At 40.9% G+C, this 140,901-nt stretch overlaps 12 protein-coding genes across 15 annotated transcripts in view; 7 read left to right on the forward strand and 5 right to left on the reverse strand.

Annotated features, from left to right (window-relative positions):
- Window positions 1-7,373: 7,373 nt before the first annotated feature.
- LOC113158297 (sorbin and SH3 domain-containing protein 1-like) lies at window positions 7,374-37,488 on the forward strand. Its single transcript, XM_026354090.1, has 27 exons — window positions 7,374-7,433; window positions 10,043-10,085; window positions 10,384-10,470; window positions 10,837-10,953; window positions 11,710-11,816; window positions 11,975-12,116; window positions 13,197-13,339; window positions 13,554-13,614; window positions 13,758-13,832; window positions 14,971-15,006; window positions 15,144-15,246; window positions 16,150-16,264; window positions 18,122-18,205; window positions 22,256-22,305; window positions 24,156-24,334; window positions 26,327-27,793; window positions 28,978-29,042; window positions 29,238-29,408; window positions 29,888-29,934; window positions 30,259-30,373; window positions 30,549-30,674; window positions 30,756-30,950; window positions 31,151-31,672; window positions 32,323-32,418; window positions 33,536-33,588; window positions 33,746-33,852; window positions 34,200-37,488. Exons 3-27 carry the CDS (start codon window positions 10,437-10,439, stop codon window positions 34,265-34,267), a joined length of 4,278 nt encoding a protein of 1,425 aa, XP_026209875.1. The 5' UTR covers window positions 7,374-7,433; window positions 10,043-10,085; window positions 10,384-10,436; the 3' UTR covers window positions 34,268-37,488.
- Window positions 37,489-38,686: 1,198 nt separating this feature from the next.
- pdlim1 (PDZ and LIM domain 1 (elfin)) lies at window positions 38,687-43,990 on the forward strand. The gene is made up of 7 exons (XM_026354091.1): window positions 38,687-38,958; window positions 39,795-39,946; window positions 40,418-40,502; window positions 41,626-41,810; window positions 42,107-42,255; window positions 42,429-42,546; window positions 43,360-43,990. Exons 1-7 carry the CDS (start codon window positions 38,866-38,868, stop codon window positions 43,544-43,546), a joined length of 969 nt encoding a protein of 322 aa, XP_026209876.1. The 5' UTR covers window positions 38,687-38,865; the 3' UTR covers window positions 43,547-43,990.
- A 321-nt stretch (window positions 43,991-44,311) lies between these two features.
- neurog3 (neurogenin 3) lies at window positions 44,312-44,941 on the reverse strand. The gene has a single exon (XM_026354264.1). The coding sequence runs from the start codon at window positions 44,939-44,941 to the stop codon at window positions 44,312-44,314; it is 630 nt and encodes a 209-aa protein (XP_026210049.1).
- A 5,079-nt stretch (window positions 44,942-50,020) lies between these two features.
- sgpl1 (sphingosine-1-phosphate lyase 1) lies at window positions 50,021-57,898 on the forward strand. The gene is made up of 14 exons (XM_026354805.1): window positions 50,021-50,168; window positions 53,457-53,622; window positions 54,197-54,264; window positions 54,624-54,771; window positions 54,997-55,076; window positions 55,300-55,428; window positions 55,534-55,622; window positions 55,718-55,826; window positions 55,917-56,015; window positions 56,113-56,259; window positions 56,467-56,705; window positions 56,825-56,971; window positions 57,056-57,176; window positions 57,452-57,898. The coding sequence occupies exons 1-14, from the start codon at window positions 50,157-50,159 to the stop codon at window positions 57,590-57,592; spliced, it is 1,695 nt and encodes a 564-aa protein (XP_026210590.1). The 5' UTR covers window positions 50,021-50,156; the 3' UTR covers window positions 57,593-57,898.
- pcbd1 (pterin-4 alpha-carbinolamine dehydratase/dimerization cofactor of hepatocyte nuclear factor 1 alpha) lies at window positions 57,894-63,632 on the reverse strand. Its single transcript, XM_026354807.1, has 4 exons — window positions 63,482-63,632; window positions 62,648-62,779; window positions 62,006-62,086; window positions 57,894-61,030 (listed from the first exon to the last, which is right to left on the reverse strand). Exons 1-4 carry the CDS (start codon window positions 63,482-63,484, stop codon window positions 60,938-60,940), a joined length of 309 nt encoding a protein of 102 aa, XP_026210592.1. The 5' UTR covers window positions 63,485-63,632; the 3' UTR covers window positions 57,894-60,937.
- A 788-nt stretch (window positions 63,633-64,420) lies between these two features.
- Window positions 64,421-84,855, forward strand: si:dkey-192p21.6 (uncharacterized protein LOC565246 homolog). Its single transcript, XM_026356049.1, has 18 exons — window positions 64,421-64,502; window positions 66,014-66,108; window positions 66,557-66,678; window positions 67,620-67,738; window positions 69,545-69,614; window positions 69,713-69,779; window positions 71,459-71,535; window positions 74,269-74,345; window positions 75,151-75,181; window positions 75,281-75,441; window positions 77,219-77,331; window positions 77,728-77,849; window positions 78,414-78,537; window positions 78,664-78,750; window positions 80,033-80,110; window positions 83,257-83,327; window positions 84,421-84,533; window positions 84,674-84,855. The coding sequence occupies exons 1-18, from the start codon at window positions 64,421-64,423 to the stop codon at window positions 84,853-84,855; spliced, it is 1,791 nt and encodes a 596-aa protein (XP_026211834.1).
- Window positions 84,856-88,257: 3,402 nt separating this feature from the next.
- ret (ret proto-oncogene receptor tyrosine kinase) lies at window positions 88,258-105,323 on the forward strand. Of its 3 annotated transcripts, XM_026353765.1 has the most exons (20): window positions 88,258-88,444; window positions 96,945-97,190; window positions 97,425-97,718; window positions 98,158-98,396; window positions 98,499-98,694; window positions 98,791-98,990; window positions 99,352-99,634; window positions 99,832-99,963; window positions 100,241-100,351; window positions 100,475-100,588; window positions 100,686-100,930; window positions 101,030-101,177; window positions 101,288-101,395; window positions 101,478-101,692; window positions 101,902-102,024; window positions 102,153-102,223; window positions 102,378-102,515; window positions 102,648-102,747; window positions 103,360-103,507; window positions 104,356-105,323. In XM_026353765.1, the coding sequence occupies exons 1-20, from the start codon at window positions 88,372-88,374 to the stop codon at window positions 104,511-104,513; spliced, it is 3,342 nt and encodes a 1,113-aa protein (XP_026209550.1). In that variant the 5' UTR covers window positions 88,258-88,371; the 3' UTR covers window positions 104,514-105,323. The 3 variants fall into 3 exon arrangements, with proteins under 3 accessions (XP_026209550.1, XP_026209548.1, XP_026209551.1); XM_026353763.1 differs by lacking the exon at window positions 88,258-88,444 and having other exon boundaries at window positions 96,823-97,190; XM_026353766.1 differs by lacking the exon at window positions 88,258-88,444 and having other exon boundaries at window positions 96,823-97,190; window positions 103,360-104,439.
- A 1,241-nt stretch (window positions 105,324-106,564) lies between these two features.
- On the forward strand, window positions 106,565-112,506 carry csgalnact2 (chondroitin sulfate N-acetylgalactosaminyltransferase 2). The gene is made up of 8 exons (XM_026354230.1): window positions 106,565-106,682; window positions 108,622-109,456; window positions 109,538-109,754; window positions 109,926-110,027; window positions 110,114-110,292; window positions 110,415-110,509; window positions 110,612-110,693; window positions 110,786-112,506. The coding sequence occupies exons 2-8, from the start codon at window positions 108,805-108,807 to the stop codon at window positions 111,076-111,078; spliced, it is 1,620 nt and encodes a 539-aa protein (XP_026210015.1). The 5' UTR covers window positions 106,565-106,682; window positions 108,622-108,804; the 3' UTR covers window positions 111,079-112,506.
- On the reverse strand, window positions 111,099-119,887 carry sec23ip (SEC23 interacting protein). The gene is given in 19 exon segments (XM_026354228.1): window positions 111,099-112,923; window positions 113,431-113,593; window positions 113,678-113,860; window positions 114,173-114,275; window positions 115,001-115,156; window positions 115,248-115,412; window positions 115,502-115,597; window positions 115,823-115,993; window positions 116,208-116,296; window positions 116,390-116,598; window positions 116,754-116,895; window positions 116,992-117,081; window positions 117,508-117,628; window positions 117,721-117,810; window positions 117,949-118,142; window positions 118,237-118,444; window positions 118,546-118,554; window positions 118,556-119,064; window positions 119,579-119,887. Coding segments are annotated over 19 exon segments (2,913 nt in total). The 5' UTR covers window positions 119,712-119,887; the 3' UTR covers window positions 111,099-112,841.
- Window positions 119,888-120,035: 148 nt separating this feature from the next.
- mcmbp (minichromosome maintenance complex binding protein) lies at window positions 120,036-126,896 on the forward strand. The gene is made up of 16 exons (XM_026354229.1): window positions 120,036-120,370; window positions 120,915-121,006; window positions 121,119-121,259; window positions 121,357-121,398; window positions 121,495-121,584; window positions 121,734-121,872; window positions 122,409-122,554; window positions 122,701-122,798; window positions 122,880-123,052; window positions 124,148-124,271; window positions 124,366-124,483; window positions 124,704-124,869; window positions 125,010-125,143; window positions 125,695-125,862; window positions 126,073-126,161; window positions 126,462-126,896. The coding sequence occupies exons 1-16, from the start codon at window positions 120,310-120,312 to the stop codon at window positions 126,586-126,588; spliced, it is 1,908 nt and encodes a 635-aa protein (XP_026210014.1). The 5' UTR covers window positions 120,036-120,309; the 3' UTR covers window positions 126,589-126,896.
- A 197-nt stretch (window positions 126,897-127,093) lies between these two features.
- inpp5f (inositol polyphosphate-5-phosphatase F) lies at window positions 127,094-139,244 on the reverse strand. 2 transcript variants are annotated; one of them, XM_026355673.1, is made up of 20 exons: window positions 138,748-139,244; window positions 137,210-137,290; window positions 136,593-136,729; window positions 135,694-135,822; window positions 135,349-135,516; window positions 135,178-135,234; window positions 134,673-134,871; window positions 134,323-134,502; window positions 134,151-134,218; window positions 133,729-133,853; window positions 133,544-133,621; window positions 133,318-133,438; window positions 132,639-132,767; window positions 132,275-132,392; window positions 131,988-132,186; window positions 131,784-131,855; window positions 131,622-131,695; window positions 131,327-131,455; window positions 131,147-131,234; window positions 127,094-130,984 (listed from the first exon to the last, which is right to left on the reverse strand). In XM_026355673.1, the coding sequence occupies exons 1-20, from the start codon at window positions 138,842-138,844 to the stop codon at window positions 129,823-129,825; spliced, it is 3,411 nt and encodes a 1,136-aa protein (XP_026211458.1). In that variant the 5' UTR covers window positions 138,845-139,244; the 3' UTR covers window positions 127,094-129,822. The 2 variants fall into 2 exon arrangements, with proteins under 2 accessions (XP_026211458.1, XP_026211457.1); XM_026355672.1 differs by having other exon boundaries at window positions 135,349-135,534.
- A 1,106-nt stretch (window positions 139,245-140,350) lies between these two features.
- Window positions 140,351-140,901, reverse strand: part of bag3 (BCL2 associated athanogene 3) — a 5,755-nt gene continuing 5,204 nt past the window's right edge. The window contains exon 4 of the mRNA XM_026356644.1: window positions 140,351-140,901. This exon is cut by the window's right edge and continues 1,497 nt beyond it. The gene's annotated coding sequence lies outside the window, so the exon portion shown is untranslated.

Genomic DNA, 140,901 nt, shown 5'->3' on the forward strand with positions numbered 1-140,901 from the left:
ATGAAAACATTTTTATAATAAGACGATGCAACAGTTAATGGACACATTATTTTAATTACATTTAATACAAACTGACACCGTTTGCACATTTACGATATTAATGGTATTAATGGAATCCTCCAAAATGGCATAATTTGTCATTCATTTTAGTACAGACTCACAGCATTTTAGTGTCTTTCAGCTTATTGTTTTGGTTTTAAGGAGGCCAGTCCTGCTGCTTTGGTTCAGTGTTACTGCTTTTGTCAACACCGTTTCCTTCAACAGCACCAGCTTCTGCTCCTTAAATGTGGGGCTCCTAATGAGTTCACGTCTCGTTCGCTCACCTGCACGTTATCAAAACGATGTGAACTGTCAAACTATTTTAATGTGGCTATAACTTCATTGGGAGTCATTGAGTCCAGGCTTTTATTGTGAAAGGACGGCTTCCTGGGGCCCGGAGCTCCGCCGGTGACGCAGCTGGAGCCGCTGCTTGTGAAGCGCTGACGGGACGGACGCTGGTGGAGAGCAGCCGACGGCGCACGGAGCTCACTGAAGTGTGTCTGCAGCAGCGAGAGCAACGCTGGATTACCAGCACACGGGGGTAAGCATGTTTCTGTTCCGTTTCACCGCTGCTCTGACGAATTTATATGTCTAGAGATTTATTGATTATTGCCTCATGTCCACATTTCCTTTTTCTCTTATTCTGTTTTTTTTTTTTTTTTTTACCTTGGCACCTATAGTCGACTTAATGTTATTGTTGTGTAACGCAAAACCACGACAGCAAATAAGCGCTGGGTCTTTTAATGTCCATTCAGCAGACTTTATTCAGTAGGAGTGCTTCTACGAGTCAGTGGACTTTTGATTGTGCATCTCAGCAGTCAGGCGCTCTGGCTGTGGGACAGTTACTGCAGTAAAGGCAGATCCATACAGTGGGAATGCGACGAGCTGTGGGTGCCGCACTCAGAAGCTGAATCCCCGGGAGAAAACCCAAATACTGAAGTCAGGGAATGAAAAGCTTTCTGCTAGATGAGATCTACTTTTTTAAGATGATTAATGCATCCTTTCTAGTGCGGTTGTTTCTTAAAGGTGGCAGGTAGCAGTGAGGCTGTACTCTCAGCTGCTGTCATTGTGAGTCATAAGCAGCAGACTACAGGCTACTCCACATGCATACAATAAGGCTGTGGCATCAGGACCTCCCCCCTAATGGACAACACTTATTCTCCTCCAGAGTTGCATTCATTTTGAGCTTGTATTGATGACGGGAGAGTCGGACCGCTGCACAAAGTCTTCACCAGCACATCCCAAAGATTCTCAATGGGGTTAACATCTGGACTCTGTGGTGGCCAATCCATGTCTGAAAATGATGCATCATGCTCTCTGAACCACTCTTTCACACAATTTGAGCTCGATGAATCCTGGCATTGTCATCTTGGACCATGCCTGTGCCCTCAGGGAAGAAAAAACCCATTAATGGAATAACCTGGCCATGCAGTATATTCAGGTAGTCAACTGACCTCATTCTTTGGACACATAATGTTGCTGAACCTGGACCAAACTAACTGCATCAACCCCAGATCATAGCACTGCCCCCACAGCTTTGTACAGTAGACACTAGGCATGATGGGTGCATCACTTCACCTGCCTCTCTTCTTACTCTGATGCTCCCATCACTCAGGAACTGGGTAAATATGGACACATCAGACCACATGACCTTCTTCTACTGGACAGTTATTAACCCAGTTTTACTAGTTTCATCAGTCTTTTTTTTTTTTTTTTGCTTGACTCATGACAATTTGACCCTTTCGAAACAGATTTACATCGTCTCCACAACCACAGGATGTGTTTTCAGACATAGTTGTTTAAGAAATGAGAAGCTACTTATGCATCAGTTAGAGTTGAATAACTTGTCTAATTGATTATTTATCAATTATCCAATGGGAGGCTCTTACCCGTTTTCTTAGTTAAATCCAGGTGGTGGCTTTTTTTTGCACAGGAAGTATATTTTAGAGGTGTGTTTTAGTACAGTTTTGCATTTTTCCATTTCTTATTTAAAATACATGCAGTATTGAATAAGCTTAGCCTGCGGGAATAACTTAACAACTGTGTTGTGTAGCTGCACAGTTGCTGTACATAGAGCGTGTCTTCTCTGCAGTTATTGACATAGTGGATGCATGAATGTTAAACTTCGCATTCCAGTCTCACAAACAGGTCTGCCTGACGCCTCGTAATGAACAGCATGTGTCCTGAACAACTGTCTCGCAGTTCAAGTGTGGACGTACTTAGACATTACATAGACAAGTTGTCAGTGCGCCTGCATAAGTTGTTGTCAGCAATTTCCAAAGTGATATGTAACATTCTACACAGTTATATGAAATATGAATATCCTGTCCTCAGATTATGCATTAATTTAAATAAAATAGAAAATATAAGATATGTGAGACACTGCAGTATTCCTGCAAATGTCTCTGCTTGTGTTTCCAGTCATGATTTTACTACAATCCCGATTTCCTTATTCCTCTAAGATATCTGTATAAGAAGACGCTACACGACACAACACAGCTGATAAAATATTAACACCAAACAAATAATTAAAGAGCTTTGAGGAGAGAGAATGGCACATTTCAGTATGTCACCCTCTTATTGAGTGGTTGACTGGACACAGTTCATACACAGACACTGTATCTGGACAGTGTTTACTCAGGAAAAACAGGGCGTCCATTGCTTTTCTACCTGTTAAAAGGCTTTGTGTGTGTATAGATGTGTATATATATATATATATCTAACCAAACTCCAAGAGTTATCATTGTAATTATTTTATTTAGCTTGTGTTTTGTCAATATTTGAATATACTTAAGCTGCTAACTGACACGTTTTTCAGGTTCACCAGAGTTTTGACTCAGTAGCAGTTCAGCAGTTCAGACGTCAATCATGCGTTTGGTACCTAGAAACTGAGCCGTGGGCCTATTTGTTCAGTCACCACAGCAGCAGCCAAACCTCATGTGCACAAGTAAGATATGAACTATGTGAAATAGTATCAAAAGGGATTCAACATATTTATTTATCTAGGTGGCAGTAGTTTCAGAGTAGCTTGTTTCAGATTAACAAACCTCTGTGCAAACTGGAGCCTCAAGTTGAAAATGAAAGTTTTCTTTCTGAATCGTTCTAATTTTGCTGAACAGTCATGCTGTCAGATGTCTCAGTATACGTGAACAGGCTTTCAATGTGCACATTGCTGTTATACAATGATGTTAAAACAGAACGTGGAGCTGATTTTTACAAGCCAGCAACAAGTAAATCTTGCTTTTTAAGATATAAAATAAAATAATATTAAGATCAAAGTGTTGCATTTCAGCAGAGTAATTCAGCCTAGAGTAAGGATGGGACCTGTTGGTATGAACCCAGCACAGTTGTTAATATTTTATGAAGCTTGTTCAGAGTCACATTGCACAGATCCCCTACGTTTGAGAGGAACAGGCCTTTGAAACATCAATCTCAAAACTAGATTTCAAAGATTTGCCAAAATGGTCTGGCTTCCAGATATCCGGTCTTGTTTTTTCCAAGATCTTCACGTGGTTTGGAAGTCAAAGACAAAATTAGAAAGTAAGACATACTAACAGTCTGTTTACTCAAGTGAAAACACTGCACAGCATATGACAGTATGTTCTATTGATTACTTATTAAACTGGGCAGTAGCAAAGTAATTTAATGTCACTCTTTGATAAGGTATAATTCTTAAAATTTGCCTTATTTATTAGTGTTTATGTGCAGTTTGCCAGCAGCCCGGTCAGACTGAACACTGCCATGACATGGGCAAAAACTTTTGTAGTGACAGTAATTGTAGGAAACAGCCTTGTCTTTGCTAACGGATGGCTTTGGATCAGGCCGGATGTTTCAGCCAGACACCAGGTTTCTGCTTTCACTCCATGTTAATGTTACAACAAGTTGCTTAGCAACACCCTCCCGTCCCCCTCTATGGGCTTTCTCCATTGGCTGCCATCAGCTCAAGTGGACGGTAAATTGAAGTGCTTTCGCGTTTCAAGGCCTGTAACACAAAGACGCCTCCTGATCATGGACACATGTAAACAACGCTGTGAAAATGCAATTTATACTTTGGTGACAGATTTAAGCAGCACTCCCCTCCACCCAACACCACATCCCAACTATTGTCCTCTGTAATATATGTCAGCTACTGATGGATTGCAGGCTTTTAAATCACTCACTGCAAAATATAATAATAGGAATAAGGAAAATCTGACATCTGCACTGTCACTTACGAAGCCAGGCTGTCACTGATGAAGCTGCCTTTTGTTTGTGTCTGGGGGTGATGGGAGGAGTCAGGCTGGTCCAGCATGCCCGAAATAGACAGATGATGGGGACCCTCTGGAGTCCTGCGGCATGCTCATTTCACACGAGGATACCTTCATAGCACTTAAAATTGCTGGATTATCACGTCGCTGTTTATATTCACGTTTAGCCGCCATATCCTGTGACTCAATTATCAAGTAGTCCTGTCACCTAGGCGCTCAGAGAGATATATTGGGAAACGCACTCAGAGCTTCCAGTCCACGTCAGAGTCAAAACATCTAGCAGAGATGAGGACACACTTTCAGCACTCTCTTAGACAATAATTTGAAATATCGTCGCCAATCACCTAATGTGCTGCACACCCTGTTATCTAAGCCAGGAGAAATATCTTGTGCACAGCTGAGCTCAAAATACAATGAATCATACATCACTCTTAGTTCATAGTTTATTAGCAAATTAAATCCCGCTATGTTATCCTAAAACAGTATTTTTTCAAATTATGTTATGTGTTACATGCATTACTGTATTCCAGTTGTCACTTTCTTATTTGCTCAAAGTCTTTCACTATTTGGTGCTTTTCACTCAGCACCTACTTTCTGAAAACCCCCTAAGGAGACACCGCAGAGCTACTTGAATATTCAGTTCAGTGTTTATCCTCACTCCAGGGCCTTCGATCCAAGTTTTTGCGCTCTTGGAGTGCAGCCTGGAGCCCTCGCAGTGAAGATGTATTACCCTGAGTAAACTGTCAGCTCAGTGACATTCTTATTACACTGGCTCTAAAAGCCTAGCAGGCGTGTTATAAGCCGCCTGACTCTCTAACACAGCATCTGTAACAGGCGGTTTGGTCCGTGCGGCCAGCTGCAGCCTTCCTCGGGACCTTCACACGTGCCAACCGAGTGTTCCCTGTCCAAGGGATCTGGCCATGGTCACATCCAATAACTATCAGAGCCTCTCATGTACACGTTGGCGGACTATGGCCTCTCTGAGCCCAGAGGGACACATCTTTTATTGGCTAGTGCGATGGGTGCTTTATTTTTTTCCACAAAAAGAGGATAATTTTATACCCAGATCCCACACATACTCCAAAAAAGGGCCTCAAATATGACAGTGATACCGTACAATATCATAAACTCCTTAAGTCTCTGTGTCACTGTGATATTTCTTTAGGTAAGGTAGTCACAGGAGCAGTATCTCCTGCTAAAAGCTCCATTATCAACATCAATGCTCAATCCTGCCTAGAATGACAGCAGTGTGTGAGTTACATACATTTCCTTTTATGCTGCAGTTGTTTGAAATGAACTTCAAATAGCTTGGTTAAGGAATGTGTAGAATCCCAGGCTGCTGTCCAGTGTGGAAGCTGTTTATGGAAGAGAGTTGAGAGGGTGGAGGGGTAGGTGGAGAGGGGGGCGCTTCTCAATTAGAGGGATAAGCTGCTGCTCCTGAGCAGCCCTTTCGAGCCATGTTTGGAGCTGTTTGATGGGATCCACGCACAGCACTGGATAGCTTCTCCTCTCTCTGCCATTTGTTGACAAAGCAGAAGTCAAACAGCGTTACGTAAGGACCCTTTCTCTCCGTCCATAGTACAGCTGAGTGTGATGAGAGCTCTTTTGTGTTAACACGGCTCACTTTTAAGGCAGCCTCTGACTGCAGCTCAGAGGCCTCCATGAGTGAAATACATCACAGTTCAGCTTGGTACCACCACGCCTTTGTGTAGTCTTCAGACAAGCCTGATTCAGATGAAGTGATTGCTGCTGCCAATAGAGGGTGCTCTGGTCGATTGGCTCCATAAAGCTATTCCAGAAAAACCATCAGTTCCTTCCTCATCACTACATACACACCTCTCCAAAGGTTTTGGAACAGCGGGCACAGTTTCTTTATTTTTGCTGTAAACTGTAAACATTTGGGTTTCAATAGAAAAAGATGAATATGAGGGAAAAAATCAACATTTATGCTTTTATTTCTAGATGTTTACATTTAGATAGAAGATAGCACCTTTTTAATGAACCCACCTATTTTGTATGTGAGCAGATTGGAACATGTGACTGACAGATGTGTTTTGTTGCCCAGCTGTTTGTTTATTGTTTGATTATTCAAACAATAAATAGCACTAAGTGTGTACTCTCAGTTTCAGATTTGGGTTTTGCCTGTTCAGACTGCATTTTAGTTAAGAGGTGTCACCAACATGAAAAGCAGAGAGCTGTCGATGGGTGAAAACAAGCAATGTGAAGCTGAGAGAAGATGGAAAATCAGCCATTTGTAGTGTCCTGAAGAAGAAGAAAAAAACAAGTAAAAAAAAAGGATTCATTGCTTTAATCAAAATGTTTTTATGTTTTAATAATTTACCCTTCTGCTTCCCAGCCATCCAAACTAAGTGTTTATTTTGTCAGCTATTTTTAGATTTAGTCCTGAGTCCCGAGATCAAAAGTTCAGTCATATTCACCCAGTGTCATCCATTTATTTTTATCTTGATTAACTTAATCAAAAAACAACAGAAATATTTCTCTCAAAATTAGGTGAGGAAATTGATACCATTTGAACAGCACCATGCTAAATTTGACACAGCCAACAACCAGTTAGCTTAGCTTAAAATAAACTGGAAACAATTCCTGATATCCTACGATAGTTACTACTTTTGAAAGATTTTGGTTCCCAAGATGTAATCACACATTAGCATGCAGTCAGTCAGCAGTAGCCTTTGCAGTAGTTCAGCATGTTGACTGATTTATTAAGACTAAGGACGGGTGAGTCACACAGTTGTGAATTTCAGCCATCCCCAAGTGGACTGTCGGCCTCTCATCTGCTGGCCCTGCAGGAGCCTTTCGGGGGAGGAGGATTTTATATGGTGGTCTGCACAGTTGTTGAGTGGGTGCCACATTCCCAGGTGGCATGTGGCGACAGGTCCATCTGGGCACGCCTGTCGTCAAAAACAAACTGATCTCCTACATAGGGCAGGGCCAAGGTCAATGCTGGGACTGTCCCACCCAGATAAGTCCCTCAAAGCTCAGCCAGACATCTCAGTGGGCTTCAGGGGGACCTGACGCATGTGGACTAAGGATTGTCTGTAAACTTCATCAGGAAGTTATCTCCCTAGATCCACCGTGATCCTTGGGGATGACCATAGTCCTTTGGGACTTGCTTGTTTTGGAAAGGTATTTTAGTTCAAGAGCATTCAGCTGAAGATTTGTTTGTGTGTGAGTGTGTGTGTGTGACTGTGTGAGGCAAATCGTAGTGAACCTGAGAAATGCAAATAGGATGAATCATCTTGTACTTGCTGCTTATTTCAGATTTTAAGTAAACACAGGTCTGGGCCGAGGGGATGTTTCACTGGCATTGCCATTGTCATTTCCTGGAATCCCAGGCTGATAATTTTAGTGCATGAATAACACCTGCACTGTTTCAGGGTCTCTCAGACTTTGGAGTCTCTAGAGACCATCCAAAGACGTGTCGGCTCAGCAGGACTGTCCCCTGCACTTAAGGCTGATTTTGTGTCTTGTGTGTTTTGTTGTTGTTATGACATTGCTGGTCTAATCTGATCATGTCTGAGTTTGCTACGAATTCCTGGTGGAAACAGCTAAAAAAATGACACTCCTCATTCTTTGAACTTTCTACGTTAATTTCTCTCCATTTGTTTTTGATGTTACAAATGAACCTTTTACTTATTGGCCATTTGTGAAGCAGAGACATCTAAAAGCGTCCTGCATCATATATTTGGTAAATAACAGTTTTACTGGAGAATCTTATTTTCTCGGTCTAATCCTCGCAGAGCTCCGGCGCTGCTCTTTTACAGTTATGAGAACTGTGTGAACTTTTTTCACAGGCTGGATAGATGGCAATCTTCACCCAGCTCTGCTCTCAGGCATCTCTTCCTAAAAAGGCCAGGGGTGATCTCTGCTTGTGTGTTTATACAGTGAACGGAGCACTGCAAGCTGTCATTTTCCCATTATCTATCATATGCGAGAGGTTCAAACACTTCCACTTCTCTCTTTCTAGTGTATATTCTCCTTCCCGGGGTTCATCTGAGGATACAGCGGAAGTAGAGTTGAGATCAGCGTAAACACATATCTGTTAATGGTTTTAGAAAAGACATCATGGATGCGTTGTCTCTCTGAAATGCAGGGGGTCAGGAAGCGAGCGGATTTTATTAAAGAGAGATGGCAAATAAATACACAGAGTTTCCGACGCTCAGGGACAGCTCCGCTCCAAGACTGCAAGATGTTATAAAAGGTTTGTGCTTTGTGTCCCCATGGGACATGTTTGGAATCACTCCCATTTTCCCTCATCCATTTAGGACTATTTGTAGAGGTTTCCAGCTGGAACATCACTCCCCTGCCTGTTCTGCAGGCTGGCTTATTTACTACCATGTGTAAACATAGTGCACACACAGTCTCACACAAACTGATCACAGAGCAAGCAGAGGTTCCACTTTTAAAAGTAGTTAAACATTGACATTTAACATTGTATATTCTAGAATCTAGATGGATATTACTGTTCATGTTTTTCCATCACCGTCATCGAAAGCCTACAAATGAAAATACTGTTTATGTGTGGTTGTGTGTGTTCATGAGTCAGTGCTTGAGTGTGTTTGCGTCTTGACTCAATTAGCCTTATTCTTGGCCTTTTAAATTAGGGTGTCTCCTAAATCAGTCATGCTGCCTGAGCATAATGGGGGGCCCCGCTTAGTGATGGGAAGATTTCCACAGCTACTTTTCTGGTGGCCTTGGTGTTGCTTGTGCACTGATGCAGTTCAGATTAACATATGTTTGTTCTCACTCACACCCTCCCTTCCTGTCCTTAAAGGGGACTACAGAAAAAAAAACTAATTCTTATCTCTGGTCCAAGGCAGACCAAATAAATAAAGGAGCACAGGAGCTAAGACTTAACAGATTGCATGTGGCAAACTTCTTCTTTCTATTTTATTTTTTGATATATTAAACTATAGAGGTCATTGCTTTTCAACATTTAAAAATATACTTCCTGTTTTATCAGTGACTACTGAATATTAAATCATTCCTGTCATCAATTACTAATAAAAGTCTTGTGTGTATTCTAGATTAGATTTAAACACAGGCCAGTTCACCACCTTCCTGTCTGACTTCACTGTATCCTGTTTCAGTGTGTAACCCACCCATAAAGTACTACTAAAATTTCATTAGCTGGTTATGGTCCCCAGTTATTTAGCTTTCAATACAGTGACACAATGTCTGCAGTAGAAGCTGTAGCAGGTTTTTGAGGAAAATTGCCTGTGTGTGTAATATTGCTACAGTGTTCAGAGTCTTAGTACTAAAAAAGTGAATTTAGCCAACATTAAAGCAAGCACTGACCTGGTTACCAAACTTCCACAGCTAATATTAGAGTCCTTCTGATGTGAAGTTTCTTGAGCCTGATGCACCTGGAAAAAACAAGTTACAGAGATCTAACACCATATACATCAGCAGATCTAGTGTATGTGCAGGTGGCGTGTCAGTTATGATGCATACTGAACACACCGATTCTAAATCACAGGTGTACTCTGGTGTCTTGTTAAAAAAAAACAACAATCGAGAAGCCGATCACTTAATTTAACCTTTACTAAATGTATGTCTGCAGGAAGGACGCTACAGTATGGTTATCTTTTCTGCTTTTTATTATAATCTATATCTGCGGGCTAATTTTTAATACAGTACAACACTGGTTTACCCAAACACTCCAGATATCAACTCATTTACTAAACTTTGTTGCTGTTTGTGGTAAAGATTTGTCTTTCCTGTTTCTCTGTCAGGGCTCTCCAGCAGAGGGCAGCATAAGACAGAGCACAACTCCCAGTAAGTCCGCTCACCGCCTCAGTTTGTTGTTTATCCTAGGTTATGATTATGTAATCATGTTTTCCATGCCAAAGCAGAGCAAAAAACGTTAATTTGCATTCATCACTTGCTTAGTCTTAAATGCTACTTTCTTCTGCTACTTTATTGAAGGTGAAGCATAGATAATATATATTTAAAATATGAATGAAACGTTTAATTTACAATTACGCGTTTGTACCTTAACCAATACAGTACATTAGAGTGCATTAAGGACAAAAACCTGTCTTCTTGTCTATGTGTTTATATATGTTTATTGAAGTCCCATCAGGTCCTCGATCAGTCTGCTCTGTCAAGATCACACCTCTGTCAAGCATGAAAGGCTCCCCTGACCTGATTCCTGCTGCAGGTGAAGCATACCGCCATCTTATCAATCTATCAGTATATACAGCTGTGGGGCACCTTATCCACACAAAGAAAATTTAGAAGGGTGCTTTTAAAACTCACTTTTTAACCACCTGAACTCGAAAGAACTTGAAAGACTTGGCACAAGTATCTTGTGTCTAGCTGCTCTACTTTCAGCTCTGACAGTGTGATCATGGCAATTAGTTTTACAGAGTAGGATATAAATTTGATGGCCTGGTTTTGATGTTACAGTTCTATTTTGGTCATTTGGGCCATGAGGAGCGCACCCTGATCCTGCAGAATATAGCACTGCTATGCTTTGAATGATGCAGAGCTGTGGAAGTGAGGCTCTTATTTTGAATGTTTTCAGATTTGGACCCCAGCAGAGTGTGCAAAGGGAAAGGAGTCGTGACTCTGAGGGCCACCCTAGTCCACATAGATGATGAGGGCTGCATCAGCAAGGAGCCAAACGTCATCACGATGCCAAGTGAGTCGGCGTGAATGCTACAGCTGTTTCATAACGATTCTCCACATGACGAAAAAATATTTCCAGGACAGTAATAGTTGCATAGTGAAAGTGTGGGGGAAAAAAAAGAGTGTGAACATTGCTGTAATTTAAAAAGTGTTTCATCATGTCCTTTAGTTGTGAAAATTCCTCACATTCCTTTCAGAGTCCTGTTTTGATGTCACGATTATATAAGTTGTCACATTTTGAAGTGTATGTTCAGTCGATGGGCGCTGTCAGAGTTGCGATAAAGGGCAATCGCTCATATTTCCATGCAAGTGTCAAAGAGCTTTTTTGTTGCAGCCTGCCCACCCTGAAATCTGTAGCGGTGGCCTTGACTGTGGACTTGTTTGTTGCATAGAGCACATTGGAACTGGATTGGAGGCTGGCCAAGGCTTTTGGGAAGATGCTTTAATTGTTGTAGAGACTGAACATAAAGGCCATTGGAACAAACGGTCTTTGCAGCTCACTGAATGGGCTCTTTGTTCTGGTAGCGAAGTTCAGAGATTGTGGGAGAATCTCTCTTTTTTTTCACTTTCCTCGGGATATTAACATTTCTGTGCATGAAAACTACCAAGGAAAGCATTCACGCCCCGTCCCAAGAAATGAAGATTTATTTGATCGGCAGTGACTTGTTATGTTTTCACTGACATGCTGTACATTTTGGTGTCATCCTCTGTGGTTTTGTTCTCACTGCATTGGCTGCCCAACTGAGAGAGAGTTCTGGACTCTTTTTAGGTAGCTGGACAAGCCAGATTAATGGAGACAGCTCCAAAGCAGGATTGGCTGAGGGTGGCAGCAACATCACAGCTGATTTACCTCACGTAAACAACACTCAGTGCCAGGTACGTTTATATTCACCGCATTTAACACAGGCTCTCTGTGGTTTTACAGTTATGAGAATTGTGTGACTTAATTTGTTTTGTAGGTTGTTTGATTTTTGTCAAATTTCTACTATTCTACTATTACTATATTTATTTTCTTTGTTTCTCAACTGTTTCAGGCCAGTTCACCAGTAACCATTAAAGAAAATCAGGCTCCATCATTCCCTGACATTCAGGACTGTGTCACGTCGACTTACAGCTCTGTTTATCCTTGCACTAGCACGGTTAATCCCACCATAGTCCTGCTGCAACACAACAGAGGTGGGAGTTCAACCTTTGAAGTTTGTCAGGAACGTGCTTGAATACATGTCTGTGACGTTTTGTCACCTAGCTTTATTCACTGTGCTGCAGCCTACCTGTGTCTTGCCTGTGATCCATCAGCTTTGTTTTAGCTCTCTGTAACACATAACCACTGCTTTCAAGTGTCTCGTGTGCTTCATAACTTAGTCAAATTTCACTGTCTTGTCTTTGTCTGTCTTGTTCTCACAGCAGAGCAGCAAAAGCATCTTTCTTATTTGGAAGGTATGCACTAGTTTACCAGATACTTACCACTGTACTATACTCCCAGTCTTATTACTGAGCAATAGCTGTGTGCGTTGACCGCGTCATCTGTCACCCTCCCACTGCCATAATTGTTGACACAGCCTACTAAATGTGTCTGCCACAAGCCTCATGAAGTGAATGAGTCATGTTTTATGCATCAGTGTGTTAAAAAAGCTGTTAGAAACGTCCTTTAGTTGAACAACAGTATGCCAGACTATACAGAAACATAATGAGAGTGTCATTTCTTTTGTGTTTGGATTTAGGCTCATGTCATTTAGTTGTGAATTGCTGCTGAACCGGACGTAATGTTATAGGTTGTTGTTGCATATTCCAACATGAACTGTGTTTAATGTACTAGATATTGATTACTGTGAATTACAGACTGTTAAATCAGATATAATGCCTTGGCCCTGTAATATTAGATTCATTATAACAACTATGTTATTGTTTGTGCCTCATGTACATTACAAGTGTAGTAATAGTATTATCAGTGGCTCAGATCATTCAACACGTCTCCTGTATGAGCTCTAACTTTAAGGATACGATAAAAAACAGAACAAATCTCCCTCGTAACTTCCTTGTAACTGAAAAATTAATTGGCAGTAAAACATGTCCTTTATTAATTCATGTTTTTTTACTTTGTCTTGTAATTTTAGCTAGTATCAGCAAACTTCAGATAAATGTTGCTGGACTACTAACTGAACCTTGTCCTGTCTTGTCTTCTGTTGTAAGGTGCTGTGAACTTTGTTTTGTCTGGCTTAAAGGATTTTTTTTTGTTTGTTTGTTTTATTTTTATAGACCCAACCCCAGAAAGAGACAAAAGTCCTGAAACTGGAAGAGACTCAATTAGTCCAGTCCCCGATATGGACGGGAAGAGGCTGCGACTGTCACATCACTCCTCTGTCTTCAGTCCTCTCAACAAGCCCATTGTGCCTGTACGGGTGAGCAACAAAAACTACTACCAGAAGAAGAATAATCTACTTGCTGCAGATGTTTAATTAGGGTTTTGTTCATATGATTCATTCATATGATTTAATAGAATGCAGCCACTGTTATTTTATTAGTGAAAAGTCGTAAAGGTATATACACTAAATCTGAGAATGTCAGAGAATGTGACATACTTATTCATTAACAATGTTCTTATTTGAATTTCAGAACACTGAAAAGTCCAAAGACTGGTATAAGACAATGTTCAAACAGATACACAAAATACCTGGTAAGAGAGTGAATGATCATTTCCACTCTTCTATATATGTAATCAGTTTTGCATGTTGTGTTTCTCTGTTGGTCTCCAAGCATTGTGTATGTCTTTGTATTGTAATGTCCCTCTGTGCTCTGTCTCTCCACCACTGTGCTTAGAGCCTATTGAGGAAAACCCTTACCGCCCCACCTACATTTTCCCTGAGAACTATGACATTCAGATGAAATCAAAAGGTATCCGATGGTAGTAACGCCACTCTTGTTGTCTTTACTAATCTGCGGCCATCCTGGCCCTTTCAAATACTTTAGCTGTGTTTAATTTGTCGTACCCCGTCACCTGCGAAATACAAAATCATGTAGCTTGCAGATTTCCAAAGTATTTGAAAGGATTTAATCAAATCTCCTTCCTTTGTACTCCATGCATTAAAGCAACTGACTAGATTTCTGTAAGTACACTGCAAGTTTCGTGCAAATCAAAATTATACAAAGCAGTCATTGCTACATGGATTGACAGACTTTTGATTAAGTGATCAACCTGACAACAACCAAATAATTACTTGGCATGTGTAGCTCAGTTGCTGTGCTGCTGAAAAGGAGGATGCACGAAGCTTTGTGGTGTGATTCTACAAAATTGTAACAGCTTTCTTCACAACCTCTCTACTTTTGCTGTTAACCATCTAATATTAGACCTTTCATGCAACTGATTTCTCAAATGTGTCATATTTCTTCATCATGCTGAAACATAGTGTAACTGGGAGGTAGTTTGACACTGTTGCCACTAGGTGGTGCTGCAATCCTTCAATGATGTTGTGAACTGTCGGGCCCTGAGTCGAGACTGTACACAACATCCACACTGTTTGCTGTTCATAACAAGCTTCACCAATTATTATATGGGTTTAGTTTCTAAATGGTTAGGGTTTGGTTCATGGTTTTGGTCTTTACTTCATTTTTATGTTTACTTAATTTTGAATGTGACATGCTTGAGTCCTCATTTAGGTTACTCAGAATATAATGAGTTCCATATGTAGTTGTACATTTTGTGGTTCTGCAAATGCAACCTATCAGTAAATATCTGGTTTATAAACTGATTGTTCTGAAGGTGGTGGGTTTGGCCTTCTTGCTTTACAGTGCATTACTTATTCAGATGCTGTGATCCGTTTTTAGCCCAGTAATGCTTCCTGTAAAGCGCTTCGATTTGAATCGCTTTGATTGAATTTGGAGAACCTGTAATGCTTGGCCTAATGGAAGGTGTGAAGCAACGGGAAAACACAGGAAAATAGTGTTAATGCCTTCTGAATTATTTAGCGCAATGCAGGGTAGATACATGATAACAATGATATTAACAGGCTTTTGACTGATCACTTTTTTTCAGATGACGGTCACACCCCCTTTGGTTACTTGGAAGATGGTGAGTTTGGCAGCAGGGCTGGATATTATATTCCAATTCCTAACATTCACCTAAGACAACATTTAGTACACTGCATTAAGGGAGCATTAAGAGTACGATGTATTGATCTTTGTGTACATTTATGCGCCTGTTTTTAGTGAAAACAGTCCCACGCTCAAAAAGTGATGCCGAGGTCAATTCGAGAGGCCGGTCGATGCCGGTTCCAACACGGTCCTCTTCCCTCAAACCCTCTTCCAAAAGGTCAGTGTGCTCCATCTGCTCCAATTGCTCCAACCGTCCAATATTCACTTTACTTAACACGAAGAACAGTAGTTTTCATGTTTGTACGTAAAGAAAGGCCAGGATAAAAAAAAATGTTTAAACCATAAATATAATTCTGACGAGAGAAACCCTAATCTGTCTATTGCTTAATAGGCAAATGACTCTAATGGTACAATTGTGGCCATGATGGACGTTTTCTCTCTCTATTTACATACGTGTGACTAAACATGATTGTACACAGTAGAGCAGAAAAGTGAATCTGAGTCAAATTAGTCCAATTAGTCACACACACACACACACACACACACACACACGTCTGCACTGACACAAGTTGAGCTTCTCTAAGAGAAATGATTGATGAAGGAAGACAAGTGACAGAGGATAAACTGTTGCCCTCCAGGGCTGCAGATGACATGTTGATGACTTCTTACTTCCTCAGTAGTTGTTCACAAAAAGGTACAATGCTAAAGAATTTCATTCATGAAAAGGCGATTTGTATGTGCTGAGAATCAGTGTGAGATTTGGTGTTTCATGTTAAAAAGTCCTAGTTCAGCCCTTTAAAGATTAGTAATTTACCGTAGGTTGTCTATTAAGGATTTCTCCCAAGAAATACTGCGCTCTGTTTACTGTCACCAGGTCCAATCTTGTTTAGCTGATCGAATTACTGATTTGGCTCAACTGGGAATTGGATTTTCTCTCATATCATCATTAGATGAAGAGAGGGACAGGGTGAAAGAGGGAGAGCAGGGATAATGAGGGTATACGTCATGTTTAAATTAAAAAACATCTTACCCTATACTGGTTGCCATGGAGACTACTTGATAAGGATTGGCTCTCTTCCATCCCACACCCCACCCCTCTCTGACATCCACCTCTCTACAGGAACGAGTGGGAGCCCCCAGATAAAAAGGTAGATACCAGGAAGTACCGCGCGGAGCCCAAGAGCATCTTTGAGTACGAGCCAGGGAAATCGTCGGTGCTGAAGCTGGAGAGAACGGTACGCTGGCTGCCTGCCTGTTTCTCTGTCTCTCTTTCTTTCTATGTGCATGTCGTGTGAGCTGTCAACCACTCCACGCACCATCAACCCCACCCACCCACCACCTCTGTATCTGAGCTCCCGAGTGGCAGCTTCAGTAATAGCACGGGAGGCAACGTCTGCGTGGCCTGATTCGCCATGTGTACCACATTCCTGAAGGGTGTCCTGTTGCGGTGACAGATGATCCTGCTTGGCAGCGGTGGGAGTATCACTTACAAGGATAGCCATTGTCTCCCTTTCTTCAATTTAAGGTTATTGGGCTGAATCAGCTTAGTGTGAGCGTAGACACAAAACACGGATCCTGCGTGTTTCTTCAGAGGATGTGTAATGCTCGCTGCCCTGCTTTTATTTCGAGCCTTAACAGTTCCTGCTGAATCAAGAAATGCGGCATTATTCAGTGTCCTTGAGGGCTGTCGTCTTTTGAGAATGAGCTTTGTGCTGTTTAATAGAGAATTTGTAGCTGCCGACCGGATCTACAGAATAATATTAACCAAAAGAAAACACATGTATTTGGCATTTAGCTGTGACAGTGTTTTATATTTCCGTCTTACATGATAGAGGACATGGGGATGTTCATTATTGTGATTAGGTAGTTAGTTGATTGTGTAATTATTGTTTGGGCTGCTCAGTTACTTCAGGAGATGATAGCCAAGTCCCGAGAGCCAACAAATACACTTATCAGAGTTTGGTCCAGTTCATCCTCGGACTAGTGTAAAATAATGAAGTCTATTGTTTTTCAGTTACAAGCTCAGCTATTATAGGTCACCGTAACTTGTGGCTGTAGCTGTTCATTTTCTATGTTAGGTTCATTAATTAACTTTACAATATATAATAGCAAAAATTAGATTGCATGTTTTGTTCACTCAAAAAATGAAAGCTTGACTTGAAAAAATTAGATCTTGCCCCAGATTCCTGAAATTGAAATATGTCAGTTGAAATCAAATATTTCCAAGTTGTTTAACTGTGAAGTCAGATTGACGAGTGTTCATCATCATCATCAGTATTTGTCTGTCCATTGGAATAAACTCTATAACAGCAAATAACGAAATATAATAATAACCAGTTTTATGTTTTAAAAGAATATGTTCATATTTCACGTGTATTTAAATGCGCCACTCATTTGCCCATATTTACAGTTCAGTTGTTAGTGGCTGAATTACAGATATATTCCTGAACTTCCACCAAAATTGCTTTTGAAGGTTTAGATGATAACAAGATAATACGAGGCTTTAGAACTTAAATAAAGTGAGTATTTATCAAAGTTAAAGTCCTGTTAGTATGAAATGATCTGCCAGTTAGCTCAGCTTTGTGTAAAGACTCTGAAGTGGAAAATGCAGGGTGTACGTGTTGGACTGTGTCTTGGCTAAGAGCAGTGACTGGAACCACTAGCTGACCAGCAGCCTCACCCCATCAACAGTTCTCCACTCTCTAGTCGCGTGGACAGACCCAGGCTGTTTCCTCTGTGTCCAGTCAACTATTTACCTGCTTTAGTGATACATTTATTGTACTAACATGAGACTTGTATCAACTGTTGCATAAATCTAACACTCATCAGGAAAGCAAGTTAGTATATGTCATTAAAACATCAGATGGACCTAAAAAATGTGAACCCATCCTTGAACTGGCTGTGGTAATGAAACCACTGGATCCTCGTTTTCAGTGAGTGAGCTTACAGTTGATACTGTATGTTATCGGCTGGACACATTGGCTCAGTCAGTAATGTCTAATAGGCTCATTACCTTGGCGTGTATTTTCTGTGCTGTCTCAACTGTCTTCTCTTTGTCTTTTTTCCTCCTCTTCTCATTGCCATGCTCCTAGACTCAGGATGTAAGTCCCGAAGATGTAGATTTAGAGAATGAACCTTGGTATAAATTCTTTTCAGAGATGGAGTTTGACAAAGCGGTAAGTGGTCGCTGTCTTTGAAGTGACAGTATGTTTTATTTTATTGCATGTGATAACGTCCATGTTTCGAATAATCCCTAAACAAACCTTGTCTGTGAACTACTCCAGTTTCTGCTCCCCTTTCACTCTCAGTATCATAATGAAAACTTTTCTTATCCTGCACATAAAATGTCATATGACGGCATATGTAAGAAATGTTTTTTTTTCTTTTGAACTAAATTTACTACCATGTGTCCCATCAGTGTGGATTAATGAGACCAATATAAACTTTTATGCATCCCTGTTTTGTTCGTCATAATCTTTTTTTATATATATACAGTATATATAATTTCTCAAGATGTACCTGTCTGCAGAAGTTTCTTTTTTAAAGTGCTTGGTATACATAGCTATTGTTATTGTTCATTATCACTTCATGCTCTTTAAAACCTTTTTTTCCCCATTAGTGTCCAAAAAAATCAGCTGAACTCTATTTTTGTCCTCTGTCAGGAATTTGTTTTCATGTGTGAAGTTCAGAAAACGTTCATTAGCTGTGGCTTTTATCCCTCTGTAGTTTAAATAACTAACGTTTAATAAGGCAGATCATTGATCAGGATTTAATTTAATCCTGTAGTAGCACAGGTGCCCACGATGAAGGACCTGAAATTTTTACAGGGCAGTTGTGAATTTATCATTGTCATATTTTCTTTACAACTGGATCAGATTAGCATACTTGTTCTTCAATACTGTTAACTCAACACCCGAAAGAAACACTTTTGTTCCTTTGATGTGCACCCTGCCAACTAGAATACACAACATAAGTCGGACGCCTGGACGGGGTGACTCATTCAGAAGTCACTCTTCACTCCAGGCGGGTATTGGGCTCCAGGGTAATCCCAAGCCCTTGAAATAATAATTGCTGCCCATCTGCTATCTAGTATATTTACCAGAATAACCAAAGGGGTGCAGGCATGTCAAAGCGGTATACAGTGTGACAAATCCATGCCTCAGGCCTTGTTTGGCACCAGACAAGCGTGGCACCCGGCCGCCCACAAACACATGTTGCTTCTTCTCGCTCTCTGTCAGTCAGAGACACACTGCCACACCCTGGATCATATGAGGTGGCACCACTGACTGCTACGTGAGGTCATATCCTAGCATCAGCCAGACACAGGGGCTGAGTCTCCTGTTCTAGGTTTATGTATATGTGAAGGAGGTTTAGCAGCGGAGGCGACCGACTCTGTCTCATGGCAGGCTGGATGTTTGCCAGATGAGCTGAGCTTGATGACTGGTTGCTGTTTAATGTCAAAGTCACTTCTAAAGCTGCACCTGGTATGTTCAGCATTTGACCTTAAGGTTCCGCCAGACAGGCTGGCTCATTGAGGTTTGATTGACATATTAGTACTCGCTCTGTATTAACTGGAGGAGAGACATGACTGGACGTCGAAATCGCCAGTGCTTAGGGGTTAAAAGAAGACCTTCCTGGCTCTGATCCAGGTCGCACTTATGAATAACCTTCAAAGTGCTAAGGAGAAACACTTCTAATGGAGAAGTACTATAAATACAGGAATACTTCCTAATACTATAAAAGGTTCATCTTATATCTCGGATTCTTGTGACTTCAACTATTAATTATGTAGTTGTTAACCAAATACCTAAAGAGGGGGCTTACTGTTAGTAATACACACAGTTGATGATCGTGTAAGACTGCACTGTTTTCTTCTGGCCAATCCTGTCTCATCAGATCATCACTACCCGACCACTAGGATATACTTAGTCACTGAGCAAGAGTGGCACCTGCGTATCATCACTGTAATGGTCTCCTTGATTAATATTTACTGTACAGGTTTTAGGTTTAAGAGGAAACTGAAAACATGTCCAGTGACAGGCTCATCAATATAGCTCGCTAGCTGATGCTGGAATTAAACACATAACTATGGTCAGGAACAGCATTTTGGCCCCCTGCAACCGTCAAAGTGTCTCCATCTGTCGAGCATATGCTGATGAGGGACCTTCTGCCACTCTGAGCACGGCGTTCCTCAGAGCGTCCCCCTACCACCTGACATATTCTAAAGGAGGAAACACTGTAAGCCCGTCAGATCATCGTGCTTTCATATTTGACCTCTGTTATACACTTAACCTTTACCTTTAAGCATTTAGTGGAGATGAAATGAGGGGCGCGCATGACTATAACAGGCCATTCACACTGGGGGAGCTGTTTGTTTTCATGAGAACGAATCAACACAAATAAGGTGCTGGAAAGAATGGGATTCATGTTACCATGACCTACTCATGATCGCTATTTTGAAAATGAAAGCGGCACACAGGAGCCGGAGCTCTGAGTATCCGGGAACACCTGTTAGGAAACATAAAAATTCTGCAGAAACATTGTCATCAGTGTTCTAATGACTCAACAAGACCCTCGCTCGTGTTCACACAGCTTCAGACGTTACACATCATTACTGCTTTAAGCAAGTAGTTTCATCTTATTAGTGGTCTTTTTCAGATAAGTTTGAACAGTTTTACTCTTTTATACAAAAAAAAAAGCTCACACAAACTGGCGTCTTGTAAATTTAGATAAGCCTCCTATGCTTATTTCCTGTTTACTTTCCATTCAAGCTGTACATATTTAAGCCCAATCATCCAAAGGTGTCAGAGGGCACGTCTTCCTCCGCTAACATCCGATCTTGAGGGGATTCAAGACATGGAACAAGGAGGAGCTGCCGATTATTCAATGACGCTGGCTTGTTCTCCAAGTGGAGATGGAACATTTGACTTTATAAATAGACGAGACTAGAGACCTGCCAGCCTGATGTTCTGTTCTTATGAAGATAGGAATTTATTCTGAAAGGTTATTAATGATCATCCTGCCTGGCAACTAAGTGGAAAGGCATGTTGTGGCAAATGAGCTGTTCAGAATGCTCCTTGTCTGGTCATAGGTGTGGGAAGGGGAGACTTGGCCACGCCACAGGGAAGTGGGATTGTGCAATCATATTTGCAAACAACACTTGCACTCTTATTCATAGTGCCCGAGTCACGTCTGTTATTTTTGCCTACTGTGACGTCCGAAAAGAGGAAAGCAACAGAAACAGTGGGCTAATATTAGTTGGCTCTAAACCATTCAAAAGGCCAGAGCTACCACACTGAATGACCAGCGCTTTGTTTTGGAGATAATATCTGCTACTCAATAACAGCTACCTGTCTCTTGGAGTCCTTTCATTTCTATTGTTCTTTGTCCTAATAACAGTGTTAAAATCATGTTTCTACAGTGAATATGTGTTACAGTATACTTTGTCTCTTGTCTGTGCTGTGTGTGTGTGTGTGTGTTTGTATGGTGTTTGTATGGATATCATTGTGAGGGCCAGTGTGATTTTTTTACCTTTAGAGTGAGGCCATTTTTACATAGTGGAAACATTTAGCTGGTCCTCATAAAGAGTGTTTAAAGAGCAATTCTGGGGTTAAGGTTTTAGGGTTAGGGTAAGACAGTACATGTGATAAATTAGGTTAACATTGCTAAAGCGACAGTAGGGGGCTACAGAAGGCATTATGTCAATGACTGTGTGTGTGTGTTGTGTTGTGTGTGTGTGTGTGTGTGTGTGTGTGTGTGTGTGTGTGTGTGTGTGTGTGTGTGTAATTCGGCCTGCCTGCACCACCAGCTGGTTAATTGTCCCCCGGTCTGGTCCAGTGGTAATGAGAGTGACTCAATACCAGACAATAGAGACGGCTTCACGGGGAGACAGCAGCCCATTGGCTAAGCCTGTGACAGCCCCCTCCCCGCATGGGCGCCCCCTGACCGATTCACGCCCACCACCCCACCCCCTCCACTCTCCTTACTGCCGCTTGTTTTCTCCAACTTGCATACAGGCCAAAACACACGCTTACTGCTCAGTGCCAAGCCCAGTCCAGAGAAGCTAAGAACCCCGGGTGATCGAGACAGAAACCCAGAGCAACGAGCGAGCAGCAGAGAGGGAAACAAGGCAGAATCTGGCCATAGCTAATGCTCCTGCTTCTGTTCTAGCTGGAGGAGACCTTCCTGTGGATCTATCAATGACTTCTTTGTTTGGTTTGTTGCAGAGTGCCCCCTCTTTCAGTCCCCTGGAAACAGCCTCCGACCTGCAGCAGTAGTAAGTCCATGCCTCTTCTTCTTGTTCCGACTCTTGTTCTTTAAATCTTGCTTGTCCCTCCAATATGGTGATGATTATTTAAAAATGTCAGTGAGAGATTTCTCCACCCTGTAGAGCTCGCCCGCCTACAGCTGGGGGACTCCTGCTTCCTGAGGAGATCCTGTTAGAAAGCAAAAAAGGCTACCAGAACAGTGTGTCTTCTGTCCGTATTCTGTGGAGGAGCTTTAGAGGGGTGGGAGGTGGTAGAGTGGAGACATGGCTGCTAGGTGCTGACTTATTTAAAGACATCAACCTGGATATCAGTGGGATAGAGGGAACTCACCCAGCTGCTATAGAACTTAAAAACTGTTATCTCTGTCTGATTGGCTATATGGACCAAATTATGACCAGTAGCTGGAGTAGAAGGATGCTGCTGTCTCATACTAAAACAAAGATTACCAAGCCTGCTTTGTTTCTTGTTTGTTTGTTTGTTTGTATTTGGTTGTTTGGTTGTTTGTTTCTTTTGTCTGATTAAAATGACCTTTCCATTCTTGTTTATGTAAGGAAATGTAAGGAAGTTGAGACTGGACCATGATGAATGTCTCATGCTACAGTCCAGAGGAAATTAATGTCTCTCTCCAGTTCTGCTCAGTACTTTCCATCTGTTACAATCATTATGTCATCATGCTCAAGTATTTGAAAAGAGGCTCCTAATCCAACTTTTAATCCATTTACTTGTTGTTAAACTTGGAAGGACGAGGTTCCTGCCGAAGGGTGGCGAAAGTTCAGTCACACAAACTTTTCAAAGCAGATCATAAACTGACTTCCTTCAAAGGAACACATATGTTAAAGGCCGGATGTTTTTCTTTTGGGTTCTGTTTGAAATCTGAGACATTTTGAAGGACATTCTTGTAAAGATTATATTTGACTGTAAAAAGCAAAACTTTGTGTGTCTGTTTAAGTTGGTCAACTGTGTGTGTTTTCAGGCCTCAATCAGGCACACACCAATAGTAAGTCTTATAGAAATATGCCAGAATACTTTAAAATAGCACATAGACATAGCTGAAGTAAATGGAAGAAGGTGTCATCACTATCCAGCTGTGCAGTAAATTAAATAATATACAACTTGCTCTGCCAACAACTCATTTGAAATAAAGAGATAAACATTATGGTTAACTTTCAATAAGCATTCGTTGGACTGTTGATTGAATTTTTGGAAGTAACCTAGAACCAAAATGACTTTTTATGGCTCTACTGCAGTCCTCAGTCAATGTTTTTCTAACAGCTATGAAAGCGCTTCTTGTTGAGGTAGTGAACAAGGAGAGTAATGAATCCATACATTGATGTACTTGGCACATATGCACACATTTTGGAAAATACATTCCTCTTTTTCCTCCCAGTGAAATTCCCTCATGGGGCTTGGTATATTATTTCACCAGAGTTTCTGTCACTTTAATGGACAAATAAGGGAGCAGCTTGAGTAAGACAGGAGCAGCCTCAGTAAACCTTAGAGTTGTACAGGTGCATGGCAGGAGCTCATGCACCATGTGGGAATGTTGAGAGAATATTTATAGACATCTGTCCTGCTGGGCTCTCTGAAATGCCAGGATATGTGTATGAGCCAATGGCTTCTCTCAACGTCAGCCTCCAAATTCTGCACCTTCTTTCTCAAGTTTAGCTTTTTCTGTCTCTGATTATTATGTCTCCCACAAGTCTGCGAGGACAGGAATTACCTCAAGATATGCTAAATAAGAACCATATGACAGCTGATTTGTGTGCCTCTGTTTACCAAAAAAACATGTAACAAAAATCCTCTGAATAAGTTTGACTGGGTTCAATTAGCTGCCTGTGTCCCTCTCGTCGCGGTCTAGCTCCTCGAGCAAGTCTGGACACAGCGAGGTGGACAAGGACAGAGGATCATCCTCGAGCGAGCCTGCGGCTCCAGATTGCGACCGCCATGTTTACAAGAGTGTCCTAGAGGGTGGAGACATTCCCTTACAAGGTCTACGGGCCCTAAACAAGCGCCATGGCAGCTCTTCTTCCTCTAAAGGTAGGACAAGTGTCCAGTAAAACATTCATACGCTTATGAATGTGTATGTGGGGTTAGTCAGTACAGTGGGTCATTAAAGGTCTTTCCTGCTGAGACAGAACCAATGAGTTGCAGACACTGATGTTGGACCGTTCAAAGTGTCAGACAAGGATACACGTGTTTTCGCTTACCTTTCTGCTGTAATCCACACATTTATTTTGCTCCCAGACTTCACAGCATTGGCCAGTCACCTCACAGCATTCATTACCAGCAGCTTTTGATTTATTATTGATGTCATTGATGTTTTCATCAGATGTGTATTGGCCATCTGCTTTGGAAAACTTATAGAGGGAGTGAGGTTGTCCTGTTAAGTCGATGGAAGCTAACCTTGGGGATTTTCCCCACTCTTGCTCCAGTTGTGAGCCGCCAGTCACTAGGCAGACTTAGGGCAAGACTCCAGAGTGTTCCAGGGCCAGGGTGAGAGGGGATGGATGAGAAGGGACGAGCAAGATCAACAAAGCATTGCTCTTTACAACCCAGGCAGGGGAGGGGGAGATAAACAAGAGGGACACAGAGGGGGGGCAGGCATGAGGAAGTCAGCTGTCAGTGTGAGGTCAGGGGCTGGAATGCCTGTGCACATGGCCGGGGAGAGAAATGCTAGGGGAGGAGAGGGGGAAATATGTGAAAAAGAACAGAAAGGGACCATATGTCACATCATTATATTATATCCGGGAAGAGACACAGTTCAGTGTCCAGTGTGGTATATTTCTAAAAATAATGACTAATGCGCTGCTTATATACACAGAATTAAGACAAAATATTCACATCGACAGTTTTGGAACACAAATACTTGAAGATTGTTGTTATTTTGGCTTTTACCCCTTTAATTTCTGGAAACATGCAGTAAATGGATTCAGCACCGCAGTCAACTGACTAGCACGCTCTTTCGTTAGCCTGCTGCTTGAGGCACCACCTTGATCATTAGCGTCACTTACTGTTTACTACACACAAGGTGAAGTCTAACTTCTTCCCAAAGAAATAAGCAAGTGCTAGAAACCAAACATTTCATCATGTGTCTCGGTCTTGTGCCCAGGAAATAAAAGAAAATATCTATATTAATCATTTTTAAACAATTGCACCTCCTCAAGGGATTTGTAGTGGCCAGAATGTTAACACTGTACTTGCCGCATCACATGGATAAAATATCTAGTTTACTTCCTCTGTGAGTGTTTTTCTGGCAGATATGCATGGGACAGATGGGTCACTTGTGCTACAGAAGTGTCTCACAGCATGTCAAAGTGTTGTGTCATTTCCCAGTTTCCATCTGTTGTGCTATCACTGGGGTGCTATAGCCAGAAACTGACAAAAGTGGTTATATTTTATTTGCCAGCGTGAGTCAGGATATACTAGTTATTTAAAGCCTTTTAGAGAATAGTTTATTAAGAGCGGTGCCTCAAGCCTATCTATCGCCATAGCTGCCTGTCCAAAAGTAGATGAAGTTAATATTCTGTATACAGGAGGTTAAAGCAGGACATGCAGCAGTAGGAGAATATGTTTAGCCTTATAGGTAACAGAAACTACTACTATGCATGGGGTGTATTCGTTTTGTTTGTATTCATTTTTCTAATATTGTTCTGATACTGCAGTCTGTGTTAAGAATTCTTATATGACCTGCAACATCACATAACATTTCATGGCATATTGCTGTTTCCTTTATGTTCTACTTGTTATGTTGCTGTTTACAGCGATATTGATAATGTAGGAATCTATTCTGCAGTCAGTTGTTCCATCTTTACGTAGCATAAGTCTTCACTGCGGTACCATGCTGTTAGTTTGACAGTCATCAATTACTTGATGCACAATGCATCAAGTCTGCTTTCTCTTCTCATCTACTTTTTATGGAACTTGGTCTTTACTTTAGAAATGTGCCTCAGTTTTAGTGTGTATGTGTGTGAACCTGTGACCATTGTAATCTAATATGTTGTTTATTCTGTTGTCCTGCATGCTTGCCAGTGGATTATAAAGGTGGGAATGGCTATATTATTTCGCCCTGCTCCTCTGTAAATAGTCGATCGGTTCTTGCCAGTAATGCAATAGGTAACCAGTGTAAGAGTAAGAAGCCTCTTTCTGCTGCCAAAGCCTGCATACCACAAATCCTGCCTTCTAAATTCAAGCCCAAGCTACTGCCACCCAGTGGTGACAGTCCGGAAAGCAAAACCAAAGCTGTTGGGCACCCAAAGGCCCACAGCTGTGAGGATCTGTACATAGGGCCATCTGACACAGACTTTGCTGGAGCAGAGGAAAGGGACAGTGGACAACATTCAAACTCCAAGTCTAGCTGTGTCGGTGAGTGTGAGGACAACCTCAGCAATGTTTCCCCTGCAATTAGGAGAAGCACATCAGAGTTTTCCAGCCTGTATAGGACCATGCATCACATCCAGCGACCCAGCTCGGTCGGCTGCAGCCCCCACGGCAGCGTCCGCAGCCTGGCTTCTCTTTTTGAGAGGGCAAAGGCAGAAAGAGGTGAAAGGTCAGAGGCAGACGATGGCGGTAACATTCCACGGGATGCCGTGTTGTCACGGGTCAGCGAGTTTGAAATGATCATCCAGCGGTCCAACTCGGCACCCAGCCGCTCCTCCTCCCTGCCCACGCTGCACTCCAGCAACAGCCACAGTCCCAACCACAGTCCTGCCCGTCTCTACATGGCGTCTGCAGTGTCAGCAGAGTCCCTTTTGGTAGCCGACGCCACACAGACAGATAACTGCTCCCCAGTGGAGGCAGAGGGCAAGACCTCTGGGGAGGAGGACTTGTCACCTGGCTGTGTGACCATGGAGGAGGCTGCTTCCTCCTCAGATGACGGACACAACATCAGGACTGATTCCCCCTCTAACACAGAGGCCGAGATGGAGCAGATCTTCAGTAAAAGTTCCCCAGAACTGATCCACCAAAATATTGGTGTATCAAAGAGTCCCTCAGCACTGCTTACAGAATCCCCTCCACAACACAACCATCTCCTCCTCCACCACCACCACCACCTGCACCACCTCAACCATCAGCTCCTCCTCAAACCTAGCAAGTGCAAAGGATCCTGCCCAGCCTCCTACACACGCTTTACCACCATCCTCAGGCACGAAAGGCAGCAGGCCACCACTCAGCAGGAGAGGGCGCCACATCCAGAGAAGAGGACTACACTGCCTGGGAACCTCTTCCTCATGGGCCCTGCTCCCTTCAGGTTGCGGAAAAACTTGCAGACCCACCAGACACGAAGAACCCTGTTAGCCACCAAGGTGACAATAGGCACCCAGAGGCCCTGCACCCTATCCCCTGAGCCCAGGCCACTGATCCCTCAGCGCCTGTCCTCCCTGGAGGTGCTGGAGAGGCTGAGTAACGGAGAAGGAGGCAACAACGACCACCTGAGTAACGGGCAAGGCTTGGACGCCAACGGGAACCTACTGCAGCCGCTGGCAGCTCACCGCAGAGGTGGCTATCTCCATTCCTTCACCACTGTCACCCTCCTCTCCTCCCTCTGTGGTCACCCATGTATCTCGACTCTATCTTCACCTTGTGTCCCTTTTTCTTCACAAAGCGACTCCGCCACCCTCCATCTCTAGTCTGTGTGGTGTGTTTACAAATGACAGGGAAGCCTCCATCTCATTCTGAGTGTGCTGTTTGGTGCTCTTCCATCTCACTGTGATTGACTATGGTCCTACAAACATGTCAAAACACCTCAGTGACTGTAGGAGGTTCAGGCAGAGTTTGGTAATGTATACAGCATACGTCCCTTTGACATCAACTTTGAGTTGTATGCAAGAGTGCTAGAGCCTACACAAGCATTACAAAGATACAGACAAATCTCTTTTAATATATAATCATGGTGCAGATACATGTAGAAATAACCACCACATTCCACAGTGAGATGTCAAATCTTGTCCTTACACAGGCAAAACCTTTGAAACTCGCAGCTTATTTTCCAATCCCAGCATCCACCTGTAATGTTTAAGCAGGATGTCAGATATAACATTGCATACACACTCTCAAATTGATGTCTCATCATGTCTGTATTCGTATTTTTCCCCCTACTATTTAAAGACTGTTCACATCTGCCATCTTTCATTCTCTCACTATGAAAGGTTTGTATGAGCCAGACAGGATGTTTCCTGCTTTGATTTGTTTTACGTCACAGCCGGTATTTAGAGCAGCAGACGCAGTATGAAACATCTATGGTGATGTGGGGAGCACATTTTAAAAAAGCAGTAAAATAATGGATGCTGGTTGGTTGATCAGTAAAACCATGATGTCATGTTTGGGTTTTTTTTTTTGGTTTTTTAAGATAAAGTATGTTTCATATTTTCTTTCCTGCATTTGTTTTGTCATGAACACATATGGGATCATTCTGTGTTCATTCCTTTGTGCATGAAGGGTTACATTTGGCTTTTTTGATGTGTGTGCGCTTTTTTGTTTCAGTGTTGCAGAGATGATGGTGTTCATTTAAAGCATGCATGGTTGTACAGTAGTTATTGTATATTTTTACGATTCTGTTCATTGGAATTTAGGAGTTGACTGCAATATCATCATCTTATGTTTGAAGTCTTGCCCTTTGTTCTGTACTTGTGTGTGGACTATAAATGCTTCACAGTGTGAACCTCTTTCTGTTTCTGTTTCAGACTCATCCCCAGCTCACGGGGAAAGCCAGGATGAAGTGTTGCGGAGACGTCATGGTGACAAAGAGGTGAATTTGCTTTAAATTCAAGCCAGCATTTCATAAATGACACTTCACTGACTGCTTTAGTGAAAAAAAATAATGTGGAAATAATATAAAATATATAAAAAAACAAACCGAAAAAAACAACATGTCACATCAATTAAAGCATAAAAGAGACCCATATCTGGAGAGAACAAACAGCTCAGTGTGGTTTCCTGGCAGAAAATCTTGGAGGAGCAGCGCCGGCTGAAGCGGGAACAGGAAGAGGCTGACACAGCATCCAGACGACACACAGGCATTGTTCCAACGCACCATCAGTTCATTACCAACGAACGCTTCGGTGACCTGCTCAACATCACAGATAACTCAGAGAAAAGGAAATCAGGCATAGAGGTACAATGCAGGGCCAGTCTTATCCCTCTGTAAGCAGGAAAAAAAGACAACACATGCTGTCAGTTTGTATGTGACTCAGGCTGAGAGGGGTGGTGGGAGCGGGTTGGGCTTGTCAGCAGGATTTCTGCAGACACAGATGGCCTTCTCTTCTGGGTCAAAAGGGGTGAGAGCAGTGATAGCTGTAGAGTTCATCACTGAATCTTTCAACTAGACTTCCAGACTTCACTTACAAAACACAATCTATAGCTGGCATGTATTTCACTGAGATCAGTTCCACAATGGAAATCTAAAGATCTCATATTCTTTGGTATTCTGGTATTTTATTCATGTAAATGATAACACTCAGAGAGAAGCCAAAAGTTTAGTCTTTAGTAAATGTTTCACTCACTTAGCCTAATGGCAGGAATAATATATGTGTGGGTGTGATCATAAAATAATAACTATGCAATCACTCAGGTTAGTTTTTCTTATCTACACAGAGAACTCCAGCCATGGCTCGCTTCGACTTCAGAGCAGAAACTCTAAAGTAAGTGGAAATCTTTTGAAAGCTGGAAGTATTTATGTCTGAGCTGATTTGTCGTATTATACAGTACAGTTAATGGTACTGTGATATTGTTTCCAGACTTTCCTAAAGTTGTTTTTGGCTTCTGTTTGGAATCACTGTAATATTTCTTAGGTGGGGTTACCAACTACTGACAAAGCAGTGCCAGAAAATCTGACAATCACAGGAAATTGCTAATAGTAGAATAGTAGCACTGAAACATTTATAAAGTAACTCCTACTTTAATGTGAAATGATGCTGTCAATCCAAAGCAAATGTGGATTTCATCTCTCTTGAAAATGTTTTTAGGGAATTACCGTTTCAGAAGGGAGACATTGTGTACATCATTCGACAAGTGGATCAAAACTGGTATGAAGGGGAGCATCATGGAAGAGTTGGTATTTTCCCACGGAGCTATGTTGAGGTATGTGGACTTTCTCTGCCCTCATTTACTACCTTAGACACTTGAATGGTGTCAGAAATTGCAATATGTTATATCTGGTGTTGCACAGTACTTTCTCTGTAAACCTCAGCTAGGTCATAGTGTATTTCTTTCGTCAGTCAGTTATATCTTATGTATCTTGTATCTTTCTGTGCAGCTCCTTCCCCCGACAGAAAAAGCCCAGCCAAAGAAAAATGTTCCAGTGCAGGTCCTTGAATATGGCGAGGCCGTCGCTCGCTTCAATTTCACTGGGGACACAGTGGTGGAAATGTCCTTCAGAAAGGTGCGAAGTGGAAATGAATCATAACACACAGAAGACTTTTTCAACAATATTTGTGAACAATCTTCTGAACTTTGTTTGCAGGGAGAGAGGATCACACTGATTCGCAGAGTTGATGAGAACTGGTATGAAGGCAAAATCTCAGGCACCAACCGCCAAGGCATCTTCCCCGTTACTTACGTGGAAGTGCACAAAAGACCCCGCATCAAAAACGGGGTGGAGTATCCAGACCCTCCTGTCAGCCAGTCGCCACAGCGCAGCACCAGTGTTTCTCCTCAGGTAAGAACCCGGAGCCAGCACAGAGTCCACCCACATTTTCTTATTACCTGAATATCTCTAAATCCAGAAGTTTTCTTTTGTGATCACTTTGACTCTTACTTTTAATGACATTTTTTTGTCTAGTGAATTTGTCTCATTTCTTTTTTTCTCGTCCTTTCTTCTTCTGTCTGTCTCCATCTTCTTCCTCCTGTTGTAAAAAGCTGTATCGTAATCGTCTGACCACCTCTCCCTTGCCCCTCCCTCGCTCCCCCCGCCGCTCTGTGTCCCCCGAGGTCCATGCTGTCTCCTCTGAGTGGATCTCCCTGACTGTGGGAGGTGGAAGCCCTCCTGCTGCCCCCACTCCTCCCCTGCCACCGCTGCCCACAGTGTCCTATCGCTGTGGTGAATACCTGCCCCCACCATTCTCTGTCAGCCCTGTTCCTCCCGTCACTGGCAGCCCCTACTGCATCTCCCCTATGGCCTCGCCCTCGGTCTCCCCATTGCCACCGCCATACCCGCCCAGACCCAACTCAACCACTCCTTTCCTAACGTTCACTCCTCCTCAGGGGGAGGACTTCCTGCTCTCCCCTCCCTCCTCACGACTGTCACGCAGCGTGAGCCCCAGCGGAGGGCCGGTACTGGAAGGCTGGCTGAGGGGGGAGAAGGAGTTGACAGAGGGTGAAGGCTCAGAGGGGGACAGGGGCCGTGCAGCCCTGGGCAGCAGGCAAAATAGCCCTGCAGAGGTATCTTCTGCATGGTGTGCAGTGTTGCATCACTCTGGAACATTTGATCTCTTCATTTTGATTCCCTAAAATAGATGAAATACCCAAGGAGAAATGTATGTGCGGAAGATGTAACCCACTTGTAGAAGTGACCTGAGAAGAGATGAAACTGCTGGTTTAGAAAAGGCAGAATAAGTTCAATTTCACTACATTGCTTAAGGCTGCAAGTCTGCATGGTGTTGTGTGTGTGATACTAACACTAACACGATTTTTCTACAGTGTCAGCGTTTGCATAGAGAGTTTCAGATTTCCTATTTGTGAAGCATTCCCAGAAGAGCTATTGCTTGGTGCTTGGATTTCAAGAACTGATTTCATAAAATTCAACATATGTGTGCATGTAGTTTTTCCGTGCAGACGTGATAACCTGGATGCTGTGCGAGGTTGGATGTTTATTTAGGACAGTGACATGTTTATTACAGTGTATTTATAGGTTTCCCATGTTGGCTTCTATTTCAAAAGGTGCTGCAAGGTTGTAATTTCCACCTACAGGGAAATGCAACCTGACTGTCTCTGAACTATGACAGTATTTACAGCAGGTGGACACAGCTGAGGTCGCCAACGAACACATGTAATGTCCGCGTTTAGACTGATGGGAGATTTGTGTGTTGCAGTTTATGAAGAATGAGGCTGACCATCATGGACGGAGCTCCAGAAGCCCTGTGATGCTGTTTGACATACAGGATAACAACAACGTTAACTCATTTGCGGTAAGATGGTACAGAGTATCCTTAGACCCCGAAAGATCAGATTTAGAAAAAATAATGTGTCGTTTGAGTGACCTCATTGTCTGTTTAACATTTAAACACACCACCTTCATCCACTTGACTCACATCATGTTTAACTGTGTCTCACGTATTTCTACTTTATATTAGACTTGTGAGATTTTAGAGGGCAGAAAGATGATTAAAGGAATAGTTTGACATTTTGGGACTTTTTTCTCACATTTGTGCTGGTGTTTGTTTGTTTAGTAAGTATGAACAACCGCTATAAAAAGGAAACAGGAGGAAGCAGGTTGTCCAAAGCTAATAAAACTAGATACCAACACCTCTAACGTTCACTAATTAACACTTTAGTGCTTGTTGTGTAATCGGTATGAAATCTGAAGGATTTTATTTTCAGTGGAAAGTAGTTACAACCTGGAGATTATGCAATGCTCTAATAGTGGAACTAGTCTGTGAACTATCCATACATTTAATTGGCGTCACACACACACACACACAGACCTTCACAGCTCACGCTCACTTCTGAGCTCCAGCGATTGGTGGGATAAAATAACGCTACTCGCCCACGTGCACAACTATTACCCAAAATGTCCAAACTTTTCCTTTAAGCTGTACCTGCCAGCCTCCTTTTTGTAATGTGTGGTCATACAGAACAGCATCCTGTAAAAAGTGAACTAATATTTCATGTTTCCTGTCTACGTGCTCTCACTCTGCTGTCTTGCCTTTTCATGCCTCTCCTCCCGGCCTCCACCGAAATCTCGTCTGCTTTTTTCACTGGCTTTTAACGGACCGCTTCCTTCTTTTTCCTTGCTACTTACTGGACCTACCTTCTTATCTCGCCCTTCGCCCCTCCCTTTTCTTCTCTAACTCCTCACCTTTCCCCTGACCTCTTTCGACCTCTTCTGGGACACTCGGTGGGCCCTCTCTGTGTTTCTGTGATGACTTCATCTTCTACTACTACTACTAGGAGGCAGTATGTAATGAGATCTTGAATATAGCTGAGACCTCGGTGAGGTACTGCAGCACCCTGTCCCACCACCCCCATGATACTGTCCATAGACTGCACCCCCACCCCAGTAAACAATCTCTCATCATTTCCCAGCAACCCCAGTCACACAGCAGCAGTCCGGAGCCGAGCCGTCTCAACTGTGGAATGTAAGTAAGATCTGTGTTTCAGTTTTTAGCTTTATACTGTTGTTTTTTTTGTTTTGTTTTGTTTTTTTTTTTGTTAGGATTGAACTTCTACTGATTCCACATTATGTTTCTTTTCAGCTTAGCACATTTGCTCATTTAACTTTGTGTCCTGCTCCAGTTTCCAGGCTTTGTACAGTTATGTGCCACAGAATGATGATGAGCTGGAGCTGCAGGAGGGAGATCTCGTCATCGTCATGGAGAAGTGCGATGACGGCTGGTTTGTTGGTATGTGCCACAGGGCCTTGGGATAAATACTTCAGAGATGTAGTCACACTGGCACTATCACATTATTCCATATAGGGTTTCTGCAGAATGACAGCAAAGAAATGCATGTGTGCAATGTGCAGGCTCAAGTCTCCTGCAGAGTTAGAGTCATCTTCACCGTGTCACATCCTACCATATAGGGTTTCTGAAGGGTGCCAGCAGGACTGAGGGCAAAGTACATTCACAGGCCACGCACTTAATTTTAAATATAGATCAAATGATTTATTTTTGTACAAAAATCAGGGTGAGAAAGACCATTTTTAACTTTCTTTTATCTGATCCATGTTTCACTTTCTATTTCTCTACAGGTACCTCAAAGAGGACAAAACAGTTTGGGACTTTCCCTGGGAATTACGTGAAGGAGGTGAAACTGTAAAGATATCTAATCTGGCTATAACACATGGTTGCCTGTCAAGCTTGGGAAGTCGTTTCTATCGCACAAGGCTTTTGGTTAGAGTAGCTGTTTAGCCAGGCGAATCCATTTTGTCTGGGAAAGTGATTGGTTCGGCCTGAGGTATGTCAAACTGCACGAGGCGAAGACAGAGACAGCTCACTGCCCAAACCTCAGTGTGGCGTACACCTTGATCACATTTTACACATGTACTAAACCGAAATCGTCGGTTCCACAAGTGGAATTTCTCTGTGAAAACCTACCACATACTAGCTTTTAATGTACAGATAGTAGCTTCCATTTCCTCCATGTAATTAAACAGTTATACAAGTGTTTACGTAGCACCTCAGTCTGGAGGTCGGCAGCAGAGCAGTGTGTGGATCGAAGAGTGGCTCCTATTACCTGAACAGACTTTGAAGGGGTCAGAATGTATTTTTGTGTGATGTGGGGTTGGAACTGTTTGTCATGAGCTACCTTTCAGCACCAGAGGTGTTGACCATAATTAGCTGTAGTATGATGCAAACCTCCTGAATGAAATTTATTTTTATTCTTTTAGATTTTGCTTCCAAAAGGAACCCTCTGTTTGGATTCATTTACCATGGATGTATGAAATGAAATTTATGGTGGTTTATTCTTGGACAGTTTACCTCTATATCTAAATTGAAGAAAGTGATTTATTCGTGAAGCCCTTTCAGAAATACGAGTCTGACATACATATTGTACACTGCTTTAGATACCAGTTCAGTATTGCCTTCATTTTCTATCCAAAGGTTGTTATTACACAGTCACATGCATGTCTAGAAACACTAAAATGACGTGTGCAGTTAGTTTCTGTGTTTCCTCAGTTACCTCAGCAACCGAAAAGAAACACACATCACACAGACTACCGTTTCGTATTGCATGTCTCAAGGAAAGTTAAGAGAAACTGTGTATGTGCACATCCTATATTTTTAGAGACACTATTTATTTGCCCTTTTATACCTCCTCTGTTGAAATAGATGGAAACTGTGTTCGCTGGTGGCTGTTGCTTGTAAGGTAGCTGGTGGTAGACGCCTGGCTCCAGCTCAACCACAGGACAGGCGTGATAGCACTTAACTTCCTGTTTGGTTATTTCAGGAGATCCCACCTAACAAATAATAGTAGATTAATCAGCTATGGCAACAAGAAGCAATTAAATATTTTAAGTAAAGCCAATGAGGTGTCTTAGTAAATAACCATGCTGATTTTTAAAAGCTAATGAGATTTTAACCATGCCCTTAATGACAAGATTATATGTTTTAGCCATGTAAATGTGTACAGAAAACTATAAGCGGCCTTCCAAATATGGCTACATATTTTCATATGTAATAGCTACAGCCTCTGTAATGCAGTTAGTGGAATGATTCACATAATAAGTACAGCATGCACTGTAAAATTAATAAGAGATTGACAAATCAAACTGGAGCATGAAACACTGTCAGCCAACACCTCTGCATTTGCACCTTTAGCTTAAAGAAAACACTCATGATAACAGGGTTAGCTGTCTGCTCTTTGGAGTTAATAGCTCGCTCTTGGAAGATGGCTTTGATTTCTTCCTGCGAGTACAGAACTCCCACATACCCAGCACCATCAGATCCTGTAACAGACGCTACATGTCAGAATAGATTATCTGCAGACACTGAGAAAAAAATGATAGCTATTGTGTTTTCTGTGTTTCAAATTCCTCATTGTCATCAACCACTGCGATGTGCTCATCAGTTCTTAGCAGAGCTGTCAAATTGTACTTGCAAACAACTCTGAGTGCTTGCTAGGACATGCCCAGCGCAGCACATGGGTGTAGTTTGTAGGACAATTACTGAAAAAGTATTTTAAAGTCAGTTTAGTTTATACCAAGGGGGTTGATCTAGTGAGCTATCTAAAGCTCCAAGTAGCTAAAATCAAATCATTTTTATTATTGCACATTTCAAATCAAATGGTTCAGACACAAAAATACAGTATATCACTGTGTTTTTGCATCTGAGTGTGTTAACAGTAGCCATGCAGTGATCATGATAAACATTGACACGATTAGATATTATTTGACACTGTGTGTGACTACGTGATATATGAAGTATAGTAACCGATGAAGTATGTTCATTGAACAAAACGCTGTAGCAATCAGTGTTTCATCCTCTGATATGTTTCTGTTTTAGACAAAAATCAGGTGCTGCTTCCTGTGCAGATCACCACTGACAGTTTTGCCAACATCAGCGAGAGTATTTTTCACTCCGCAGGATGAAACAGAATTTACTACACTACATTGTGGGTTTTCCCCTATAGCACTGATGTTATGTTCAGGTATTTTGTTACACCACAAAAGCATGTTTTTCCTTCCACTGCTGGCCAAACATTTGTGTTCCCGTGTAACTCCAGCCTCTCACAAACATGCTGATCACTAATGGTTTTCTCCATCTCAAACACACTATATTCTACAGTGGACGAATCACAACCATCAACACAGCTCATATTTAATAGTTTCTTTAATAATGTGCTCTGTAAAACGTCACAGGATGTATGAATGTATGAATATATGAATGTGGCTCAGACAGCGTACACATATGTAAAAGAAAATGTCTGTATCTTCATCTTGAATGAACACGCAGACTATTGAGCGGCACGGCACAAGAGGGATTGTAAATATGTAAATTAAAAATAGACTGTGAGTGATGGAAGCATCAGATTGAGGTTGCCGTTGCTTGCAGAGGTTTATTTACCTGAAGGGGTTTTTGACAAAACACAGAGTGGAGCGTTTCTGAGCACAAGAAGTTTGACACATACTGTCTGAACATAACGCTGCCATTTGTGAGGATTTTAATTCCTTATGTTTGACACAAAATTGTGCCTCATTTTCATATATATATATATTTTTTTCTTTCTTTTTTTTCACTGAACTATATCCATGACATATTTAATTGCAACCCTGGTTTTCCCATCAGTCCTAGTTTCTGTGATGGGAGAACATTTAATAAGAACTTGTCTGTTACTGTACCAAAATGTGTGACATAGTGCTTCAACATAATGATTAATTATCATATGAATGGACTAGTTTGATGAGACACACAACCTGCAGCAGGTTTGGTTTGTTTGCTTCTATTTGCAGTGCTGTTGCATTGACAATATTAAAATAAAATTCTATACACTGCTGTGACTTTGGTATTATGCAATATTTAATAAATCCATTTAAACCATTTGATGTGTAACTTGTTTTGACTCCTTGTAATGATCTGAATCAAAGCAGTGATGTTTAAAGCGTGAACTCTTACGACAATAATAACATTTATGACCAAACCTTCGAAAGGCACATTCTGTAGCCTCTGGGCAGGTGAATTATACTGTGTATTGTTATCTGATCATCAGTTTAGTTGTGGTAGATTATTTAGCCTATTGAGTCTACCCTGGACAATTATAGAAATGAATGCTACAGTGTTAACAGGGGATAACTTCAGCAATGCCAGTCTCTTTATATAAATATCTATGGTATTTTATGTAGCCTCTTGGGAAACAGCACGTTCATGTTGTCAGATGGTTAAAATCCCATTAGAGTGATGATGTTGACAGATGTGTTTTTACAGAAGTGGATGTACTTTTCACCTGGATTAAGATCGTACACTGCGAGGCTTTCACTCTAAAACAAACTGTTTGAGGAACTTTAATGGTAATGGTCTACCTGGAGGCCTGTTGTACAAGAGGCGCGTTCACTGTGCCCAGACTGTTATTGTGCACTTTCAGCAGAGATCATCTGGCAGGAATTCAGCTTTTTGGGAGCGGCACATTCCTCATCCTGGGATTTAGCTCTACCATAAATGGTAAGCTTGAATATAACAAGGTGACGTACCGGCAGGACGAGGGCGCTGCAACAAGTTCAGCCCAGCTGAGAGGGAGAAAAAGGGAAGATGGCTCACTCTGCTGCGTATTTTCCCCACATGAAAAGTTCCCACCATATGGTCGTCAGATACCAACTCACCTCATTAAATTCACTTTCACAGTCCAGTTCTAAGTGTTTTTTTTTTTTTCAACTTGAAACTATGTCTTCAAAATAGAGCTGTGTCTGTCTGTAGTTAACTCTGACAAAGAAAACTCATTAGTAGTAATAGTAGCCCTGTCCATGTGTTGACGAGCCCCTGGGTGAAGAGGGCTGCGTGGGTCACGTGACCGGTAGTTTCGACCATGTGTTCCTACTGAGAGTTTTCCGCACAGTGAGACATCGTCTCAATACACGATCTCCGGCGTCTCCCTAATCATTGAGGAAACGTTCAAATCGATTCGTCCGGCTGTCCTCTGGTCCTCCGGTCCTCCTCTGGTCTTCCTCCGGTCTTCCTCTGGTCCTCCTCCGGTCCTCCGGTCCTCTGGTCCTCCTCTGGTCCTCCTCTGGTCTTCCTGGTCTTCCTGGTCCTCTGGTCCTCCTCTGGTCCTCCTCTGGTCTTCCTGGTCTTCCTGGTCCTCTGGTCCTCCTCCACCGCTGCGGAGCTACAGTCGTGCCCAAACCGAGCACTGCACTTGTTGTGAGCTGACACTTGGACCTTTAACCCTGTTCCCTGCTGTCGACTCCGTTAGAAAGTAGCGACATGCCGCTCCGGGTGGAAATGCAGGGTCCCGGGCCCTGGGGGTTCAGGCTGGTTGGGGGAAAGGACTTCGAGCAGCCTCTGGCTGTTTCCCGGGTGAGTCGGAGTTCGTGCTAGCCGCTGCTCGGTGCTCGGTGCCCGGTGTCAGCTCACCTGTCTGAGGCAGGTTAACGGGAAGCTAACGCTGCTTCTCTGATACCACCAAGCTAACGGTGTTTATCAGTTTGAGGCTCCTGCTGTGAGTTTGTGTAGTTTCAGTTTCCACCGACAGTAAAGCTTCGTGTTTAAAACTTCACCGTGAGACGCGTTCATGGACTCTGTTTAAGTTCCACGTGTTTTGCATGAGCGTGGATTTATGTGTACTACAAACCAGTATTTATCATGTCTGTAGACTTGAAGGAGAAAATCGAACTAAACTATTGCTGCATTGTTTTGAAATCCCTGACTGAGGCCCTAAGCCGGTCTTAGCTTTTCCAGTTAACTAACTTTACAACAGTGTGTCACCAATACAGCCTTTTATTAGTCCCCACCTAACTCTGTCCTAACCTATGACTCTCTCTCTGTGTACCTTGCCTGAATGGCAGCTGCTGTTCCTGCTGTAAATGTTACATGGTGTGTCTCTCCACCCATGGAAAAGCGATTAGAAATTCCTGGGCTGTGCTGGAGTTTTTCTCTGCTTCCAGGCTTTATCTTCGATAGTGTATTTGCCCTGGAGGCAGTGCTCAGGCTCAGGCTCAGGCTCAGGCTGACTGAAAACGCCCTTGTCTGTGTGCACTGCAAACAATGAAGTGCAGGTAGAGGTCCTTAAGGCTACAAGGTGCTATCTAACAGCAAACTTCTGAAAAATGATTTTGCGTCTAAGTGTCGCTGTGTGTCAAATAACTTAAAAACCTTTACAAATGGTTTTATTAATGATGCCTCCTGTGTTGTAGGTCTCTCCGGGGAGTAAAGCTGCTCAGGCCAACCTGTGCATTGGAGACATAATCTTGGCTATTGATGGAGAAGCGACAGAGAACATGACTCATTTGGAAGCGCAGAACAAGATCAAGGGGTGCATGGAGGAGATGGTGCTATCCATAGACAGGTAGGTTGTAGCAACGTGTCTGTGAGGTGTGTTCAGCTGCAATCCAGGTGTTCAGGGAGTGACGTTATGTTTAGTCGTGCTTTTTTAAAGGTCTTGTCTGTCGTATGTTTTGCTGACAAGTGTGTATTTATGTTGAGCCACACTCACTGGTTCTGCACTATGCCACTTTCTGGTATCAGATCATTTCTAGCAGCAAGGATGTGAAAGTGGCTTCAACAGACATGTTGAAGCAAATATGTTCAAGTTAAGGGAAAACCTGTTGAATGAAGGGTGGAGTACACTGTCAAGGAAGCTTAGCAAAACAACATAAGATACAAAAGTCTGTGTTGCATTTAAAGACCCTGTCATTGTGTCATGTTCGTGTGTAGATACACAGAAGAAAAAAATGATTTAAATCCACAGTGTAAAAAATTAAAGCATATTTCAAGACGTTTTTTTTTTTTTTTTTTTTTTGCTTCTTGTGTTCTGCAGGTCGGAATCTAAATTGTGGTCACCGCTTTCATCTGAGGAGGGGAGGACACATCCGTACAAGATGAATCTTGCATCAGAGCCAAGGGTGTGTGTCAACATCAAAGTTGGATGTAGCACTTTCAAAATGACTCCCCCATTTCAGCCTCTGTTATTTAGATTGAAATTTGGAAATCCCATTTACAGGTGGCTATATAGTTTCTGGAAGCCTGCGCATTTCCATTCCAACCACGCCTGCAAAGCCTTGTGGGGTTTTTTTTTTCTCCAATACTGCCAAGCATGAAGTCATTGTTTACTTTCCAACAGGACGTTTCCTAGGAGATGGTAGTTTATCAGCCAAACTCTGACGCAAGCCTCAGTTCCTGCCTCCTAACGGGAAGGTTGAGACCAAAGTGTGGATTCATGTAGGAAACTGTGTGGTGTGTCCCAGGCTCTGTATACTTCACAGGTCACAGATGTTGTGCATTTTTCTCACACACACAACTCAAAAACATTTCATGTATGTGTGTGGAGGCTGTCACTTTGATGCTTTGCCACTGTTTCATATCCTTAAACCGTTGTATCACACTTTGTGGGCTACTGTGACATGCCAGCATTGTAGATTTCTTTTTTGTATGTTCACTTGCTTGCTGAGACTCTGGAGTATTCTGTAATTTAAATTTCAGAAGTTTGAAGCATGAACTATATTTGGAGGCATTTCTGTGTTCTCTCTGTGAAGCATGAGCTACATTTGGTGGTATTTATTTGACCACTTTGATGGCATGCCAGTGTCATGACGTCTTTTCCTTGAAAGGCCATTGGCCATAATTAAGGCAGAATCCATAGTTCTTTATTATCCTGCTAAATTATATGTGACGTTGTGTCAAACTAGAAGCAGCGGTTTCTTAAGAAGACTGTTGTGACATTTTCAGTAGATCTGTTACCAAATGCAGTTTTTAAAAAGATCTGCAAGTTGCAACATTGTTATTATAAAACTCTAGAGATTGGTAACTAGTGTTGAGTAATATTCATAACATGCAGGATATCTGCTGCGTGTTTGTACAAGCCCATGAAAACTTTCAAAATAAGATAAGGTGTCAAAATGTGTGACCACCATTGTTTGTGTTGCATGTTTCAGACGGTGTGCATAAAAGAAATCGGACATCTGCACTTTCTACGTTTTTGCCCACAAAAGTGTTTAACAGAATAACTTTAATATTTCATTTTTACAGGAAGTGAAACACATAGGCTCAACCCACAACAGGAGTGCGCTGCCATTCACTGGTTTTGGCTCCAAAGTTGTGACCAACCAGTACAACAACCCATCTGGTCTCTACTCTTCAGAGAACATCAAGGACTTCAACACAGCTGTGGATGAAGTTAAAACGATGGCTGCACCTAATGAGCCCAACAGCAAGTAAGATAAACCTAACTTACACTTCTTTGACCCAGTCTGTCTCAAGACTAGGTTCCCAAAGCTGTCTAGAGTGTTGTTGTCATTTACCTGAAACAATCTTCAATAGACAGATATGTTACCCAACATAATTAACATAGAAGCCTCTATTTTCCTGTATATAATCTTCAGTAAAAAACATGAAATGCAAATATGACTCTTTAAGAGAGTTCTTATGTCTAATCTTAACAGGCAAAAATGTTCATTTAAACTTTTTGTGGAATTTGAATCTCCAATTTTTTTTTTCTCTTTTTCTCTAGAGCCCCATCAGATCCATCGAAGACGGGCAAGCGCCCACCTGTGGCAGCAGATTCAGAGGTCTATAAGATGATGCAGGAGAACCAGGAGTCTGATGAGCCTCCTCGGCAGTCGGCTTCATTCAAGGTGCTTCAGGAGATTCTTGAGACGGGTATGATATACCATTTATTACTCACAGCTTCATCAAAAGGGCTTTGGGGCACACGGTTATCTTTGGGTTCTGATTTGATCATAGAAAGTGCTGCTGCTGTTTCTCTGAAATTACAAACACAATGGAAATGAAATACAGATGTATGATTCTCTCTGTGTGATGTTTATTTATAGGTGATTCTGATAAACCATCTGGGTTTAGGAGTGTGAAAGCCCCCACAACAAAGATGGGCTCATCAGTGGGGAACGCAGACCAGTTACCCATCTGTGACAAATGTGGATCTGGGATTGTGTAAGTATTTTCTGATTCTTCTTCACTGGTATTTTACAGATGGTGCACGTTGTATTTGCATGCTAGTCGGAAGTTTGTCGGTCATTTATGGCTTGGCCTGAATCCAGACTGCCTCAGACAGATCTGTGTCGGGGTTTCCCCTCGTAAGATTCACTGTTTATCATGATAAGAGGTTTTACAGGTGAAAGAATTCAACATTGTGACAAAGTGCTGTGACTTATTGTTTCTGTCTGGTGTTTGTCTCCACCTTGTGGTTGAACATTGTAACAACCACAGAACAAAAACTTGGGCTCCTCTGTTCTTCAGAAGCCCTGCTGTTGCCAAGTCTTGGCATGAAATGTACTTTAGTTAACCTAATGGCCTTGTAGCCATGAATATTTTCTGTGTGTTTTGTTTAATTCGAGTGGGCATTACTGTTTTGTGAGATGTGTGGAAAAATATAAAATTGTCTTTTAGGCCTTTCAATGTTAATCCACAAATGTTATCATTTCTACATCATTAGTGTGCCACTGTGCTTAAAGCCAGGTCCATAAATGGTGGTTTTCCTCAATTTGTTGTGGAGGAACCTAACTAGCCTGCCCTGACCACAACAGTGATCTTATACAAAGTCTTTACAAATGAACGTAGGCTGTAATAGGAACAGATGGATGACGGCAGCTTTCAAATCACATGTGTTGTTGTGTTGTGTAGCTCCTTAACCTTCTACCGTATACATACCGAATCACTGAAATCAAGGCCATGAATTAGAGTCAGGACAAAGAACTGAATTTTGTGCTTATCAAGCCTGATGTGATCTTTGTGTCTCCGCTTCAGGGGGATGGTGGTGAAGCTGAGGGCCAAGTTCCGTCACCCTGAGTGCTACACCTGCGCCGACTGCGATGTCAACCTAAAACAGAAGGGACATTTCTTTGTGGAGGACCAGATTTATTGCGAGAAGCACGCACGTGAGCGAGTGACTCCCCCTGAGGGCTACGACGTGGTCACAGTCTTCCCAAAGTAAAGCACTCACTGAGCTCAGCCTGGGACTGCACGCCGCTACAGGACACCATGATGACATTCAGCTCACTCTACTCCAGAAACTCTGAAATGGCCCCTCTTACATCCTGCTTCAGTACAATCACTGGTAGGCAGGACAGTAAAGAACTACATATTAGAAATTGTTAATTTGCACATTAAGTTTGGCATCTACAACTATGAAATTACATTCCCTGATAATTTTTGTTTTTCTATTTGAATGACAACCACTGTGTTTCAGTAATATTTGTACTGTTCATTAATGTTCATTATGTTTTGAATCATAGAAACAATGAAAAGCCAGACTACTTTTTTACCCACAACAGGCTCGACGTGTTTTATACAGTTTTATTAAATAAATAAAGCTACTTTTATGCAGCAAAACACTTTTGAATATCATTGCCAAATAAATATTTTCGCTTAAACCAGCTGTCACTTGTCTTCACTGATTGCACTTCTCGACTGGGCTTTAGTGACGCTGTGATTGTAAAATGAGAGTACAAGAGGGCCAAGAGGGCACTTTATCACACAAAGATAAATCCTCAGATGATAGTTACTGCTCACATCTGAACGTGCTGCTCCGTCAGCTGATTTCTGGCTATTAAAGGCCTTGGTGACGTCACTGCAGGTGAGCTGCTTTTTGATTGTTGGTGATCAAGCACAACATGTCTGAACGCTCTGTGCTCTCTACTTGAGCTTCATGGGTAGTTGTGATTTTTATTTATTTACAAGTTCCTGCTGAAGAACTGATTCATGAAGTCTTTCTGACATTTCCACCACATAGTGACTTGAAATAGAAGGTAATAGGAGTAGTGTCGGATTCATCTCCCGCACATATTCCACAGTTTATTTCATCAACAGACGTGTAGGAGAAGTCAGGTGACATCACATAACCAGTCTCTGCAGGTGAAGCGGATGAAACGCTCGACGGGCTCCTCAACCCCAAAACCACCGGCAGCTGCTCCGCCGCGTGTCCGTGCTGCTCGTTCATTCGCAGAGTCTCTGTCAGAGCCCAGATGTAGTTGTAGGCAAAGCGCAAAGTTTCGATCTTCGTCAGCTTTGCGTCCTCGGGCAGCGCCGGCAGGATGCTCCTCAGCGCGTCCAGAGCCGAGTTCAGGTTGTGCATCCGGTGACGCTCTCTGACGTTGGCTTTCATTCTGCGCCGGCCCCGCTGTCCCGGCTGCTCACATCTGGCTTTGTGTTTTGGATGTTTTATCGAGGGCCCCTCTGCTCCTCCGAGGACCATCAGGGGGTTTGGAGGCGGATTTATTCCGGAGTCTTCATTCAAGGGGCCGAGGAGCGCGTGAGAAAACCTACTGAGCATCTCCGCGTCTGTGGATGTGCGCAGGTCACCTGGAGGGCACCGTGTTTTAGGAGACATCCTGTGCACATGAACGCATCGTTAAATACAATCACAAAGGCTTCAAACCGTGTTACAAGAGTTTGAGTCAAAATATGTTCTCTACAGCATCTTTATCACATAATTCAAGCAAACAGACATGAGGACATGAACCTGAAGAATCCTGATTGAATTACTCATACAGTTAAGGTGAGGGGTCACATTCAACACAGTCTCATCAAACAAACAGCATCGGATTGTTTTATTATTATTATTATTATTATTATTATTATTATTATTATTATTATTATTATTATTATTATTATCCTGATTTAAATGGTCGGATGTATCATAGATATTAAGGCCAAGAGTAATTTTCGATTGCATATTTGTAAATCTGCCACTGTGCTGGAATTATTTTATTAACAGTGCCAGTTTTATTTCTTTTTCTTTTGAAAAACGAGGCACGATGAGCACGTAACTTCCCACTATCTAGAAAATCTGGAATCTCAGGAAATGATGTAAAAAAAAGAAAAAAAAGAAAGAAACTTCAGATGGATGCGGATGTTTGCACTTACCTAGGCGCGACAGGAGCTTGTTGATCCTCTCTTGTAGCTGGAGGCAGCAGACAGTGAGGGATGGATGCGCATCTCTGTCATTTTATATGGCCTTTATCTTATCTTTTTGCCCGGTGCACGCCTGAATCAACAGCGCCTGTCAAGTGGCCAATCAGCTTCCACACATTGCGTCCTTCACCCTCTCCCCCTCTGTCCCTCTCATTTTTCACAACGCTGGATTTCTTTGTGTAATATTCAGTCAAATACATGTGGGACAAAGTGCCAAAGAAGTACGTCAGGTTAATCATATTTAAAGTTGGACACCGTGTAGGACCATTATCTTTGTCTGAGCTGTGGTACTGAGGATTTTTTTATTTTTTGTCACTATTCAAACTCACTATACAAAAAGTGATAATAACATCTTGAAGTAGCCATGTGGCCACAGTTCCACCTCACAATGCCAGTGCTGGACATCTTTAAAAAAAAACACGCTATATAATAAAGTTTTATGTTTCTGATACATGACACAGATACTATTTTTTATCTATAGTGATTCTTTATCCACATCAAACACTGTAATAAAATATGTTATAGTTAAGTTCAGATGATGGTTTCTTAGCTCCATTGAAAGTGTCTCCTGGCTGTAATACTTTTTCTAACTACATAAATAAATGGCGTTGAAATTAAGCTGGTTCTCGTTTATTTTTATGTGCAAGATTTTTTTAATTATTAAGTAAACTATATATCTGTTAATTTACTTCGCTTTTTTCAGCTAGTTTTAAGTTCAAAGTTTGCTTTTGCAATTGTTATCAGATCGCTTTCTTTTATGGGGTGTTAGTGATGCCAGTTTTTACGCACTCAACATACTGGCTCATGCCGTCCAGGGCACAGAGTGGTCATGGTAACTGGGCAAACTGTCTTCTAAAATCATCTAAAGGTGTACCACAAGATTGATAACTGGCATTTGAACACATGCATCTCTAGGATTACCTTCCAATAAAATGTGTATTATGAAGTATGAATTTGCGTAATTTGATTGTGCGCAGATAATGTTGCCAATAAAGAACTTTAAGCTGCTGTAAAATTACCCCTACTTGAGAGTTGCCGAAAGTTATTTCAAGGGAACAACTTAGTTCTCTGTTAGATCAGAAAATCCAATCCATATCAAAGAAAACATTTATTTTTAATGCCACACATAATTGGGCAAATGTTGCTTTGTGCGTTAGAGCGCAAAGCTCCGTTATTTGGACAAAGAATTACGCATGGGGTCACCTGACAAAGAGAATCTGAGAGGGTGAAACCTATTGTATGAAGTGATAGTACAAAGGGTCTTGTTGTGTGTTACAACAATAAAAGCTTGATTTCATGTATTACGTGAGCCTGTATCTGTGCGCTATGACAACTCCAAAAACAGATCCAATATCGCCACAACTCAGTGGCGCATTACATTTTAATAATAAAACATTACTTTTAGAAAAGTAGGGACTAGTAAAAAATCTCAGCAACATGAGGACACGTTTCAGCTCTGGTGAGGGCAACAGTGGGAGTGTGGCAGACCTCAAACATGATTTACAATTGCCAACAAAGGATCACAAAAAGCTCTCCTTGACTTTCTGTCTAAATATGTGTTTTGGGAACAATCTGATAACCATATGCTTTCAATAAACTGGACAAATACACAAGTGAGATAGGAGATGGTGCCTTGCTGTTATAAAAGGCACGAAAAGTCTAGAGTAAACTGAATATTACCACTTTACAAATATTCATTGATGCCAAATCCATTTTCGGATATCACGGACAGGTGTTGGTTTGAAGTTGTCAGTCTCTCTCCTTGATTTTTATCAGTGTGCTGTAGTGTCCTGCTTGTTATGCAAAGTGTAGGCAAACATAAGCGCCCAGTTGCTGTGGAAATAGCAGATATCGGAGCAGACTTGGTACGAAAAGTGATTTAACAATATTTAACAATAAACTCAGCAAGCTCCAGAGCAGGTGATAACTGCCCGATGCTCCTGATTAATACTTCCTCTACTACTTCACTTTACAGTCTCTTTTGCTTATTTATTAAACGAAATCTATTTATTATTATTTTAGCAAACAGAGGAACCAGGTGGGGCTTTATTTTCGTCTTCAGCTTTTTGTTTGAAGGACGTTTTGAGGGAGGCAATCAAAGTCCAACAACTCGCTGACCAGATTGTTGTCATCCCAAACTAGCAGCGAAGCCAATTCAACGTGCCCCCCTCCTCTTGTTCTCTCTGGCAAAGAGCTGCCGGGAGAGGAAAAAAAAAAGAAAAAGGAAACTTCTTTAAGAAAGGAAAACATCTTAAAAACATTTAATTGCAACCCGGATGCCATATGTACACCTCTTGTAAAACCCCTCAACAATGTGACTGCCTTTTAAAAAGTATGGAGTGCGCCTTTGGAGACGTGTGCGCTTTTGGAGAAGTACGCGTGTCGTGACCAGAATGACCCCGAACACACTTTACACAAGAAGTAATTCACTTTTAATGTGCTTTGGAGTTTCCTTTCACAGGCAATGCATTGTACCTCTCACCTCAGCTTTTGAAGACAGTGTACACCAATTACACTGGAATAGTTGTCCTTTGGAGACGTTTTTTGTTAAGCGGTAAGATTTTAAACACGAATAGGACTGTGGCTGCAAGTCGCCCCCTTCACCCCCTAAACTAACGCAGGATGTTTTTTCTTTCTTTCTGATAGCTTATTCAATACTAAACTTTGTATTCATTAGTGGCTCTTTGTGATTAAAAACAACAAACTTGCATTTCAACTTGGGATTACGTCCTTGGAAGAAATCAAACAGAAAACGTGCTCCTTTATAAATGTACGATATCTCAGTTTAACATCATGTGGACTTGTCTATAAAATACTAACAGGTGTTTATTTTTCTTTTGTTTGTTTTTATGCTGGGTTTATTTGCAAGGCTATGCCCAGTGAAATCCAATTGATCTGTGCACATTTCTTGCCTAATATGAATTTAATATCTAATTTCACTTTTTATAAACAAATATACATTTAACTGGCTTTGTCAGGTCACTTCAACTATACATTTGTTTGTAAAGTTATTTGTATATGATTATTGTTATTTTTATTTCTATGTGATAGCCCCTACTAAAAATACTGAGCCAGTAATTTGCCTAAATCCACCCTGCATCTAGATAACAGACAGGAATATCTGCAAGTCCTTTGGTAGTTCATTTTAAATTATGAGTATATAGAGTTCAGTGGTGCTATGGTACAATTTAAACTTTTACCAAGACCACAAAGCTTCCTGTACATTAAGGCCTAATATCAACCTGCAGTGATCTCACACAGTTACACATTTTGTTGTTACATGTTAATTAATCCATGCAAATTAACTGAAATAAGTGATAATAAACAGCTTGTCACATACTTTACAGTTAAATCCTATGGTACTTGTAACTATCCCAGAAGTTCATTTGTGTTTAACAACACAGTCCGGATGCAGCATTGATGGAGGTAGAATTACACAAACTCAGTACTCAAGTAAAAGTAGAAGTGCTGGTATAAAAACAAAAATACTCCACTACAAGTAGAAGTACCACTTCAAGTCGTTTACTTAAGTACATAATCTAAAATTTACTCAAATTACAAAAGTAAAAAAACAAGATTAAGAAAAGTGGGTCAAACACTATTGAATGTGATGCTGTTTAAAATGTAATCTACTCCAGAAAAAATGCTCAAATGTGATAATTACTGCAAAGAAACACGAACATAGAATAGTAAAGAGAAGGACATTTATTTTGTTAAATTGAGAGTGTGGAACAATAAAATTCACATCACATTTACAAGGCTACCTGTTCAAACATGACTTATTTTTTTATGCCACAGAACTGGGCTCAGAAATAAACATCTATTTCACACAAATGAAGAGCTCGGTGTCACAAGATTGATCGCAGTAACAATCAATAATGGAATAATTATTGTTTTCACACTTTTCATCTTTTTCATCTACAAAATATGCTATTATGATGTTTTCAGATAGGAACTAAGCTTACTTAAACTATAGTTGAAATAGTTTTCCCATGCTAAATAAACAGTTTAAGGCATTAGTTTGAGAAAACCATGCTCATATGGTAATAGATCTGTCTTTATTACCTCATGTAAAACTGATTTTGACAGGAAATGAGACATTTGAGCTGAGAAATAAAATTTTATTTAAACATAATGAAACCGTGAAGTGAATACATAGAATAGAAAACAAATCAAATATGAAAAAGTAGGGGTGAGGGTGGGGGACTTGGTGCCCTGGTAGACTATCGTGATCTTATTTGTTATGAGATTCATTTCTAAGACACTGATAGGAGCGGAATATGAAATGTACGAGGAGTGTTTGAACGCAGCATGACTTCGCTTACTCATCCAGTTATGGATGTCGAAACGTGCGACGCTCCTGTTCCAATGATGCAAGATCTACAAAACATGCGGCCCTCGCGGACAGCCGTGCTTTACGCGCTTGCACGTAGCCAGAGCGTTGTGAGATCTACTCATGCGCAGACGTCTGCCTGCTGAGTCGGGACGCCTTACTTCCTGAATCAGGGCTAGCTGTGTTTGATAGTAGCATGAACGCGAGGAGCCGAAGGCAACAAGCAGGCTGCTGGAGGTGACTTTGCTGAGGAGCAGACAATAAACGAGGACTTTTGGCGAGAGTTAGCCTCGACAACATGGATTACTGGGTAGGTGTCGCTTCCTTTTATTTAGTTTTCTCAAATTACATGGCGAGTGATACAAGGGACGATGACAGAGCTGCTACACGACTGAGGAAGAGGCGAAGTGTTGATAATCGGCAGTGAAGCGAGCTAATGACTCGACTTGTTTTCCTCTCGAGATGCTGCAGCTTTGACAGTGAAGCGCTATGTTACAATTTTGACTGTTTTGCTGGGAAACATCTTAACTACCTACACTGAAACTTTTTAAACATGTTTTTAGACGTCACTGAACTATGAATATACAATAAAATAAAGTAACAGTGCCCCTCATATCTCCATGTAATTTCCTTGTTGATGAGGTGTCTGGTAGAGGAGAGTGCTTCCTCTTTACAAGGTTTAAAGCTCCTTGTATTGTTAATCGGAGCTCCAGCTGTTTAAAATTAGACATCCCATAAAGCTACAGGAAGTTTCAACAAAGCAGTACTCCCAGTACTGCCACCAGTGAGCTGTTGAGATTTGTGGGGTTTTCCTTAAAGGAGCACAATGGAGTTGTGTTGATAGTGCGACAGCAGCAGACAGACAGACCAGAGCTTCAGCACTAGAGGGCAGCTCATCTGACACAGATTTGTCAGTGCAAAATTAACCCTCAAGCTGTCTGATCTCAGTTTAAAGAAGAGGAAGAAGAACCAACTCACAAAGTTTTATTTTGGTTTTAATCTAAATGTCATGATAGCTCAATAGCTGCTTAAACTTTCCAGCTGTAATAATTTCCCCCTGAATGAGCAGTGGCAGTGTTCTGCTGACTGGTTTTCTCTGATGTAACCAGGAGGAGCCGCCTCACACCCAGTACATTACCACACGAGGACGTGACCTCCCCACTGAGACAACAAAAGCTCTCCTCACAGAATAATCGAATGTTGAATGAGGGGGCGCAGAGGAACGGGTGTCATCCACTTAACAATGAGTTGGACAAAGCTGGTACAAGCGTCTTTGTGTGAAAGCAGTTTAAGTTTTCCTGAGGCAAAGATAGAATTGAATGGTTAGGAAAAGCTGTGGGTGGGACTGAAGGTGGAATTGAGACATAACACTTGCTGGATATGAGAAAGAGATCTAGATCTAAAGGAACAGACCTTTTGCTCTGAAGTGGATAACACCGTTTAATCGCTTGTTTTATGACAGATGCACAGTGATCATGTGCAGGCTTTGCTCCTGTACTTTACCTTTAAATGCAAATACTGCCCTTGTCATGAAAACTCACGTCAAGCCTCTCAGTCAACACATCTTTATGGCTTGTTTTCCGTTGCTCATTTGAAGCTGATCTGACCAAACCTGTATGAGAACATGGTATCCAAGCAGGCCTGAACAGTGGCAGAAAATGTGTGAAGCCTTTGGTGAGCTGATCTTCATCTAAGTATAGACAAACATAGTGTGCTTGAACTAGCAACGCACAAACACATAACTGGTTGAACTTCATTTGTCAGTGATAACCAGACAAGTGTATTCAGTAGCTGCTGATCTGACCTGCACAATGTTCACGAGGCGTTTTAGACTGTTCTAGCTGACATACAAGATGTCTAGTGTGATTTGGTCTGCTGAGATCATTCTTCGACTTTGTCTGGACCACTCATGAAGGAGGGTTGTTTCTATTTGAGGTCATTATGGGAATTAAACTCACTCACTTGATGATTGCAAACTGTGCAGATGCAGCAGAGCAGTGTCAAATCATGACACTGTCTGAGACTGATGATTTTCATCAAACAAACTTGTTTGTTTGTCGTGCACGATTTACACCATGATGATTGTACTAACAACACAAGCTTCCTCTGTGGTCTTCCATGGACACCATGCTCATTGCAGCAATTATCTGTGTATGTGACACATGTTAACCAGCTCCAGTGATTCCTTTAAGTCACCTGTCACTCCCTTGATCCTTCTGTTTTTTTTTTAACCTCACTGAGCATACTGTGTTGTGGAGCCATCTTGTGGGCAGGAGTGTGATCCCTTGCGCTTCACTAATATCTCTCTGCAGAGGCTTTTCTCAAGGACAAAAACATTTTTCTATTCTGAAACACTGTAAATGACGCCTTGAGTGACTAGGATGAAAAAACATTGTTTCAGGGGGAGACAAAGCTTGAGAAACATAATAAACCCTGTCTGCATTGCACAAGGTGGACTCGCCATGTTACTCTATGATAGATTGTTTATTTGAGGCAGCAAAGATTGCGATTACTTCAGCTTTTCTCCATCAGATTGTGACTGCAGTGGGGGAAACAAGGAACATCGCTATCACCCTGCCTGATATACTGTCATAAAAACGCCGTAAGAGAGAGATAATAGGAAGATAATCTGCTGCCCTTGTGAAATAGCATTCTCAAGTGCATTCACACTTATAGTGACGCTCTCTTACGCCTTCTTATGCTGAGGAAAAAAACAATTGCTTTCTTTTAATTTCCCACAAAAAAACATTTTTTAACATTTATCAGTGATCAGCCTTAAACTAAGCGAACAATGTCAGCATTGGATCTGTCTTGCTTGTCTTGTATGATCATGATTGACTGCCGAATGTGTTGCTGTCGGTTTGGCTGCTGGGTGGAGTCTGGTGATAGTTGCCCAGGTATCTGAGCGTGTTCTCGCACTCTCACCTGGAAAACGAAGAGACAACTGTTCAACAAAACTGCTGACAGTGTTAGTGATCTCTGTCTGACAATGTCTTTTGATGTAAGTACATTCATTTGTGACCTGTGATGCAATGCCAGATATAAATAAATCAACTAACTACTAAAGAGACTACGACTTCTAACCAGCATTAATGTTTACCTTTCAATAATTAATATTTAATTGTTTATATTGTGTCATTACAGTACTTCATTTACAGAGGTGCCATGCAGTTAGACTGACTACAGTTCTTTTGCATATCAAGATTTAGGGGTTGAATTTCTGTATTTTATAAAATACTAAATTTTATGTCTATAGAGATGCACAGGAACGTGTAAAGTGCGGGTACACAAATGCTGCATCCTGTTTTAAAAATGATTTTAAAAGAATCTCACTCAATTTCACTCTAAAATAATAGTCATGTTGCCGTCAAATGATGACTAACTTCTGTCAACACAGAAGATGAAGTGGTTACTTCCCCATATTGAGGTTTATGTGCTTCTTTGTATTTTATTTATATCATATTTTTTAACTAGTGTAATAAATTATGTATACACATACTTGGTATACATGACTGCACCAAAAAGTTGTTTGGCTCCTTGAATCTCTGAATTAAAAGCCTTAACATACTATACTGTGGTTGTGTGTCACTGTGTTTAGAGTGCCTTGGAGGTTTATAAGGAGATGGTCCTGCTGTACCTGGAGGAGGCCCGACGGCAGGTCAACTCACACTGTGCTCACCTGGAACCGTGGCAGATTATCAGCGCAACAGTCATCACCACCCTGGGAACAGTCTGGCTCAAAGGCTTCCTGTTCCAGCAAGAAAGTAATCTTTTCACTTGTGATTCATGGGTACAAGGCAGGCTTGCTGTAGACTAAGTGAGAGATTATAATGCTTGAAATAAGCTCTCCAGAAACTGTAAAGCTGTGAATGTGCAGTCACATTCGCTGCTGCTGTAACTGTTACCATCAGGCTTGACCTTTGCTCAATCTTTACATATGGGCCTGGTAATGCTTAAAATGTTTGTATATGTTCCTACTGCAGTTAGTATCTTGTAGTACGTTACTGTTCCTCTAGTATGCTTGACAAAATCAACAAGATTTCCTAGATCTGCTATCAGATGATCAGTGGTTGAATTCCCCAGGGACAAGGTTGGCTCCGCCCGTCGTGCTTCAGCTCTAAGACCGTAAAAGCTGGTCAGGCTGAGGCTTTCTCAGATGAAAGCAGCTGCATGTCAGTGCTTTCAGGATCAGAATAAAATGCTTGGAGAATATGGTTTTCCATAGAGCACGTCATGTCTTGACGTGTGATTATAGCTCGTGCTCAGCTGTTTGGTATTTGCGGTTAAATGTGCACCAGAATTTCACCACAGCTGCTGCCTTGTCTTTTTGGCTAATAGGTCTCGCATCCCGAATCAAGAAGCAGTTCTTTCGACTCATCAGAAAAATACCCTTTGTTGGCATGGCAGTAAGTATCAGTGGTAAATCTGTTCCTTCTTTTTCCAGCAGATGTGCACTGACTCGTCTGAGCCTCTTATGAGTCACTCTTGGATGACTGAGTACAGCTTGCAGGGGAGTTGGGGGTGGGGGGTGTTCAGACCTTTGACATGCTTACTATCATGCACTGATGATAACATTCGGTTACTTCTGGTCATTGTGTCACTAGCAGAGCACTCGCTCAAAGGTTTTATAAAAAGTTGATAGCACACTGGAAAGCGGTTGAAACATAGTCACTTTATTTGTTTTAGGGAACAACATGCTTTACATTAGTATGTGTTACTGCACCCAGAGACCGTATAAAGTAACTCTGTCCTCTCTTTATGGCAGATTCAGAGTCAGCTGAACAAGGCTTTGGATGACATGTCTGTTAGTCTGTGTACTCTGAAGGATGGAATGAGCTACACCAGAAAGCTGCCCTCTAAAGGTCTCTCTCACAGCCAAGTGCTGGAAAAAATCAAAGAGTACAAGACTCTGAGTAAGTCTTCATTCATGCCTGAGGTTTCATCCCTGCTTGATTCACTTCACTGACTTCATAAAGAGTTTCTCTATCCTGTTGCTCTACTACTTTGAAGTAAGGAGATTCTGCATGCCAATGTTAGGTTTCATTTCTGATAAGAAATCTTATGTGACCCTCTTTCATTTTGAAAAGTTATTTTTGGGAAAACCAGTGATTTCTAAAAAAGATAATGTGTTGCTGCAGATGAGGTGGAGTGGGAGAAAGGCTGTGTTTCCGGTGCCGTGTACTGGGGTGATGAAACACTGACCAAACTCCTGGTGAAGGTATGCATCTTTGTAAACATCTCTGAACTGAAGCACAGATACTCAGTAAACTTACATTTTGTCATTTAGTTACAATTATGTCTATGTTGCATATTTGTGATTCTGAAGAAACAACTCCTGCTCATTCTTGAAAATGTTCCTGCTGGCCTAGTTAGTGTGACAGTTAATAGTTTGCCTTCATGCTAATCTCTGCTTCTTTTGTCACTCTTTGTTCTGCTCATAGGTGTATGGAGATTTCGCATGGAGCAACCCCCTTCACCCAGACATATTTCCTGGTGTAAGAAAAATGGAGGCAGAGGTTGTACGAATGGCTTGTACACTTTTCCATGGTGGACCTAACTCCTGTGGCACAGTGAGTCACTATACAGTATATTCCCACAATATGTATAAGCCAGTGCGGCCAGACGGAGAAATAATGGGCCTAACTCCATTAATTCCTTTACTTTTTCTTTTCAAGGTTACTTCAGGAGGAACTGAGAGCATACTGATGGCCTGTAAGGCATACAGAGACTTGGCGTATGAACGAGGTGTTAAATACCCTGAAATGTAAGACGATCTTTATAAGAACTTCTGTTAAGACTTGTTCTTTACTGTCCTTGCCAGAGAAATTTAACTTTTGATTTAATTTTGGTCTTTCACAGTATTGCACCAGTGAGCGTCCATGCTGCTTTTGACAAAGCAGCACATTACTTTGGAATGAAACTTGTTCACATTCCTCTTGACAAAAAAACGATGAAAGTAGATGTGAAGGTAAGCACATGGTCTACAAAGACAGGAAGTCCTAAATGACTTCTATTTTTAGACATTAGTCATTTCTATGTTGTTTTTTCTGTCTTCAAGGCTATGAAGAGAGCCATCAGCAAGAACACAGCCATGCTTGTGTGCTCAGCGCCTCAGTTTCCTCATGGAATCTTAGATCCTGTTGAGGAAGTGGCCAAGGTTAGAAGAGAAACATTTTCATTTTCTTCTAAAGAATAGGTTCTGAAAAGAAAATGGGGAAGTCAAGACTCTGAGACTTTCCCTTGGTGTTTTCCAGCTGGCTGTACGCTACAACATCCCGCTGCATGTGGACGCCTGTCTGGGAGGTTTTCTCATTGTTTTCATGGACAAGGCTGGTTATCCAATTGCACCGTTCGACTTCCGGGTGAAAGGTGTTACCAGCATCTCTGCAGACACCCACAAGGTGAAGAGTCACTGTCATTAGATCAGCTTTTTTTTCACAGTTTCTAAACTCATTAAGGATTATAATTAATTATCTCTAATAGCAAATCCTGGCAGTTGACATTATACTGTAAATGTAAAGACTAGTGTTTAATCTTAACTGTCTCTAATCTATACTTGTGCAGCTGTTTTAATATTGCATTTGTATGTTTCCCACACTCCTTTGTAGTATGGCTACGCTCCCAAAGGTTCCTCTGTGATCCTGTACAGCGATAAGAAGTACCGTCACTACCAGTACTTTGTAGCTCCAGACTGGCAGGGGGGAATCTACGCTTCGCCCTCTGTAGCTGGCTCTAGGCCAGGAGGAATTATCGCTGCCTGCTGGGCAACCATGATTTACATGGGAGAGAACGGATACGTCGATGCCACCAGGAAGATCATCAGCACAGCACGCAAAATCAAAACAGAGTAAAACCCTCATTTTGTTGAATAGGAAGTTGTAATGTACTTCTTAGCCCGTTGTTATGTAAGGTATCCTATCACTTCCAACATTAACTTGTTTTTGTTTGTTTTTTTCTTATTAACAGAATCCGCAAGATAAAGGGAGTGTTTGTGTTTGGAGATCCAGAGGTGTCAGTGGTGGCCATAGGCTCCGATGTTTTTGATATCTTCCGTCTGTCGAATGCACTGACATCAAAGGGCTGGAATCTGAACACGCTGCAATACCCATCCAGGTACACACAAAACAATATTGATCTAGCAGGTTTATTAATGTACCATTCACAAGTAAATCACTTGTATAATCGTCTCTTTTACAGCATCCACCTTTGTTGCACAGTTCTACACACCCAGCCAGGTGTAGCTGATCAGTTTATTCGCGATGTCAAAGAGCAGGTCGGCATCATCATGAAGAACCCCAAAGAGAAAACCACAGGAATGGTAAGCCAGCTCCATTTACACATTCAAACAGTTCAGCTGTACTAGTGGATGATAGCATGACATGTGCTGCCTATCTGAAGCATTAATTATGATAGATAACAGGTTTTGATATCAGCTTTCCGAATTAGTAAGTCACTTTTGCAGTGATCTGTGAGTTTTGCACTAACATGTGGAAGTTGTTGCACTGAGAAAAGTAGATCATAATCTGTGTTTTCAATAAACTCCTGATTAATTAAAGCTGAACTCACTGTCATTCTCACGAACCTTCTTTTCAGGGAGCCATCTACGGCATGGCCCAATCTATCCCAGACAGATCCATGGTGACTGAGGTCTCTCGGGGTTTCCTGGACTGTCTCTACAGCACTGAGGTGAAGACCAACATCAACCACATGAATGGCAATGGTAAATCCCACTAAACAGGATTCGGCCTTCCAAGCCTGATCCCACTGCACGCAGGGAAACATGCTTGCCTCCTCCTTCCAGAGCCCCAAGTTCATCACTCGAATGGTTGCCTTATCTACACACCAACAAAAACATCTGCTACGATCTTTGAAGCACAAGCCATTGTACCTTTAATCAGCCCAGAGAGAAATCGCTTGTAACACTGTGCGTAAGTGGCACAGAGAAAAATGACTGCTTTCAAACGAGTTTTAATATTTTCATGTGATTTTATTAATGTAGTGTGTGTGTGTGTGTGTGTGTGTGTGTGTGTGTGTGTGTGTGTGTGTGTGTGTGTGTGTGTGTGTGTGTGTGTGTGATATTTTGTTGTAAAGGTCCATTTCCATGTTAACTTTTGTTAAATGAGTCTGTCATAATTTCTACTGATTTCACAACAAAACCATTCAGCTTTGTTTTTTTGTTTTTTTTTATAAATGCCAGAACATTTCAACTTGCGAGCACTGCTTCACTAACCTGTGATAATTCAACAAAACAAAAAAAAAAATAGACCACTGAAAGCTTGAAATGCTGTCTAGCATGAAACCTGATGTACACATCGGTGCTCTGAAACGTACGGTTATCATTTCCACACATAATATGCATAAGATACAGGGAATTGCTGTGTTGTTCCTCTAGTGCAACATAGAACACACATTAAGGACTAATGCAAAAAATATGTTATTATTTTAGACTAAAACCAAAAACTGTTAATTAAAGTCTAACATGTCAAGCAGCACACTGTTAAAGGTAGGAGCAAGACTTCTGACATTATCAGCATCAACTTGGATGTAAACAAGGTGTCCTCAAACTTTTGTGGAATTTCAGCAAACCAGTCTTTAAATGTGCACGTTTTAAGTTGCCACCTGCACTGTTTCTGTTCCTTTTTCATATTATAACTGTTATCATGTCACAGTTCTCTGGAAAACAACATTATTATTATTGTAAAAGCACTGCAATGCCCTGATAAGAACATCAGGCTGATCTGCAAATCACTTGAAGCTACAGTTCTGATGTAACGGTAGTCTGTAAGCATCATGAACATCTATGCCTGTGCTTGATAGCACTTGTGGTGACGTTCATTTTGTTTTTATATTCTGCATTCATGGCCCACCTACAGTGATAGGATTTGTAGACAGAGCCAGGTTGATGGATATTGGGAGCTTTTCGTGTCATTAATATTCAATAAGATTGTCTGTAGGTTTAAATAAGGGAAAAAATATATTGAAACTGGTTAGTAGAGTCCAAAGCCCATCAGCCACTTCGATTATTTTATTGATTGTTTTTCAGAATTGGAGAAACACAGTAGTTGACTTGTAAAGTAAAGCCATTAACATCTACTACAGACTACACTGACAGCTGTTTAGGTCCTGGTCTGCTGTATGTTATCAAGTAGCAGGAGCTCAGTATTTCCTCTGTAGTCCTTATGGAGTCACTTGTGAAACAAGTTGTTTTAATAATTCCTCTCCTAATTCAATCTACCTCAGTTTCCATCAGTGCAGATGTCATTCATTCATCCACTGAAACACAGTCTAACAGGGTTTTTGTTTTTGTTTTTGTTTTTTGTTAGTTTTTCATTTCAAACTTCACAATGTTAGGGCATTTGACAAACTGTAATAATGAGTTTTGAGAGATATAGCAACCGAAAGGTTGTTGATCCACAGTATGATGGTTTATCTTGGGAGAAATGCACTCTGCTGAGCTCTGACTGTGGATAGAATATGATTTTAAAATCTATTCCAACTGATTGATAACTGCAGACTGTAACACCAAAATGATGTGTTCTCTTTCTTTCATGTAATTTCTTAATATTGCTTGTTAAAATTGTGGACTTCCATGAAATAATTTCCATGTTTGTGCAATATGTAACTTTTCTGTTGATGAATGTAATGAATGAAGTGAAACCAAGGGAACTGCTCTTCTTCTTTTAATAATGTTTAGAGACAAAGGGCATTTGAAGACCACTGGGTGTTAAATAAGAAGTGAATTTGTCTACTGCAGCTGCTTTTTCTTTTCTTTCTTTATTAGAAATTGAGCAGTTTTAAAGACATTAGATATGAATGTATTTAGGTTTCACATACTGGGACATTTCTGTATTTTAGTCGGTGCCTAAAAAAATCATCGCAGACAGGATCTAACGCCCGCATTAACGACTGAACCTCATGCACTCGTGTCTCTAGTTGCCCTTAAAACACTGGTAGAAAAGTAGAAACCCATGCCTGTTCGAAAGAAAACACTTGTCCTAGATTCACTCATTATGTTTGCTTTGGAGAAATATCCTAAGTTTTGACAATTGAATGATCAAGAAACACCTTTCACACATTGTTTAATGCAAATTTCTTTTTAAACAGTACGTGACTACGCACTGTAACTGATTTTCTAAAAGTCTGTTTTGTGCTGTTGTAGTTTGGTCACATGCAGCAATAATGAGCGTTCACCTCTGTGCCTCCCGAGGTTTGAATTCATGATGTCTTAGTTTCTAACATCCTCAGGGATTTGACTTCACAACAGTAGCATAATTAGAGTTCAGTGCTTATTCAAACCTACACACGTCCACAGTGTGGATCAAGTACCGCTTTATAGTATACTGCAGTGTACTGCAGGTTAGTTCCACAACCTGTAACATATATAACTGTATGTGACAAGTGTTTACTTGTATACTACCAGTTTGTCCACCTGTGTACGCTACGTCATCATATGTAAGGTTCAAGGTTCTAAGAGGTTTTTCAGCTCTGAGTTATTTGGAGTTACGACGCACCTGTTGGTTTTCCATAGCAAACACTTAACACAGAGCAGTTTTACAATCTTAGCTAGTCTACAATGTTGTGTTTTCAATAAAATTCATTCAGTCTTATGGGGTCATTTGATGTTTTTTTTGTTTTGTTTGTTTGTTTTTGTTTTCTTCCCAGTTATGACAAAAACAGCTGGACAAAGAAAAGAACATTTTACTAACAATAAATTACAAAACCATTTGGCCCATAACTTGTCACAGTTTATGAAGTTTATGCACCATAGTGAATATTGTCTTTAATAACAACATGGATGGTTGCAGAGAAATTATTTTTTAATGTGTAAACATGATTTTGCCTTATAATTGGCTATAATCCCATCTAGTCACCCAGTGCAAAACCAACAATATGTTTTACAAAACTCTTTGGACCCCTTAAACACGGCAGCATTATCTACAAGTCACCGTAACTGCTTTACATTTCTTGGGTTGTGTATACGTATCACATTTTCTTTTTTTTTTCAGTGGAATGAACAAATATGATGAGCTGTTGACTTTCAGCCTTTCGCTTTTCACTGTTGAAATCTTAATGCTGCTCTCACATCAGAGATGCTTGGTCAATGAAAGTGGCCAAAGTGATGTCACGCTGGGACAGGCCACCGCAGTCATGTGTGCTGAGAGTGATCTGGACCTGAGGGAACATCACATGCCCAGAAATGAGCAGAGAAGGGATCACGTGAGCAGTACAAGCTGTTTTTGTTGTCAGCTGACTTTAAAACATGGAAAGCAGTTCAAGAGTCATTTGATGTCAGCTGAGAAGTATAAGCAGAGTTGGTGGATGTACACAAACGTAGTACTGAAGTAAAACTGTAAGTACTTAACTTACTTAAAAAAGTAATCCACTACAAACAAAACTTCAAATTTTACTCAAGTTGAACTACTAAGCCCAAGCAAATATAAACAACTTAAAAGTACTTAATTAATAATAACTTAGTAATTGTACTTAATTATTTGAAAAGACGTTAAAATATCTAAATAAATAAGGTAAACTTTTAAGAATTTAGCTTAAAGCGTTTAACTTTGCACAATGCTATGTGCATTTTAATCTAAATGTCCCGTCTCTCACACTAAAATGGTTAAATATTAAAATAACAATAATTAAAAAAAACTAAAACTTAACATTTATTTTCTGGTCACCTGCAGCAGTTAAATGAGCTGAACAGGGCTAAGATGATTTGGCCTTTATGGCGAGGCAACTGTTAGCAAACAGCTAATGCAAATGTGGTGTAACGGGTTTCTGGCCCCCGTGATGAATGTAAGTTCAACAGTTCTTGTTCTTTTAGCTTTGTTTTGGTCTTTAACTACAGTAAGGAAAAATTAAAGATGTCTGTTCAGCTGCTAACTGTCCCACTCTGTCCATCACCAGCTTAAAGGGAGTTATTTATTATTTAAAGATAATTTCATGGATAAATGAACATTACACATTTATCAGCATTGAAATAAAATAAAAATAAAAAACACAATTCATTTTTTAGTTCTTATATATTGGACTTTTCTTGAGCAAGAAAAGCCAAAGTGGACCAGTCCAGTGACGTATTAACTGATCATCAAGTGCAACAACCTTAATATAATCTCCTGTATATAAGTCATAATTAGTCTTTTATACCTTATTATAAACATTGAACCATTCTGGGTGGTGGTCCATCTTTTCTGCTTGCAGAGCCACTCTGGACATGAAACCAAAAGCCTGAAAGAAAAGAACAATATGTCCTAAAATTTTGTCATTATGACACAAAACAAAATGTGCAGTATTTGATTATGTGTCTGTAAGTAAACTGTACAGTCTCATTCTCTTACTGGTCACTTCATTACATACACCTGTATGATCTAATGCACAGCAGCGCTACCATGAGGTAAGTAGTAAGTTAAACAGCAAATGATTATATACCACGTTATTGATCAATCTACAACATTACTTGAATTTCCCTTAGAGGATTAATAAAGTTTAGCTTATCCCATCTTATCTTACCTGTTTCTAGGTAAGATAGAATGGTAATTCTACTTTTATGAAGTTATAACTTCTCGGTTTTTGTTGAAACTGTCAGAATAAGGTGATAATTCTACTAGATGTATATTGAGGTCACGGGTGGAGTTGAACTGGAGCGCAGTGTGTTTAGAGGTCTTTCTAATGTTTTGGCCGCTTCTTTAAAATGAATGTAGGGATCCAAAACATTAGAAACACCTCTGAACATAATAGACTTCAGAACAACGCCACCAAGCACTATGAGGTCATGGGTGCATAGCAAACCTGATTGAAGTCTTTAAAAATGAACTCTTTGTAAATGGCATCTCTTCCCACAACCTCCACCCACTGAGCGTTGCACAGTAGTGGGAGTAGGTGGGCCCTCTCCTCCTCGGTCAGACTCTGGATCTTACCAGCCTGGTAGGACAGAACAGAGGTAATAGTGCAACAGATTTTAGAGGGGCAGTTTCACAAACACAAACTCTGATTGGTTGCACAGGATCCCATCTGGAAACAGTGAGAGGCCACATTCCTGGTTTACAAAAACTTGCTGGTTCAAAGGTATGTGGTGGTGGGACGGGGGGGGGGGGGGGGCTGCCTTTTGGTCATTATTTTCCTAATCTTGACACATGATGCAGAGTCACATGGATTTTAAACTAGTTTTGCTTCTTTCATTCAACTTTTTGTGATCCAAAAATCTAAACTGCGCTGTCAACATTTCACAGCACCCCCTGAAATTGATTTTGTACCCAGATGAGTGGCCGTCCTTGCAAACCAAAGAACAAACAGATGTCACTTCCACAGCCTGGAACAGAGCAATGACATCAACGGGTGTCATAGCAACGCTCTAATCAGCTCTATCTGTGGAGCGCACAGACAATGCCCACCGGCTTAAACCCAAATCTAGTCAACGATGTGGGCTTATACAAAAATCACAAGAAGAAATGTGCATGTCTAAAACATTAATTCATACAAGCACATGTGGAATTTCACTTGAACATCTTTTTTAAATCAGTCTGCAACAAAACACTATCAGTGTGAGAGCATAAATGTCAACAGGTGTGTGAGGCAGCAAGCAAACCTGTGAGTGTGTGGCCGGTCTGCCGGTTGTGTACTCACCATGTTTGCAGAATGTTTTCATACACAGAGGAGGTTCAGCTCCAGCTTGAGCAGAGGCAAATCTCCTGTGGCAGCGAGTGAGAGCAACTGGAGTGAATCTGCATCTGACACATGAGCTGTGGGTCCTGCTGAGCTGCCCCTGAGGAAGCCTGTGCAGAAATCCTCTGTGCTGATAGATTACTCAGCCACTTGTCAGCATGGGTTTAATCATAAACTGTCACCTGTTGCACACGGCATGCTTGGGGACAGCTATTGTAGCAGGATTCAACATGAAGGCCAGTGCAGCAGTGTTTACTTTGTGTTTAAAAGATGAAGCAACGCCTTACACACTTTTTAATGACCCGTTTTATGTTGTACATGCACACGTATGAATACTGAATAGCAGTCTGCTGTTAACAACGTCTGTGTTGAACAAGACAGCAGATAATAATGCAAGCTGTGCTCTTTAGCCGACTGGAGTTCAGGTCAAAGGTTAATGAGCTGCTCCTGTGAGATTGCCCTGGTGAACTTATCTGTCACAGCCAGCGCTCAGGGAAATGAAGTGGTTAATGAAATGAGTGGAGGGGCAGGATGTGACAAGTGATCAGCGTTTAACAGTTGGCTGCATGGGGAAATGAACAGTGAAACAGTGCTCCAGTGTTGAGCTTTAAAACAAAACAGACTGAAATTAAGGTATAAATTGTGTTTGGCAATCTCTCTGTATGCACATATACCTACAACTTATTGAAAATAATTCAGTCCTGATTTATATTTTATCTCTTCCACATATTATGACAGTCCACTGATTATTTTATGGAGTGATTCTAAAAATATGCATCACAAATCAGATAAAAGGAACCACTAATCCCACTAAACACGCATGTATACTGCCCTTTGATCACTTTTTATGTTGGTGTGACAGTTGTAAATATGAGCAAGTGACTGTTTTCAAGTAGCAACATGGAGCCTGGGAGATTGTTAAATGCAAGTCTAACTTTGTTAATCCTTGTCACCAGCAGCCATGGAGACCATGTAAAATCAGGTAAGTCTTCTATATTCCTGAATGGATGTTGTTCTGATTCCAGCACAAATTGAATCATGATAAAGTAGCAATGAGAAACACGATCCTGCTGAAGAGGTCTCACGTTATGTCACTGATACATACGGTGGCAAGAAAAAGTATGTGAACCTTTTGAAATTTCATGGTTTTCTACTTTGATTTGTCATAAAATGTGATCTGATCTTCATCTAAGTCGAGAGTATTAACATATATAATGTGCCTAAAATAATAACACAAAAGAAATTCTGATCTTTTATGTCTTTATTGAGAACAACCATAAAAACCTCATAGTGCTAGTGGAAGAGGTATGTGAACCCTTTGAATGAATTACTGGTTAAAGCCATTCTGTTGTACGTCTATTGTATCATCCAGCTTCTTCAGAGTTTCAGCTGACATACAGACATTCTTACATTATTCTGATTAATGTAGCCAAGTCCTGATGCATCTTTTCATATAGTTCAATCTTAGTTACGTCAGTCAAAAAGTTGAATGAAAGAAGCAAAACTAGTTTAAAATCCATGTGACTCTGCATCATGTGTCAAGATCAGGAAAATAATGACCAAAAGGCAGCCCCACCCCCCCTCCGTCCCACCACCACATAGCTTTGAACCAGCAAGTTTTTGTAAACCAGGAATGTGCCAGTTTTGCCAAAACTGCTGCAGAGTGTCAATGTGCCATTTGGCAAACTTCAGGCGTGCAGCAATGTTCCTTTTGGTAAACAGCAGCTTCCTTCGTGGTGTCCTGTCATGCACACCCTGCTAGTTCAATGTTTTACATACTGTAGACTCATGAACACACGTTAGACAGTTCCAACGATGACTTCAAATCTTTGGCTGTCACTCTGAGTTGTTTCTTTACCTCATTAATAAGTTTTGTTTTGCTGTTGTGTTGATTTTGACTGACCGCCCACTTCTTGATCTTGAGTAGTCACAGTCCTACAGTGTCTCCACTTGTAGATTGTTTGTCTAACTGTGGACTGGGGAATTTCTTTGACATCACTTTGTAACCCTTTCCAGCTTTGTGTAAATCATTCATTGTTGATCGTGGATCCTCTGAAAGCTCCTTTTGAAGAGGCATGGGTCTCATAAGCATATTCTTCTTGTGCAGAGCAAAGTGTTTTCTTGTCAGTTGAAGTAACTCTAGTCCACAAATCCAAATGGATTTTCTTAACGTAGGCTCACACTTGACTCCAGGTCATTGTTCAAAGGGTTCACATACTATTTCCACTCACACTGAGGTTTTTATGGTTGTTCTTAATAAAGACATGACAGATCTGAATTATGTTATGCACATTATATTTGTTTATATTCTTGACTTAGATGAAGATCAGATCACATTTTATGACAAAATATTGCAGAAAACCATGAATTTCCAAAACGTTGACATTCTTTTTCTTGCCACTTGTATTTATAATATTTGCTGCTATGCTATATATATTCTGTGAAGAATGTTTTGTATACCATCTGTAAGTCACATGTTTTGAATCTATACAGGACCCACTCTGAAAACAGACCAGGCGTTATTAACATTTCATAATCAGCTGACAGAAGAAGTACAGGTTTTCTATACATCTGACTACTGCTACAAGGTAAAGAACACATACTGCACTGTCTCTTGGTTTGTCTCTTCCCTTCATGTCCACATCGATCATTTTTGACTGGGATCTTTTAAAAAAAAATAATGTGCTATTGTCAGGTTATGGTTGTATTGTGCACATGTCGTTTTAACAGTTCTACCACTAAGTACCATTACATTTTTGTTTGTTTTATTTAAAGGATATTTACAGACCTGTGATATGTGAGACGTTTTATTGTTTACATACTGTCTATGCCTCTGTTGGGTTGGAGAAAAGTTAAGAGAGACAGGGATTCAGGGGACAAAGTGAAGGGTATGACATGCAACATAAAGCCACTGGCTGGGACTGAAGTATGAATGTTGTGGTTAGGGACCACTGGCTTAAACTGCAGACATTTAACAAACCTTTTGTTGTCAGGTCAATTAAGTGTTGTCGGTGTTTCACCTGTTTTACTTCTCAGTGTGTGTACCAGCATTTGGCTTCTGTGAAACCCAACAACAACAGCGCATCTGTTGTGATCAGCACTAAATTCACTCTGACCGTGCAAGTGGACGTGCAAACCAGGAATGCTACTCTGTGCAGGTAACAAGTTTAATGTTCCAACAAAGCAGCGGTGACGTCAAACCAGATGTGAATTTCCCATGACCATAGAGGTGAAACTGCTGATTTGTTTCCTGTTTATTAGCTCCTCTCGTGGGAGTGTATCACTCCTGTCTGCAGTCATAAAATAGTATGGTGGCATTTGATGATTGCGTCAGCAGCCTGTGCGGTTATTTACAGGGCTGGGGGAGTAATCCTGACCTGCTTTCTGGACCTGAGTGATGCCTTCCCTTTAACCACCTCACTGGGTATTGATCAGGAGCCTTTTGGGGGTTAATAAGACCTGACATTCCAATATTGATGAAAAGGGCTCATTAAAGCTTCAAAGCTACACGTCCTGTGGAAACCTCAGTGGGGATGTTAACTGGAGGAGACAGTTGCCATATTTATAAACAATCAGAAGTGACAAGACAGCGGGGCAGAGATTCTATCTGGAGGTCACCTGTAAACTAGTGCCCAGGCATTCAGTTGCAACCCGACATGTCTCTGGTGATATTTTTTGACCCTCTCAGAGATCCAGTCTTGGGCTTCTCAGATCAATTCTGAGGTCTCTAACCAGACTGTACTGCTATTGATTTTCTTTTCGCTTTGAAAAAACACTCCAAGTGATAGCTAGTATGTCATCCCACCGCTGGATCAATACGTGCGTGTAATGCATGTTTTTGGGGCCTGAAACTGGAGATGCAGAGAGGAAACAGGAGCACACTTTCAGTCTGCAGACACTAGGTGGTGCTCCTGAGCTGTGTGGGTGTGAAATCTTAAGGAGGCAATAGGAAGATCCTTTTACACAGTTCAGGTCAAGAAGGAAACAGCAGCAGTAAACAAACAAAAAAATACAGGGGGAATAAAAAAAAACAGCCTTTCGTTTTATGTGCTTCTTCTTTATGGACATTTCTCTATAGTTCCCTTCTTTTTTGATGCAGGTGGAGTAAGACATATGGAGAGGCTGGACATTACTCTGTGTGGATCCAGATGTCAGAGGGTGCCAGTAATTCCAGCTGTGCTCACACTGTGGAAAAAAGACCAAACAATGCGTACCTGCGTAAGTGCAAAACCGGATGATGAAATTCAGTAATCAGTTGCTTCAGTTGCACAGTTTTGAACAACTGATTGAGAGCGACCATGATAGCCTTGTTGAGACACAGTGACGGTAAAGGAATATATGTCCACGCTCTGGTCAAGCATTTGTACCTGTGTGTACGTAACTGAGTCAGCAAAGACAAGAATCACTCAACTTGTCCACATCTGCTACGCAGTAATTCCCATCCATCTCTTGGGACACGATGTGTATTGATCACATAAGACGTGCTTTCTTGAAAAGGGATTAAAGAAAAGCTTTTCTGTTTGTTTTGAAGCCCCATCTCCACACATGGAGGATTGTGGGTAATACATTAGGGAGTGTGGAGGATTAGGGCGTAATGGGATTTTGAAAGCGTCTCTCTCCATAATGTACACTCTACTTAACAATATTGCAGATTATGTTGTAGATCAGACTTTTAAGGCCAAGTAGCCATTATCTGAGCAGATATATGGTTAGTCTGACTGCACCCCTCACAGTATGATGAGCTTCCATTAGCTTCACAGACCGGTGATTATACAAACTCCCCACAGGACTTGCTCAGCTTAAGTAATGGTCTGGTCAGCAGCTCAAGATAGGTTAGACTTGCCCTGCCAGGGAATTTCAAAGTTTACTTTGGCGTCTCAGGTTGATTGACAGCAGAGTTTCATGAGGCCATTTGTTGGGTGCAATAATCTTCAAGGAAATGTTTATGTGCTGCTGCTATCAGATCCACCCTTTAATCATGTTAGTACTGTATTCTGCAGTGTAACACAGACCACAAGTCACCTGCTGAGGACTTAATTCTCACAAAGAAATCCACAATACTGAGTGATATTAAGTGTTCGGTTTGACTTTAGGAAACATGTCAATAAACTGAACATAATCTAGTTTTGTGTCAAATGCCCATGCCTGTGTATTGTAACAGTAGCTAATAGAGTGCGCTTGTTACAAAGTAGTTTTACTTCATATTCTTAGAGCCTTATAGTGTTTTAATGTGTGGACACCATAGATGCCATTAAGTGAACCCTCTGTTCAGAGTGGATGTCATAGTGTGGCACCCTATTTACATAAATGACAGGGGCAAAACAAGTCTGAACCAAAATGAACCTAAAAACTAGATTAAGCATCATGGCACTAATATCTCTGTTAACATTTGGATCTACTACACTTTATGCAGTCCTACATACTGTGCACACTGTACATGTCTCACTGTACAGGAATAAAGGATTTTCAGGATTCCTAAAACAATTAATTAATTAATAAACTTCCCCCCAATGTTTTTTCCATGATCTGGGTAGATTTCATTATTTATTTTACTAGTAACATCCAGTAAATAGTATTTTTGCCCTCTTTTATTTTAAACCTCATCTTGACCCCATTCCCATCCACAGTGCCCTGTGGCAGTCCAGCTCTTTTAATCTGTCTTTGTTTTCTCGTCCTTGTTCCAGTGTAGCCTTAGGAAATGCAAGGCCTTTCCTCTTTGGACGTCTCCAGAGTTAGATTACCCAGAGAGATTGCTCTGTGGTGAATCAACTAAGATTTTTCCATATTTTCTTGTGACTTGAGGGACTCCCTTTGACACTTAGAACCACAGTGGAATGCAGTGGTGACTTAAGCAGACAGTCTGGACAGGTTATTGAGGCCTTTTATCGACAACCACATCCTACCGTGACAGAAATGTGCAGTATAAAGCTCTTTACATGAACACCCAGTCCAAGAGTCTATGACTCTGAGGCTGATTTTACCATATCCATTTCTAAACAACTGTTTTTTTTATTGCTGTTGCAGCTATTCTGGTCGTAGCTTTCCTACTGACCATGATCGCTGGTTTATTTGTTGTGGCACCCTACATTTACAGGTAACCATGTTTTTTATGTCATCCACAATGAACATTATTCTGCACTGTTTAATCTTCCATCACAACCAGACAGACCAGACTTCTTGTCCCTTTTACAGGAGACGTTGTACATCCAAATTTCTTAAGACCATTTGCTGCCAAAGCCCACAGCACTCAGTGGATAATGTAAGTAAAATGTTGCTTCTAATGAATACATTCAAATAATATATTTAAATGCAACGAGACAGCAAAGATGCTTAATTTGATTGATTACATTAATTAAAATCCAATCACACCATTTCCATGAAACGAGTGCACGAGTGACAGTTTCATCAATATCAGCTACACAATGTTTTGATGATAAACATCTCAGTATGTTTGCACAATTTTATTCATCAGAAATATGTGGATGAGAAATCCATGACACTGATGCGGGGTCAGATATTTAGCATCTTTTTTTAGTCTTTCAGTATTACTGGAATTCTCATTTTGGTTCACAGAAGTTAAAACATTTAACTCAAGCTCGCTAAAAAATAACTGCACCATCTTAATTCCTTATGATTGACTTTATGCTTTTTTGTAATCAAACATGAATGTTTCCTTGATCCAGCAGTTACATTGCATTGTTTTCATTGGCCAGCTCTGCAGCCGAGATGCATACCAAAATTGCTCTGAGACTCCAGTCATCAAGTCATTTGGGAGACACTAATGGAATGATTGATACAAATGTTAGCAGAGCCAATTGTAGAGCAGATTTACATGGAAGCGATAGAGCATCATATCTGTCCAATCATCTTGCTTGATGGCAAGAGCTGCTGTGTATTTTTGGTCAGCATGAATAGCTTCTCTCATCCTCCCAAGCAAGATGTCTCTGTCTTCCATATGCTGCCTGGATGGCATGCAGATCCATCATAATGTATTAGTGCTGGTGTCTTCCTGCTCTGGCTCTTAAAACCGCTGCTTGGAGGCCAGTGAAGCAGGCTAATCCAACCAAGAGGGCAACAGGCCAGAGTCATCTCTAAGCTGCCTTCACAGACAGGGGGAAAAAGAGGCGCCGAAATGACCCAGAATAGAGGACACTCAAACATGTCTTTGAAGAGTTTTGACCCATGTGGCATTTCGAATTTTTGGTTTTGTCAACATTTTTACATTTTAGGACGGTTCATTGCATTGTTGTTAGGTTACATTGCCATTTCATTTACCGTATTTCTATATGTATTCTTTGTACTCCACCTCTGGAGATTTTCTTTCATTTAAATTTAGAGAGTTTAAGCAAAATTATGTAAACACTTTGAAAGAAAGCCTTGTCACTACTATAAAGGCAAATAAAAATAAAGGTAATGGCAGATTTAGAGCTGCTTTGCTGCCACAAATCTGGATGACTTGTCATTGTGGAGGGGAGAAAGTTTCTCAGGTTTATCAAGGTCTCTAATAAATAGTGTCTGTCTGCAAGCTGAAACTCAGTAGAAGCTGGATGATGTTATGATTGTACTGTTTTGCTTCAGTATTTCTGTCCTTGACAACTTTATTTCAGTCAGAGCAGGCAACAGTTTTGAATAAAATAAAGCGCTGATAAACCCACTGCTGGCTGCCTGCTCAGTCGGACAAAAAAGTATGTGAACAATAAGCATTTTTAATTTTACTTATTTCTTTAATGTGTTAAGTGAAATTGTTGGAAAAGTCTAACAAATGCCAACAAGGATAAACTGCAAAAACAAAGTGAAGAAGAGACAGGGTAGTCCAGAGAATTAACAAATGTGTTTCTTTATTACAACATTGTATATGATTGACACTAGTGTTTAGATACTGAAATTAAAAGCCAGACTACTGATTTTATCTTGTCTGCTCTCTAATTGTTTCTCCAGGATGAAGAAAACACTTTTGAGCACAATAGTGACAAATCTAAATCAAAACGTCTGCACTCACTGGACGCTTTCAGAGGGTATGTACGATATAGCATCAGTAGCCTTCCTGCTCATTACCATATGACCATGTGTGCCTTGTTCACGTGTTAATTCTTTTTTGAGCTGTCTGAGACATGATGAAAAACCACAGACCCTCTGTAATGAATAATTACAGAGGTCACAGTCTGGCCACATGTTCCCCCAAGCTTTGGTTGTCAGGCAGCAAAGCCCGGGGCATGATTTCTGATTACAGTTTGGAACAGTGTCTTTCTATTGGGCGGGAGGGATGCATGTGATTGAATCTGGGCTCCATGCTAGCCTTAATTGTGACCTAGGGGTAGACAGAAAACACGCCTCTCAGGAAACAGGATGCTGGTGTGGCTTTGACCTCCCCCTTGTCAAATAATTGATATAATAATACCAACAACATATCAGCACACATCCACACTGCCATAGATCTCCTGCCAAAAATGAAGACCGGGAGGAAATCCAGAGAAAATCAAGAAGAAAGATTCAGATTTTATTTGTCTTCCGTCGCACTTCCAGTTACAGCTCTGTCCAATCTTATGAGTTGAGGTTACACAATTGCATGTTGACTGGTGCTGACTGGTAATACTAAAATTCTCATACCTGACAACATGCTTAATCAAAGTATGACTCATCATTCAAGATTAATGATGCATGTGCCTCCTCAGCTCTGTGAGTTATGATCCATACCCCTGATAAGTATCAACTTTCCACAGAACAGACACATCAGTCATCTGCCATAAATGCTGAGACATTTCTGAAGGCAAAAGGATTTTCTTCTGTGCTGAAAGGTTTTTCCGATCATTGCTCAGACTCTACTGACATGATATACAGAGAACTGTGAAGTACGGTTGAGCATTAATTTTTCTAAAAGGATTTGGATTTTAATCTTGTGCCACCCTGCTAAAAGCCTGTCGCCAGTTTTCTTACTGTTAAAATTTGCACCGTCAGTAGTTAGCAGTGCTCTACAAGAGAAGGAACAACTACTGGAGCAAAACAATTGATTGTCAGTAGCTTTTAACAGCAGGTGGCCGACTCATTCGGTGCCTTATTTTGACTAAGCTCCAAGTTTTTCCAGCGATTCAGTTTCAAATATGCTCTGATGTTTGGCCACAAGAAAAGAACCCTGATATTTCCATCCAAGTAGTAATTTATTATGACTAGATTGGGTGTCCATGTATTTGATATGGCCAGCACAGTAGGCAACTCAATACTCTGCAGTGGCTGTAACTATCAATTTGCAACAGGGAAATGTACTAAGCCTATACTCTAATTGGTAATCCATGTACAGTGATTCAAATCAAAGAAGTCCATCAGCGTCTATTAGTCATATCCAGTTGTCACTCCTGCGAGAAAGACAAGTCTGTACGTGATCTATTAGCTATAAATCATGGAAACCAATTTCCAGACATGAATTAAGTCCATTACTGAAGTGACAAATGTTCTGTGGAGAACTTCAGAGGGATATTTACAATTTAAACCTGATTAGAAACAAGCCTGTGGTGCTTCAGCCTGGATATTATCTGTTCCTCTATTAACTTTGGTGCAACACAAAACAAAGGGATCTCACACACATCATATTAATTAAACACTTATAGTTTCCCTCAATAATGATCAGCAGCTGCAAAAGTCCAGTGTGTGTGGGATTTGTAATTTAATCTGCCAATAATGGAGCTCTCAATCACAATCACGTATCCAGAGTGTTCAATTTAAAACACGGCCAAAAACCTGTGATAGTGCAGTGATTTTCAGCAGGTCTCATCTGGCTACTGATTTAACCTTTGTCTTTGTCACTATGGTGACTAATGGATATGTTCGTCAAAATTTAAACGATAGCCTGTATGTGTGTGTGTGGGAGGGAGGGAGAGAGAACAGACACGTGCACCAGGGGTTGCTCTATTTTAATAGCCCTTTTGAGATGATAGTGGCCGATTAAAATCTTCTATCAGTAGGTTGGGGCTAAAAGAGCAGTAATGGCTTTGGTGCACTTCTAAATTGAATCTAGGCAGAACAACAAGAGGAGGCAGAGGTAGATACAGTGTACCTTATCAGACTTCTTCTTAGAGGTTGTCCTAACCTTGTTATGGCTCTCCAAGACCCCCTTATGATTCTTTTTCTTCTGGGTTAAATTAAGTAATACATGAATCAAAGCATACATTTTAAATGCTGAATGGATGGAATTTGCCTCGAAGCAAAGGCCTGTAGCCATTTGACCACACAATCATTTACATTCCCCAACATGGTCGTGTTGTCTAATGGCACCTACCGTTTTTCTGCCATGCAAAGAAAACACAGTTTTTCCTCCAGCGTCTGATTCAGTGAAGCACTCCATCACGTGTGCTGTGTTTCAGCAGCCTTGGCCAGTGCTAAGGTATAAAGTGTTTCATATATTAGATGCAAAGTCTTTAGTCAGCACTTGTGCTTGAGGAGATCCAGAGGACAAGTGTTCATTTCCTGAGTGATTCATAATGCTTAGATTGCATTACCTTGCATTTGGAATGTGACAGAATAAAAAGCCCCTTCCTGGAGCTCCTTAATTCAGATGTTGTAAGTATTAGGATGCTAACAGAACTATTACTACTACTGTATTTTATTCATTATTTCACACATCCAGCGTTATAATGGTTGTAAAGGGACTTTTCTCTATTTGTTTTTTACTGTTGCAGTACGGATAATCTTACTTTTACTGACTGACTAAGAGATATACTATAATATAGTGCCTAATTATTGCGGTGTCTTTGCAGGTTTGCCCTAACACTCATGGTGTTTGTGAACTATGGTGGAGGAGGCTACTGGTTCTTTCAACATGCACCATGGAACGGTGAAGTACAATACACGATGTGCACAGTTTAAAATATAACCTGTTTAATTTGTTGCCTGTCATCTGTCGTCTGCTTTTCAACTGAATTTAGTAGATGAAGGGACTAGGAACTTATAGTGGCCAATCTATTTTATGGACAGCAGGTAGTTCTGCAGCTTCTTCACACCAAGCTAGCTAGGCAATTGATGCATGAACTCAGGACATTTATTCTCTCTTCTCATTACATCTGCAGCATTTTCTGACCTGTTGTCATTAATCATGATAAATGAATGATCAAACACACAAGATGCCATTTTTTAAATATGAGCCATATCAAAGCTATAATCTATAGATATTAATTGTTAATAACAACCAGGGAGTAAGGAGGAGAATATGGCAAGGAGCAGTAACTGAGTAACACTCTCCTGCAGCAATGACCAGCCTTACAGTGCCTTTGAGCAAGGCGCCTGTGATTGAGACAGTTGCTGGATCCTTTTTCAATGAGAGGTTAAAGAAATGCTAGAATGGTACTGCAACTTTTAGAAAAATGTGTATTATCATCAAATTTAGGATTAGTCTTACTGCCACACCTGTATTGATTTCAGGGATGGTTTGATTAATTATCTCTTTGCTGCAGGGTTGCTACTGTCACAGGAGTGGAGATATTTATTAATCATACCTTTCCAAAATGTAAAGTTAATGACCGAAGCAGCCCTTTAAAGACATTGTTCTTCGTTCATCTTGTAGTCCTTTTGAATTGCCAACTGTTAACTTTGTGAAATGGGATCCATTTCAAGTGTCTGTGTGTCTCTTGATTTTTTTGCAGGTCTAACTGTAGCAGATCTTGTCATGCCGTGGTAGGTTAGGTCCTATTTCAATACACACATATATGCACATTTATGTACATACTGTGCATAGATGTGTTTGAACAGTTTAGTATACTGTTATTTTCCCAGGTTTGTGTTTATCATCGGGACTTCAGTATTCTTGGCTTTCACATCCATGCAGAAGAGAGGTATTAAACGCCTGCAGCTACTACGCAAAATCACATGGAGAACAGTCGTACTCCTATTGCTCGGCTTCTGCTTCCTTAACTACTCTCCTAGAGATGGACCACGTAAGTGCAAATGATGTAGCACATCCTGTAATTATTATTGGAACAAAAAAATTATATGTGGCTTCACTTGTTTTGTGCTTTTGAAATACTCACTGCAGTTAATAGGTGAAAAAGAAATTATACGATTAGATCCAGATTTATGAATAAAAAGCCAAAGCTGCAGTTCTGTGCCAGGCTTAAATGAGAGGAAGCATGCTGAAAATCTCCATTTCATCATCCACCTGGGGATTCACAGGGTGCCCCTAACACATTAGTCTGCCCTGGTGCTAATGGACTTGGGTGGTGCCCTGTGTAACTGGGTTAACAAAAATATTGTTATTGTGTGTGCAGTCTCAAAATCCAGCACCAGGGGATGTTTAACAGAGGCAGATTGAGCCAAAGTAACCGCTGCGGGAATGGACAATTACAAACAGATAGTGTTACACCATTCAGCCCCATGCAGCTGCTGTAGAGCTCGCTGCTGGAGATGCCCATAACAGCACAGTGAGTTTTACCATAAACTGCAGCTTTGCCCTCTTGTCTCCAATGACGTCCTCGGCTGTTCAGTCACTGGGGTTGATCTAATAAGAGGATGGAGTCGTATCGGCTCAATATGTGAAACAGTTTCAGTGTCAGACGAGACAGCACAAAGTGTTAACCTTTGGCATCACATGTGAGTCATTTCAAATGAATACTGATGAGATTAGATGCCCAAATTGTAGCTGAAGCTGGTTATTTTGTGTTTCTTGTCTCTTGAGTTAGAGATGTGCACATTACTTTGTTGGGTTACAGATTTAATTGACTCATTTGAAATTCCATTATGTAACCTAAACATGTTTATTTTGACTTTTCAGAAGTTGACATTTTTAACATGTTAAATTATTCTTTTCAATAAAGTGTTTTCAGGCCTGAAGATCAGCTTCAAACCCATGCTGCTGACCAGACTTCAGAGCATGTTTGAATAATCAAATGTTGTTGCCTCAGCAGTTTCTGATGGCTTTATTCAGTTGTGCTCACCTTCACTGTAGAATCATTATTTTATTCAATCTATCACTAAGAGTGCTCAGACATGGGAAGTAGACAGCAGAGCTTTTACTTCTTAAATGGTATTGAACATCAAAAATGGTCCGTTTTTACACACACAGAAAGAAAAAAGCACCTTTACATAGACTGATCAGAAAATGAAACAAAAGGTGGAACAGTTTCTCGCACTTCACCTTAAAACTCTTTCAGGCTGATTTCCATGTAAGCGACAGTTTTGGTGGGAGGCTGATAAATTATCCTGGAGGAGGTGTCGTAACCTGCATATTTAACAAAAGCGACGTTAGAAAGAGCTTCCTCTTTTCCTGTGAAAAGAGATTTCCGTCACATATTGGATTTGCCCAGATCAATGATTGAAATCATGTAGTTTTTACGGCACTTTGTGCGGCAAAGAGGTTTTCAATTAACTAATGTGTAGATTACAATCAATCTCTGAACCAGAGGCCAAGCCTATCCAGACCAATTTGTCGAGACCAAGAGATAACTGGGAATCTTTCATTAGCTTCCCACCTCCTTGACACATCCATATCCTGAAGACCGACACCATTCTTCAGGAAGTAGTCGTAAACATGAGAATATGCTCTCACGTTCAGTATTATCAATTTCCTGATCTATATTCTGGTCAAATCAACAGGAGTAGTTTCATACCATTGAGTTAGATCTGAGCCTTGTGTGAATTTTCATGTGTACATCAGTGTATTAAGAGACACACTGCCGTTGTGAGGGCTCATGCTGTGAGTTGTTCATGGTTTTCCAGTGTCCTGGTCTTGGCTGCGGATCCCTGGAGTCCTGCAGCGTCTGGGCTTCACCTACTTTGTTCTGTCTCTGCTGCAGACTTTCTGGGGCCAGAAAGAAATCCCACTGAGAGCGGTGAGCAGCTCTGTCAGGTTCACTTGCATCAGTCATTACACACTACTAAGGAAAAAAACATTAAAGGCGTCCAAGCTGAAACAATACATTTAAACAAGACAAAGAGTCTGAGGCAATGGCAGCAGCTCTGTGAGGCGTAGTTAGTTAGTTACTAGTACTAAGGTGTCTGGTCATAAACCAAAGTTTTACAACAATTGAAGGATTTAGGATGTGTCTAGACCAGGAGTCTCAAATCATAGTCCTCAAGGGCCACTGTCCTGCTTCTTTTCCACCCATGCCTGCACTTAGAGCTTCTAACTGACTGAACACACCTGAACCATTTTTTTTTTATCAGCGATAATTTAATTTTCATAATTTAAGATTATTTTGTGTTAACAAGAATTGTGTATGATGCAGTATCACTGGTGGAACCCCATCCAGGATGTGGTGCTTTATTGGCCACAGTGGCTGATTATCATCCTGCTGGAGACTCTGTGGCTGTGCATCACCTTCCTCATGCCTGTACCCAACTGCCCCACGTAAGTCCAACCAATATGTTTATTCAACCTACTGCTAAAATTGTTAATTTCACCTATCTCTCCATGCTGAGCTGATCTTCAGTTGGGGCTATAGCGCTGCAGTAGAGGTGTTAGTGTGCATCTTGTGTTGCTGGGTTATGAACCTCCATGATTTATGGGCCTGTGGTGGATGCTTCAGAGGGCATAATTAGCCAATCTCAGTCTGTCTTGTGCAATAAGAGGAGTGGAGGCAGAGGATCCATCTTCCTCGCTCTGTGTCTCCTGCTCAGTGCTGCTTTTTGTTTTTTCTTTAAGTCTTTGAGTTTTTTCCTCATTTCTGTGAACCTGCATGGCATCAGTGTTGAAATACAGTGCGTTCAATTAACAGCACCTTTTTCCCACAGAATGTTTTTTTTTTTTTTGTTTGTTTTGTAGTTTTAGTAAAATATGTGGATGTTTTGTGTACACAAGAACACGTAAACTACTGATTGCTACATGAACTTTTACAGCCTTGCATTTTTTATTTATTACCATACATTTTTTTAATTCTATTAACACTGATTATACTATATTATATGTTATCAGAGGGTATTTGGGAGCTGGTGGCCTTGGCGATAATGGTCTTTACCCAAACTGCACTGGAGGTGCAGCAGGATACATTGATAGATGGATGTTTGGTGACAACATGTACAGATACCCCACTTGCAAAGTAAGATATTTTTCACACACCACTGATTTTTTAATCTATCTATTAGAGAGTCTTGCAGGACTTTAAACCATTGAAACAATGTTGCTTGTTTTTTTGTTTTGTATTTTTACATTTTGCTTTTCCCAGGAAATATATCACACCACACAGCCCTTTGACCCCGAGGGGGTTCTGGGTACAATCAACTCGATTGTAATAGGATTTCTGGGAATGCAGGTAAGATGGCTTATTTATTTTTCCTGTATGATTCAGCAAGTATCCTACTAGAGTATTTATTTCTGAGTTTTTCTAAGTGCCCAAATTATTCTTTTGCCATTGCTTGGTAAAAATGTTTTTTGTGAAAATGTAATTTTTAAATCCATAGGTAAGTACAGGTAATAGATTGTTTTCATTTAGTCTATTTAGTCCTCATAATTTAATACATATGAAGATTAAATAGACTAATTAAAATGTTATGTTACCCATAAATTGATTTAATGAAAACATTTAGGCTGTGACACTCAAACCATTTTAAATTCACAGATCACTTACAGTCAATAAGGAAGATGTGATAAGTTAAGTAATACCAGTAAAGGTTGTTGGCCAGCAAGTAACCTGGAACAGTTTCCAGAAAGATATGTTGGTTTTATTTTTCATAAATATATCTACTTTAATCTATTGAGCATAAAAGTCCAATTCACTTCTACCGTACTTTCAAGTGGCATGCAGATTTTCAATGTCATGCTTCATCTCACCGGAATTAAGTCAAACATTTAATTAACAGAATTACAGAAAGAAAAGAATAATAGTCATGTATAGCTGTGAGTTTAATCTGAATTTGTTTTAATTCGATTTATAATAGGTTAACGAGTGGATCTTTTAAATCATTATACCAGAGATTCTTTATCTAAAAGATCAGTGGTGTTGTTAAATGCCAATACCCTGTACTAATAAACTTCCTCTTTATAATACTTGTGCACTTAAGTGAAGGTTACAGCTATTTTCTTGCCATACAGTAAGAGCACAGCTGCATTTCTTTATTGACTAAACGTTGTGAGAGAGCTTTTGATATGTAGACTGAGTCTCTGGTGACAACCCTGTTGCTCGTTACCATTTATGCTGTGGGAAGTTGCCATGCCAAACCAGCCACATTGCTCAATTCCCTGTGGGCGGTTAGCACTGAGTCTTTCAGTCAGCGAGTCTTAGACGACACACCAGGTGTCCGCTGCCCTCCTCTGTGTTCGCCTGTGCTAATGTCCTCAGCTGAAACATATTCATCATCACCAAATTAATCAGAGGGTGTGGATGACTTACACTCCACATCTGGCTCGACAGGATAGGAGAAATGTGACCGCCATGTCAGGGACGTGACATTGACACCCACATCCCAGGCCTATTTGGTTACCTGGTTGTAAATACATGGACAGAGCGATTGCCGGTGTTTACACTGTATTTCTTGTTTAATGTGCGATTGAATCAGCTTTGGTGTCTGTGCTTATCTCTGCCTCCTTTTCACCAGGCTGGGAAAATCATCATTTTCTACAAGGGGACCAACTTCCACATTCTCTGTCGATTACTTGTGTGGGCCATCATCCTGGTATGTTACATCATGTTGAGGTTTTAAACACAGCTGGTAAACTAAATGAGTCAATTGAAAATTTAAAACCAAAACAACCAATCAATTGAAACATCTTCCTGTTTCTATGACTCACACAGATCTGAGCGCTTTTATGGTCATGCTGTTTAACTTTGCCTTGCAGGTAAACTCGTGTGTTTTTAGCCACTTGGGTATTAGTCATAGCCGGTAAAGCCATTTATTAGCAAGACCTAGTAGAGGACATGTGTGTGATCTCAGTACAATTAAACAACATCCATGTGTGGCTGTGTTTCCGGGCAGACATTGGTATCCAGTGCCTCAGGGGGATATACACTGTCTCTCATTGCGTGTCTGTGCCTCACATGTGGTTTTAGATTAGAAGAGTTGCACATATTACTTACAGTCTACTGCAATCAGTATACGAGCGTCTGATTAGGAGCATGATCAGTTTATATATGTACCTGCACGCTAAATCTCAGCCAACCTTTACAGACGAAGCACATGGCAGTTTACAACCTAACAGAAAAGTCCATTGAAATCAGGAAGAAAAAGATAAATCTTGTAATAAATCTGCTTGGATAGCGTTTGAGGTCTGATTTGTTTTGGATTTGTGCACATTCTGGGTGGTCTAAAAACACAAAAAGAGACAAGCTGGCCTCTGTTTCATTTAGAAGGGGAATGTGTCCCACAGGGAGAAGCCAAGTGTTATATGAGATGGTCCATTTTGCATTTCTAAACCTGTGACAGGAGGCTGTTAGTCTGCTCTAACTAGATTGACAAACATCCACGTAGAAAGGCCAGGCTTTGCTGAACCGTGCCTGGCCACTGTTTTTATGTACATTCACTGAGAGGCTGCAGGGATGTAGCTCGTTTGCAAAACGGGGTTAGTAGGAGCCTTCATGCTGTGGAGGCAGACATCCTGAACTGGCAGTCCTGTGACCTGGAGCGATGATGGAACTGGAGGAGCTGGCTGCATCACGCCGTCTTTGAAATCAAACTGTGCAGAATGAAAAGAGGGAGCCAGCAGACTCAGCCAGAGAAAACACACAGAAGCAGAGATAAATCCCATTAGTTTAAAGTTATGTAGTTGTTGTACATTACGGTGCCTCTTCTGTAATTTTGCATATCGGGTTCCTTGAGACTGGAATGTGTAAGAATATGAGATGTATTTATTTGACCAATGTGGTTGAACCACACTGGGGGGGGGGCTTCAATTAGGGAAACAAATTTTATTTATTTTCTTTCTGTAATCGGCTCTGTCATGTAGTCAGGTTTGTCAAGTTAAGTATATTTTTATAGCCCAACATCACACACACTATCTAAATAGAATTTAAAGGCCCACAATAGCAAAGCTCTCTGCTCATACTCTAAAATGATGAGGAAAAACCTCGGCATGTAAGAAAGCGAAGAGCTCAGCTAGTGAGGAGAGTAAATGCTCTACTAACATGCTCACTTTGTTAACATGTTGTTTGCAGTGCGTAATATTGTAGTATTTTACCATTTACAAGTTGTTACAGTTTATTCTGAGAGGACATTGATGTGTGTACTAAATGTCATGGTAATCCATCCACTGACATTACCAAGAAAAGAAACGTCCAAGGACAGAAGTACAAAGGATAGATATTTTATGTTTGTAAATCATTAAAAATCCACCTTACATAAGTGAGAATCTGTTGAAATTGTACTGCGAGAATTTGATGTCATTAACCTCAATTCTTGATATGATAAATTGATAAATTTCTCCCATTATGTCTCCTGGTGCTGAATCTTATTGACTAGTATTGTGGAGCGAGTGGCCGGAAGGCGGTGAAATAAATTAGATCCATTTGGCTTTTCCTGGAGGCGTAGAGTGATAAAGTAACACATGACAAAATAAATAAACATTAGGCTTTTATGTTTTTTCCACTGTATCTCATAGTTCACCAATTAATGCCCTATCCATGATGTGGATGTTATAAAAGATTATAATGTTGGAGACAAGATATTCAGGATTAGACAGTGCTTGGTGATAGATCAGTAAAAGGACTTAAAAACCTGGTTAACTGAAATAGAGAATAACAATAAAATAGATTTTCTCACATTGCAGTGGTTAACAGAAGGAGCAGCCCATTTTTATTGATTTTTGGAAAAGATACAGATATTCAGTAATGCATAAATACAGCAGCATGTAATGGTTCCACATGTTCTGCTTATGTGTATTTTTAGTCCCGCAAAGTGTTTTCACTAACAGAGAAAGCTAAATTAGTTTCAGTGATTGGCCTGCTCTTGATATTGAATTTTCTAATACAATTTTGGCTCAGAGGAGAAGCAGGAAGCGGAGCTGAACTGCCTCTTGTTTCAAACATGTGCTCTTGACATTAGCAGGTCTCCTCAGTGGAGGAGGGAGCTCATTTTTGCACACAGGCACCCAACCACAGCACCGCTTCACAGAAAACCAGAAGGTGTTGACAGAGTAAACGACAAAGCCAGGTTTTGCATCACAGTTCGCTGTACTATGATTTCTGCGGCGGATTGATATTTAGAAGCCATCATGCCTCTTCTTCCTAATAAACAACAGCCCCTGTTAATTAAAGTCCAACGATCAGGCTCCAGAAGTGAGAGATTGAAATTGAGCGATTGCCCCACATACCAGCTCCATCCCACATCCTGCTGCCTCGATAGCCTGGAGACTCAATCCAGCCACAGCTAGGCTATTTCCACATCATCGATTCTGTCATCCATACACATGATGGATATCCACCTAACAAGCATGTTTGGATTCTGATCTACTACCCTGGGTTTTCTCTGGAGCACAAAATGTTTCTAAATCATATGTAAAGGTAAATAGATGAGACACTGAAAGGTCTTGTTGATGTAAGATTCATCAGGTCTTACACAGTTCCTCAGTGTCATGAGTTAAGACCATAACTAGAATTCAAAAAATGGTGTGACTCTCTGTTTGGAGGTGGCTCTCTGTGAAAACCACAAAATTCCAGAGTGGATGATTAAATTGTCTGGTTTATGTGACTTGATGGACCCTGTTTATTTGCCTCTGAGATTATCTGCCGGACTTGCTTGATTCTGTTGCCTCACATTTTTTTGCGGCCCGATACCACTTGCTTTATCGCCATTCATCGATTTGAAATCTGTTTCATTTCCACCCTTAGGGAATCTCTGCAGCCATCCTTTCTAAGTGCACACGAGACGAAGGATTTATACCTGTCAATAAAAACCTTTGGTAAGTGCTTCCTGACCCTCTAAATCCAGCCACTTTTCCTCACAAAAGAAAGGATGGGTTTCCAACAGGCACAAATCAGGGCTGCTAAAACACGCGTTTACTTACTTCTAACGACAGCCACGACTGTAAATAATCACCAGCACTGTCCAGAGTGTGAGATGAAGCGGTTATACATCGGCCTAACATGATCACTCTTCCTTACAGCTGGCAAAAAAAAAGTATGCTTTATCCTCTCTACCCCAGGAGCACTTACTACACATTTTACCAGCCCTGTGTAATGGAGCAGGATCAGGCTCTGGGAAAAGCAAAGTAACCGCTCCCTAACTATAATATCGCGTTTTGAAAACAAGGCATGGCACCTTGAAAAATGTTGGCGACGACTTTGCATGGAATACAGTACCATTACTACCTGAAACACAGCTTATTTTACGACCAGTGCATTTATTCCACTCCCACATTCCCCTTAATGTGATGTGAATCATTTTAATGTTTCAGCAGGAAGAATACCATTTCATCTGTGATGTGTAAGCAAATTCTTCATGATGTTCCACAGGGGCCTCACGCTAACACTGCACTCATCCCTCGCCATTACCTACCTGCTTTTTATAGGCAGTTCATCATGCACAGGTTATTGAGCTCTTGAGTACGAGTCCCTGCCTGGATGTCTAGAAGCAATTAACTCCCAGCCAGGAGCCTTTTTTTGGCCTCACTTCAGCGTAGATAAAAAATAAATAAATAAATAAAAAAGCCCACTGAAAAAAGGCACAGGGAGGCAGCCATTTTGCATTAGATGATATTACATCAAGCATTCTTGCACTTAGGAACAGACAGGAACATGACTGTCTGGCACGGCTCCACAGGGCACATGCCAGGGATCCATGCTGATGCTTTAGTCCAATCCAGAAAACTGCAGGACGATGTGCTGGAGTGGCCCAGGACCTCTGAGTGTTATTTATTTGGAGTAGAGGATTGATAGACTCCGTGTTTTTACACCCTTGTCCACACCTTACAGCGAACATTTTAGTGATGTCCCAATGCACAGAGTAAAATGCTTCCATTGTTATAAAGTCTTGTTTATGGTCTGTTTCTCTAGGTCGTTGTCCTATGTGATGTGTATGGGCTGCTTCTCCTTCCTGCTGCTTGGAGCCATGTACTTTGTCACTGATATCAAGGGTTGGTGGGCGGGACAGCCCTTCATATATCTAGGTACTGTTTATTCACAAATCAAAGGGCCTGTTGTGTGTGCTTTGCATAATACAATTTGCATTTAATATCATGAAGTAGTTAGTTATGTTTTATGTTTTGTTTTTCAGTAGAAACTTTGTCTCATTTCCTCTCCTCCTCAGGGATGAACTCCATCTTTGTGTACGTTGGCCACTCTCTCCTCGGTTTCTACTTCCCCTTCAGCTGGGAGATGCGCTTCCAGGAGAGTCACTGGGAGTGGCTCTTCCAAAGCCTGTGGGGAACTGCACTGTGGGTGCTCATTGCCTACTTTCTCTACAGGAAGAAATTCTTCCTCAAAATATAAACAGAATGAGCATCTGTCCTTTTTGAAAACTGTATGAAAATTAAACAATATTTCTGGTAAGGTAGATAGATTATTGTAACATCTGTGGGTGTCTAGAAAAACCTAGGCTACTGTTTGTGGATTAATAAATTCAGATCACTCCTAAGTGAAATACAACATCCCTACTAACATCTGACTGAACTGTACTGATCCAAGTCATCTGTTAAACCAAACAGTTAAAACGTTTTTTCTGCAAACACAAGCTGTAGCTCAGTGGAAATGATAGAAAACACTATCTGTGTTCTCACCGTCCAGTTTCTGAAGACAGTGTCGAATCCACTGTGTGTGGGCAGCTGATGCCACTTGTTTTGTACACTGAATACACTGATTAAATCAAAAATACTGAGGTGGTACTTAACAAATTAGGCCGAGTGATTCCACTACACACCAGGCCAGCTATTATGAGTCTGTTGCCATGGCCACTCTTTCTCTTTCTGTGTGTGTGTGTGTGTGTGTGTGTGTGTGTGTGTGTGTGTGTGTGTGTGTGTGTGTGTGTGTGTGTGTGTGTGTGTGTGTGTGTGTGTGTGTGTGTGTGTAGAGAGAGGTACCATCTGCTGTCCGAGTGACAGTGCTTTAATAGGGGTCAAGATGCACAGCTCACAAAGGAGTGTTGTTAATGGGAGCGACACCTCTCGCACTCATTGTATTAGAAAATCAGGGAAATTACACAAATCCAATTCATCAGAGGACGACAATCCTGTCCCCTCAAGGAGATTGAGCCCTTTATGTTTTTCATTTTCTACATTTAACACACAAAGCTACATATGCTTTGGAACAGAGTTCGAGATTGTAATATTTCTAAATGGTTGACAGCTGGATGATTTATACATCTGTTTGTGTGTAACCTGAATGATAGTACTGAACATGCTCAGATCAGTGTGCCCTCAGCATCAGGTCAGGTGGTGTGTGCATCATGAAATGACCATCTAGTTAATGAAATGAACCGGCATCATGCCCTACCAGAGTAAATTCATATTACACACTCCTCAGCAGCGGTAATGACATTGCGTAATATGGTGTAGTGGTTTTGTTGGTGGTTTGTAATTGTCTTATGAACAGAAGTAGTTTGAATCCCAGAAGGTGAATCGTGCCTTCTTGAACAAAACTCAAGCCTGTAATTGCTTTCCCAAACTACTGGGCCAGCAAAGGAAATGCAAAGCTGCCTCTTCGTGAGAGGAAAATGTAATCAATACAGACTCATCACAGAGGTCTAAAGATACATTTTGTGTTTGTGATGAAGCATCACATTAATATGTGAGCAGACTGATTCAGAGTGACTTACAGCACAATCAGCACTAAACCTATTAAACATGATAAACAGACGTTAACAAATATCAACAGAGTCAACGTAAGAATGTCCCCACTGTGAAGGAGATGGATATTCAGCTCGTATTTCAGATTTAGTTACTGCTCAACCCTTGCTACAGTGCGCTAGACTTATTGTCACACTAGCATTGTCAGAAGAAGCCCATAAGATGCCATTGTGTTCCACATGCCACATTTCCTCCTCTTTATTGATTATTATTGAGCATATGTCTCAAGATACCTATAGTCTGTCTTATGGAAACTTTATCCCAGATACAATGTTCTCATGCAGACCGCTCGGTTTCCTATATCACATAATGATCACCACATTCTCCCTTGATACAGCAAACTGTATTATATTTATCCTGCTATATCGTGTAAGTGAGCTCAGGATCTGCTGATCAGATTATTCATTATAAACATGCAAGTTCACATGTAGCTAGGAAGAACATATCTTGTTTACATGTTCCAGCTCTTTCTTTTTAGTTTGTTAACTCTGATCTAATGAGAATACAGACCACACATTTGTAGCATGATTAGAATGAGGATCAGCATTGTCCTGCTTGCCTTGATGTCAGAATATGTCTCCAACATACCCAACCCAATATACTTTACAACCCATCATGAATGTTGACTTTTTTTGTGTTTGACACAAAGAACTTTTCTGTTTCTCTGTCAGACATGAGCTCGGCCTCAGAGAACTCTGCACTGTTACGTGACAACAGTTTTCCCGAGCCCATGGAACCATATTCATCATTGTAACGAGCGTAACACTTTCTCATGCAAAACTGAGGGCTCAGTGGTCAAACACATTTAACAGTGGTTTCAGCCCTTGGCTGTTATGCACAGAGATTCCCAGAGTCCCTAAAGCTTTTCTAAATGTTATTGAATATTTAATTGTTGCTATCTTTCAGTGAGAAGTTTTTGGACTTTTTCTTTTTGGACCTTCATTTCTCTCATAAAGTTCAGTCTTATTTAGTCCGCACTAAATTTGCTTATATTTGCAATTAAGCTGGTCAGTCAAAATACTGAGAATCATTTTTCTGTGTAGTTTTGTCACATAAGTTCAAGTGAATTAACAAATCACAGGTTTTATTGCATATTAGAACCACTGTTTTCTGGAAATTTTGTTTGTAAATTGTACCAAAAAGTATGTACTAGTGTTGGGAATGTGAGATGAGAGTTGCTGGAGCTCCTGCTGTCCCTGTTCCACATCCCAGTAAGCTCCAGTGTTTTTACTCCATGCAGAGACATTGATTGGAGAGCGACTGCTGTGTGAGTGACTGGTGTCCTGCCCTGAGGCTGCAGCAATGCATCATTTTACACTATCCAGTCACCAAGGTATCCCACGCTAACACGGGCTTCAGCTTCGGACACACTCTGACACCTGAGAGGGGAAAGGTCCCACAGAGTTTGACCAGACTCATACAGCTGGTCTTACAGTGAGTAGATATTCACTGCACAGGTCTGCTAGTCAGCTGTTACTAAATAGACTCTTATTCAGCCACAAGCTCAACTCTCTACTAAAATCCTTTTACATTTACCTAAAGCAAACTTAACAATATCCAGAATAGAATTAAAATGTAACTTCCTGATTATTTCGACATGAAGTTCATGCATGAGTTCTAAGTCTGTCATAGGCCTAATGAAGAATTAATTAACACAAACACACCTGATACCACCATGTGAAAAAAAGAAAACAGCGCCTGCACCTTTAAAATACGTCATTCCACTTTTAATGATAATTGTTAATAATTTTTCCCCTGCAGAGTGTTAATGAGATGACTGACCTGCTGTTAAATTATGCTCTTAAATTTCCTGTAGATGCTGGGCCGCCTGCTGCTGCGGAAGCAGCGGGGCAGTGAGTAGTGAAGCAGTGAACACCCCCCCTCCAAACACACACACACACACACACACACACACGCACACACACCCCACTCCACCCCCACAGGACAGCCAGTCAGCCCAGCAGCCTCCGCCGGAGCCGCACACAGCCGCCCGTCTATGGGACGCAGAGGACTTGATGCGGCTGCCGCGCTCGTAGGGCGCACGCTGGTTTCTCCATCGCCTTTGTTCATTACATGGGTTTGTTCTTTGATTTGAAATCTTCATCAAGAGGAACTTTTTTGAATCGCGTTTACATTGAGAAACTTTCACTTATGGTTCGCGAATATGGGGCCAAGTTGTGGTTTCTCTCCGGGAAACATCGTTGTGGTGATGATGATGATGCTGCCGCTGCTGGAAGGTAAGCATCCATCCTCTGTTTTACTGGGAGACGAAGATGAAGCGAGAAACTGTTTTAAATATATGTTGCTCCTCAGTATGTTTCCAGGCGGATAGAGTCTGACATGCAATGGAATATTTATCCAAAAAGAAATAGTCGAGACTGTTAATCCATTAAAAAAATCAAATTGACTTGTCTACATTTGTTTGACTTGATCCCTTCTACTGAAAGCATCAGTTTTTAAAAGCTTCTCCTTCATCTCTTGCTCTCCTGTCAGTTCAGACATGTGCAAATTAAATTCGCACAATTTGTTATTCTCTGCAAAACTGTCTATGATGACAAAAAAAAAAAAAAAAAAACAGATGGAGAGAAGAGAAAATAACAGAGAGGAATGTTTTGTGAGCTGCTGCAGACGGAGCCAATGGACCTGAAGTCTAGATGGCAAGTGACAAATGCACATGATCCTGGCTGCTCATGTGTAAAGTTAAATTGCTTTGCTCATTTGCAACATTTTGGAAGCGGTCCTTTCAAAGAAGCATTGGAAACGACACGAGCACAATGTCAGCACTGGTTTTCCCGCTGCAGAAAGTGATACTTGCATTGTGCTGCTTGTTGTTATGCGTGGCATGGCACACTGAGACCTAGAGTCAAATGAATACAGTCATATATCATAATATTATAATCCCATTCACAATCCCACAGCCCAACTGTACCAACACTGTCCTCCCATGCAGTCTATATTTAAAGTGTCTGTCATTGCTCAGGAGTGTGCAAAACTCACAGGGCAGTAAGTATGACAAATGCGAAGCTTGGACAAATATAGGCCATTGTGTAGAATTCCTGAATTTGTTTTTGGACTTAAATACTAGTCTTAACAGAGGATAATGTCCCAGCTTTGATCAGGGATGTTTAGTGTATAAAATAGATTATTACCTTATATATAAGTTCTTTAGTGGAATTGAGATGTGAGAAAGATGTGAATGTGTCAGTGCAAAAGTGGGCTTTCCAGTAAACTATGGGTCTATACGTAATCGCCCAAGGGACTAGTTTCCCTGCACAGTTGTTAAAACGATTAATGAAAATTTTCAAGGTGCCGTAGCTACGTGTAATGTCCTCAGATTATTTTTCACCGTGACAGGCAGCTGGAGCTCTCCGCATGTAGAGACAGAGATGTAGATCCACATCACACATGATGCTCTTACTACACACCCTACCGACATCTACGTCTTTGTTTTCTCCTGATATTTATAGGGCGAACACAGGTCGGTATAGTTCGATTTCATACGCCAAGGACGTGATGGTAATTAAATAGGTGATGAAATCTACACCCCACGTTAAACTCATTGCCCCTCACCTGCCTGTTTGTTGCAACAAAAGACCTACACTTGTACAGAGAGGAGCAGAGGCGAGCTGCAGGCAGGTGTGCAGCAGCTGCTCCTATCTCTGGGTAAACACTGGCTGTTTGTTTTCTTTAGGAAAATATCGCCTGTTATACAAGTGCACACACACGTTCAGATTGCAGGTCGGACGTTAACTGCCCTCAAAATGACATCAGAATGATTTTGCTGTATATGATTTCATCTTACTTTTGTAGCATGCTATGACTGCTGACGTCATTAATGGTATAACTATTTCCTGTCGTTGGACTTTAGATCACCAAAATGTGTCAGTGCTCATATAAGTAATCGAATCATGCCGTGATGCACTTTTTGTATCATATGACCTCTAATGTTTTCATCACAGTTCAAGTCATTTAACATTTGCTAGAATTGAAGGAGTGGTTGCATTATTTGTTTGGGTTGTAGAAAAGAAAAGTTGCAATAGTGTGGACTTGGATTGTTGGTTCGTCCCTGTTCAGGTTTCCAGGTTAATGATTAGTTTAGGGTTTCTTGCTGAGGTAATCAAACAAAGGAAATTGACAATCAGTGCTCACTATAAGAGTAATCAGCATTTTCAAATGTGGCTGCGACGTCGCCCTGCTCTTACGAGTAGAGTTAAGTAGAAGAAGCGAAGCATTTCGAGACATAAATTAGAATGAATTGGAGGCTTAGGTTGTTACAGACAGTGGAGTTTGTTGCAGTTTGAATGTAAAATGTTTCCTAGCTGCTGAAATTACCTTTAAAAGAACTGATAAAGCTCGAAAGTGCGAAACTAGTTGCAGGTGTGTGGTGTGTTTCCCTTTGGAACTGAACCTGATGAAAGCCTTTATCGAAATTAACCAAATCCCAGTGTGTGTAATTCATCACTTTTACAAGAGGAGCCACAGATGTTTTCACATAAAAGCATTGATCTGTTTATCTTCTGCTGTGACCTTGCTACTGTATCTTTGACCCTGCTTTGCCCTCTGACCTTTAAAACCTTAACCAAGTAACAGACCTCCATGGTGACTCCCACCATCCCAGAGGAAGCCACGTTTGCAGCGTCTACAGCTGCTCCACCTTCTCCTTGCATTAGAGCGATCGTTTTCACCAGCATCTTTTGCTTTTGAGAAGGGCCAGACCAATAAATCTCATTTGAGACATGCTGCTGTTTGATTTATTCCTTATTACATTATATGACTTAGTAAAGCTTCTGTCCTGTGTTGCCTATGGATGCTTGCTGTCACTACATCTCTTAGTATAATTGGAAAACATCATGATACAAGTTGTTTGCTGCAGAGTTTATCTAATACTGTTCTCTCTATCTTAGGATTGAACATGTAACTCCTCTCTGCTTCTCTGACTAAGCTGTTAGTCCAGCTGTTGGTCCAGCAGACTTGTTTATGGCACCTGCACATGGAATGTAGATTTTTGGTGTTTTGTGGAGTTTAGTGTTGGGAATTTTTAAAACTTTTACATACGACACATGTTACAAAACCACTAGACCACTCAGCCTATCTTAGTCCGACCCTATCTAACCTCTTCAGTAGTTTTTAACAAATAGTTTAAAAAGTTAATTGTCCTCTTAAGGCCTGAGGCGCTGTGAGGTGTGGCCTTTCTGAACAAACATCATTTGGGCAAACTACACCTGACATGTTGTTTTGGTAGGTTTAGTCTTTGTCTTATAGAAGCTTTAGAAAAAAGACCAGCACCACAATTTATGAGCTGTTGACAGGCTGTTATTTATACTATGTTTATGTATAGTAGGTATTAGGATAGGATTTAAGAGGTTAGCAGAAGTTAATCTGCTGTCTGTTACAAATACAGATGATAACTAGTAGGACAGTACCGACTTTTTTTCTATCTTATTTGACCATAGTTGGCTGGCGTTACTTTTGAAGCTCATAGGGAGACACCCAGTTTTATTGCTGTCTTTGCTGGGCATCACAACATTTGGTTTTGGTGTTGCTGCTGCTGGTGTAGCTTAGATGCTGCGCCTACCTGTCAAAGCCCTCTCCCTGATCCTCTAGTCAGTTCAGGGTCACACTTCTCTCTCATGCATGGGTAGAATCTAATTTGCTGTGGTGAAAGGACAAGGAGACATTGATTGAAATTTTGCCCTCGGGGCATTTAGTCCTCTTGTTTCACATGATTCTTGACAAGTTCTTTTCCAGTTGCCTAGTGGTGCACGCTGTGTTTGACCCATCATTTACAACTGACAACAAAACAAAGGGCACTTAGCTCATTTGAACCCACATGGTCTGTGTGATACAGCAGAACTGAAGGTAGCATTTGCTTAGTATACAGTTCGGTTTTAACTATAAAAATCTAACTTGCAGACAAATTAAACTATTATGTGCAAAATTTGCCAGTTCAGAATTTTCTAAGAAGAAAACATTTAGTTTAATTAAAATTAATTTAAACTTGCTTTTCCATAAGCCCTGTTTTTTTCTTCTCACAAAGAAGATGTTGCTCCTCCTCTTCCAGCTCCACCCTGGCATCCCCCAGAGTCCATTTATTTTATTCTTCACTTTACTGCAGTGAGTAAACATGTTGGATATTTTTTTTTCCACTGCCTTCCTCCACCTGCCATTGCCAGAAACTCTAAAAGCTTCACTTCCATCTGTGCTGGAAGATCAGCACTGTCCGTTCTCTGCCATAAAGCAACATCCCTCCCTCTGTTTCCATACAGTGATCCATCGGCTCACCGTGAAACCTGATGTGGTGGCACACAGCATAGCAAGTCAGAGACTAGTACAAATAGTCCTTTCTCATCTCAACACCTTTTAGTGCATGTACTGATATGTTAAAATAATTAAGATTTAACGTTGCCAAAATGCATACTGTAGCACAAACTGCAGACTCCCAGAATTAGATACTAAGATATCCCATTGCCAAAATTTAAAAAACAGAAATAGATATCTATAGTCCCCAGAGGAAGAATCCTGATGACTTTTTATAAAGATTTTGTAAATAGTTTGTGATTATGTTTTTATACTGAGATTTACTTCACACAAGTCCAGCCTCAAAGCTGCTGGCATGGCTGTAGTAGTAGTTGTTTATATGTTACAGTTTCCTTGAACACAGAGGTAACACATGATGCTCATACTGGATTAGTTTTGAATCTTAAAAGCTGTCAAGAGTCTGTTTCTTCTAGTAATGGTTGTGCTCATATGCTCTTTATTCAGATGCTGTTAGTAGGAGCAAAAAAAAGAAGTTCAAATGTCAGCGTTGGACAGAAAGCCTTTGACTCTCAAAATCAAACATGATGCCTGATTCTGCCAGATTGTTTTATTTGTTTTAGCCACACAGCTACAACCTTATTTTCTGTACTTTATGTAGATCAGATGGCTTTTTACCAGCACTCTGATGAAGATAGAGAGGTTTTATCAAAGAGGTCTAATGACCAAACTCAATCTGGAGCTCTATGATGTACCTTGTGTTCAATTTTTGATGTCACTGTCAGAGGAACGCCTTTAACTAAATTTGTACTTGTAGTTAACCCCTAGGGAGATGCTCTATTAGATTTCTTGATGACTGATGAACATGGTTCATTGGATCTCAGCTCCTGTGTTCTCTGAGGGCTAGGGGGATTACATTATGGGGTAATTGATTATTATGTTACGGTATGCATCACAGTACACTGAGTAATCTACCTGGAGCCCGACTGCCTCCTCCTAACTGAGCTCAGGTATCATATTACTATGATGAAAAGTTTAATGACTGTGTCATCGTGACAGGAAACGACTCTCTTTGCTTATTAGGCCTCATTGTTGTGAGACTGAAAGCTTCACAATCAGGACTATATTAAATCCAGTTTCTGGATCTACTGTGGTATGACAAAGCAATTGTGAATACTGGCACAGGAAACTGAGAGGGAGAGATTTCAAAACATTATGATAAATAATAGATTTCATAAGTGGAATTACAGCTCAGTGTACAGCTTTTTAGTTAATTGGATCATTGAAGAAACCCATTTCTACAACTGTTACATATTTGGAAGCAGAGTAATCCTGTTAGGTATCAGTGTGATTATACATTTTATTGTACTGATATGATTACGACATGACTGGAAGAAATGCTCCTAATGCTCCCTACTTTGTAATAGATGATGTATAATTTGAAGATGTGGATATTGATAGAGCAAATTGTAGAGCTGACTGTGAAATGAACCCCCTGCAGTAGATGTAATATTTCTATGGCCACTCAGCTGAACAAGTGGGTCCATATTATGTGCAGCGCAGACGCGCAGCCATCAGCCTTTCTCCCTGTCTGTCTCATCAGTAGAAAACAATAAGCATCACTGTTGATTAGTAGGGTTATTGATTGGTCTGTTGCCAGATACACTGCCTTTCCAATGGGTCGTTACTATGCACTGATGCAGCCCACATTGACCTTGGGAATCAGAGGGCATTGGGCTGAGGTCTCGCCGCAGGAGCTTCAGTCTAAGAACAAGATTAGCAAGGGAATAAATCATGCAACAGCCGGGCTGGGACACTTTTCTGGATCTGCTGTGCCGTTGACAAGGATGCTCAGAGAGGATGTCTGTGTGGGACATCCATGTTTGTTTCACTAAGGCTTCCACAGAGGTATATTAGTAAGCCTGTGGGTTACTTCAGCACATGAGCTCATAGCTACTAAATCTATCAGCCCAAGCACGCATTGAGTTAATTGAGTTCCCGTCTTTGTCTGGGACGACGGAGAGGGCGTCCCACCCTATCAGCCCTGACCAGTCCTAGACGGGCTGTGGTCTGTTGCTGGCTGAGCACATGGTTTCAAAATTTGTGACAATGAGCTTTTGTCCTTTTCGTCCTTCCTCAGTTAAAATATGAGACAAAACAGACACTGGTCATAATTAACTCATAATACATACAATTGCCAGAGACTACCAGGACAAGCATACAGGTACAGATGAGTGACAGGATTTTCCATTGTTGTTTTCCAGTCTTGTACAGTTTTACTATTCACTCAGCAGAACATGATATCTACTGTAAACATGGATTGCTGCGAGAGTCCCCCTGTTCAAACACTGGCTTTGTTTGCAAAATTACTTACTCTTGCTTTTGAAGAAATGACACTGTATGTGGCAGCACAGCATCACTTTTATAGATGTATAAAGGCTGTAAAAGGTCGGCTTATGATGGTAATGTTTGCACAATTTGAGTTATGGCAGGTTGGGGCTGTTCCAAACGCAGCTTATTGTCTATCTGCAGTATAAAAATATAGAAATAAAACGTGTACCGCATGTAGTTTACTTTTTAAATCATTACCCATGCATGGCGATAAGAGGTGAAATGTCATTACTATCTGTATTTTCATCATTCTTGTGCATCATTTAGGGAAGGTAATGAGTCATGCTTCGGAAAATCGTCATCATGGCTTCACAGACCAAAGATGCCATTTGCTAAGAGAGGCCTGCTTGATCCATTCAATTAATTAGTTTTGATATAAACTGCTTGCTTTCTGTTGGCTTCAGTCCTGGAAAGAAATTGAATTTTGAATGATATAAACGAATTGCGTTGTGTGGGGTCCAGCCACCGTGGCTTTGAGCCAAAGCCAGCATTCATTTACGCGTTCAGCTCCCACTGGTTAACACGTTGGACCCTCTGGTTTTCTTTATAGAGCTGCTGTCAACTACTCCATTTGATTCATGATGGTTTCATGTGTTGTGTTGATTAAATTAGTTTTCTTGATAGTAGTATTTTCTAGCCTGTTAGTAATACAGAATCTTTAGTTTAACTTCAAGTTAGTGAAGACGTCAGTCTAATTATGCATTATGGGGCAGGTTTCTACAGATTCGGGCAGTTTGGTTGATATGATAATGCCTCCCTCTAATGGCCACTTTGAGCATACAGATAGAAACCTACTGAGACTGCATACATTTCTTACCTTTCACTTCCTGTGTTTTCTTGCAAAAAAAACCATCACATTGTGTGATTTTCTTCTTTAACTCTCTGTCCTTGAGTGTTATTGTATTTAAAATGTTTTCACATTTTTAACATTACCATGTTATACATGTTTTCTAACACAGACTACGAATCAATTGAGAGGCTTGAGAACACCTTTGTGGCTCCAATACTGAAATATTCAAGTTTTGTCATCTTCAGTTTGATCTGTTGCATTATTATTTCAAAGATTTAGAACTACTACTACTACTTTTTAACAGTTTTGGGCCCCTTCATATATTTTTCAAACAAGAGCATCAACGTCTCTAATTTGGCTGTGAGAGCTTTAGATCATCACTAAAATGTTCGCAACCATAAAACTGACTCCCACCTTCCTAGCAGGATTAGCAAACTAGTGCTGTTTGTTTTTGTCCCAGGAACACATTTAATAAAATGGGCTGCAGCCTCTTTGAGTGTATCTCAATCTCCATCCTTCAGGAAGGACAGCCACATTTTATCCATCAGCTCGGCCTCCTGTCATCCAAGCCCCGCAAAATTAAATCAATGTCTGAAACCAGAGCTGAGCCTTCAACTGCACCAACAGAAATAGAAAATCTAGTTTTGCTGTCTGCTAATGACATTAGTGCGTTTCCTCAATGGTCACCTACCGTCGTCAAAGAGGAACAAAACAGGGATATAATTACAGGAGGAACACTCGCGTCTCCATTTTCCTGTAAAACATACAGCCTGCTATAGCTCTTTATGGATTTTTCCCAACACATGTATGCACACACACATGCATAGACACCCCACACTGCCCTATGGCAGGTAATGAATCATTTTCCTCCATATCATGTTATCCCTTGTAATTAGGCTATTCAAGGTGAACACAAGGAGAAACGGAAACCATGTTATTGACCATATGAGAAATTCATTAAAAGAGCTGCATAAGTGTCATTTGAGCCCTCCTTTCAATTTCCGCTAACAGGGAGATGAAAGAGCTGTCAGAGAAAAAAAGCTGAAGCTGTCATATTCCATGTATGTGTTAATTTCCATTCAGTGGCCAGACAGCATTGTCAGTGGGTATTGTTGCCACAATAAAATATCCAGAAGGAGATGTGCGATAACTGCTGTTATCCAGCTCTGTAATAAAACACATCTCAGCTGCAATGTCACACCTTATTTTTCAGTCATCACGTTGTTTTCCTTACAGGAAATCTCACTGGGATATACTTTTACTGTCTGTCTTTAAACATCTGGCATGTCTTCTTTCTGCAGGGGCAACAGGGTTGTACTTCCCTCAAAATGAATACACTGAGACGGTGTACGTTGGCCAGCCAGCAGGTACTCCGATCCTCCAGCTCCACGCCATGCTCGACAGTGACTCTGAGCGGGCACATTTCTACCTGTGCTGGGGGAGTGCTTTCAGGCGTCCAGTCTACAGCTCGTGGTTCCACCTGGACATCAACACTGGAATACTGTCTTTAAACAAAACTCTGGAGGAGAGCGACTTTGCCTTGCTAAGTGAGTTGGGTACAAGCATAATGTCAATTCAGTTTTCACTGCCAGGTATCCTGTACACAAGAAAGTAGATTAGTTTCTTGATGTTTATGCTCTTTGCATACTAATGAAGCTCTGGCTCCGTGTTTTCAGCTGTCTGCCTTCAGGATGATAATGTAATTACATAAAGGCAAAAAAGAGCACAGTCATCAAAAAGAGCTTGTGATTAAAATGCCTCTTGTTTTTGTTTTGGATCAGATCAACATTCATGGTCTGTCAAGAAGTTGCTCCTCCATGCCGTGGTTTTTCCTGACTTCTCTAAGAAGCCCCAATGCATCAGCAGAAACGTCCCCCGTATCACCCTGGACTTTGTCAATGCTACGCTGCCACGGTGTGCTCAGACAGATTTGAAGGAACTTTGCTTCCCACACAGAGACACCTCCAACCCACACATCATGGAGAACAGGTTCCCCGGCGCCATACGACAACTTCGACGTCTCACCAGAATCAACATCTGCCCAAACTACACTATCACATATAATGTGGAATCAGGTTAGAGAGATAGAGGAGAAACTCTGTAACAAGAACAAATGACACATTTTCCTGTCTTACAAATAAAATGTTGAATTCTGCTACAGCCTTATGTGCTCTGCTATGGCCGAGCTTATGATGGTTAATCTTAGCAAACCTTAGGTAAATATGGTAAGGTTGCCACCTTCCATGTGGGAGACTGGAGTTTGAATCCCGGCTTGGTCTACCTACAGTAGGGGTCCTTAAGCAAGACCTCTTAACAGTTACCCTGCCTTCCTAGCATCTGCTAAATGTGTACTGGTCTAGCATTTCATTCAATACCCCTCATTGGAACTACAGTACTGCAAACAGCTTCTGTACATTAAACAAAGCATACAGCACTGACAGCATGTGAAATTCTTTTGTTTTTGAATCACATCCATCTGTGACTTAGTATATTATTATACTCATGCACTGACAGATACCCCAGCACCATTCGCTGTAAACGGCAGCACCACAGAGCTGGTGGTGACCGCTCCGTTGGACCGGGAGGAGAGTGAGCGCTACAGACTCCTGCTGGTTTGCACCGTCCGAACAGAAACACTCATCACCAAGGTGGAAACTTCACTGGACATTTTTGTCAATGATGAGGATGATAACGCACCGTATGTGAATGGAACAGACACAACTGATATTATTATCAGCTTCAATCGGACAAAAGTGAGAAGACTAATACAACACTCATTAATTTTGATTGTTTTGTAGACACAGTGTTTTTCCTCCCCCAGAATCTAATATCCTACGTTTTTTGTTTTTTTCCAGGGTGGCACTTTTGGAATCTTGTCTGTCTTTGACAGGGATTTAACCCCCATCTACCCCATAGACCAGAGCCACAATAAGTATGTGGGAACCTTGATCAGTAGTGACCAATGGATAAAGGACACATTTGACATAAAAGGCACCTTCAGGGAAACGACAGCTGCTCATGGAGGCATTCGAGAGACTATTCATGACTATCGTGAGTAATCCAATGACTGGTAAAATCAATCTATTTTATAAATACTGTGATTTTAAAGATGCATTTGCATGTTATGTTTTTCCTCCTTGAAATTAGAGCTTGTGCTGAAGAGAAACCTGTGTGTAACTGAGAATCGCACCGTACAGCTGGACTACCAGGTCAATGACACTACCTATCCTGGTCTAGAAGGAACGGTGTTGTTGCACTTCAACGTCACCATATTACCAGTCCACATCCACTTCGCCAACATCACACATATGTTCTCACTGACACGCAGAGCTTCTGATTATGCACAGGTAGGCTATTGGTGGGAATTTTATTTGACCCCGGATTCTCTTGTTCACATGTTAAAGCGTCTTTAAGCAAGAGCAAAGATGTTTTATCTCTTCTTATAAAGAATTTTAATGATAACCAACACGAGTACGCAATCTCCCCACAGCCTGTATTTGAATCAGGGACCTTCTACAATTTTTTAACATCATAAAAAATATGAATCACATTAACACACTGAGAGACTGCCACCTGCTGGCTCACTAGAAATGTATTGCTGTAATACGGCATTATATAGTGTTTCCGTCATCCTTTCACCTAAATTACCTAATCACCTAATAATATTCAAATGTTTAAGGTTCTGTCTTTTATTCTACTTCCTCTAAGGTTGGCAGAGTCTGTGTGGAAAACTGCCAGCAGTTTGACGGCTTCATTGTCACATACCGGCTCGAGATGCCAGATAAGAACATGTCTGCAGACGCACAGTCCTGCCATGCAGCCATAAGCATCACCCAGGCCCCTGATGAGATGTGGGGGCTGCTCTATGTGAATGATTCAGAAGCTCTGCGCAGGCCTGAGTGCCGGGACCTGCAGTACCTTGTTGTAGCTAGAGAAGAGCACGCCCAGATGGAGTCCAGCATACAGATTTACATCCGGCTGGATGGCGAAGGTGAGACTGCCAGAGTCTACTTTTCACATCATAATCTAATCTGTGCTGCTACATTACTTTACTTCAGTTTTTCCTGGATACAGTAATAGTTCAGAGCCGTTTATGAGACACATAAGTCGATTCTTTTCCAGTTTTCCCTTGTCCCAAGCACCCTTTAAGGATTGGGTTATGTGTGTTTATGGATCCATTTTACATAGCAAACAAGGCCAATCAAGAGAGCCAGCAATTCATGTCCTGTGCACTGAATAGACGGCGAGGAGAATGTGAGTCTGTCCAAGGCCTGGGGGCCACAACAGGGAGATGCCAGTGGAGGCAAGGCTTGGAGAAAGGTATGTTTTATTTCATAACTAACAAATAAAAGTGGTGTTTTTGTAATAGGAAGTAATTTAACTAGAGTGAATGGTAATGGAACAAGTTAAAGACCCAGGTTCAGCATGTGTACCTTTTTTCACTTACATCATTTTGCAACAGGAAGAGTCATGGAAAATCTTGTCTTAAAACAACACCATATGACCGGCCGAGCAAGTTGCTATAGTGACGTATTGTTTTTCAGCAATAACACGAATGTGGTTTAGAATTATCCCTTTCGTCATTCTCATATTTCAGGAATATCTGAAGATTACTCAACCTGCTCCCCTGACCTGCGAACCTGCCCAGATAGCTTTTGTGATGCAGTGGAAAGCAAAGATATGTCAATATGTCCACAAGACTGTACAAGTAATAAACACATTTTTCTCTTTCTACGCTAATTTAAAGCTAAAGAGCTTAATTTGTTTTACAAAAAAGTCTATAAAAATAATTTTAATGGTAATTTGACGTTCGCATTACTTGTTGTTGAAGAGGAGACTGTTACTGGTGGACATGAACGAGGCTTGAGGAACGGGATCCAGGCCGGCTATGGAACCTGCTACTGCTACTCTGAGAAATGTTTCTGTGAAAAGGAAGACATTGAGGGTGAGTTGTCATCATTAATCACACAATAATGCTGCTAATAAAGTGACATACAGCATTGGAATAGTAAAATAGTACTGTGCTACATCCTCTCCTCCAGAGGTGATATGTGACGACATGTGTAAGACCATCATTGCCACAGCTCTGCTCCTCTCCTTCGTCGTTTCCATCCTCCTGTCCTCATACTTCATCCACCGGTACCACAAGAACTCACCCAAACCTCCGATCGCCTCTGCTGAAATGACTTTCCGTCGGCCAGCTCAGGCCTATCCCATCAGCTTCCCTGCTAACAATGTACGCCGAGGCTCTCAGGAATCTATTGAGACTGACACCGTTAAAATACCTGTAAGCTGCACTTTTCATCCAGTGACAGACTTGCCTTTACCTCTGTGTTGCATGCTGGACCGTTCAAGATTTAGAAATATCATTATGTTGTTTCAACAGGAGGATCCTAAGTGGGAGTTTCCTCGTAAAAACCTTGTTCTTGGCAAGACTTTAGGAGAAGGAGAATTTGGAAAAGTTGTCAAAGCCACAGCTTTCAGGCTGAAAGGAAAAGCAGGTTACACTACTGTGGCTGTAAAAATGCTTAAAGGTAAGACTAGCCAGGCAAAGTCCAGACATGCCTGGAAATAGTGGTGATATATGAGGAGTGAAGAGATGAATGGTTTCATCATTATGATCCCCACTTTTCCTGCATAACAGAAAACGCCTCGCACAGTGAGCTGCGTGACCTTCTGTCAGAATTCACTTTACTGAAGCAAGTCAACCATCCGCACGTCATAAAGATGTATGGGGCATGCAGTCAGGACGGTAAGACCTCAGTTCTCAAGCCATCCTTTCTCAGGAGATGTGTGTTGTACATGGAGTTTAAGTTTTGCATTTTGCTGAATAGGTCCATTGTATCTGATTGTGGAGTATGCCAAGTATGGGTCGCTCCGCAACTTCCTGCGTGAGAGTCGGAAAGTTGGCCCAAGCTACATGGGCAGGGACGCCAACCGAAACTCCAGCTACCTGGAAAACCCAGACGACAGGGCACTCACCATGGGTGACCTAATCTCCTTTGCATGGCAGATCTCCAGAGGCATGCAATACCTGGCTGAAATGAAGGTACCTGGCAAACAAGTACTTAAAGTGAAATACTAGAAAACATTTTCAAAAGAAATTGCACAGTAAAGTGCTGCTGAACATTTCCAGGTGAAGTAGCTGCATTTGAAATGCAGATACTGACAGACATTTAAATGTTGCTGTGAGCAGGTAAAATGCTTTAGGTATGTTAGCATTGAAAGGCACTTCAAATGAGCGTGTTGGTCTTACAGCTTGTTCACAGGGACCTTGCAGCACGAAATGTCCTGGTAGCTGAAGGACGGAAGATGAAGATCTCAGACTTTGGCCTTTCCAGGGATGTGTATGAGGAGGACTCTTATGTTAAGAGGAGCAAGGTATGGAAGGGAGGCAGAGAAGTACTATTTAGTATTTAGTCCTTTTATGTAGTATTTACAGAAGTCTTTTAAACTAAATAAAAATGAATAACATAATAAAAATAACAAGGTTTCTTTCTGTTTCCCAGGGCCGTATACCTGTTAAGTGGATGGCAATAGAGTCTTTGTTTGATCACATTTACACAACACAAAGTGATGTGTGAGTATAATCATCAAATAATATATTAACTATTTGAGAAGAATGCTAACAATTACTGGGATAGACTGGAATTAGGTGGAAACACCTAGGTGAATGAATAACATCCTTTAAATTTGATTAAAATATTCTCATGAGCTCTTGGGTTTTCTTCTAGCTGGTCCTTTGGTGTACTGTTGTGGGAGATAGTGACACTTGGAGGAAATCCGTACCCAGGTATTGCTCCTGAACGTCTCTTTAACCTCCTCAAAACTGGCTACAGGATGGAGAGACCAGAAAACTGCACAGAGGAAATGTGAGCTCCACTCTGTTACTCTACAGCATCTAGTCATTTCTACTGAGCGCAATAAGTCCCCTCTTCCACACCTCGACAGTCTTTAAATTATGTTTTTTTTTTCATCCACTGTGAAACTTTCCTTCTCTGCAGGTATAACCTCATGCTGCGGTGTTGGAAACAAGAACCAGACAAGAGGCCGACATTCTCAGATATCAGCAAAGAACTGGAAAAGATGATGGTGAAAAGTCGGGTATGGTGAAGCCATCCAATACATTATAATAAGTTATTCATATCCTTCCACAGGAAAGAAGTGAGGGGAGCTTATTAATCAGCCTTTCCCATGCATTACTGGTGCAGTTTTGATACAACTTCACAGATGCATTATTGAGAAGTGATCATCAGAAGTAAATACTTTTTTCCTTATCCACTCCTTTTGGATTTGCTTCTAACCCAGAATGAACCGTATGTGATTTCTGCTGGACAAAATGTACTGATGGCTTGCTGTTTACACGCTGCGCCTACTTCACTGAATGATCTGTCACTCGTTCCAAATGCTTTAGATACCATAATTAGTGTTTGTGGAACAATCCTAAAATGCGGCCTTGGGCAGAGTAATCACAGAGCATTCCAGTCAGGCTCCTGCTGCTAAAGTGAGGCTAAATATAGCGTGTTTAAGGACAAGGGAATGCAGACATCCAAGAATACAGCAGGATAGTTCTTCACTGTTGTCAAAAACAGCAGACATGCTGCACAAATGTCTGCAGGATCTTTGTCTGACCTTCAGCATGTTCACACTCAGCCGTGTGCTGTGAGTCCTCTGCTCCTTAATCAGCCTAATCACACTCTCATCTGCTCTTGTCAGGATTACCTGGACCTGGCGGCGTCCACACCAGCCGATGCCCTGCTCTATGACGACGCCCTCTCCGAAGAGGACACACCACTAGTGGACTGTAATAACGCCCCTCTCCCTCGAACCCTCCCCTCCACATGGATTGAAAACAAGCTCTATGGTAGAATCTCCCATGCATTTACTAGATTTTAGAAAAAGGCCACACAACACATTTTTTGGCAAGTTGTGATTGGCTTTTCTGTAGTCAAGTGTGTGTGACTGTGACCTAGGCATGCCTTTTTGCTGATTAATGCTGACATATCTCCCATTTCATCGTAAATGAGAGGCTCAGTGAAAAAAAAGATCTTGTGTCTCGACTGTTTTTGTTTTATTTGGACCTGCTTCTAATGTACATGAGCGCTGACTAAAAGTGCCACATTTGTAAATATTGAATATATATTCTTCATTCTAATTTATATTGCACCTCTCATACTCGTGCTTCATCTGCATCTTATTTGTACATAGTTTGTTTTGTCGTTCCATCACGTTTCCATTGTCGTCATTCCATCATTACATTGGAAGAAACAGTGTGTAACATTTGAAACAGGTCCTTGTTGAATCAATCACTCATTGTGGTTTGAATTCCAGATTGTATTAAATTTCCTGACTTTCTAATGTATATTAGCTTTTAATCTATAATGATTCCTAAATGCTGAACAGAGAAACAGTAAGGCTTTTAAACACAACTCTCAAGTGACATTGATCAAAAATAAAGAACATATTGAAAAAGTTATTTGTTGCCCAAAAGCGTAGCTCTAATACATGAGCAGCATTACGGCTTTGATAAATTAGAAAAGCACCAGTAAATACATTATGTTATCTTTAATTTCATTTAGCACAAACAAAGCCACAGCTTCATGAGGAGTTGTTTTAAAGAGAGGCACTGCAGAGTTTGAGTTGAGAGCCTTACTGTCTGCACGCTGTTTATCTTTCACTGAGTGCAGAAGATTGATATGTTCTCGTTTTTAGGCATGTCATACCCGAACTGGCCCGAGAAGAGCCCGGTACCGCTCAACAGACATGATGCCACTAATCCAGTCTTTACAAGATATGCCAATGATAGTGTTTATGCAAACTGGATGGCTTTGCCTTCACCCGCAAAAGCTGTGGACAAGCTTGATAGCTAAAGACAAACCAACACTGTAGAAAAGATTACGAATTGGTAGATGTGTATATTTCTATAAGACTGTACAAATACAATCTGATGTTAAAGTTGGTTCCCTTTTATTTCTGTTGCACGGGCATTCAACGTTTAAACCTGGGGTCTTTCTGCTGCAAAAAACGGCTGGATCTACTTAGACCATGCTTCGTTCAGCTCTTCACTATGTTAATTATTACCTCACGGGTCATGTTGGCCAAGTTGTTTCACTGCATGACTATTGTACCAGATTGTCAGTGTCAATGTCTTTTAAGTGCCTGTGCCGCTTCTACAATAGCCTCCAACTATTAATATGCGACTGTGAAGATCTTGTTCCAGCTTGGGAATTAAAGGGAACGTCTTTACCATCACCTGTTGTAGATAGGTGGGATTGAGTGGATAAAAGCGAAATTCTGAACTTGTTCTGAAAATGTAAGTTTCTACTTTAGAGGAATGTGCTCCTCGAAATGTCAAAGACCCATTTTGTGTTTCTCCCACAAGATGTTTCTTGCCAAAGAAAAGTACCACAGACATGTTCAGTGAATGGTTTTCTTGCTTTTGTTCTTTTTTTCTTTTTTTACATGAAAAATATCAACTTGCGAGTGCTACTCCAGTGTAAGGACATGACATGTAATGTGGATTGTGACCATGTCCTGTGTCAGACTACAGCTGATTTTTTTTTTTTTTTATTCACTGTTATGGCAATCGTTGTGGAAAATCTATGATTATGTAAACTAGTTCTAGAGTGTTATCATTATGTTATTATTTGATTATGTTCCAGTTAATAATAAATATTAAAAATGTGCAGTATCTCTGTCTCATAAATCAAACAGTATTCTCTTATGTGGTGAATTAATATTAATGCAGCCTGTGTTTGATGATTGACATTAATTACTTTCTACTATAATATTACAATATCAGTTTTTTCTCAGTTCACCATCAGCCATGATTTGTTGTACACTTATTATTATAAACTCTAGCTTGCAAAATGTTTATTTCTAAATCATTATTAAACATTTGCAGTAGTTACCTGGAAAGCATCTGTCTGTAGAATGTTTAGTCTTGCAGAATTGGTCTTGCAGTCTTTGTGTGCCTTCTACATTTTCATCTCTGCTCCTGTCTGGTTTAGTCTGTAAGCAAAAATCTAGGTTTTTATGATAAAAATGAACTTGATACTTTAAAAACTAGAATCTTAAACTCATTCATTTGGAAAATGTACTTTATATATTATATATTGGTTCTAGCATTACAGACTTTTTGTAGATTTTTATAGATTTTTATTTTGCCACTACAAAATTAAGATATACATCATAAAGTACCCTCTACCCATTGATATTCATCCTTTCCATTATCAGTATATACATTCTACTGTGTAATATTGATGTGCCTTTAACAGCAACATGTGAACAAGCTCAACTTCAAACCCTAAAAAACATCTTTCATAAAAGAGAAAATAATCTGTCATGAGGCCTCTGTGTTTTCCCCATAAAGCATGGTGCTTTGATAGGCGCCAGAACCCTCCCAGTCTTAATGGAAACGAATAAAGGAAATGAATAAATAAAAGAACAACTAAAAATAGAACCTCATGAGAACATTTCCTGATTTACTTCATGTACCATAGTGATAACCACAGAGATCCCGTGTTTGCACATTAAACAAGTGATCTGTATCTAGTTACAGCCCCATACTTCAGTGTTAATTCAATTTAGAGTTGTCAGCCAGTGTATCTCCATAGATAAGAGTTTTGTTTTGCTGGTCATGACAACGAAATATAAAATAGGAAAAGTACTAAGTAAAGGGAAGAAAAAAATATCTTGGGGCTAATGAAATTACTGTTAAATAATAATAATGCTTAATTTTAATGATTCACTTGACAGATTAATATTACAATGAACATTTGCATTAAATAAATCTAATTCAATATAACGATAATTATAAAAAGAATATGTTATTATTATGAACGAAGGCTCTTCAACGTGTTTGATGACGACACTCCCTCTGAGAGCTCCCATTGGTTACTTTTTACCGGAAGTAGACCGCCGCTCACTCTTTTCTCTTTGCTCCGTGGCATTTTGCAGCAGAGGCTTTCTGCCGCTGTTGGTTTTCTACCAAACCTATACCTATAAACCCAAGGAGTAAGTGACAAAAGCGGGAATATGTGAGTAATTGTTTTTTCACAAACATTACTGAGTAGCAGGTTGTTTAACAACCATGAAACAACATGAACGTGTAGGGAAGCTCTTAAACGTTGCTAAGCTAGCTGCAGAGACGTGGCAATGTCCGGTTTGGACTTTTCAAAATTAGTGCACATGTAATATCTTCAGAGGGACAGAATATCCGATATTTTACAATTTCACTTTTTACACAACAGCGTGTTAAATAGCTACAGGGACATTTATATTCTAGAATAATAACCACTCTTTAAAATGCATGTGTGCTAAACTGCAATCCACATGTAAACCTCTTTCTGTGTAAGGTTGTACTTAACCAGATAAATAAAGTGACAGGTCAAACACATCCTCACAAACTAAATCTCATCATTTTCAAAACACACTGAAAGATCAGTGATAATTTGTCACTGTAACCACAACCTATATTTGTCTGCATGAGTTGACATGTATTAATTAAGTAAGCTGAGTGAAATTTACAAGTCTCTGTTGGTTTGCAAATCTGTAGTTTCTCCTACCATCAGACTTTAGATACATTCATATCAAGTGGAAGATCAGTGTTAAGTTTACTGTGGATTTTAGTCAGTGCTGTATTTATCTTTATATTTATCCTTGTCCTTGACAGAAAACAAGTTACAGAAGGGATACATTTAGGACATATTCTGTAAATCAGTGTGTACTATTTCAGTGGGATTTTTTCTTTCTTAGGTTGAATTAGCAGTTTCAAAGGTTTCTCTCATTAAGGGTTTTTACTGAATGTTACACTTTGTAACCCTAATGGCCTTTTCTGTATGTATGAACTCATTGTGGGACAAATATAGATAGAGTTGTGAAGGCACTTTACATAAAAAGTAGTCCAGCAAGTTTTTGTTACTAGTTTTCAGACTAGTTTGAACTAGTTGAACTTTTTATGTTGGTATGTGTGGTCTAGAAAATCTCTGAATTCTTGTTCTAATATTCTAAAAAAAACCTTTTACTTTACTTTTACTTTGGAAGTCTAACTACAAAGAAATGGTTGCAGTGGGGTTTTAAAACAGAGTAGTGTTTTTTCCAGCCCTGGCTCTCTGGTCTTTTTGCCTGCTGATTTTCATTACAGCTGTCTTCAGTCTGATTTACAGGTTTAGGCCTATTCTGGGTGCCAGGATAGAAAGCTGCAGAGATTTCCACTCTTTTTAGACTTGTTCTAGGCCAGAATAAGTAGTGTGTCATTTCTGTTGGACAACATGTACTGATGGCTTGCTGTTTAGAGTCACATGCACATAGACACATGCTGTGTAGATTTGACTGTGTGACCTTCAGTAAACAAAGTGTGCTCGGCATGTGGAGGGTAAGAGGTGGTGTTTAAATTCAACTAGGCTACATACTCAGGCTTTCCTGCCTTGCCTCAGAAGTGAAGAATCCATTGAAAACGCAGACCTGTAAGCCACAAGATTAGCAGGAGAACAACCTTGAATATTGTGCCATTTGAATTCTTGCTACAAAGGTACCGTTTTGTAGACTATTGATGCTGTTGTGCTTTTATTTTGAAATGGAAAAGGTCATAGCGGAAGTCCGTCTTCAGCTCTCGCCCACCAGTTTTCCTCTGTGCTGTTGTTTAGCTGAGAGCTAGCCGCCATATGCTAGCGAGGACAGTTCAGGTGTAGGTAATTGTTTCTGTCCCTGCTTGGTCAGGATTAATCTTTGAAATGTAAAATCTACTTACAGGTTGGAAACACTGAAGACGTTGTTACAGAGAATAATGTATTTAATTTATTGTAAATAAAACTGAAATAGTTCATTACCAAAGCTGCCTCAATGGTAATCTTGTATTATCAAATGTTATTGTTTAACTATCTGCTAATGAGACAATGAAATAAATGAGACTTGAAGAAAACTCACACTGTATTAGAAGAGTTCATGGCTTATTGTGAATTTCTTTAATTTTCTCAGGTGATCATTGCATGGATCTACACAAAACAAATGTATGAAAACACTGATACTTTGGAGCCAAGAACCAATATCTTCAATGCAAAATGACATAAAGACCTTTAGGAGCAGAAGCATGCTCTAAATTATGTGATCACAGGGGAAAGGGAATGCAGACTTCCCAGCTATAGCTTGTATGTGAGCGTGATGCCCAGGCGGGGATTGCCATTCCAGGGCCGGGTCCGCTGGCTATTCCTGGGCCTTTTCCTGCTGTTGGTGCTACTGCTGTTTGCATATCTGCTGGAGTGCACCCCTCCAGCAGATGTCAGTCTGGTACTGCCTGGTCTAACAGGAGAGACTTATGGGAAGGAGTACTACCAGGCCCTGCTGCAGGAACAGGAGGAGCGCCACCTAAACCGTGCTGCCAGCCTGAAGCGCCAAATTGCCCAGCTCAAGCAGGAGCTGCAGGAAATGAATGAGAAGCTGAAGCTCCTGCAGGATAAGAAGGAGCCCCCCGGGGTGAAGGGCCCAGATGAAACTAAAGACCAAGAGCCAGGAGATCTGCTGGAGTACCTGCACTCTCAGATTGACAAGGCCGAAGTCAACACAGGGGCACGTCTGCCCAGCGAGTATGCCCTGGTGCCCTTTGAAAGTTTTACCTCGTCCAAGGTGTATCAGCTGGAAATGGGGCTGACGCGGCACCCAGAGGAGAAACCTGTCCGCAAAGACCGCAGGGACGAGCTTGTGGAGGTCATTGAGGCTGCATTGGACATCATCAACAACCCAGATGAGGAGGATGGTGTGGAGGACGACATGCCAATGCAGAGACAAACTTACACTGAGGGTCACTTTACAGAAGGTAAAACGCACAGGCTGCAAACCTATTATTTATTTGCTTGTTCAGTGTGACAATGTTTTTCCCTAAACTGTTATTTGGCAGGACTGTACAGGACAGAGAGGGACAAAGGGACACTTTACGAGCTCTTCTTTGCCAAGGAGGATTCCAGCAGTTTCCGTCATGTCACGCTCTTCAGGCCCTTTGGTCCCTTAATGAAAGTCAGAAGTACATCTGTAGAAACATCAGGGATGATTATTAACATCATTGTGCCGCTGGCAGGCAGAGTAGAAACTTTCTCACAGTTTTTACACAACTTCAGGTACGAATAAATCCAAAAATGTCCATCTGTTGGAGCTAGTTCAGTTTAAGATTGCTAATGGACATCCTGGCTTAGTTTTTATCAGTGTTGTGTAAAGTAGTATAAACGTAATGTGTGTTTTGTTTTTTTGTAATAAATTTGAAAATGGATTGTATGTGTAAATGTTTTCAGGGTGGTATGCATACAGCAGGACAGAAGAGTACATCTCACGGTGGTTTACTTTGGGCAGGAGGGTCTACAAGAGGTGAAGACGTCATTGGAAAAAATGTCAAGGTTTGTGGCAGAGAAAGAACTGTGGCCATGCTTGTACGAGGTTTGTTTCATGGGAATTAAAATCGAATGCATTTGTTGTTTTCCAGAGAAGAGAGCTTCTCCAATTACACCCTGATTCCAGTGAATGAGGAGTTTTCTCGTGGTCGAGGTCTTGATATTGGAGCTCATGACTGGAAGAAAGGGGACGTCTTAATGTTCTTTTGTGATGTTGACATCCATTTCACACTGGAGTTCCTTAACACCTGTCGTCTCCACAGTGCTCCAAGTAGGTCTTTACTGTACAAGTTATATTCCAGATTTGTTATATTAACAGTCTCTCTGAGCTTTTATATAAGTCAAGTGTCACTAAGTATGCTACATTGTATTTAATTGTTTTGGGTTTTTTAGACAAGAAAGTCTTTTATCCAGTGGTGTTCAGCCTGTACAATCCTGCCATTGTCTACGGAAATTTGGAGCTGGCTCCACCCATTGAACTTCAACTTGTAAGAAGTGAAACTACTAATCTAAATGTATCAGTAGATTATTATTTAGACAATAAAAATTCAGTTTGTGCATATATAAATTAAAACTCTCTTTTCTATTAGATTCACAAAAAAGATGCTGGATTCTGGAGAGATTTTGGCTTTGGAATGACGTGTCAGTATCGCTCGGATTTCCTGAATATTGGTAAGTGCAGCTCACTAATGACTTTACACTTTATTTACTCATCAACTGGCAATGTTGACTTAACGCTTTACAAAATTATATACCTCTCTCAGGAGGGTTTGATCTAGAAGTCAAAGGCTGGGGTGTGGAAGACGTCCACTTGTACAGGAAATATCTACGAAGTGACCTGATAGTGATCCGAACACCAGTGTCGGGTCTCTTCCACATGTGGCATGAGAAGCAGTGTGCCGATGAGCTGACGCCGGAGCAGTACCGCATGTGCATCCAGTCCAAAGCCATGAACGAGGCCTCCCACCCTCACCTGGGCATGCTGGTATTCCGTGAGGAGATTGAGGCTCACCTACGGAAGCAGGCCTTCAAGACTCAGAGCAAAACAGAGGACTGAGGACGCCTGGATGTGCTCACATTCATTCCAATGTTAAGATTGCGAGGTGCTGATAGTATTAACTCACTACGGCAAAGACACGTTTATATGGATCCTTCAACATTTCGTCGCACAGCTGTAGACAAATGAATGTACAAAAAGCACATGGATAAATGTGAAACTTCACAACATGGTACAACTCTTAAAGAAGAGCTACAGCAGTATCAACCAAAACCAAATGGTCTAATTCCTCTTATTTAACCTGCTGAAGGAAAACGTACACATGTAGAATTTGGATTAAGGTTGATGCAATTTGATTGTTGAAATAATTTCAGTGAGCATGCAGTTAACTTGGGAAACAAACTTCATTAAGCCTGCTTCAAACAAAGCACCTGACTTGCAACCAATGTCTTCTTTTTTCTCTGCTGTGCAACTACCTTCCTCCGCTGAGTGTGACCTCAGTCAGATTTCAGCTGCTTCAAAGGTCAAATACAACCAGTCGTCATATTTGAAAAGGTTCTAGATAAACAGCAGTAAAAAGGGGAATAAGTCTTAATTATTAAACTAAGTATTAACTGTTGACAAAAGGTATAAGAAGTTGTTGCACTTTCTCAAAATGAAAGTTAAAGAAATGCAGGTTGTGATACAAGCCTGTACATCTCTACCGATTCTCAGCTTTGTCTTAAGATTAATGTCTGTATACAGTGTATTAGCAGTTGTGTATGGAGCTATACTATTCTGTTGTGGAGGAAAAAAGGGACCTTTCATATGTGTTTTGTGACAGTCAGTCTTCCTTTTCTGATGACAGCTTCGACAGGTTCAGAAGTATGTTGATAAAATAGAGCCAGAAGCAAAGATCTGCTAATAGCATGCAGTGTTGTATCAGGTCTCTGTCGACCAGTGTTATTGTTTATATAACGAAGACTTGTCATTTATGCCTATTAGGAATAATTCACAGCACTATAATTCCTAATATTCGACTGAGATTGAATGTCCAAGCTACTTTTGTAAATATGTTTCTAGTATCTTTTGTTTCCTATACATAGGTCGAATACTTTTGTTGTATGTGCCTACATGCTTAGTGATGTTGAAGATTGTTTTGAAGATGTTTGAAGCTGTTTCCACAGCTGTAGGCCTGTTCACTTTATTCCATCTCATAATGAGAGAGGACTTTACAGCTGAAGAGCTCAGTCACAGATGTTAGCGGCTTAATGTTACAGCTGTGAAAGGCGTACGTAGAGCAGGAGAGAAGTGCTTTATTTTTCTCGCGGTGACAGCAGGTTATACTTGGATCTCATCCTGTACTGTAATTATTTTTAATCAGTGCTTTTGCAAATATTACGCCTTTCTGTAGATAGTTTCTAAGTCTCCTCACCCTGCAGGAGAAACATTACATGTCTTCCTCTCAGCAGTACATAACAATTCAAAGAGTTTGTGGAAGGAAATGATTTATTTTGAAATTTGGGCCATGAAATAAAACTTACAGAAGGCTACTATGTAATTTCTGCTGTTAGCATTTGATTTGATGATACATATTTTCAGTAAACCACCTATAATTTATACTATAAAAATGTCATATCAAACCTGCCAAGTGTTTTTTAATCTACTCATTCACTCGTTTCTTAATTTAAGACAAATGGCATAATACAATTGTATTACTCATCTGTATACAGTAAACTACATGGATAGAAAATTAAAGATAAAAAACAGGAAAAGTATAATCAAAATCTGAGAGATCTGACATGAAGTTTTCAGACGGGCTTATTTTAATCTCAGGTGCTTCATTAATGGGCTATGCTTTCTGGATGGATCTCCATGGTCTTGTAGATCTCTTTGAGAAGGAGCAGAGCTGTGTCTTCAGATTCCCTAAAAAAAAAAACAAGACACGTGTGAGTATAAACTCTTCACACTCATCTGCTAACAGGTCAGACAGAGTGGTAGAGCTGCAGACGTTTTTTCACAGACGTTTTTTCACAATAGGAAAAACACAGGTGTAAGTAACAAAATTAAAGCTTAGATTTGCAATGCTTTAATAATCAGGGGCTCATAAATACGGAAAGAGACTAGTAGATATCATCCAATGATTAAGTCGTAATCTTCATCATTTTTACTTAATGCAGCGAGGAAGATCTGTGGATTTCGACATAGGAAATGTTTCTTGGAGTAACTTATTTAAAGTCGGTATTCACAGGAGGATGGTGCCCTGAGTACTGTGTTAAGACTTTTATCCATCATCTATACTGTAGAGAGTGGCCCTACCTATTCTTTAATTACTGTTGACATCACAGTGTGATTCACGGTAACAGGACCTTGAATATTAAACTTGTTGAAGTGCAGTAATAAAATGTCTGAGTGAAGGAAAATCATCTTTACCAGTAGCAGAGATGACTTTGGAGGGCAAACAGGTACTCATTGAAACTCTCGATGGGCTTCTCCTGCAGGACGTAATCAATGCGATTTCCTCCATTTAACATCCCTATCTTCACTTGAGGCTCCTCTTCTTTTTGTGGCTCAGCGCACTCGACAATCTTGTGCTCTGTGTCAGACCAGAATAACCTTATTATTTTTGAAACATTATCAAAATAACATGATTCAAGATTCACAAATCAGAGAAACTCACCTTCTTCCTCTTGTTTTTCTTGCTCTTCGATCTGATTGGCCACGATGGCGAGCTGAGCCTGAAGTTGAGCAGATGAGGTGTGTGCACGGGCAAACTCATTGAGTGTCTGCCAGGCGCTCTTCAAGGAGCTGATGAAACCCTGCTTCAGGTCAGAGCCCATCCTAGAGAGACTCTCCTTCAGTTCTGAAAAACAGAGGGCCATTAATTCCTCAAGTTTTTAACACAACTAAAACATTTTTCTTTATTTAGAACCAAAACATCCTCTGTCATCCCAACATATGTTTATTTTGAGAGAAAAAAATAACACTATTTTACTTCATTATTGTCTTTAAAATTACACAACAACAAAAGAAAATACCATATACCATAATATCAGTCTAAAGAAAAAGAGGACACAACTAGACAAATCAGTTTTAGCTACCTTGAAAACACATAAACATGTTTGAGGTTATCTGAAGTGATGCGAACAGACATTGAGAAAAACAATCGTCTTACCAAGGTGAAGCCTCTTCCTCCCCTTGTGATGAGGGATCAAAACAGGCTTCAGCTCCAAGTCTGGCATTATCATGGGCTCGATCCTGTATGCCACTGGGTCCAACTTAAAAGACAAGTAGTGGCTGGTTAGATATTGATTATACTTTTAGGTTCATGGTTTATACTCTGCCTGTCCAAAAAAACATAAAACACACACTTTTGTTGAACCGCCTTTAGCTTTGATTAAAACATGCATTCGCCATGACATCGTTTCGATAAGCTTCTGCAATGCCACAACATTTATTCACCAAGATCTTGTATTGATAATGGGAGAGTTGGACCACTGCACAAAGTCTCCAGCACCTCCCAAAGTTTCTCAAGGGGTCAAGGTAGGCACTAGGCATGATGGGGGCTCCTCTTCTTACCCTGATGCTCCCATCACTCTGTAATATCTGGACTCATCAGACCACATGACCTTCTTCCATTGGACAGTTCTTAACCCAGTTTTAGTAGTTTCTATCTCCTTAGATGTTTTCTTTGCTTGATGCATACCAATAATTTGACCCTTCTGAAACAGATAAACATATTTTCCACAACCACAGGATGTGTCTGCCTACATGGTTGTTTAAGAAATGAGAAGCTACTCGCAGCATCAGTTAGGGTTAAATAACTTGTTGCCAGCTGAAACATAATCATCATAATCATCCAGTGGGAGGCTCCTACCTATTTGCTTAGTTAAATGTAGGTGGTAATTTATTTTTGGATGGGCAGTTTATTTTCATACAGAGTAACTAATGTGTGCAGAAGCAGGGTCATTCCTCCAGGATGCAGGTTAGACAAGCCGCATACCGGATGGTAGATGTTGTAGAATCTCTTGCAGGTTGGCAGCTGGTACGTCTCTTCAATCTTTTCCAGCCCTCGGACTGTCAGGAACATGCCAATCGGAGAACCCAAGGCAAAGAAATTCACTGGCTCAAAGTCCAGAGTGTGGTAGACCACTGACACCTGCAGGGCAAAGCATTAATAAAATGATTATTAAAGAAAAATTCTCAATCTTCATCACTTCTTTTGACCTTCTGTTTTAGGTCACATTTACCTGTCCAGTACCAACTTCAAAGCAATTGTAGTCCACATGGATGGAGGAAATGCTGTTGCCTGCAGGAAGTTTCTTCATAGAGAGCTCAGGTAGACCTTCTGGAGCTGGTGGTGGTGCCGCAACCTGAATGACATCTTTTACTTCTGCTTTCTGCTCTTGTGTTGCCTGCGGGAACAAAAAAAGATTTGTCCATCTTTATCATTATCAACACTCACGTTTGCAGGCCTCACCACACATTTATGAGAGAAACATACCTGCTTATTCACTCTTTCTTTGACAAACTTGGCAATCTTTTTCCTGGGACCCAGAGGAATTCCCATCTCTTTCAGGTCTTCGATTGTGCACATAAACTGAAAGAATGTAAGCACAAAATGTGACAGCCACCACTAAGGGCTATCATATCACATCACAGACTTTTAAATATTATCAGCTCTGTGACCTTTACAGCATACAGTCTTCTAACAAACCAATTTTGTTATGTTGTATTACTTTTAAAAGACATTTTTGAAGACTCTACATGCTCTGGAGTTTCTCATTTTTCATAAAATAGCTATTAATCAGCTATAAATTCTTACAAAAGATTCAATGTCAATCTTCTCGTCATCAAAAGTACTCTTGTACTCGGACAGGCCCAGATGTTCCAGCACAGTAGAAATATCCTCAAACTCCTCCCCGTCTTCTTTGGGCTCTACTTCAACAGATGGATGTGTGACAGCAGCATTTGCCTGTGAAACAGGGGCTGCCACCTGATATGGGAAGCAGAATTTACAATTAGGTACTGCAAATTGTTTTTGATATGCTCCACTGTGTGCACCAGTATGACAAAGGACTAAAACTAATTATGGTTAATATTACACAATGAATACACAGTTCTTTTGTTGATAAATCTGATGTTTTTCAATTGATTGATTGTAACAGTAACAGATGATGTTACTGTATATAAATCAACTGATGTCTAACCTGTTTGGTTTCTCCATTAGCTGTGGGCATGATTGGCACAGCCAGTGCATTCTTTTGATTTGACAGCAGGTCAAATAGAATCAATGAACCTGCAAGAGCAAAGGCGACAAGACAGTCTAGCTGAATAATGCAATAAAAAATAAATCAGCCGAGCTAAAGCCACCAATACACTGGTTTATTACCTAAACTGTGTCCAGCCACTGATATTCCTCCTCTGTAGTCTGGGTTCCTCTTCATGAACAGGGCATAAAGTCTATTAATCTCCAGAGCAACTGTGTCCATGATGGTCTGGCAGTAAGTGGGACTGTTGTAGAAAAGCACATCTAACAGTGTCTCGTTTGTGAAGTGACGTAAACGTCCAATGCTGGGCAAGGTGATCTTCTTTATCTTCCTACAAAGAGAAATAGAGTCCCAAGAAAATTTTTCCATTGCAGTCCAAACAGCAGCTGATAACAACAACCACCTGTGTATGTCATAAAACTTCCTTTTGTTTCATGACAATAGGATCCAATAGTCCATCGTCATTGTAAACCTGCCTCATCTCACCTGTCCACCCCTGTGGCATCTCCGTGTAGAGCCGTATGCCACTGAACAGGCAGGAACTCCACCCTGCTAATGGCTTGCTCATCCAGCGATTTCTTAAAGTGACTTTGCAGCAGCTTCAGCGAGACATTGCGGAAATCGTCAACTGAAGGCACAAGGATTTGTACAGTTTATTTGATAAATAGCATCACCACAGGAGCTTCACCAACTCTGAAGAATGTCATGACTGTGTGGTACTCACCACATTCGACCATGCTCCTAAACCTCAGGTCACACACTGGACCGATTCCATGAACCATGAACACAAGATGATCCACCTTGGAGTGCTCACCTGAAAATTATGCACATGAACTTTACTTACTGATCTACACGTTCAATGACTGCATCTTTATTTAAACCTCAAATCTGAGCCCTTAAATTATAATTAAGATGCATTACACTTACAGCCAGTGATTAAAATGCATCTCATGGTTAAATCTGACTTAACGTTTCCTCATAAAACATTTTATGATGGCTGGTACCTCAAACATCTTCTGAAGTGCCTTATCTCATTTTATAGTGTCCTGACACTCTATTTTTATTGAAGTACTATTTTATTTCTTGATGAATGAAGCATTATTTTTCTTGATGAATTTTGAGTTTAAAATATTATAATATATATATATATATAAAAGTATTGTAGGGTTTTATGTATTTCTTTTTTTTTAAGTGCCTGCACTTAGATTAAATTAACTTGAGTAAAGAAGAGCTTCACTACCATCTGGCACTACATCATGGTCATCATCAATCCCCCTTTTCACCACTCTGGGCCTGGTCTGGCCATCCTGAGTTGTGCCCCACTCATCTGGCATGGAGGAGGGCTGAAACTGAACAATCACCTACAGAGGCAAAGAGAATCATCGTCACTCATTACCTAAAAGGATTAGTCACAACATGATCACCATGTAAAACTCATCAGACAAACGTTTACCTTTGGATTGTGCATGACAATGGTTTCTCCTGATGGGAACTCCAGTCTACGGTGCCACTGGTTGGTAGATACAGCTTTCTTATATTCTGCCTGTGAGTAAATTGCACATTTGATTTGATGCAAAACTTGGTGAAAATAGATGTGTTTGATCGGAGAAAGCGATGCAATTTTAGAATCCACAATTTATTAACAAGTATGTTTCTGATTGACTGCAAAAGTGAGACAAACCTCCAACTTGTCACTAAACTCCTCAGAGTAAGGTGTAAAGCGGCTATCTGTATCCCCTTTGTAGAACCAGGTGCAGCGCTGAACCTCTGTAGGCTCCTCCTCCCAGTACACCGCAGTCCGCATGCGGTCATAGAGTTGCACATCATAACGTCCTCCATCTGTACGTATGATCACATTTTCTGGGTCTGGTTGAACTAGAAAAAGAACACCAACATTGCCATGGTTAGCAGTTCAGGTTTCTCTAGATAAACACATTCACAAATTAGCATGTCTCGTACACCATCATACCTGAGTTGTATGTCTCTTCTAGCTGAATGGAGTCAATAATACTGAAAGGAAGCCATACACTTTTTGACTCCACTTGCTTACAGTAGAACCAGTGAGGCTGAACAGCTTCATAGACATTGTAGTTATATGGCATCATGGGACCTGCAGGGACTATTGCTCCAGCAGTGGTGGCTGGAGGAGGAGGTGCTTGAATCTGTGTAGGAGGAGGCTGAAGAGAGAAGAAAGAAATCCTTGACTCATGCAGCATTTGCTCTTCACATTTCATTTATTTGCAGATTTAATCTGACAGACCAATCAGCTGATATTTACCTTAGTGAATAGTAGGTCCGGACATTGGGAACGCCTGTGGTGGAGAGGTGAGAGAGTAGGGAGTCTGTTGAGGTGTGTGCGTTGGTGGCAGCATCTCCGGAGCTGGAATATAAGGACTGGCTCTGCTGCTGGTGGGGGTGTGTCGGTATGGGTTATGAGTCTGTGGCTGCATCTGAGGAGGTGGTGGGGTCATTGTGGTCGGGGGAGGAGTGTGACGTCCCATAGGGCTCTGGTAAACTGTGCTGCCAAACGCTGGAAGAGGAGGGTTCATTTGAGAGCCTGTATGTGGTGGTGGTGGTGGCGGTGAAGCTATGCCAACACTGCTGGGAACAGAAACTGGGCCTGTTGTTGTCTGCGCCGCTGACAGGGCAGGTGGTGGGCACGGCAACTGGCCGATGGATGCAAAAGGATCACTGCTGGTTACAGGGTTGGAGAAGTAGTTAAATGTAGAGGGGGGTGGTGCATTCCCAGAGGTCTGACCAAGAAAGCTGTCTTCTTCACCAACATCAGTAGAATCATCTGATTGACAAAATAGAGTATTATTACAGGAGAAATTAGACTGGACATTACATTTACATATAACAGTATGGCTGACGCTAAGACACCTTTTAATCATTTAATCTCTAATATGACCAGAAAAAACAGAAAATTCCCATCAGACTTTCTCAAAGCCTAAAGTGAAACCTTTAAAGTCTAAAAACACGTCTTTATTTTACCAGTTTACTCAGGTGGAGAGATGTAACCTTTACACTTTAATACAAATGTTTTGATAATATGACTCCTCCATTTGGCTCTTCATACTCTTTATGTAATAAGAACTCAGACGGTGAGTACCCTCACTAACAGACATCACTGTCACTTCGTCCTGACATGAGGTGACACCTCAGACACAGTTTCGCTCTTTTTCTTTCCTTTTGCAATAAAATGATTTAACAGCTGACAGTAGCAAAGGCACCTCGGTGAGCTAGCTATCTTAGCCTGCTAACGACACTGCTAACATCTATAACTTCCCTCCGTCGGTATTTCATCTCACCTCCTGACAACACCGCAGGACCAGTGGCCTGGCTCACTGGTATAAAAGGCAAGTTGAAGTTAAACTCCGGAGCGGTGCTAAACAACAAATTAGCACCGGTGTTTGAAACATTATTATGTTTTCTATCTGCCATTTTCCCCTAGAATTACACGTAGCCACTACCGGAGCAGGGACACAGCACAGGCTCAGCTCTCTAACAGTATTTCCCCTGCCCACACAGATTTTACAGATCTCTAAAACATCGCCAGTAGTTTAACAGTGGAAGGACTCCGCCACACGTCGTTTGTAGATCTACTAAAACTACGCAGGTCACTTGGCTGCTATTCGTTGGTTGTGGGAAAAACAAACAGAATCTCTCGCTACTGCCGCCTACAGGCCAGAGGGACGACTTCCAATGTGAGATTTCTTTCGTCTTCAATGTGCTAAAGCAAGACAACTTTAGTTTTCGCGAAGGACGATCATGTAAAGAGAGGAATTACTAAAGCACCAGGGTCGAATCGATGATAAAACATTCAGACAGTTGCTGTGCAGTAACTCATTCATCCGTCCAACAGCTCCGTCCCTCGGTGGGTCTCCGTGCACAAAACAAACGAACCAGCTCTTCGACTGGTGACGCAAATTTCCCGCCGTCACTTCTGCGCTCCTGTTTGCGGAGAAAGTCAAAAAACAAGTGTTTTGAAGGGATTTTACTTTGAGAGATTTTATATTCTACACACGTTTGTCATTAGCTAATGATGCCTTCGACACAGGACTGGATTAACAACCCTCTGGGTGTTGTTGAAGGGATGTTTGGTAAGAGACACTCCGGAACTTAACAACACTCCTGACAGCTAAACGTTAACGCGTGAACTTAGCTCGTTAGCTACATGGCTGCTTACCAAGCTAGCTGCCATGCTCATCACATGTAGCTGGGTTTTTCCTTGTTCATCGGAAATAACAAATACCTTAATGAAATGTGGGTGCTAGCGCTGCCGTGGCGCCCTAATGAGTTTTCAATCAATGAGAAAGAGTGGTGTTAGAGCTGATGACTTCTGTGCACACATCTAAATGAAAACTGCAGAACATGGCTCAGTCACAGATCCTGATGTGTGTGATAGTCAGTCTTATATAATTGAATTTGCTAAATGCATCCAGTTACAGTATAATGAACCAAATTTCACCGTTTGGAGTATTGTACTGTTATTTTTCATAGTATTATTATTTTGAATGAGTCAGCTGAGTCAGCAACTTATGATATAAGACTTAGTTTGCTCATTACAAATTAAATGTGTAACATATTTAGCAGAAATATCAAAAAGTGTTTTAAAAAAAAATGATGATCTTGTTGATGTTTTAGCTGCTTCCCAGAACAATCCAAACTCTGCATGGGAGGCTAAAGCGGTTGAATTCTTCAAGGATAAGCTAAAAGAGAAGGACGCTCATACCTGGGTAATGAGGCTCTATGATGTTCTGAAAATGTGAATAATACTGAGATACAAAATACGCTGGTACAGTTTAATTCACCACACAACTCCAAATAACCACTTTGAATTTGGTTTAGGTCCCATCTTTGAACGATGTCCCTCTTCACTACCTGAAGCCAAACAGCCTGGTGAAGTTTCGCTGTTTAATCCAAGACATGTTTGATCCAGAATTTTACATGGGAGTCTATGAGACTGTCGATCCCTCTACAAAGGCTAAAGTAAGTGCTTCCTTGGCCTGTCATCGCACGTGTCCAGTGCTTGCATTTTTGCATGCCATCGTATTATCATCTTATTTGACTGTTTGACTATCCCCAGGTGCTGCGATGTGGGAAGTATAAGGATGTAACAGAATGTGGGGTATGTGCACTTCTGTTCAGTAGACCGGGGAATCTGTAAATGCTTCAGTTGAGCTTCAGATTTGCCATTATCACTGATGTACGAATTTATATCTAGGTGGATTTTAACTCCCGAAACACTGTGACTGCAGAGAGACAGACTTTCTACTGTGTGCCAATCCCTGGAGAGAGTCCCTGGGTGAAAGAGATATCCTCATCTTGTCAAAAACCTTGCCATTCCTGCACGAAGGAAGCACAGTCAAATGCATTTTTTTATTACATGGTCTCAGAAGCACCCAACATGTGTGGAAGATATTTTTGAATACTGGCCTCTAGTTTTCCTTAATTGTGTATCACATTTATGCCAGCTCCAGCCAAGCCAGGGTGGTTCCTTCCACTTCTTATGTGCCGAGTAGGCACAAACGAAGCTATGAGGAAGATGATGACGTGGATGACATGGACACACAGCCACAGAAACAGAGGGAGCCACATAGTGGTTTGTGATGCTTTTAAAGTTTTTACATGTGAATGTCTAGTTGATGGCAAATTGGAAACATTATTCATTTAGTGTTTTACTATTACTAAATGTTTTAGATACAAAGATTATATTTAGTTTTGTTTTCATGGAAGTGCGGCGCATGCATGTACCTTTATCCTGGGGGCCGAATGTAATGTTATACATGTGCTTTACTAGAGGGAAACCCTTATCTATAGAAAGGCCCCATCACTGAATGTTGTGTTTAGTTTAGCTGGAACAGTGTGTGTTCCAGCTAAACTAAACACAAGAGTTTTACCTTCCACATTGAAAATTACAAACTGAACTTTTTTTTTTTTTTGACAATTTAAAATTTTAATCAGAAGTCCTCGATTTTAACAACTCCATAACAAATGTATGGTTAAAAGTCACATAGCTGAAGAGTGAATGTTTGACTGTTACGTAGAAAAATAACTTTGTTTCCTGTCTATAAATAAAATGATTCAGTCAATAGTGGATTTTGTCCAAAATGCAGACAGCTCTCCCTCTCTCTGCAGGTCCTCATAGTCCCACAGAACAGCACAGCAATGGTGACTGTAAACGGCAGGAGACTGAAGCTCCCTCTAGCCAGGCTACATCTGCCTCCCATCTCGACCTCAACTTCCCCCTGCCAGGAGAGAAGGGCCCCTCCTGTCTAGTCAAGGTAGAGTATGTCCTGTTTCTGAATGGGTCTCTTCATGTTCTTTTCTGTAACAGGATCTGTTGACACAGTTTTTGTCACATGATTAATTCCAAGTCAAACTATTGTTGTCTGAGGTGATTTCTCCATCATCTGTGTGCTGTTGGCAGGTGTACGATGACTGGGACAGCTTTAAACTGAACGACACACTAGAGGTCTTTGGGATCCTCTCTGTCAGTCCTGCTCTCAGTGCGCTGGCTGATGAAAAGTAAGATGCAGATCATTTGGTGCAGTTTCCTTATGGTGGTGGTCCACTTGTTGGTTACTTATTCTTGGCATGTCCACACAGAGATGTCTCCTCATCTCTCCTGGACCCTGCAGAGTGCATGGAGACTGCAGAGGAGCAGAGAGTGCACAGCCCACCGGCTTCACTCGTCCCTCGCCTCCATATGATCCACGCTAAGTCGCTGCCACACAACAACCCCTTACTGCCCTCTGCCACTTTAGAGGACAACAGTGCCTGTAAGGACACACAGTATGAATGATGCATTCTGACCAATATTTTAATTTCTTTTCCTCTGTTTGTTTGCTTGTGTGTGAGTGATTATAAATGCAAGCAATCATGAATATTTCATCTTGTGCTGATGAACCCACACCCTGACCTAATCCCTGTCAGAACAGACCCAGGGAAATATCACCATATCATATCAACTTTATTCATCAATAAGGTTTGCTGCAGATTAGTCACATTTTTAGTCATTGCAATTTTAGTATTAGTATTTAACAGTACATATGGAAATGAGCACATTTGATTTCCATAAAGCATTGCTAAATAAAACCTGATGCTGAGCTGTTTTGACAAATGCTGTGCATGTCTAGAAAGCAGTAGAGAGCACCAAGATAGTTTTTTATATGGAACTGCAAATGTGCCTTGTTTTTGTCATTAAAGACAAAAACAATTTGACTTGAAAAATCCCCCTGTATTGATTTTTACCTCTACTGCCTTTTATCAAACACAAATGTCAGCTGAGTAAAAATGATTCTTCATACATGTACACATACACCCGGATACTACACAGCTGATAGTATCTGAGCTGGTAAGGTCTGCATACATAACACACATTACATAACAAATTGTCTTCTGTATTCTAAACAGAAAACTACTTGTTATGCTGGTTTTGTTATGTACTGTGACATTAGAGCCATTATTTACACACAGTTTAACTCTGTACATGTACAGAGTCATTTTATTTATTCCTGAACCAATGTGTTAATCGACTTTCTGTCATAAGAAACTGAGTCAATTATTTTCACAGTAAAAAATCAGAAATACAGTTTGACTGTGTTCTAGTGCTATAATCTTAGTGACAGACTGAATCCAGCTATTTTAAAAACATTGTTTTGAATAAAGAGACAACATAAACTGTAGTCAAATTATCATGCTGCCCTGCAGCTGTGGAGGGAGCAGAAAAAAGGGGCCACTATGTTAAAGTGTATTTGTCTTGTCAAACTTTCCGAGACTAGGAATGAAGCAGCAAATGTTTGCCACTGTACAGACAAACATGCACGTCTGTAATAGCTATAGGAACATGTCCGTGTTGTCTCTGTCTTCTTCAGTTTTATCTTCCACCTTGAGCGAGATGGTGTCTGTCAGGGAAGAGCTGCTCGCATACTTCACTCACGTCCTTCTGGGAGACGCCTTGGCTGCTGAGTACCTCGTTCTGCATCTCATCTCTAGCGTGTACGTATCAGCCCAGTCTATAACGTTTAACAGCAGCCTTCCTCTCTATTTGTGGCACCAAAGCCTTTTCATTCATTGTTTGATTATCTTGTAGGTACGCTAGACGAGATGTTCTCCCACTGGGCAAATTCACCTTGAACCTGAGCGGTTGTCCTACAGTCGCTTCGTACACTGAACGCCTCTACCAGATCATCCAGCACCTCGTTCCTTCTGTGAGCGAACTCTGGCGCTCAGCCATTTTTATTTAGTGTGTGTGTGTGTGTGTGTGTGTGTGTGTGTGTGTGTGTGTGTGTGTGTGTGTGTGTGTGTGTGTGTGTGTGTGTGTGTGTGTGTGTGTGTGTGTGTGTGTGTGTGTGTGTGTGTGTGTGTGTGTGTGTGTGTGTGTTTTGGTTGGAATGAAAGATGTTGAAGGAGTTTGTTTCCACCTTGCAGTCGTACTATCTGGGCATGAGCCTCCAGAACATGAACCAGATGCGGTTGGTGCCAAAGAAGGACTATGTGGCCAACAGGCTAGTGAGCGGAGCCCTGCAGCTGGCCAGAAACACTTCCCTCTTTCTAGATGAAACGCAACTGGAGCAGGGACAGCTGGACACAACAGGTGAGGTTTCTAGAAACTACAAGTGGATAATACTGAGAGGACAGACTGCAGTTACTCTCCTTCCTGCAACTTGCAGATGCTCGACTTGGCCAACACTTACCAGACTGGATCTGCTTCTGTGTTTGTGTTTTGTGCTGTAGGCGTGCGCAACGTCACAGCCCTGGGCAACTTGATCTCGTGGCAGAAGGTTGATTATGACTTTAACTACCACCAGATGGAATTCCCCTGCAATATTAACGTGCTCATCGCGTCTGAGGGCCGCTCTCTGCTGCCGGTGAGGATAAAGTGGAATGAGGAGTGCAACCTCTGGGCGAAAACTCACCCCCATCCATCACTGATCCCTACCGCACCCGGTGGGGTGGGATAGAAGGGGTTAGGTTTCCTCCAACCTCTCATGAGACCCAGCAGTGTCAAATGCTGGAGGTTGTTTCCAGCCTGCGTCAAGCTGTGCTCTCAGCTGCCATTGGTCGGCCACAGCAAGCTCTCCAGCACGCGGCTTTAGCATGGGTCTCACACAGTTGTGAACAGCTCGAGGAATGTGCTGTGTGCTATTCCTGTGTGTTGGTCTAATGGGTTACCATGGCGTCAGCTGTGTGCCACAGGAACAATCCTGGGCGCGGCGTCAGGCCTGACCAGCTATTAGTCGTGCCGTGAAGGGCAGCACGCTGTAAACAACGTCCAGGGTTGATTAGAAGTCACAAGTACATGACTGTGTTTAAAACACTGCTCGCTGATGAGCAACTGCAGGGTCACACAACTCTATACGTATGTAATTCGTGTACAGTCATTCTCTGGTACAGTGTCTGTGTTTCTCTTTCTTTACAGTCAGACTGTCAGATACACCTACAGTCTCAGGTTGCCCCGGACCATATGGACGAGTATCTCAGCAGCATCCACGTGCATCAGCAGACCTCGTCACAGCTGAACAAGTTCAGAATGTACATGAGCGTGGCCCGGCTGCTGGACTACAGTATCTCAGATGAAATGACAAAGGTGAGACATACTGTCATCAACAGTGTGTTGATTGTACATAAACTCAATTCATGCGTAATAATGAGACCTTTGCACCAGTTGCTTCCAGACCAGATAACTGTTCCCTTTTTAGACTCAGCAGGACAGTTTGTCTGTTTTAATACAGTGTGTTATTGTCTGTGTGCATTAGAGTGTCCTTTTAAGTGTTTTGTCCTTTTCTGATGTCCTCAGTCAGTTGAGGATGACTTTGTAGATATGAGGAAAGACGACCCCCAGAGCATATCTGCTGAGGACCTCCACAGGATGCTCATCGTGGCGAGGTGGGCTGTGATGAAGTTTACTTGACATTTCTTTTCCTATTATCCAGTGAGAGGAATAGCAGCCTGTCAAGTCTTCTTTAAAAGGCATAGTATTAATCACAGTAAGCCATTATGACAACAGCAGAAATGCCAGATATGACATAAGCAGGATAATGACCACTGTGTGGGTCACTGCAACCAAAATAAAAATATAAACGTTTTGATTCGCTGTATGCCTCATAGACTGACTCGGCCAGCAAACTAAGATGTGACCAGTCTGAGTGCTAAGTAGGATTTGGCTGACTGTGACTGTGTCTGCAGGTTGCTGTCTCTGAGCCTGGGACAGACCTCTCTGTCCAGAGACAGCTGGCTGAGAGCCAAACACATTGAGATGCTGCGGAGGAGCCGCATGGAGCAGCACAAGTGTGTCAACGGCAACGAGCCATGAAAAGAGAGAAATGACATGGCTTTGTTTTTCTTTTTGATACCTAAAAAAGTTTGTAATAAAGATATTTTTCATACACCATATAGTTCAGTGTTCACCTTTTTTCCCCTGTACTGAGTTGAAGATGTAGATATGTTCACTTGACTAATGGTATTAATTGTTGTAAATACATTTCAATGTGTATCGCCAGTTTTGCCTTAAATACACATCCTGTTCTAAGGTTTATGACAATGTTGCTGCAGACCAAAATTTCTGTTTACAATAACATTTTCACCTAAATATGTAATAAAGGAATGAGGTCTGAAGGCTAACGGGTCCTTTCCTGTGGTGCAGTTTCTTCTAGGTCAGCATACACTCGAATTGTTGCTACGTTAACATCATGATGTCCTGTTAGTGCATCAAACAATAAATGCAACACTCATTCACTCATACTTTTTATTCCAATGGAATATCTTCCTAAACAAAAAGTGTACAGTGCACCTTGTTATCAAGTAAAACACCCAAAGAGGATAAGAATAAATAGGATACTTTAATATACAATACAATGTCAGTACACCATGAAAACCAGTGACGGCTGGTAAAGAGGAAAGACATGACCATAGACATTCAGATGAAATGGTGCTAATGCTAGAAAATGTGCTTAAACCGTGCAAATCAAATGCTTAAAGACCTCTAGGTGCATGAACATTTGTCATGGGCTGGGGTCCTAAAGGTCGGGGAGGACAACCACAGACAACAAAGAAAGAGGTGGTTGCAAAAGCACTTGGTGTAAAAACAAAAGGAAAGTAGAAAAAAAAACAATCACAGGATTAAATATAACTATGCCATCTTTTGCATATAAAAACCAGACACCAGCTCTTTAGCATTGTGGCCTATCAGGAATGTTGAGGATCAGTTTTCATTTCAGCTTAATACAGTCACTTTGACAGAATATGTTTCCGCTCTACTTGACAACTGCTCCAGTGTATTCAATCCGGAAGAAAGTTCAAATTAAAAAAAACAAAACAAGTTCCTCTCTGCAATAAAACTTTGCAATATAACTTTTACCTTAAAGCTTTGGCAGCACCACACACAATCAGCAGTTTCTATTAATGTAGTTCCCAACAAAGCAGCCAGAGCCACTGTACACTCTCACTTAACACAATTATAATCAGATGAAATATACAAGTATCCCCCCCCTGTTATCTGCTGGTGAGCTAGCTGAATGCAGAAAATAGACAACTGTAACAAAGTATGAAAATATGACGGTCTATCTTGGGATATTTCAGTTTGAAGAAAGCCAGAGTATTATTTATCAGAAACAGACACAGTGGCCTTGGTTCATTGCAATTTCTTTTGGAGGACTTTAACAAGTTCCTCATTCAGTCATTGTGAACTTTAACGGGTTACAGGTAAGGTAAGACCTCAAAAAAAAAAAAAAAAAACGAGTACAGCATAACAATGTTCAAAGCACATAAATATAACTGGGGCTTGAGCAATCCTAAGTACCAGCAGCAGCAGGGATGCTCAAACACAAACTCACACACTGTACAATAGAACACACTCTAAAAACCTGCTCATGTCAATGGAAAACGTACATATGTGCCAGTGCATAAAATATCCCAAGATAAAGCTCGATGACATACAGTAACCCTGAACATGATCGTTTATACAGTACACCAAATGTAACACGTAAGAATGGACTTAAAAGGTAGATTTTGCCATAAATACCTGATATACATAATCCCACGTCAATTCCCTGTTAAGGCAAATATGCTTTCAGTTTGGGGAGTGCATAAAGCGTCAGTGTTTCTAATAACTGGGTGGATGCGATTGCATATATACCTACTATTTACCATTCTCCTGTCTATCTCAAACATGCCAACATCCATGTACAATGCTGGCCGAGGGCTTACGTCAAACAAACCCTCAGAGATAAATAGTACAACCATTAGCAGAATAATTCAATACACAAATCTATCAAAAACAAAATATCCGACCAGCAGTCTTCTGGTTATTCATGGTTAGCGATGACAGTACTGGACTCTTTTTAAAATATAATGCTCATACCTCTCTGGACATATTAAGCCACCGCCCTACCGTCAATACAAAAAGCTTAAGGGAAGGCTCTACTCAGGGAACAGATACAATACTCACTGTACATATCAACAACCAGGATACTCTTACTAAGGTCTTGTGTAGTCTTATTTCTACAGTATCTTCTAAGGTACACTTGACAACATTGATATTACATACGTTAACTACGTACAGTTTGTCGTCTGGCTAGTTTCCGACAGGTATACAAAGAGTAATAGTTAACACAATTGTCCTTTGGGAGTCACGAAAGATATTTGGTTGGATTCTACGACAACTGTTACAAATCGAAGGTTATAACAACGTCTATATCACAAACGCCAATAAGTGACCTGCACATACAGGATGACATACAGTACATGATAAAGTCAGAGTTGGTCTTTCAACATGCAGTTAATGCTAACCTGCCTTTTCAAAATCAGGTGTAACCATTAACCTCACATGCAAGAATTGTGGGTATTTAAATAACTTGTCAGACTCAGGACAGTGACATGTTTACATGCACAAACACACTCCATACCAACCTGGAGGTACAAGTTTAAAATGTCTTAAAACCTTAAATATCTCCTACCGTCTTCGGTTATTTGCCTCCTACACCAACAACAAGGAGAATATCTTTGACACTTCTTGACAAAAATGTACTTTACACAGAATAATTCATTCAGCAGAAGCTGGAGTGATTAATGATTTGGATGCACATCCACTCGAGAGTTATATCACTGGTTAAGCTTCACCGACTCATAACAGATTCCCCAAATACTTTGACCAGGTCCCACTTTCATACACAGCCTAGGTACTAAGTACTACTATTCTGAGACATTTACAGCAGAAATGTCATAGCATCACCATTATTGTTATTTCCAAATGGCAAAAATATACTGATAAAAAATGATTATTAACCTGACTGGACGTATTAGACTGGACCACCCATCAACAGAGTAAGGGAATCCATAATTCTGTGCATGTAAACATGGCCACTGTCATGTTGGGCTTACCTATGTACCTGTAAAATCTGTGCAAGAGTTATCATTAACATGGTTAAGTTTAACTAAAGGGAAAATTTACGGGCGCCTTTCTTGGCCGAATAGTGACACTATGTGCAAGCTTTTGCTACTGCTACCGTACAGGAAGTTTCTACACATCGCACTGCTACAAGGAAAAGCACTAGATCTGGATGATCCTGGTCTGGCACTGTGTAAACATTGCCTTCAGCTCGTTCTCTTGGGTCTCGTTGACAGTATCTGGCTCGGGGCTCTTCTGTACCTTTGCCACAGCAAAGTTAATACCCTGGGTGAGTCCAGCCTGGGTGAGGCTGGCCACCTGGACCATGGAGCTCTTGATCTTGGCAAAGGGAGATACGACTCGGCTGCCATTGCTGTCAGCAGGTGAAGGACCGAGGCTTCCCTCCAACTGGGAACACAGACTCCTCTGAGAGCCTCCTGAGGCCGCAGAGCTGGGTTTCTGGACGGTGAGGAGGTTGGAACTGGAGGTAGTGGACTGGACGTCTAGCTGGGAAGGTCTGGGGAGCTGGGGCTCCGTCTTCTGATGCTGCGACTTGGAGCTTGGCTGCTTGTCTGGGTCTGCTGGGAATTTATTATGCACAGACACCAGGGGATTGAGTGGGGGAACCGCAGCTAGTGGCTGCTCTCCAAACACCTCAACAGGTTTGGTCTGCGCATCATGGACAAACTGGTGGCAGTAGGCATCAATGGGAGTACCAAAGTCAATCAGAATGGCTTCTTCAGCCACTGAGGCGGCCCCAGGAGATTTGTCATCATTGACTTGAGAGAAGCTTTCCTGCGTTTCATCACAGCCAGTGACCCGGATGACAGATGGGATATTTAGCTCCACGCTTCCAATAGACTGGGAACGGCTGCCCAGGCGTGGGTTTGAGGCTACAATTCCGCAACTGGGCAGCACATAGTCCACGTTCTCTAAAGAACCAGAACATGGATGCTCTGGGTCTGAATTATAGGAGTCAGAGTCGTCTGACATTTCAGAGTGCTCATCACCGATGTCCTTCAACACTGTGCCTGGTGCGTTATCTGATGTCTCCAAGCTGCTGTCTGACTTCCACAGGTTGACGTGCATGGTTGGTTTTAGGAAATTGACTTTTACATCGGGCTTAGAGAAGTTGCCCAGCTTCCCGAGTGGCTTAAAGGGTCCAATGTTCACGTTCGTCTTGGTCTGTTTCACTTTCTGGTTGAGAGAGGAAAATTTGTTGAGGAGGAAACTTTTGCCCTGTGCTAATCCAGAGCTACCCTGAACCTGATCAGCAGGTTTGTTCTGGATCCCCATGATATCCTCATGAGGTTTACTCTGTCGCCTGGAACACAGATACAAACATAAGTATATCATAAGTATATGATCCTCAGCTTTTGTCATTGATTAAAAATTGTACTATGATGGCTGCAATTGTTACATTCGATCACGGTTAAGAGAGACAGCTGAATACTAATGATCTTTATAATGGCATACTGCTACTCACCTCTCCAGCTTCTTTTCAACCACAAGTACATCCAGCCCAGTGGCTTGTTTTGTTATGCGGAGCATCTCAGCTATGCATTGCAGTGTATCTGAAATATGTCACAATGTAAGTCCCAACTAGTATATGAGTTTATGATCCTAAACATTTCCTCTTCCTGCCATTTAAACAACTAAATCCTACCTTTTCCATCATCCTCAGGATTCCGAGTTGCTGCTCTCAGTGTGTGAAAGTATCCACTCGTCTCTTCATTCCTGTAATGCAAACGCATACAGCAGAACTTTGGCTTCCCGAACAGTGTAGGCTCTGGACCTGGAAAACAGACACATCTCATATATACATATGTGTTTTCTTTGCACGAATAATAAGCAAAAGAAAAGTTACTGAGAAACTATTAGCACATTTTTAGGAAGTGACTGAGTGAGTCAGTAAGTGAGTGAACATGAACGCTAACTTCTCCTTACGTCTAACTTCCTACCGATTTCAATCTTTTCCAAGCCCTCTAAATTGAGGCGCTGGTATTGGTTGACTTTATCTGCTTCCTCATCGTAGCTACAAGAAAAGAAATGAAACTATGAGTCAATACTTTCAGTCAAGTATTTTTAAAGGAATGTTCAGGCAAAATTAACATCAGACTTACTAAGCAATGTAATAGGCTTTGTCAGACAGAAGCAGCAGGACATCCACATCTTTGTTGTTTGCATCAATGAGGCTGGTGGGAAGTAAGAGAACGGTATCATGACAAAAACACTTCAGGAACTACTGAGAACACTTTATCAATTGTTCCAGAGTTACTCGTCATTTCGTAATATCTTGTCATTTCAAGTATCAGCTGGCCACTAACCTCATGTCACAATTTATGAGGGCCCAACCACCATGAAACCTCTCATCATCTGGGAGCAAAAGCTGCATGTAGGTCTGCAGCAGGAGGCTGACCTGCTCCTGAGCTCCTCGCTGGCTCTCTTTCTCCTTCTCTTCATGCTCTTTCTCTTTACTGAAGATAGAGTAGAGGTCCTCTGTTACCGGCAGGCCCATCATTAGGTCTATGAGCACAGGCAAAAGATATAGAAGAGTCAGTCAAGGGCGGAACATGTGCATGGATAACAGCTACGTCTGTCTGCTTTTCCATACCAATGACTGCTTGTCTGTAAGCATCCCTGAATCGGTTCAGATAGTAGCGGTTGGCAGAGTTCACTCCATCCTTCATCACGCCAGCCAGTTTCCTCTCCCCTGTCCTGGTAAAATCTCCCTAGAACAAAACAGACTGTTAAATGTACCTAACTTACTTGTGACCTTTTGCAATCTGTTTTTTATTTCATATACTGAAATACTACGAGCTCAGTTGGTTTATGAGTCCTACTGATAGAGAAAGCCTATGTCTCAATGTCTTACACTCTCTATTAAACAGCTGATTGTGTCAACAGAAGATGACACACTTAACTACTGTGGTTTTAAGAAAACGCTGATTCATATGTGAACGTGTATAGAATAGTACCTTTAGTGCTGCTGTCCCTGCATACTGTTTGCTGATGGTGTCTCCATTGTTGGCCCACATTATCTGATAAATCCTGTAGCACTTGGGAGGCAGGGGCTGCTCTGGAGGCATCACACCTAGCTTCTTCAGCTGCAGGAAAACAAGAGATCTTTCTGTCCATGCATATGTGCTTATAAGTGTGAGTAAGCTGGTGATGGTTCTCATTTTCTCCTCTGTTTGAAATACAGAGCCATTTCTATAAAATTGCACTAGTATTAACTCTAATCCAATATAAATATTGTGGCAATGCTGGATTTCTAAAAAGCTGGAAACATTTGGTTTAATAGTCTTGGGCCTATTTGGCCTGCTGTTTGTCATTTAGTGCTGTTCAAACATCAAAGGTGTGCTGTTATCATGTGTGCCCTGATGAACAAATATATGCAGCTACCAGTAATCTGATGTACAAACATAAAGTTAACTACCTGCAAAATAACAGACTATGATTCAAGTTCCTTAATAATTCTGACATATCATGCTTAAAGCTTTATAAATCACTTTGTAATAATAATAATAATAATAATAATAATAATAATAATAATAATAATAATAATAATAATAATAATAATAATAATAATAATAATAATAATACACACTTTAGAACGCTATCGTATAAAATATGTCAACAGGAAAAAAAACTCACCTGTTGCTCCATCACTACCCGAGCAACAGCGGCTTGAACCACATTAGTCCTGTCCAGACAATCCATACAGTTGACTCTGAAGATTCCCTCCTGCTTGCAGATGACTCCTGCTTGGTCCACCCTGACAAAGGAGGACACATTGATAATATGTAGTATGTTGTCATCCCAATAATAATCAGCAAAGCTACCTGGGACTCTGTTGTTTTCTCTCTTACACGACACTTACCAAGCCCACTTCATGTCAGTGATGATATCAGATATGGCATCAGTCAGAATCTGTACATTTTCAAACTTCATGCCTCGGCTGAGAAACAGGATGTAAAAAGGAAGTATATGTGTTGTGGTATAAAATAGATTTTTGCAAGTACATTTGTGAACAAGTTTCACTGCTATAAAAAGTAATTCTCTTACCAATGCTCATGAAAGTCAAATGAAACATATGTGAGGTTTGCATTGTTGTAAAGCAGAACTTGCTTCAGAAATGCGTCACCAATTATCTTCTCTCGTCCACTTTGATCCACTAAGTTAATGATAACCTGAAGATGACAATAAAAAGTCCTTTAGCCCTGTGAATAAATTATTTCTAACTGGTACTAAGTTTATTAAAAGATAATATCAGTGGGATGATGGGGAAAATTGAATCTAGTCAAGGTTCTCTCAGGGTAATTTTTTGTTACCACAAGCACATGGTAGTTCACACCCTAGAACCTCAGTCAGAACATTTAAATCATAGGCAGCCACATGTAGCAGAAAAACCACAGTGGTGATACATTTAAAATAACAATCCATGACTAATGCATGCAAGTAGCACAGACATGGGTAAAAATACTCGCCTGCTTCTTATAGAGTTTAAGCTGTTCTTCAAAGTGAGCAGCAAAGTAAGACATGGTTTCCTTCTCTCCTGAAACATAAGAAAAATGTGCAGACAAAGAAGTTTCATATAACTTAATCTGACTAAAGACTAAAGATCAATGCAATTATGCAAGATAACGTAGCTCTACTGACCTTTCTCTAAACGTGGCCGGGGATTGTAGCGATACCCCACCTGGCTCCAGAAGACAGGTACAGAGCCACGAGTTTGCACAAAGGAAAGAGTGTGGTTGTGCACATGGATCAGCTGCTCTGTCTCCACATAGTTAGCCACATGTCCATCTGTATCCACCCCTCTGCGTTTGTACCGCATCCCTTTGGCCAAAGACAATGCATCAACACTATTCAGATTATTCTTCATTACACACTGTACTTCTTTTAAAGCCGTCTATTCAAGGCTGGTGGTTAAAAACACAGCATAATCTATACATTTTGGCTGAACGTGACCTTCCTCTAGTCCATCCTAACTGTACTCGTTGCTTTACCTGCACGGTGGCGGCTCCGTCTAGAGATCAGAGCCACAGTGAAACGGGGATGGATGTCATCAACGCAGGTGATCTCCTGTGGTGGAGTCTCAGGGCTGCTCCTCTCGTCATCAGAGGTCTCATTGTAGTTCACGACCAGTTCCTCCACCTGTACAAATCCCTGGATGACTGGTATCACCCAGAAGTCAACCTCTGGGACCTGTAGCATTCAAAAGGACAAGATTAAAATGCTGTTTGATAACGAAGTGCTTTGCATCTACCAAGTATCTGTAAGGAGATAATCATTTTTTTTAACTCAGAGCTGTTAGCCCTTCTATTCACAGAGTATTTCCATACTCTTCTGATAAAGCACTGCTATCAACACTCACTCTCACACACACACACATAACGGCCATGCTATGGTCTTTGAGCTGACAACTGTTAAGAAAACCACTATGACTCAAACCTTTGGGACATTGGGCATTTTTTCTATTCTAAATCAGAAAAATTGAAAAAAGTTACATACCTGAAGGTCAATAAGGTCTTGGATCATGTGTTTATTCCAGAAGAAACGATCATCCACCTTTTCAAAAGATTGAAAACAACAATTAATCTGATGTAAGGTATTTTGGCAGTATACATGTAAAAAAAGGCAGTAAGTCTAACTAACTAATGTTTATGCAAATTTTCTTCAAACCTGTTTCCACAAGGGCAAGCTGGACTTCTCCAAGTCTCCTTGACGTTGCACACTGTTTGTCAGGTCATAGGTCATGCTGTAGTAGAAGGAGTCCGAGTCCATGAATATCTTGTAGAGCTCATCCAGCAGCCGCCTCTCCAACCGCTCCTTCTCTTTGTTTTCCTTGACCTGGAAAGCAGGGGAATACTGGATTGGTGGATAGAGAAGAGCAGTAAGATGAAAAAGCAAGGAAAGAGAAATCCCATGAGAACCTCAACACCTTTACGGAAGTCAAAGATGGAAAAGGTAGTGCGTGGTTTGAAGATGACAAAAAACATTTATGTGAAGGTAATAATGTCAAAATACCTTTTTCTTGATGGGCACAGCTACATTAGATTTGATCTGACTTAATGTTTTCATCAAAAACTTGGAGTCATCGGGAGACTGGGCCAACTTCTCTGGTTTGTCGATTCCAAAGTGATGTTTCTTGCAAAGCTGAAAAGGAGGACTTTCTATCAAACATATGCAATTGTACAAATCTTAGAAATATTAAATATTTTTTTCAATTGTCAGTTGTTACAGCTGAGTTTACCACTTTGACATACTCAAAGAAAACTTTCTAGTAAAAAAATTAGTGGAGATTTAAATTGAGATGATACTATCCACTAAACTACATAACTAAAACTACACGATACAGTACTCACCACAGAGGTTTTGTTTTCAAAGACTACCGCAGTAAACAATCTCACAGCTATATTGATCTACAGGGTTTCTAAGCACAAAACAGGTGGAATGGCCATTCTGCACTATGAGGACACTGTATAACAAGGTGGGGTTCAAAAAGCCTATCCTGAACAGCCACCTCTGTATTTACTCACTTGAAAATATTCTGTCTCACCATCAATGATGTTCCCCTGAAAAACTGACATCTTAGCAACAGTCAACTTCCTTTGAGATCTATTACAGCAATTGTATGTGCGCATTTAAAGTTCACTCTAAATGTGTGGGAGTTTTTTTTTTCTTTTTAATAAAATAATAAACACAAACTCAAATGTAAACTCATTTTGCACCATCGTCCACCCATCTTCAGGATGAATCATACATTGACGCATCAAAAGTATTCTTGGGTACATAAGATAACAATTTCGAAATCTCACAAGTACTGTTATAATGATTGTCTGGTGGACTGAGCGCAGCATTGTAATTAAAACACAAGTACATGAACGCTGCTTCTCCTGCCTCAATTACAGTATTGGTATGCACACCTCCAGCTCAAGCTCCTGAGGCTCTTCGTCAGACAGAGGGATGACAGCTATCTTGGTGATCTTGTAGACTTTGTGGTTGCCTGGTAAATGGCCCACCAGTGCTTTCTGGCGAATTAATATGAGACCAAGAGGAAGATCTGCCAAGAGGAAAAAGAAGAAGGGGCAGTCACATCATGGGTGCAGGATTCCTCACATTCTGAAAGGTGTGAAGGAAGCAGCTGCGCACCAGCCATTAACCGCAGATTTTTCTAATAAGGCAACACAAGACATCTGGTAAATAAATATTTAAATCATGTTAATATATCTGATTTACCAAAATGCTATCATTGTTCATATATTTTCTTGTGAAGGATATAATCTCACCATCCTACCCTGAGGTGCACAGAAGCATGCAGTAAACAAAATCACATTCATCGCCATTGAATCATCGCCATCCGCTCACTCCTCTTCATAACTACACACATTTCAAAGTGCTTTTACACATTTTTTTTACACCTTTGCTAGTGAGTAAGAAACATACTAATCACTGGGTGATTTGGTAATACAAGTTCAGTGCACACAGACAGAAAATCCTGGCAAGAATGTGTTTGTTCAAATGTTTCTTATTTTCCACTTACCTGTGTGAAGCTGTATTTTTCCAATGACACCTTCCACCAAACCCAAACATACTGGATTCCAAGCTAACAGCAGGTCTGTTGCTGAAATAAAAACATGGAAATGTGACATTAGAACAGTGTTTTAGCAAGACACCTCTTTATAAGACCGGAAAAGAAGCCAGGATAAAAAGAAAGTGACATATGAGCAAGAACAGAGCCATATGGTGGTCACTCTGCTTGTTTAACACACAGTTCCCACAGATTTTCTCTTAGAAATGTGAATGCTTTCTATATAAGAAACAGCTAAATATTCACACCAAGTGCTTAAAACTAAGTGTTAACTATACATAATATATAACAGAACAGTCATGGTTGGGTAAGTTCCTTGTTTTTCACACCCAGTATAATCTTATTGTCAGCAGTAGTTGTAGAGATAAAGGCACTGACAACCTATCGACATGTATATAAAGTATATTTCACTGAGACATTGTCAAAGTGTAGTGCTTAGCTTTGGTGACAAACTAGACATCAAGGAGATTACTGTCGAAATGTGAAGGGTGTGGAGATCATCGACTGTAGGCAGCCTCAAACAATGACTCTTCCTGTTGCACTGGCCAAACATTCCATGTACAGAGGAACCAACTGTGAGGGCCCCACAAGGAAAGTCTCACGGAAAAAAATAACGGAACAAAATCAATACCTCAACTTCACTCTGAATGCCAGCTTCACTGTGAGCTCGAGAGTGAGCTCGGAGGCCTTCTCATGCCTCTAATAAAACTTTCCTTTGTGCTGATCAGTTCTTTCACTTTGGGGGATGCGATTCCCACAGCTCGCAGTATTTCATTCACAAAGAGAGCATGACCAGTTCTTTGTCACAACTATGAAACTAAGCGGTAGTACTCACTTCTGCAAAATGCACCAAGTGTGATGCCAGGAGCTACTTTACAGAGCCCAGTAACACATGGCATGCTGATCTGCACCTGTATTTATTTAGTCTTCCTGCTCCTTTACATCACTATAGTTTTATAGTTCCGTAATAATCCACCTTATTAGAAACAGTACATATGTCCTAAGCACAGTAAGGTCACAGCACATGAAAGCTGACTTTACTGTCTCCGTCTTTCTTACAGTGTGTGTGATCCACAGCAGACCTGAAGAGCCTGATCTGTCCTTCAGTGTGTAACATAAGACGCACAGCTACAACTTCGGAGTGTGTTTGGGGTGTTGGCACTCCCGGAATGAAAGCTAGGACGATGATTTCAAGTCTCAGGAATGGCGCATCCAACCATTTCTGCTTCTTCTTTACCAAAAACATTGTTTAGTTTAAGGCGGATACATTACTTACATGTGTCAAATGATAGGAGAGGTTTTTACAGAGATAACCGAGTAGAGATTAGACTAACCCGCTCAGGTACTTTGAATACACGGTGACATCAGTAAAATAATCAAAGAGGCCGAGATATGTTTAGCTTTCATGTGTATATCGCCAAATGTTAGTCTCAGTCTGCGTTAAATGGCCGGCTGTAGCACAGAAAGCTGTCATCCAGTAGCGTACGTACCAGGTCTGACCGTCATGGTCCCATCTTTTCGGCTACACCACAGAGCCCGGTCCCCGCTCTGAAGAATGTAATCGTCTTTGGCTTGAAACAGCTCCATTTTATCCCTTTACCTTACACAAAAATAAGAAACTAGCTGGCTTAGTAACCAGGTACAGGTAACTATCCGCTTCCACGTCTCAGAGGTTAACTGTAGCTAGCCAGACAGCGACTGGCTAGCCACGGTTAGCTCTGTTCCCCACAAGCTGGTGAGCCGCGGTAGCTAGCTAACCAACGCTAGCGAGCTAGAGCCAGCGGCGGCAGCAGCTGGATGAGTGTCGGATTTGTTTATTCCACATCTACGCATATTGATCATCAAATTCACTCTCCACTGAAGAAGCAGCCCACCCCACAGTCATGCTGGATGAAGTATGGGCGAATGCACATGAATGAGTGAGAGCGTGTCCCAGGAAGCAGCTGCCGTTCAAGATGTATGTGCTAACCGAGTTCCTGCTCCAAACAAAAACACGTGACCCGCGACTGAGCCGTCATCACCGGCGAACAGGTACATAACACCCCGATGTTAGTGAGTAGTTACGACATGATCAGAGGAGGGATTATATTATAAATATATTAAACCTGTGAGTGTGATGTCGAAGAAACCATATGTTACTTACTTCCACAGCTGCTGTGAGTTTAAAGAGTTTATTTACACCAATAATACAGGACGTTTGGCCCTAATTAACCGTATTATTACTATTATTATTTCTCTTTACTTATATTCCAGTGAAAGGTAGATGCAAGTTGAACCACTGGGCTGGATTTTTTAAAAAGTAGGGAGGTATGTATGAAATAACCATCAAACAAATGTTGGGGTAGTTTCTCTCTATATATTTTTTAGAAACACCACATTTTGCATGTCCCACCCACATAAGTAATGAGGTGACTACAATATTCTCAGCTATGACTCAGTGGGGCCCTGACATGGAGCAGAGACAGACATAACTCTTCATTTTACATTTTACCAATGAAAACTTAACCCAGACTTGAGAATTTTGAAAGGTGGGTTAGAAACTGCAGCCTAAGCCGAAGCACAAATTTATTACTGAAATATTAAATACTTTAGCTGATAGTAAACTTTGTACCCCCTCAGCATTTAGTATATGCACCCAATGATAATCTGTGTTTTGCATTAAATGCTAAAAATGGGTTGAAACAATCAGTCATTGATAAAATTCAATTGATGAAAATTAATTTTAAAGGCTTTTTTGACAGATCATTTAAGTAAAAATACTAAATACATCCTAGATCCAGTTTCTAAACTCAGAGGTTTGCTTCTTCTTTGTCCAATGTGACTGTAAGGTAAATATCTACAGGAGTAGGATTCTTTATCAGGCCTGTCAGAGAGTTTATGACAAGACATATGGTTTTGTTACATTTCTGTGGGACTTTCTGTCACTATATTATATCATTATTTTGATAAAATAATAATAAGATTAATAAAGACCTGAATTATTAGTCACAGTCCTATATAGTAAACGTACAAATAATTTCGGATTTTCTGAGAATAAGCAGAAAACATAAAACTACCAAGAGACAAAAAACAAACAAACAAAAATCTGTCTGATACTTTTTATAAAATTTGTGGAAACCCAAACATGACTCACAATCCATGTCAAATACATTTTATTTTCAACCATACCAACGTGATTGACTTGTTTTCAACAATACATCAGCCTGCTACTCACGTATCACAATTATCACTAAGCCACAATCCACAAGTTTAAAAGGTGTGTTCGACTGTGGCCCTACCTTGCAGATGGCTTATGATCATCAAATGATAGTGACAAACTACTCCACAATTTAGCTAATAATAAAAGTAATTTTGAACCTTTTAAAATGACAGATTTGTGTCTTCTTGCTCTTCATCTTTTTGTGAAACAAATAAACATCATCTCACAGTTGGTATCTTAAGGCTTTTATACCATTTTCATGTTAGTGTTATTACAGATTGTGGCTTTGGTAGTTATACAATAATATTCTAACATTCTGATGTAGCACTGAGTGCTGATTGTCTCTTATCTCAAGTAAGGTACACCATCTCACCTCTGTTAGTCATTAAACATTCATAAATGTACCAAAATACTATATAATGATATAAATACTGATATTGATATT

Source organism: Anabas testudineus, chromosome 15 (genome assembly GCF_900324465.2).
Source record: "Anabas testudineus chromosome 15, fAnaTes1.2, whole genome shotgun sequence".
Taxonomy (NCBI): Eukaryota; Metazoa; Chordata; class Actinopteri; order Anabantiformes; family Anabantidae; genus Anabas; species Anabas testudineus.

Excerpts from the sequence above, each read along its gene's own strand:
- inpp5f (XM_026355672.1), bottom strand. The coding sequence starts at position 138,844 with ATGGAGCTGTTTCAAGCCAAAGACGATTACATTCTTCAGAGCGGGGAC. Across the intron at positions 136,730-137,209 it reads AAAAATACAGCTTCACACAG|ATCTTCCTCTTGGTCTCATA; the intron begins GTAAGTGGAAAA and ends TCCTCTTGGCAG. Across the intron at positions 131,856-131,987 it reads CTCATAAATTGTGACATGAG|CCTCATTGATGCAAACAACA; the intron begins GTTAGTGGCCAG and ends ACTTCCCACCAG.
- ret (XM_026353763.1), top strand. The coding sequence starts at position 96,836 with ATGTCACACCTTATTTTTCAGTCATCACGTTGTTTTCCTTACAGGAAA. Across the intron at positions 101,396-101,477 it reads TGGGGCATGCAGTCAGGACG|GTCCATTGTATCTGATTGTG; the intron begins GTAAGACCTCAG and ends TTTGCTGAATAG. Across the intron at positions 102,224-102,377 it reads TACACAACACAAAGTGATGT|CTGGTCCTTTGGTGTACTGT; the intron begins GTGAGTATAATC and ends GTTTTCTTCTAG.
- sgpl1 (XM_026354805.1), top strand. Across the intron at positions 55,077-55,299 it reads TGACCAAACTCCTGGTGAAG|GTGTATGGAGATTTCGCATG; the intron begins GTATGCATCTTT and ends TTCTGCTCATAG. Across the intron at positions 55,827-55,916 it reads CGATGAAAGTAGATGTGAAG|GCTATGAAGAGAGCCATCAG; the intron begins GTAAGCACATGG and ends TCTGTCTTCAAG.
- neurog3 (XM_026354264.1), bottom strand. The coding sequence starts at position 44,941 with ATGTCTCCTAAAACACGGTGCCCTCCAGGTGACCTGCGCACATCCACA.
- pcbd1 (XM_026354807.1), bottom strand. Across the intron at positions 62,087-62,647 it reads TTTTTAAAGACTTCAATCAG|GCTTTTGGTTTCATGTCCAG; the intron begins GTTTGCTATGCA and ends CTTTTCTTTCAG. Across the intron at positions 61,031-62,005 it reads GGTTCAATGTTTATAATAAG|GTCCAGATCACTCTCAGCAC; the intron begins GTATAAAAGACT and ends ATGTTCCCTCAG.
- csgalnact2 (XM_026354230.1), top strand. The coding sequence starts at position 108,805 with ATGCCCAGGCGGGGATTGCCATTCCAGGGCCGGGTCCGCTGGCTATTC. Across the intron at positions 110,293-110,414 it reads TCGTCTCCACAGTGCTCCAA|ACAAGAAAGTCTTTTATCCA; the intron begins GTAGGTCTTTAC and ends TGGGTTTTTTAG. Across the intron at positions 110,510-110,611 it reads CACCCATTGAACTTCAACTT|ATTCACAAAAAAGATGCTGG; the intron begins GTAAGAAGTGAA and ends CTTTTCTATTAG.
- LOC113158297 (XM_026354090.1), top strand. The coding sequence starts at position 10,437 with ATGAAAGGCTCCCCTGACCTGATTCCTGCTGCAG. Across the intron at positions 16,265-18,121 it reads TGCTGAAGCTGGAGAGAACG|ACTCAGGATGTAAGTCCCGA; the intron begins GTACGCTGGCTG and ends CCATGCTCCTAG. Across the intron at positions 24,335-26,326 it reads CAGCTCTTCTTCCTCTAAAG|TGGATTATAAAGGTGGGAAT; the intron begins GTAGGACAAGTG and ends CATGCTTGCCAG.
- mcmbp (XM_026354229.1), top strand. The coding sequence starts at position 120,310 with ATGATGCCTTCGACACAGGACTGGATTAACAACCCTCTGGGTGTTGTT. Across the intron at positions 121,585-121,733 it reads AGAGTCCCTGGGTGAAAGAG|ATTTATGCCAGCTCCAGCCA; the intron begins ATATCCTCATCT and ends ATTGTGTATCAC. Across the intron at positions 125,144-125,694 it reads AGGGCCGCTCTCTGCTGCCG|TCAGACTGTCAGATACACCT; the intron begins GTGAGGATAAAG and ends CTTTCTTTACAG.
- si:dkey-192p21.6 (XM_026356049.1), top strand. The coding sequence starts at position 64,421 with ATGGAGCCTGGGAGATTGTTAAATGCAAGTCTAACTTTGTTAATCCTT. Across the intron at positions 64,503-66,013 it reads TGGAGACCATGTAAAATCAG|GACCCACTCTGAAAACAGAC; the intron begins GTAAGTCTTCTA and ends GAATCTATACAG. Across the intron at positions 71,536-74,268 it reads TCACTGGACGCTTTCAGAGG|GTTTGCCCTAACACTCATGG; the intron begins GTATGTACGATA and ends GTGTCTTTGCAG.
- pdlim1 (XM_026354091.1), top strand. The coding sequence starts at position 38,866 with ATGCCGCTCCGGGTGGAAATGCAGGGTCCCGGGCCCTGGGGGTTCAGG. Across the intron at positions 38,959-39,794 it reads AGCCTCTGGCTGTTTCCCGG|GTCTCTCCGGGGAGTAAAGC; the intron begins GTGAGTCGGAGT and ends CCTGTGTTGTAG. Across the intron at positions 42,256-42,428 it reads TCAGGAGATTCTTGAGACGG|GTGATTCTGATAAACCATCT; the intron begins GTATGATATACC and ends GTTTATTTATAG.